At 43.0% G+C, this 116,932-nt stretch overlaps 1 protein-coding gene across 4 annotated transcripts; it reads left to right on the top strand.

Moving 5' to 3' along the window:
* The first annotated feature begins 5,047 nt into the window (after positions 1-5,047).
* On the top strand, positions 5,048-114,935 carry SYCP2L (synaptonemal complex protein 2 like). Of its 4 annotated transcripts, none has more exons than XM_072152588.1 (36): positions 5,048-5,189; positions 7,642-7,695; positions 11,653-11,790; positions 11,861-11,977; positions 13,943-14,044; positions 30,017-30,044; positions 33,309-33,394; positions 33,497-33,585; positions 34,761-34,795; positions 39,885-40,027; positions 46,119-46,171; positions 46,256-46,301; positions 47,714-47,806; positions 50,299-50,359; positions 55,380-55,528; positions 57,413-57,470; positions 67,765-67,868; positions 68,019-68,097; positions 68,190-68,250; positions 69,169-69,217; positions 76,530-76,591; positions 77,886-77,943; positions 79,803-79,852; positions 80,882-80,945; positions 91,759-91,891; positions 92,247-92,299; positions 93,677-93,812; positions 95,077-95,162; positions 95,263-95,317; positions 98,897-99,013; positions 100,949-101,064; positions 101,521-101,615; positions 103,234-103,333; positions 111,586-111,644; positions 114,038-114,101; positions 114,755-114,935. In XM_072152588.1, exons 1-36 carry the CDS (start codon positions 5,184-5,186, stop codon positions 114,800-114,802), a joined length of 2,847 nt encoding a protein of 948 aa, XP_072008689.1. In that variant the 5' UTR covers positions 5,048-5,183; the 3' UTR covers positions 114,803-114,935. The 4 variants fall into 4 exon arrangements, with proteins under 4 accessions (XP_072008689.1, XP_072008691.1, XP_072008690.1 ...); XM_072152590.1 differs by having other exon boundaries at positions 91,762-91,891; XM_072152589.1 differs by having other exon boundaries at positions 57,413-57,467; positions 67,762-67,868.
* The last annotated feature ends 1,997 nt before the right edge of the window (positions 114,936-116,932 follow it).

The following is a 116,932-nucleotide window of genomic DNA, read 5'->3' on the forward strand; positions in this document are numbered from 1 at the left end:
AAAGTGGGAACTTGAAAGTATTTTCTATTTAGAAATCTTAGAATGGAACATTTATTTTCAATATAAATAGGTGAGTTACTATGCTATAACATTTGTAAACTTAGAGATAGGAATCAGGCCGTATTTCTGTGATTTGTCTAATTGAACTACAAATCTTTACAGTTGATATTGATGTTCTGCTGATGGTGATTGATCTGCCGTTTAGAGTAGCTGGGAATTGTAAACATGTGAAATGCATTTTTAAGTTAACAGCGGGATGTATGATATACAATTAGTGTACATTGTGTACTACTGTAAAGTTGGTTAACTCACATTGGGTTGTCTGTGTTCCTATGATTCTTTTGTATGTGGTTATATTAATTTTTATGTCTTTTGGAGAAGAATAACATTCTCTAATTTGATCAGTTTTGTGAACCAGTGATGCACATGAAAATATCTGGTTATATGGAAGTCACTGAAATCAGTGTCAAACACTTCTGTCTAAGGCTAAATTTCCCAAGAACAAAATAAAAACCAGTATGCCTGATCCATCACTGTGAATTATCAGCTAATCCCCATAGAATTACAGTACTTTCCTTAGAACTATGACTTAGTACTACAGTACTCAATGCAGCCATATAAGGCTATTCCAGTACTACTGTAATGAGGGCTTAAATAATTCATTCCATTAGTGTATTTGTGGCACTTGTGGTATTGGAACATGGCACTTTTGTTTCACATGATAAAGGTTAGAAATGAAAGAAATTCCAACTTTAGTATTCAACACTTCATCTATACATTGGATTTCCGTTTACTCCTAGTGATGCCTTTTTGTGTGGTACAAAGAATATGGAAATAATGAAAATACTCTAGCAGATAAAAGTTCCACAAAAAGGTGCCTAAATACTAATATCGATTTTCACAATATGCACAGTGTTTGCAAAGATATAGTTGTTTAACCCCTTAAGGACGGAGGGTTTTCCGGCTCATTTCTCGCTCTCCAACTTCAAAAATCCATAACTTTTTCATTTTTCCGTGTACAGACCTGTGTGAGGGCTTATTTTGTGCGTAACAAATTTTACTTTCCCGTAATGTTATTTATTTTAACATGCCGTGTACTGCGAAGCTGAAAAAAAATTCCAAATGTGGAAAAATTGAAAAAAAACCGCACGTGCGTCACGTTCTTGTGGGCTCAGTTTTTACGACTTTCACTCTTCGCTCCAAATAATACGCCTACTTTATTCTTTGGTTCGGTGCGATCGCGGTGATACCAAATTTATATAGGTTTTATTGTGTTTTAATACATTTTCAAAAATTAAACGAATGTGTACAAAAAAGAAAAAAAAATTATTGCCATCTTCTGACGCTAATAACTTTTTCATACTTTGGCGCACAGAGATGTATGAGGGGTCATTTTTTGCAAAATGAGGCGACGTTTTCATTGCTACCATTTTGAGGTCTGTGCGACATTTTGATCATTTTTTATTTCATTTTTTATGTTATGTAAAAAGGTGTAAAAGTCGCATTTCGGACCTTTGGGCGCCATTTCCCGCCTCGGAGGTCACCGCCGCCTGTAACCGTTTTAATATTTTGATAGATCGGGCATTTTGGGACGCGGCGATACCTAATATGTTTGTGATTTTTACTGTTTATTATGTTTTATATCCGTTCTAGGGAAAGGGGGGTGATTTGAACTTTTAATATTTGATTAATTTTTTTTATTTTTTAAACTTTTTTTTTTATTGGCTCATTGTAACGAATCTGCAGCTGCCAGATAGCCTCGTGTCAAAAGAAGACACGAGGCTACCATGGCAACCGATCGCCGCCCCCCGATGACGTTCGGGGGCGTGGCGATCGGAAAAAAGATGGCGGCGCCCGCCCGCCGCCGTCTTTTAAACGCCGCCGGCGACTGGCGTTGAAGGGGTTAATAGCGGTGGGGGTTTTGTGCAATATGCAAAAACCCCCACCTTTGTATGAAGAGGACTCAGCCCGTGAGCCCTCTTCACACATCCCTTATACCTCTGCGCCGTAGAGCTACGGCGCAGAGCGTTAAGGGGTTAAAGAAGAGAGGCATCGCTGCACTTTCGGCAACTGAGATTTATCAACAACCTGCAGCCTCCTGATAAAACAGGTGTGTGTTGGGCCCCTTCCACACTAGCGAGTGTGATGCGATGAACTCGCATCACACTCGCAACGCAAGCTGCCGGGAACGCACGGCCCGAACGCTGCACCGCGGGAGTGAACTCCGCATGTCAGTTCACTCCCGCGGTGCAGGGTTCGGGCCGTGCGTTTCACGGCAGCTTGAGTTGCGAGTGTGATGCGAGTTCATCGCATCACACTCGCTAGTGTGGAAGGGGCCTTGGGGTGGGGGTGGGGGGGAATTAATGTGTATATTGTAATATAAAAAAATATTTGTACTACAAAATGTTTTAAAAACATATTTATGATATGTGTATAATACCATATTTTTCAAACTAAAAAATGCGAGATAGGGTGCTCTCTCCTTGCTCTCCCCAGCATGTCTATTGTAGCAGGACCTGGAGTGATCAATAAAAGTGAAGGATCCCGGCACTTCGAGGTAGGACCTGGAGTGATATCAGAAGTATTTTACCGATCACATGTTTCCTGCAAGGTCCTTAATCCCATTCTGCCATACAAGCAGAATCTGACAGTGCTTATTTTGGCACTTAGTTTTAGGAAGGGGGCCTGCTGAGTCACACTCTGACAGCTCTCTGCCCTCCAAAACCAAAGTTTATTTTAGCTGCCAACACTTGCCATAAATAAGGCTGAGGAGACACCTTGTATTAGACAATGCCCAAATACAATTACTCTCTTTTGAGTTAATGGAATTGTTAGAACATATGAAGACTCTTTTTAAAGTGAAGCTGTAATAAAGAAAAGGACAGTGCTTACAAACAAAGGGGTTATCATACAAAAATGTAACAAAATAAACAGACAAATGTGTACAATACAAAATGTAACAGTTTGATCGAATTGCAATGTTGTAAGTCTGGTGCCTGGGGAAGCACACGTACACATTCAATCTATCCCAAATGGATCCCCAAAGAATGGTAGTCTCCACCTAAGTAGAATCCCAAATCCACCTCATAGGCCCCCTTTTTGTGATGACATGAAGAAGGCTTGGTTTTACGACACCATTATGCTTCAAAATCCTTAAATTCTAATATCTTTTCATGTGGGCATCCTACAAACTTGATCTTATATCCATATTTTCCCTCATAATGTCCCACACACATACACATGAATCATGATCATAACAGTATTAATAACTGGGGAATTATTTAATTGCTCCCAATTGCTGGGCTGCCATTCAGACCTTGATGGAGTTATTAGGGAAAAGAGTATGGCCGTATTATGAATTATGCAACATATTTCTTTGATGTGTTTAACAAGATGGGGGTCTCTAGATGTGACCACCTTTATATAGGACATCACGTTTTACTGCACTCTATAATTGCTAGAATCCCATCCTCGGACCATTAGGTTTGACGATAGGATGTGGCTCCTGTGGATACTGGTTTTATGGTCCAAGAATCCTTGCCTGGTTTTGGGACAAGAAATTTAAAGGGAGGGTCATCTACTTTTACTTTTACTCTCCTTATCTTTCCCACCACAGTTAAAATCACCATACAAACCCCATATATTACATATCAGTGTTATATAACAATACCATTATTATTGAACCTGTACAATGTAACACTGTAAAAAAAGAAACCATTCCCATCTCACAGAGGCCACACACCCTTAATCAGGCAAGTCGGGAAGCTGCCAAAAAACAGTCTAAAAGCCTTGATAACTGTGGTGCAAGGCATTTTAGACAGTGTTTTTTGCCGCAAACCCACCAGAATTGTGGTGCTAGTGTGTTTATAAATCCCCCCAATGTGTTATACCTCTTGTAAGATGGCGATACAAAAATGATATATTTTTCGCTGGATAAGTTTTATTCTGCAAAATTTGTAAAATGCAAGAAAAAATATATAAATATCACTGTCAGGATTCGGGATGCGTAAATCCACTGGACCACCACGGGAGAAGGTACTAGCCGATACCTTGGGACTAAATTAACGCGAAACATTGGCGGCTCGTTCCCGATCGCAGGTGTTTCCATAGAAATGCCGATGCGATCGGGCCGAGGCCCGCCCCGGTGGGCGCGACTTTGTCTGCGTTTGCAAGCGCAGACAAAGCGCTACGTGTGGCGCCGGCCTAAGGCTGGTGTCACACGTAGCGCGGTTCTACGGAAACGCCTGCGATCGGGAACGAGCCACCGATGTTTTGCGTTAAATGAATGCAAAACACCGGCCGCTTGTTCCCGATTGCAGGCGTTTCCATAGAAACGCCGATGCGATCGGGCCGAGTCCCGCCCCGGTGGGCCCGACTTTGTTTGCGTTTGCAAGTGCAGACAAAGCGCTATGTGTGGCACCAGCCTAAGGGCACGTTCACATGTTGCGCTTTGGTTGCGGTTTTATTGTGTTTTAAAATGCATTACAACAGCTGAGATGAGGTGATTTGCCTAATTACATTACTGTTAACGTTTCCGTTTACAAAACGCATTATAAACGAGATGTTAACACAAGTGTTAACATTTCGTCAACAAATGTAAACAGTAATGTAATAAGGTAAATCACCTCTCCTCAGCTATTGTAATGCGTTTCAAACGCAAGGAAAATGCAGGACAAAACGCAACATGTGAACGCGCCCTAAGGCTAGATTGCGTTTCCATTGCATCTGCCAAAACGCAATGTAACCTTAGCATGTGATCAAGGCTGAAGTCTTTGGAATGCGTCAAAAATGCATCAAAAAAACGTGACGCAACGCATTGTGTGAAAGCGCCCTCAGGATGCGTTCACAAGCTCAGTTTCAGTTGCTGCTTTTGGCTTTGAAAACCGCATCAGAAAAACTGAATGTGTGGAAGTACCTGGAGGGTGCGTTCAAACATTCAGTTTCTCGGATGCACTTTTCAAAGCCAAAAGTAGGTGTGGATCATAATGGGTGAGAACATATCATTGAGAGAAGCTGTTCCTCTTTTTTTTTTCACTCCACTCCTGGTTTGGGCATCAAAAACTACAAGTGAAAACCTGAGCTTGTGAACGCTCCCTCTGTGGTAGTAGTCAGGTGCTGAGGTCACGTTATTAGTGATTTAGTGCAGCTGGGACCAGGGCTTGCAGTTCACATGAACCACCAAGATGAGTGTATGTATCAGTGTGGTGCAGTCATGGAACCTTTATATATTGTTTGTATGATGTATTATAAATATTTGCATGTGAAGTGTACATTGATGAGATTGGGTGTATAGTTTGCAGCGGCTTCTGCAGATAATGATATTTCACTATAGTTGGCATGATATGGTAGTTCATTGCAGTTTGCTTTATATGGTAGGCCAGGTTGAGAGTGTTCTGTATGCTTAGGATAGGTGATCATTATCAGATTAGTGCAGGTATGACACCCACTGGTAAGATGCCGGAAAGCTTTTTCCATTTGTAACAATGTCAGTTTAAATTTTGGTGCTATTCATGTGAATATGGTCAAACTGAAATACCAGGCACAACCACTATACTGTAATATGTATGCTGCTGTTGGTAACTTTAAACTTTGTACAGATGCTCACAATGTGGATGCCGAGGTTTGCCCACTGTGCTTATCTGCTATTGATTCAGACTATCCGGATGACTGGTTAATGAAAATGAATATATCAGTATATTTGGGGATAAAAGCATTTAGGCCAGTGAGAGTGTTTGTTGTAATGGAATCACTGGTATGTAACACACAACCCTTATAAAAAAAAATGGCATTGATGTGCTGCAAAATTAACTCTTAATGATTTATGCTGCTATTTAGTAGTCAGTCTGGCCTGGATTTGGCCATTTGAAAATGGGTGTAGACATTGCACAGCAATTCTGTACTGTGTGTCCATATCCTTATGTGCATGGTCACACTGGAGTGCTTTGGGCTCACCAGAGGAAATAATATTTGGGGCCCACTCTATTTTTCTCTTTTTATTTTTACTAGAAAGAATACCAGACTACTAATGGAAGCGTAACATACAGTATTATACACATTGGGACAGACTTATCATAAGAATCTGATAGAATAACTGTTCTAGTTGCTCATGGCAACCAATCATTTTCATTTTTGTAAAGCGCCGCTGCAGGCAACATATGATGACATCAGCCTGCGACAGGCCAGTTCTGGCCATAGGTCTTTGACCTGGCACATGCGGATGTGTCATCACACATTGCCTGTGCCACATGCTCCCTCCATGTCACACACGCGCGCAGCCCTGCATAACAGTCATGTTGTGCATTTGAAACCTTCTTTGTGAGACCTAGTTGTCTTACTGGAGACTGGGGCAAGTAAGTCTCAACAAGTAGTAATAGACACCAGGCAATGAGGTGGTACATCACCACTGCAGTGTTGCCTAGTAGTTATTGAACAGTAAGGAAATAATGCAGCATTGTTTAACAGCTTGCTGCCGGAGGATGAGAATGCTTGTCCTAATTAAGGGCTATTGCTGCCAGAGCTTTGAACAAGACTTCTGTGACTACAATTCACAGAGGCCTATTGGGCCTAGTCCAAAATTGGGTGTAATGGGCAAACTGTCAATGATAAAATACATTGCAGTACAGAAGTATTTCAATGTATTGTGTTAGGGATCTCAGTGTTCCACATGTAAGTCCTCTAGTGGGATGGTAAAAAAAGTGTTTTTAAAAAATAAACTCCACAAAATTGCTCTTCTCCCTATACATTACCATATAGTTTTAAAAATTAAAATAAATGAAAAAGAGTATTGCTGTGTTTTTAGAATCTTTAGCTAAGCAGATATTATATTAGTATACCTGTATTGTGGCATAAAAAAAGCTTATTCCAAAATTGGCATTTTTGGTGCTTACTACCTCCCCAAATAGTTGTAATAAAAAGTCTGGTACCATTTTGGGGTACACCTATCTAATAGTTATCTTATCCCGCAGTAAGAAAGTCCTAAAAATGCTCTTTTTATTGAGATTAAAAAGTTTATAGCTTTTAGAATATTGCGACATATAAAAGTAGTAGGGGTCGTTTTCCCCTGTAACTGGGGCTCCTACAGATACCCTAGTTATGGGCGAAAATCAGAATTGAAGAAAATAAAATAAAAAAAAAAAAAGCTTTTATGACCTTATGGGGACATACAAAGTTAAAACACTTATGCATATTATATAAAAATATTTAAAAAAATTAACATTCATATTCATCAATAAAAATCCCCCGCTACACAATAAAAAAACATTTATATATACACATTATATATATCAAAATGACTGTCACGCGCTAGGGAATTACTTTATAATGGTCATTTCGAGTTAATATAAAACCTGACAGTATATTCTGTACATTACAAAAATAAATAGTTTTTGTAACGTTAACCTCCCACCCCCCCCCCCCTCTCAAAAAAAAAAAAAAAAAAAATGAAACAAGGTCCCTTAACTTTATTTTTAACTATCCCTAAAACCACAGCCAAATTTTTACGGTAATGCACAAAAAAAAGTAATGGCCCTTAAACCAATAAGTATAAAAATTTGTTAGAAATATTCAGGTCAGTAAAGCCTTTTAAGGGGTTAAGAAATAAACTTGTATTTTATATCTATTCAATTGTTTGATTTTCTACAGGTAGAAGAAAAATTTAATCCTGCTGAGAAAATGAACGTCCACACTGAATTTTATGTATGTAACCATTGGTCATGTTGTTCTTTTAATGTTGCACGTTGGCTTTATCTTGTAGTGTCATTTCTCGAGGTTATGAAATATGTTTTTAGCCTCCTTTTCCTGTCTCAGCAAAATTGATGGAAAGAATAAGACTGCATGCAATGCAATTCTTCTCATCAAGCTCCTGATGCTAACCTACTATCGCTGACATAAAGACTATTATGATTTTAGTATTCCTGTGTCACCTATAGGAAAAGACATTGTATCTGGCTGATTCCAGTAAAGCAACCTTGCCAAATGGTGGCACTGTATGTAAAAGCAGCTGATTTGGTCATGTGCACAGAGCAATTTTGAGCACCCCCCACCCCCTAAAGACTGAAAGGGCAGGAACAGTTCCATACAGGAAGAAAATTGTAAAATGTGCAACAGGTCTCAAACCAAAACTTTTCCAACCCATTCAATGAATGATCAGTGGTGGTCCTTGCAGTTGGACTCCTACTGATCAAAAATTCTCACTATTATCACAGAGATCTGTCTTATTTCTACTTGGTTACCCACATGTATAAGGACAAGGAAGGATGAGGCTTTTTGGTGCTTTAGGGTGAAAAGCAACATTGTCCCCCCACCCACCTGCAAAATAGTAGAAAAACACAGTAAATCAGGGCCCATATGGATGGGGGAAAATAAATTGCCCCCCCCCCCAATTAGAGGTAGCCTAGCACATGATGAAGCCTTCTCCCTCCCTGTGTCCAGCAAGCAGCGTTATGCTCGTTTTAAAGAGGTTTTCCCATTAAAAAAGTTCTCAAAGTTTAATCCCCTAGTTTAATCCTCCTTAGTTTACAATTTTAGTCAGTTTTATTGTTATTCATGATGGTCAGTATAAAATGAGTTTGGGCAGGTACAGACACTTCATGACTCCTCTATGCTATTAGATGCTGTGTGTTGACTATGTGCTTAGATTATAGGGTACAGGTTTATCTACACTTTTTTTATAGTTTCTAAACAGTTTACTAGAAAAAGAGAGATGAGATCCATGAGATGGATATAACACACATTTCCGATCTACTAGATCTCTGCTATAACTCAGTTATATAACACACAGTAAGCTCTGCTTTAGCTCCTCCCCCTTATCTGTAGCTTGTAAATTTAGTCTCCTCACACTGCCACTTCCTGGTAGGAAGTGTCTGTGTGTGAGCTAGTCTTGGAATACAAAGGGGAGGGGCCAATGCAGTGAGCAAACAGGAGAACATATTCATGAGAAGAATGTCAAGCCCGACCCTAAGCCAGAAAATTTATGGCTGGATACTGGAGAAAGCAGGACTGATAGACTGGTTGGAATTGTATCGCATTAGAGAATGTGTTATTTTGTTATCCTGAGTATTTTTAAGAATTTTGTCTTCTTTTTGGATATTCTGATTGGGGCATTCAAATTTAATTTGATTAATCTGCCATATGTCTTCATTTCTTTAATTGGATGTTATTAACCACTTTGTGACCACCCATACGGTTTCTACATTGGTCACTAATGAGCCTTTGGATAACCCAAGTTCTGCACGGGGGAAGAGCCATGACCCAGCTGTCATAAGACAGCGGGCCCTGATCTAACACTGATCTAATAGGAAGGTGGCTCCCTCCTTCTCTTCCCAGTACCTCGTGATGTGATCCCTGGCTGATTTCTTCACTGCTGGACAGTGATTAAAAGGGTATTCCCATCTGGGCATTCACATTAAATTAAATTAATTTGCCATATGTAAACATTTCTTCAATTAGATGTTAGATTAGAAGTTATTGATCTTTTTTTTTTTTTTACACATAAACAAAGTAAAATGGAAAAAAAACAAATCTAGATGGTGCTTCCTCACTTCTGCGCCCCGCCATGTGCCCAGACAGCGGGTTACATCCACGTATGGGGGGTCCTCTAACTTGGAAGATACTGCACCACATATTTATAGATGCATTTCCTACTTTTATTTAGTTTATGTGGGTAAATTTTAGGGCCAAATTAAGGTATTAATGATAAATATTGAATTCCAAAACAAACCTTCATTTTGTTCGAAGTTCTGTAAAATACGTAAAGGGTTAACAAGCTTCCTACCTGCTGTTTTGAATAGTTTGTGGAATGAAGTTAAGAAGATGGCTGTGTGTGTGTTTGTGTGTGTGTGTATTAACAGAACTTCCAAAACCCCCATAGAAATAAAATGGTCCCTTAAAGAATTGATTCTAAAATTTTCTGTCTAGCATCGTAATAAAACAAAAGGACACTTGACACCAAATGACACCAACACAAAGTCCAGATATGGTAAATATTTGTTAGTGTTATTACTAAAATTAGAAAAAGGGAAAATCTTGAATTTTAAAAATTGCTAATTTTTAAAAAATGTTTACCAACGTCACCTTTTTTCATTAACCCCTTAACGCTCTGCGCCGTAGCTCTACGGCGCAGAGGTATAAGGGATGTATGAAGAGGGCTCACGGGCTGAGTCCTCTTCGTACAAAGGTGGGGGTTTTTGCATAATGCATAAAACCCCCACCGCTAATAGCCGCGGTCAGTGCTAGCCAGTGGCTCATTGTAATGAATGTGCTGCAAGAATGCCATATATTGCAATACAGAAGTATTGCAGTATATGGTAGCAGCGATCTGACCATCTAGGGTTAATGTCCCCTAGATGGTCTAAAAGATAGTGAAAAAAAAAAGTTTAAAAAATAAAAAAAATTAATAAAATATTAAAAATTCAAATCACCCCCCTTTCCCTAGAACTGATATAAAACATAATAAACAGTAAAAATCACAAACATATTAGGTATCTCCGCGTCCCAAAATGCCCGATCTATCAAAATATAAATATGGTTACGGCCGGCGGTGACCTCCGAGGCGGGAAATGGCGCCCAAATGTCCGAAATGCGACTTTTACACCTTTTTACATAACATAAAAAATGAAATAAAAAATGATCAAAATGTCGCACAGATCTCAAAATGGTAGCAATGAAAACATCGCTTCATTTCGCAAAAAATGACCCCTCACACATCTCCGTGCGCCAAAGTATGAAAAAGTTATTAGCGTCAGAAGATGGCAACATTTTTTTTTTCTTTTTTGTACACATTCGTTTAATTTTTGAAAATGTATTAAAACACAATAAAACCTATATAAATTTGGTATCACCGTGATTGCACCGAACCAAAGAATAAAGTAGGCGTGTTATTTGGAGCGAAGAGTGAAAGTCGTAAAAACTGAGCCCACAAGAACGTGACGCACGTGCGTTTTTTTTTCAATTTTTCCACATTTGGAATTTTTTTTCAGCTTCGCAGTACACGGCATGTTAAAATAAATAACATTACGGGAAAGTAAAATTTGTTACGCACAAAATAAGCCCTCACACAGGTCTGTACACGGAAAAATGAAAAAGTTATGGATTTTTGAAGTTGGAGAGCAAGAAATGAGCCGAAAAACCCTCCATCCTTAAGGGGTTAATAAATGCTAAATATATCAAAATGTCACAAAAAACATTTGGTTAAGTTAAAGCATTCTAAAGTGATTACCGGATAAAGTCACTAGGACTTGGTCACCAAGAAGATAGAAAAAATGTACTTGTATGAACATAATTTCCCATAAATGTAGCCATGATGTCTATTAGAAACAAAATTATTTTCCTTTGTGACCACCCCCATGTGTAAATTTTTTTGTTAGGTAAAATTTTAGGTAATTTTTTTTTATCTCCAATTGAAGAAATGTATATGTTTTGGGAAATTAATTCAATTAAATATAAACACCCACAGGAGAATATCCCTTTAAAGATGCGCATACTGATGATTGAGGGCAAAGAAGGAGGGTAGAAGGCGAGGGTGGTACCCTAGCCAATTGCCTACCCTTGTCCCTGTATTACAGGTTTATTTACATCTTTTAAAAAGATAATTTCGCTTTGAGATTGTCTTCTAGGACCTTCTTCTGACATAATGTATGTGGTTTTCTATTTCAGCTTGAAACATTGATTTCTGATGCTTTTAAGGGCAAAGGATTTCAGAAAATCAGTGAATTGTTTGAAGAAAAATCAATATGTTCATCCCAGAGACACAGCAAGGCTCTACTTAACCAACTGGACAGATTGATAAATAAGGTTGGTATCTGTCAGTACAGCCATTTCTCCCTTCTTTGGCTTAATCTGATGAAAGTATTCTTTCTTACAGGAGTTGGATCGGAACGAATTCAAACATGTATCTTTATTAATGAAGTGCATTCAGCATTTCTGCAAGAGTGAATGTCATGAAGGTTGGTCCTTGATCCAACAGGGCCTAGTTTCTAAGATAAGTGGAGCTTCAACTATTTTTTTTTTTCCTCAGACACTTTGTAGAGATGTAAATTTAAGGGTTTTTCAGGGGCAGGGAAAAAAAATATCGCCTTTAAGACGATTTGTACAATGCAATTTTTCAAGTGCAGTCTGTTTAAAGATCTCAGTTCTACTACCACTGCCCGGGCAGGGTAGTAGAAGGGACTTCTTATCACATTGGGATCCTGCTTGCATCCCTACCACCAGCCCCAGCCCATCCATGACTGCAAGGGGGTGGCTTACAGATGATGAAAAATGACTAAAAAACGTATAGTGGAGTACAGTTCTTATGAATATTTTCTCCTATCTGGGTTTCACATTGCAGGTCACATAACTGCAAGGTGTTGGCAATTACAATGTAACCAGCCCTGTGAGTCATAAGAGGAGAGGAGTAAATGGTTACATTCAGCTCAAATTTAATTGCAGGCAGATCTTTAAAAAGGCTCTACAACCTGATCAGACATTGCTGACAATATTTCTAACAATTGAGAACATCCTCACTGACACTTGTGACTGACACTAGCCAAACTGATGCACTCACACAGTATTAGGTCAGTCCATTAAACAAACAATTGTTGGATCTAATACAGGTGGTAATATGATCTATCAGGAGTAGGATTTCGCTATGATTTCTCATGGCAGTGATTTATCACTGCTTAATTCGCCACCAGATGTCTTAAGCTCCATGCAGCTTATTCTCCCACACTGTGCACCTAAAAATACCACAGTGACTTACGGAATAATGTCACATAAAAAAGTGTTCATAAATAATTTCTACCCCTGACAACACAACATACAGCATCCTAGTAAATGAAAGTACATAAAACACCCACAATTTATTATATATACCAGACCCTTCCCAATTAATATATAGTGTATTTACAGCCAGATAATCCTCCCCTAATAGTATGTGCAGCCAGAACCCCCTAATAGAGGATATATAAAGTCAGGATATCCCACAACACCCTGAGTATATTTAATGGGGACCATACAAAGACTCCTCAGCTATAACCAGTTGGCCTGCTGCAGACTTCTCTTGGCTTCATTGTTATTGGGCTGCACATGGAGGCTGCTTATAAATTAAATTTAACCCAGAAATTACTCTCATAAACGAAACTTTAGCTCAAAGTATGAGTAATTTGAACATAATTTCAATAACCTTGAAAATGATTGATTTGTAGACCCAGACACCAACTTTTTAGTCTATATTGATGCCAATTCAATTTTAAAGATAACCGAGATTAGGGCAAAGTTATTCATAGGCAATATTAACCAATGTAAGAAAAAAAGGTTTGCTTTCTGACTTTGGGATGGACATTGTCCACTTTAATTTTAGACAATGTGGTTAAACGCACTGGCAGATGCTAGTTAGCCCCCCTATAATAACTATATACAGCCCCTATAATAACTATATACACCCCTCCATAATAACTCTATACAATTCCCCTATAATAACCATATACAGCCCCAGGTAAAATAATAAAATTGTACTCTCCTTCCATTGTTCCCCTGATGCGCACCGACCTCCCTCGTGGTGTCAGGATAGTGGATACCGGAGGACTACCAAGATGTACGGCCTGGTGGTGCCATGACGCCGCCATCTTTGTATACCTCCGATCATCTATGGCAGAGCAGGGAACTTATTGTTCCCTTGTTCTGCCATAGACTGAAGTTGGGGCACATCTGCTAGACGGCCCAAATACACTGTGGACAGATCGCCCACATTTGGTGGGGGCCCCAGGCCGCGCGTCCCCTTCTAGCAGAAAGACCAAATTGACCTTAAATGGTCAGTAATAGTTGGGGTTATAGTAAGAAGTTTGGGCAAAATTTTGTCCTAAATGTTCTTAGTTGCTGTGTTTTAATTGGATTTTTTTTAACGGTTAAGTATTGAAGAGATGGTAACCATATGTTTTACAGTACCCCTTTTTCTTTCTTTTTGTACATGGTCTTGTGGTTTGAAAGAACCCTTGAGTTTCTTAAGATTTGTGAGGGCAGCAGTTCTTCCATTTCAACACTTGTAGAAGACTTCTATGACACCGCACTGGTATGTTTTTACAATTTTGCTTTAAAGTGTCCCAATTGGAAAAACCACAAATCAATAGTTGTATTCATGTTGGATTAGTTTATAGGATCACTTGCCTATATTCAGCAATGCTATGCAAACCGGTTTATTGTTACAACAGCAGTCTTTATATTGTTTTCCTTCCTGATTATATCTGCACGTCTACAATTTATTAAGACGAGAAACTGGACCAATACTTGCTGCAGGAGGTGGGGCTGCAGTTTCTTCCTCATTCAGGAGCGAGGTTAGATCATGGGATACTGCACTGTGTGTCTATCAGGAAAGCTCTGTGTCTGTGTGCAGCTCTTTTAATGCAGAAGCCTTTGCAAACAGGAGTAGTAGACAGTCTCCTCTGTTCACCAATAGAGGCCAGCATCTACCTAAACCCACTGCTGCCCTCATCTAGTACATTGTACTTGAGTATACGTAAAAAACCCTGTATAGACTATAGACATATGATAACAAAGCGTATTATTTACTCTACATACAGACACCATACATATTCTACACAAACATACACCAAATATACTAAATACAGGCGGTCCCCTACTTAAGGACACCCGACTTACAGACAGCCCCTAGTTACAGCAGAGCTCTCTGCCCACGGTGTCCTCTGGTGAAGCTCTCTGGATGTTAATTTAGTCCCCGGCTGCAATGATCAGCTGTAATGTGTCTGTAATGAAGCTTTATTGATAATCCTTGGTCCAAATACAGCAAAAAATTCCAATTGTCACTGGACAAATTAAAAAAAAAAAAAAAAAGTCTGCAGCTACAATGATAAAATATACAGTTTCGACTTGCATGCAAATTCAACTTAAGAACAGACATATGGAACCTTGAATGTAACCTGGGGACTGCCTGCACATTCATATACACCATATACAAATATACATTCACATAAATTCATAGCATATACCCACACCCTATTTATAGCTGCACCTACAATTGATTATTTTACCCTGTCATGGACATGCAATCTGCCAACTTGTTGTATTGTATTCCCTTCCACATGGCTCTGCCCCCTCAGGCGAGATTTTCATCTTGTCTCTTGACAGGTGCTTCCCTGTCCCAATAGGCCCATCAATGCTATTTTGTGATCCTGCTCAGCTTTTTCCCTCAGACAACTTTACTCTACCTATCAGGGAAATGCCCCAAAGGAATAAAGCTGGGGACAATGGCACTAAATCAGGGGCGTTGCTAGGGTGGTAAAAGATTCAGGGCACGGGCCCCAATGCATGTGTGTTGCACTTTCAGTAATGCCCCCTCCTGTACATAACCCCCTCACACGTGGTTGTGCCAATAACAAGGTTACTTCTGGTATATACAGCTACAGAGAACACAGGAGAAATCCCCATCACCACATCTTATGTTCCTCATTGTCCCTACATCTTGGTTCCCTGACAGTGTTATCCTGCTGCCGCCCCTAACAATCTCCCCAAATACTGTAAGGCAGCGCTCACACTTTGTCTTGCATTTAAACAAAACCAAGTGCATGTTACCCATCACATGTGTATTACTGGAAACGCAAATGAGATCAAACCGAGGCCTGTCCTAGTGACATGTGTGAACACGCTCCAAGAAATGTCCTCACACAGCCCCCCAGTAAGTAATGTGCCTCACACACAGCCCCCCAGTAAGTAATGTGCCTCGCACACAGCCCCCCAGTAAGTAATGTGCCTCGCACACGGCCCCCCAGTAAGTGATGTGCCTCGCACACGGCCCCCCAGTAAGTGATGTGCCTCGCACACGGCCCCCCAGTAAGTGATGTGCCTCGCACACGGCCCCCCAGTAAGTGATGTGCCTCGCACACGGCCCCCCAGTAAGTGATGTGCCTCGCACACGGCCCCCCAGTAAGTGATGTGCCTCGCACACGGCCCCCCAGTAAGTGATGTGCCTCGCACACGGCCCCCCAGTAAGTGATGTGCCTCGCACACACGGCCCCCCAGTAAGTGATGTGCCTCGCACACACGGCCCCCCAGTAAGTGATGTGCCTCGCACACACGGCCCCCCAGTAAGTGATGTGCCTCGCACACACGGCCCCCCAGTAAGTGATGTGCCTCGCACACACGGCCCCCCAGTAAGTGATGTGCCTCGCACACACGGCCCCCCAGTAAGTGATGTGCCTCGCACACACGGCCCCCCAGTAAGTGATGTGCCTCGCACACACGGCCCCCCAGTAAGTGATGTGCCTCGCACACACGGCCCCCCAGTAAGTGATGTGCCTCGCACACACGGCCCCCCAGTAAGTGATGTGCCTCGCACACACGGCCCCCCAGTAAGTGATGTGCCTCGCACACACGGCCCCCCAGTAAGTGATGTGCCTCGCACACGGGGCCCCCCAGTAAGTGATGTGCCTCGCACACGGGGCCCCCCAGTAAGTGATGTGCCTCGCACACGGGGCCCCCCAGTAAGTGATGTGCCTCGCACACGGGGCCCCCCAGTAAGTGATGTGCCTCGCACACGGGGCCCCCCAGTAAGTGATGTGCCTCGCACACGGGGCCCCCCAGTAAGTGATGTGCCTCGCACACGGGGCCCCCCAGTAAGTGATGTGCCTCGCACACGGGGCCCCCCAGTAAGTGATGTGCCTCGCACACGGGGCCCCCCAGTAAGTGATGTGCCTCGCACACGGGGCCCCCCAGTAAGTGATGTGCCTCGCACACGGGGCCCCCCAGTAAGTGATGTGCCTCGCACACGGGGCCCCCCAGTAAGTGATGTGCCTCGCACACGGGGCCCCCCAGTAAGTGATGTGCCTCGCACACGGGGCCCCCCAGTAAGTGATGTGCCTCGCACACGGGGCCCCCCAGTAAGTGATGTGCCTCGCACACGGGGCCCCCCAGTAAGTGATGTGCCTCGCACACGGGGCCCCCCAGTAAGTGATGTGCCTCGCACACGGGGCCCCCCAGTAAGTGATGTGCCTCGCACACGGGGCCCCCCAGTAAGTGATGTGCCTCGCACACGGGGCCCCCCAGTAAGTGATGTGCCTCGCACACGGGGCCCCCCAGTAAGTGATGTGCCTCGCACACGGGGCCCCCCAGTAAGTGATGTGCCTCGCACACGGGGCCCCCCAGTAAGTGATGTGCCTCGCACACGGGGCCCCCCAGTAAGTGATGTGCCTCGCACACGGGGCCCCCCAGTAAGTGATGTGCCTCGCACACGGGGCCCCCCAGTAAGTGATGTGCCTCGCACACGGGGCCCCCCAGTAAGTGATGTGCCTCGCACACGGGGCCCCCCAGTAAGTGATGTGCCTCGCACACGGGGCCCCCCAGTAAGTGATGTGCCTCGCACACGGGGCCCCCCAGTAAGTGATGTGCCTCGCACACGGGGCCCCCCAGTAAGTGATGTGCCTCGCACACGGGGCCCCCCAGTAAGTGATGTGCCTCGCACACGGGGCCCCCCAGTAAGTGATGTGCCTCGCACACGGGGCCCCCCAGTAAGTGATGTGCCTCGCACACGGGGCCCCCCAGTAAGTGATGTGCCTCGCACACGGGGCCCCCCAGTAAGTGATGTGCCTCGCACACGGGGCCCCCCAGTAAGTGATGTGCCCCGCACACGGGGCCCCCCAGTAAGTGATGTGCCCCGCACACGGGGCCCCCCAGTAAGTGATGTGCCCCGCACACGGGGCCCCCCAGTAAGTGATGTGCCCCGCACACGGGGCCCCCCAGTAAGTGATGTGCCCCGCACACGGGGCCCCCCAGTAAGTGATGTGCCCCGCACACGGGGCCCCCCAGTAAGTGATGTGCCCCGCACACGGGGCCCCCCAGTAAGTGATGTGCCCCGCACACGGGGCCCCCCAGTAAGTGATGTGCCCCGCACACGGGGCCCCCCAGTAAGTGATGTGCCCCGCACACGGGGCCCCCCAGTAAGTGATGTGCCCCGCACACGGGGCCCCCCAGTAAGTGATGTGCCCCGCACACGGGGCCCCCCAGTAAGTGATGTGCCCCGCACACGGGGCCCCCCAGTAAGTGATGTGCCCCGCACACGGGGCCCCCCAGTAAGTGATGTGCCCCGCACACGGGGCCCCCCAGTAAGTGATGTGCCCCGCACACGGGGCCCCCCAGTAAGTGATGTGCCCCGCACACGGGGCCCCCCAGTAAGTGATGTGCCCCGCACACGGGGCCCCCCAGTAAGTGATGTGCCCCGCACACGGGGCCCCCCAGTAAGTGATGTGCCCCGCACACGGGGCCCCCCAGTAAGTGATGTGCCCCGCACACGGGGCCCCCCAGTAAGTGATGTGCCCCGCACACGGGGCCCCCCAGTAAGTGATGTGCCCCGCACACGGGGCCCCCCAGTAAGTGATGTGCCCCGCACACGGGGCCCCCCAGTAAGTGATGTGCCCCGCACACGGGGCCCCCCAGTAAGTGATGTGCCCCGCACACGGGGCCCCCCAGTAAGTGATGTGCCCCGCACACGGGGCCCCCCAGTAAGTGATGTGCCCCGCACACGGGGCCCCCCAGTAAGTGATGTGCCCCGCACACGGGGCCCCCCAGTAAGTGATGTGCCCCGCACACGGGGCCCCCCAGTAAGTGATGTGCCCCGCACACGGGGCCCCCCAGTAAGTGATGTGCCCCGCACACGGGGCCCCCCAGTAAGTGATGTGCCCCGCACACGGGGCCCCCCAGTAAGTGATGTGCCCCGCACACGGGGCCCCCCAGTAAGTGATGTGCCCCGCACACGGGGCCCCCCAGTAAGTGATGTGCCCCGCACACGGGGCCCCCCAGTAAGTGATGTGCCCCGCACACGGGGCCCCCCAGTAAGTGATGTGCCCCGCACACGGGGCCCCCCAGTAAGTGATGTGCCCCGCACACGGGGCCCCCCAGTAAGTGATGTGCCCCGCACACGGGGCCCCCCAGTAAGTGATGTGCCCCGCACACGGGGCCCCCCAGTAAGTGATGTGCCCCGCACACGGGGCCCCCCAGTAAGTGATGTGCCCCGCACACGGGGCCCCCCAGTAAGTGATGTGCCCCGCACACGGGGCCCCCCAGTAAGTGATGTGCCCCGCACACGGGGCCCCCCAGTAAGTGATGTGCCCCGCACACGGGGCCCCCCAGTAAGTGATGTGCCCCGCACACGGGGCCCCCCAGTAAGTGATGTGCCCCGCACACGGGGCCCCCCAGTAAGTGATGTGCCCCGCACACGGGGCCCCCCAGTAAGTGATGTGCCCCGCACACGGGGCCCCCCAGTAAGTGATGTGCCCCGCACACGGGGCCCCCCAGTAAGTGATGTGCCCCGCACACGGGGCCCCCCAGTAAGTGATGTGCCCCGCACACGGGGCCCCCCAGTAAGTGATGTGCCCCGCACACGGGGCCCCCCAGTAAGTGATGTGCCCCGCACACGGGGCCCCCCAGTAAGTGATGTGCCCCGCACACGGGGCCCCCCAGTAAGTGATGTGCCCCGCACACGGGGCCCCCCAGTAAGTGATGTGCCCCGCACACGGGGCCCCCCAGTAAGTGATGTGCCCCGCACACGGGGCCCCCCAGTAAGTGATGTGCCCCGCACACGGGGCCCCCCAGTAAGTGATGTGCCCCGCACACGGGGCCCCCCAGTAAGTGATGTGCCCCGCACACGGGGCCCCCCAGTAAGTGATGTGCCCCGCACACGGGGCCCCCCAGTAAGTGATGTGCCCCGCACACGGGGCCCCCCAGTAAGTGATGTGCCCCGCACACGGGGCCCCCCAGTAAGTGATGTGCCCCGCACACGGGGCCCCCCAGTAAGTGATGTGCCCCGCACACGGGGCCCCCCAGTAAGTGATGTGCCCCGCACACGGGGCCCCCCAGTAAGTGATGTGCCCCGCACACGGGGCCCCCCAGTAAGTGATGTGCCCCGCACACGGGGCCCCCCAGTAAGTGATGTGCCCCGCACACGGGGCCCCCCAGTAAGTGATGTGCCCCGCACACGGGGCCCCCCAGTAAGTGATGTGCCCCGCACACGGGGCCCCCCAGTAAGTGATGTGCCCCGCACACGGGGCCCCCCAGTAAGTGATGTGCCCCGCACACGGGGCCCCCCAGTAAGTGATGTGCCCCGCACACGGGGCCCCCCAGTAAGTGATGTGCCCCGCACACGGGGCCCCCCAGTAAGTGATGTGCCCCGCACACGGGGCCCCCCAGTAAGTGATGTGCCCCGCACACGGGGCCCCCCAGTAAGTGATGTGCCCCGCACACGGGGCCCCCCAGTAAGTGATGTGCCCCGCACACGGGGCCCCCCAGTAAGTGATGTGCCCCGCACACGGGGCCCCCCAGTAAGTGATGTGCCCCGCACACGGGGCCCCCCAGTAAGTGATGTGCCCCGCACACGGGGCCCCCCAGTAAGTGATGTGCCCCGCACACGGGGCCCCCCAGTAAGTGATGTGCCCCGCACACGGGGCCCCCCAGTAAGTGATGTGCCCCGCACACGGGGCCCCCCAGTAAGTGATGTGCCCCGCACACGGGGCCCCCCAGTAAGTGATGTGCCCCGCACACGGGGCCCCCCAGTAAGTGATGTGCCCCGCACACGGGGCCCCCCAGTAAGTGATGTGCCCCGCACACGGGGCCCCCCAGTAAGTGATGTGCCCCGCACACGGGGCCCCCCAGTAAGTGATGTGCCCCGCACACGGGGCCCCCCAGTAAGTGATGTGCCCCGCACACGGGGCCCCCCAGTAAGTGATGTGCCCCGCACACGGGGCCCCCCAGTAAGTGATGTGCCCCGCACACGGGGCCCCCCAGTAAGTGATGTGCCCCGCACACGGGGCCCCCCAGTAAGTGATGTGCCCCGCACACGGGGCCCCCCAGTAAGTGATGTGCCCCGCACACGGGGCCCCCCAGTAAGTGATGTGCCCCGCACACGGGGCCCCCCAGTAAGTGATGTGCCCCGCACACGGGGCCCCCCAGTAAGTGATGTGCCCCGCACACGGGGCCCCCCAGTAAGTGATGTGCCCCGCACACGGGGCCCCCCAGTAAGTGATGTGCCCCGCACACGGGGCCCCCCAGTAAGTGATGTGCCCCGCACACGGGGCCCCCCAGTAAGTGATGTGCCCCGCACACGGGGCCCCCCAGTAAGTGATGTGCCCCGCACACGGGGCCCCCCAGTAAGTGATGTGCCCCGCACACGGGGCCCCCCAGTAAGTGATGTGCCCCGCACACGGGGCCCCCCAGTAAGTGATGTGCCCCGCACACGGGGCCCCCCAGTAAGTGATGTGCCCCGCACACGGGGCCCCCCAGTAAGTGATGTGCCCCGCACACGGGGCCCCCCAGTAAGTGATGTGCCCCGCACACGGGGCCCCCCAGTAAGTGATGTGCCCCGCACACGGGGCCCCCCAGTAAGTGATGTGCCCCGCACACGGGGCCCCCCAGTAAGTGATGTGCCCCGCACACGGGGCCCCCCAGTAAGTGATGTGCCCCGCACACGGGGCCCCCCAGTAAGTGATGTGCCCCGCACACGGGGCCCCCCAGTAAGTGATGTGCCCCGCACACGGGGCCCCCCAGTAAGTGATGTGCCCCGCACACGGGGCCCCCCAGTAAGTGATGTGCCCCGCACACGGGGCCCCCCAGTAAGTGATGTGCCCCGCACACGGGGCCCCCCAGTAAGTGATGTGCCCCGCACACGGGGCCCCCCAGTAAGTGATGTGCCCCGCACACGGGGCCCCCCAGTAAGTGATGTGCCCCGCACACGGGGCCCCCCAGTAAGTGATGTGCCCCGCACACGGGGCCCCCCAGTAAGTGATGTGCCCCGCACACGGGGCCCCCCAGTAAGTGATGTGCCCCGCACACGGGGCCCCCCAGTAAGTGATGTGCCCCGCACACGGGGCCCCCCAGTAAGTGATGTGCCCCGCACACGGGGCCCCCCAGTAAGTGATGTGCCCCGCACACGGGGCCCCCCAGTAAGTGATGTGCCCCGCACACGGGGCCCCCCAGTAAGTGATGTGCCCCGCACACGGGGCCCCCCAGTAAGTGATGTGCCCCGCACACGGGGCCCCCCAGTAAGTGATGTGCCCCGCACACGGGGCCCCCCAGTAAGTGATGTGCCCCGCACACGGGGCCCCCCAGTAAGTGATGTGCCCCGCACACGGGGCCCCCCAGTAAGTGATGTGCCCCGCACACGGGGCCCCCCAGTAAGTGATGTGCCCCGCACACGGGGCCCCCCAGTAAGTGATGTGCCCCGCACACGGGGCCCCCCAGTAAGTGATGTGCCCCGCACACGGGGCCCCCCAGTAAGTGATGTGCCCCGCACACGGGGCCCCCCAGTAAGTGATGTGCCCCGCACACGGGGCCCCCCAGTAAGTGATGTGCCCCGCACACGGGGCCCCCCAGTAAGTGATGTGCCCCGCACACGGGGCCCCCCAGTAAGTGATGTGCCCCGCACACGGGGCCCCCCAGTAAGTGATGTGCCCCGCACACGGGGCCCCCCAGTAAGTGATGTGCCCCGCACACGGGGCCCCCCAGTAAGTGATGTGCCCCGCACACGGGGCCCCCCAGTAAGTGATGTGCCCCGCACACGGGGCCCCCCAGTAAGTGATGTGCCCCGCACACGGGGCCCCCCAGTAAGTGATGTGCCCCGCACACGGGGCCCCCCAGTAAGTGATGTGCCCCGCACACGGGGCCCCCCAGTAAGTGATGTGCCCCGCACACGGGGCCCCCCAGTAAGTGATGTGCCTCGCACACGGGGCCCCCCAGTAAGTGATGTGCCTCGCACACGGGGCCCCCCAGTAAGTGATGTGCCTCGCACACGGGGCCCCCCAGTAAGTGATGTGCCTCGCACACGGGGCCCCCCAGTAAGTGATGTGCCTCGCACACGGGGCCCCCCAGTAAGTGATGTGCCTCGCACACGGGGCCCCCCAGTAAGTGATGTGCCTCGCACACGGGGCCCCCCAGTAAGTGATGTGCCTCGCACACGGGGCCCCCCAGTAAGTGATGTGCCTCGCACACGGGGCCCCCCAGTAAGTGATGTGCCTCGCACACGGGGCCCCCCAGTAAGTGATGTGCCTCGCACACGGGGCCCCCCAGTAAGTGATGTGCCTCGCACACGGGGCCCCCCAGTAAGTGATGTGCCTCGCACACGGGGCCCCCCAGTAAGTGATGTGCCTCGCACACGGGGCCCCCCAGTAAGTGATGTGCCTCGCACACGGGGCCCCCCAGTAAGTGATGTGCCTCGCACACGGGGCCCCCCAGTAAGTGATGTGCCTCGCACACGGGGCCCCCCAGTAAGTGATGTGCCTCGCACACGGGGCCCCCCAGTAAGTGATGTGCCTCGCACACGGGGCCCCCCAGTAAGTGATGTGCCTCGCACACGGGGCCCCCCAGTAAGTGATGTGCCTCGCACACGGGGCCCCCCAGTAAGTGATGTGCCTCGCACACGGGGCCCCCCAGTAAGTGATGTGCCTCGCACACGGGGCCCCCCAGTAAGTGATGTGCCTCGCACACGGGGCCCCCCAGTAAGTGATGTGCCTCGCACACGGGGCCCCCCAGTAAGTGATGTGCCTCGCACACGGGGCCCCCCAGTAAGTGATGTGCCTCGCACACGGGGCCCCCCAGTAAGTGATGTGCCTCGCACACGGGGCCCCCCAGTAAGTGATGTGCCTCGCACACGGGGCCCCCCAGTAAGTGATGTGCCTCGCACACGGGGCCCCCCAGTAAGTGATGTGCCTCGCACACGGGGCCCCCCAGTAAGTGATGTGCCTCGCACACGGGGCCCCCCAGTAAGTGATGTGCCTCGCACACGGGGCCCCCCAGTAAGTGATGTGCCTCGCACACGGGGCCCCCCAGTAAGTGATGTGCCTCGCACACGGGGCCCCCCAGTAAGTGATGTGCCTCGCACACGGGGCCCCCCAGTAAGTGATGTGCCTCGCACACGGGGCCCCCCAGTAAGTGATGTGCCTCGCACACGGGGCCCCCCAGTAAGTGATGTGCCTCGCACACGGGGCCCCCCAGTAAGTGATGTGCCTCGCACACGGGGCCCCCCAGTAAGTGATGTGCCTCGCACACGGGGCCCCCCAGTAAGTGATGTGCCTCGCACACGGGGCCCCCCAGTAAGTGATGTGCCTCGCACACGGGGCCCCCCAGTAAGTGATGTGCCTCGCACACGGGGCCCCCCAGTAAGTGATGTGCCTCGCACACGGGGCCCCCCAGTAAGTGATGTGCCTCGCACACGGGGCCCCCCAGTAAGTGATGTGCCTCGCACACGGGGCCCCCCAGTAAGTGATGTGCCTCGCACACGGGGCCCCCCAGTAAGTGATGTGCCTCGCACACGGGGCCCCCCAGTAAGTGATGTGCCTCGCACACGGGGCCCCCCAGTAAGTGATGTGCCTCGCACACGGGGCCCCCCAGTAAGTGATGTGCCTCGCACACGGGGCCCCCCAGTAAGTGATGTGCCTCGCACACGGGGCCCCCCAGTAAGTGATGTGCCTCGCACACGGGGCCCCCCAGTAAGTGATGTGCCTCGCACACGGGGCCCCCCAGTAAGTGATGTGCCTCGCACACGGGGCCCCCCAGTAAGTGATGTGCCTCGCACACGGGGCCCCCCAGTAAGTGATGTGCCTCGCACACGGGGCCCCCCAGTAAGTGATGTGCCTCGCACACGGGGCCCCCCAGTAAGTGATGTGCCTCGCACACGGGGCCCCCCAGTAAGTGATGTGCCTCGCACACGGGGCCCCCCAGTAAGTGATGTGCCTCGCACACGGGGCCCCCCAGTAAGTGATGTGCCTCGCACACGGGGCCCCCCAGTAAGTGATGTGCCTCGCACACGGGGCCCCCCAGTAAGTGATGTGCCTCGCACACGGGGCCCCCCAGTAAGTGATGTGCCTCGCACACGGGGCCCCCCAGTAAGTGATGTGCCTCGCACACGGGGCCCCCCAGTAAGTGATGTGCCTCGCACACGGGGCCCCCCAGTAAGTGATGTGCCTCGCACACGGGGCCCCCCAGTAAGTGATGTGCCTCGCACACGGGGCCCCCCAGTAAGTGATGTGCCTCGCACACGGGGCCCCCCAGTAAGTGATGTGCCTCGCACACGGGGCCCCCCAGTAAGTGATGTGCCTCGCACACGGGGCCCCCCAGTAAGTGATGTGCCTCGCACACGGGGCCCCCCAGTAAGTGATGTGCCTCGCACACGGGGCCCCCCAGTAAGTGATGTGCCTCGCACACGGGGCCCCCCAGTAAGTGATGTGCCTCGCACACGGGGCCCCCCAGTAAGTGATGTGCCTCGCACACGGGGCCCCCCAGTAAGTGATGTGCCTCGCACACGGGGCCCCCCAGTAAGTGATGTGCCTCGCACACGGGGCCCCCCAGTAAGTGATGTGCCTCGCACACGGGGCCCCCCAGTAAGTGATGTGCCTCGCACACGGGGCCCCCCAGTAAGTGATGTGCCTCGCACACGGGGCCCCCCAGTAAGTGATGTGCCTCGCACACGGGGCCCCCCAGTAAGTGATGTGCCTCGCACACGGGGCCCCCCAGTAAGTGATGTGCCTCGCACACGGGGCCCCCCAGTAAGTGATGTGCCTCGCACACGGGGCCCCCCAGTAAGTGATGTGCCTCGCACACGGGGCCCCCCAGTAAGTGATGTGCCTCGCACACGGGGCCCCCCAGTAAGTGATGTGCCTCGCACACGGGGCCCCCCAGTAAGTGATGTGCCTCGCACACGGGGCCCCCCAGTAAGTGATGTGCCTCGCACACGGGGCCCCCCAGTAAGTGATGTGCCTCGCACACGGGGCCCCCCAGTAAGTGATGTGCCTCGCACACGGGGCCCCCCAGTAAGTGATGTGCCTCGCACACGGGGCCCCCCAGTAAGTGATGTGCCTCGCACACGGGGCCCCCCAGTAAGTGATGTGCCTCGCACACGGGGCCCCCCAGTAAGTGATGTGCCTCGCACACGGGGCCCCCCAGTAAGTGATGTGCCTCGCACACGGGGCCCCCCAGTAAGTGATGTGCCTCGCACACGGGGCCCCCCAGTAAGTGATGTGCCTCGCACACGGGGCCCCCCAGTAAGTGATGTGCCTCGCACACGGGGCCCCCCAGTAAGTGATGTGCCTCGCACACGGGGCCCCCCAGTAAGTGATGTGCCTCGCACACGGGGCCCCCCAGTAAGTGATGTGCCTCGCACACGGGGCCCCCCAGTAAGTGATGTGCCTCGCACACGGGGCCCCCCAGTAAGTGATGTGCCTCGCACACGGGGCCCCCCAGTAAGTGATGTGCCTCGCACACGGGGCCCCCCAGTAAGTGATGTGCCTCGCACACGGGGCCCCCCAGTAAGTGATGTGCCTCGCACACGGGGCCCCCCAGTAAGTGATGTGCCTCGCACACGGGGCCCCCCAGTAAGTGATGTGCCTCGCACACGGGGCCCCCCAGTAAGTGATGTGCCTCGCACACGGGGCCCCCCAGTAAGTGATGTGCCTCGCACACGGGGCCCCCCAGTAAGTGATGTGCCTCGCACACGGGGCCCCCCAGTAAGTGATGTGCCTCGCACACGGGGCCCCCCAGTAAGTGATGTGCCTCGCACACGGGGCCCCCCAGTAAGTGATGTGCCTCGCACACGGGGCCCCCCAGTAAGTGATGTGCCTCGCACACGGGGCCCCCCAGTAAGTGATGTGCCTCGCACACGGGGCCCCCCAGTAAGTGATGTGCCTCGCACACGGGGCCCCCCAGTAAGTGATGTGCCTCGCACACGGGGCCCCCCAGTAAGTGATGTGCCTCGCACACGGGGCCCCCCAGTAAGTGATGTGCCTCGCACACGGGGCCCCCCAGTAAGTGATGTGCCTCGCACACGGGGCCCCCCAGTAAGTGATGTGCCTCGCACACGGGGCCCCCCAGTAAGTGATGTGCCTCGCACACGGGGCCCCCCAGTAAGTGATGTGCCTCGCACACGGGGCCCCCCAGTAAGTGATGTGCCTCGCACACGGGGCCCCCCAGTAAGTGATGTGCCTCGCACACGGGGCCCCCCAGTAAGTGATGTGCCTCGCACACGGGGCCCCCCAGTAAGTGATGTGCCTCGCACACGGGGCCCCCCAGTAAGTGATGTGCCTCGCACACGGGGCCCCCCAGTAAGTGATGTGCCTCGCACACGGGGCCCCCCAGTAAGTGATCAGCCTCGCACACGGGGCCCCCCAGTAAGTGATCATGACATCATCACAGGTCCTTCAGCCTCTGGAACTCCCGGAGGCTAGGTCCTTGCAGGGGAAAGCAGCACCTGCACTCGTTCTCATCACGATCTGTGTCCTCAGACACATATCTTGATGAGAGAGTGAAGGAATCTCCCGGGCAGCGGGGCTGCTGACCCGAGGAGATTCGGGGCACTGGCCAAAAGATCCGGGACACGAGCCCCGGATCTTTTGACCTAGCGACGCCCCTGCACTAAATTAAATGCAGATTTATCCCCTGCTCAAACTACAATGCGCAGAAAGTGATTAGATCGCGGACATCACAAGGACCTGGCAGAGCCGCGGCCCATAAATGAGACAGATGCCGCACACATGAAGTGCGCCTGCGTAAGGTGGCAGATCGCAAGGATCGTGAGAGCTGCGAAGGGTCGGTTGCCACCGAGACGAAATTAGCTGCGGCTGCACTAGGAAATTGTAGTAATCGCATAGAAAAGACCATTATATGCTCAGGGCTTACATATACGCCACAAGATAAAAAACCATTTGTATACAAAGGACCCTCGTCGGTAAGTAATAGACGGATGAGATGGTATAAAATGATGTAGGGTGTTATCAACCCTATTTGCCAATACCTTGAAAGGATTTCTTTGACTTTCTCCCATTGTGAGATTCATTACAACATTTATCTCTGTTGTTACATGTTTTCGGTTTTGTCATAAGGAGATCCTCTCTTTTGGCCTTTTTATCTCTCATATAGCCTCTACGTATAACTCTGAGTATCCAGGTTCCTGGAAACGGTGTTGCAGGTCTGTAGCTTGATGTTCAAAAGTGGAGTCATTTGAAGAGATACGTTGTATTCGTTAAAAATTGAAAGCATTCCCAAAGGACATCAGTTTTTTTTTTGTTTTTTTTTTTGTAGGGTGTGATTACTGTGCATGGAGAAGGGTATTGTTGGAGGTCTCTTTCCTTAAAACATTAGAGGAAATATTCCCATCATTGTCCACTTTGAATAAAATGTCCAAAAATTCCATGTTCTGTCGTCCTATCTTGTATATCAATTTAAATCATTGTCGTTGAGGTTGCTCTCTGTCCCTGTCAGACCATGATGTCATCTATGTATCTGGTATAAAGGTGCACTTTGTCCACATATATGCCTGGATTTATAAGAATAATCTCTTTCCCACAGCCCCAGGAAAAGGTTAAAATGGGGGAAAATGGGGGAGGCTTGCAGGCCTCCCCCCATCGCCGTTCCGTGGAGCTATAGAAAGAGATTCCCCTTAAATAAGAAGAAATTATGAGGGCAAACTACAAGAGTTGTACCAATAGTGCAGCAAATTAGGTTCGATATTTGAAGAATTTAGAGTTTTACAGCTGAAATGCAATCCTTATGTCAAATAGATGTATATAGTGATTCTACAGCACAGGTGAATATGTACGTATTGGAATCCAAGTGGAGCCCTTCAAATTTTCTCAGCACATTAGTTGTGTCTTTCAGATACGAAGGTAGTGTCTCCACTAGGGGGCCTAGATGGTAATCAATGAGTTTACACAAGTACTGCCCCGTAATTAAAAAAAGCTTTTCATCAAACTCCTTGATGGACCACAGCAACACATTGCCCGCCTTATCAGAGGTGACCCCTGTGTGTATATACCTTGTGGTGCCCTGTTCTATGGGCTGTTTTTGACTTTCTTTTACCATGTGAAATATTATAGCCATACAAAGCTTCAGAGAGTGTTGAGTAGCAGTCTTGGAGATCTGTGTAACCTTTGTGTGTGGCTGCTGGGTTACCAGAGTGAAATGCTAAGCTGATACAGCTTATCGGGGCCACCACTAGGAATTTGGAGCCACTATTGTTGCCCTTTGTAAGGGTGCCATAACAGTAACCAAAAAGAAAAATTACCTGCCATCTCTGGTTTCTCTGGGTCCGCCTGAAGTTCAGGCACCAGCAATCTGTTCATCTTACAGGCTGCAAGCTTACTGAGGAAAGCAGAGCTGGGAGCTGTCATCTACCAGAGTCTTCTATGGGGTGTTCTGGACAGCATATCTCACACCAGGTGTATGAGATGTGACAATATTTGTTATCATGAGGTCGCATTCTTGGGTGAAGTATGGCAGCGCATACAACTTTTTATGCACTGCTATGAAAATCCATTGTGATCTTAGAGACACCAGTGCAATTGATATGAGGGTAATATTGGAGTCTGGGGGCTGGATACCCCCCCCCCCCCATCCTCCCTCCAGCAGCTTAGGACCCAGGCACTTTCTTGGATATACCGGTTGCTGAATGTTTACTTCTATTGAGTGGTGATCTGTCCATGGACATAAGAAGTGACATAGGTTCATGGCTCATTTATGATATGCAGCCTTTATTACTGTACAATAACTAAAACGAAGCACGTGACATCACATGACCATGGACAGATTTCTATCCAATGGAAGCAAACTTTAAAGCTGCCTACTGATTTACAAAAAGCGATATCTAGAAAGCGGAGGAACTAATACAGATGTATGTTGGAGAATTGTAATGTAAACTTGCTGAAACTGGACAACCCCTTTTAACTGCCCTATCCCTTTATTCTTGGAGATGAGAAGCTGTCAGAAGTGTCTGAGCTGGTCATATGTACACCAGGCTCTGCCAAGCAGACAGCTCTGTGTGAGGTACAGGGAAGATTGTTCACCAAATAAGCCAACAGCTATGTATGGCTAACGTAACCACCTTGGTGGACAGGCTATTATCTAATGCCCTGCCTGATCATATAACAAAACAGAAGCAATAATTTTATTTACGATCTTTGAAAATAGACAGTCCTTTATGTTCGGAATATTACATTTGAATGCTAGCTCCCCTTTCTGGTAATGGTGGATGTGTGAACACATTTTCCCTTTTATTACCTAGGTGATCTGTGAATGTAACAGTGAGGACGGTGAGTGCTTAATTTCTAATGATCTTTATTCACATTTAAACCCCTCCCCGCACGTGCCCTACTACTACGGTATTCGTCTGGGTGTATGGAGAGGGCTCAGGGGTAGAGCTCTCTTCATACAAGGTGGGTGATTGCTGCATATTACAGTCCTGAAGGGGTTAGATCACCCTCCTTTCCCTAGAACTGATACGGAAACAGGTTAATTATTTTATCACTGCGTCCCAATATACTAAAATATCAAACAGATTATCTCTGATGGTGAATTGTGTAACAGAATATAACGTTCAAGTGTCCTAATCGCCATTTTGCAACTCATAAAAAATGAAATAAAAAGCTCATATAGTCTCCAAAATGGTACCAATGAAAACCTCATCAAATACTGCAAAAGATAACCCTTTACACAGGTCTGTTGCCCGAAGTATAAATATGTGAATTTCCCTACTTTTCAAAAAATTTTTTCCTGCTTCCCAGTACATGGCATGGCCAGTACAGTACATGGCATGGAATATTAAATTACACTGGGAGGTACAATTTGCTACTCCGGAAGCAAGCCCTCATAAAGTTAGATTTTTGAAAGTGCTTTTGCTTTGCTTCCATCATTTGCTCCTCAAAGGGTCAGGTGGTTAAGGGGTTAATATTTTAGCCGTACAATACAAGCTCTGTATGTGAAAACTGTACCTGTGTATTTATAGCGTTGTCACCGCAAAAATTCACCTCTATAAAAGTGTCTGTCCCAAAAGTGACAAAAGTAAACAATCTGCAAGATTATATTTTTTTTATATTTTTTTAATGCCAGCGAAGAATTCTGCCAGAATACATCCTTCTTTAGGTAAACTGCTCCCCTGTTGACATTAGAAATATTTTATATACTGTAGTAATATCATTGACACCACATAAATACCCTCCATCCATTTTAGCTGATGCCAATGCTATTAATACATTTGTTCTCCCTCCTTTATCTTGTAATACCAGGAATTTTATTTGATGACCGATGTTAGTCCACTTAATATTTGTCCATTAACCTCTAATGCACCATGACATATCCCAACATCATGGTGTGAAGGATGGATGAAGAGGGCTTATGGGCTAAGACCTTTTCATACACCGGTGTTTGCTGCAAAATGAGGCAAGTATCCACTACTATCACCTATGTGATACCCCTCAGTCTGTCATGACAATGGAGCCAGCTGTAATGGAGAGTGTTAGCAGTGTGTGTCTGCTGCATTTTTCAGCAAACATACCGTATGTATGAAACAGACTCTGCTAGGCCCTCTTCATACACCATTAACAGCACCATGATGTTGAGAGCCTATTGCAGATCTGCAGTAAAATGCCACTATGTATTGCAATACAGTAGTATTTACAGTACATGGTAGGAGAGAGCAAAACCCCTAGTACAAGTTCAGGTACCCTAGGGCAGTGGGGGCAAACATATGGCACGGGTGCCAGAGGTGGCACTCGGAGCCCTCTATATGTGCACCCAAGCCATTGAGTTCATCAAACAACTTAGAGAATCTTCCTGCATGCTTAGATGAAATATATACCATTTTAAAACACCCACTCTACACCAGACATACATTTAGACAGGTCATGATGAGCTGATGCCTATTCAGGGCTTGAATAGGCAAACAAACTGGCTGTTTCAACCAAAAGAATTGATGTTATAATTATGCTAATGACCATTTGGGGCTTCTGCGTTTGTCACACAAGGAGCATGGCGCTCAGGTATTGGCATAATTTATGCACGCCCATATCATGCATGAAGGAGCACTGCCCCTCCTTCCTTTCATGCTCTGGAAAGCAGGTGGCGGCACCTAGCTCTCAGGAGCTGTAGCACATGCACGCCGAATCATCTCCTTGCCAAAACCTTGCGTGAGTAGGAGGCTTTCAGGGTAGTTTTTGCAGCTGTACAACAAAGCAGCTGGCTGCGTGATGGCCACAACTAGGGCGCATGTGTTACAGCTCCCGAGAGCCAGGTGATGTCACCAGCTCTCGGGAGCATGAAAAGGAGGGCTTGCATAATTATGCTGATACCCAAGTGCCCTGTGTGAGGAACACAGGAGCACAGACGGGTCATTAACATAATTATAAAATCGCTTTTCACAAAAGTGTTTGTCTATTCAAACCCCTGACCTGCATCAGCTTATCATGACGTGTCTTAAGGTATGTCTGTGTTAGAATGGCTCTTTTAATCCTTCAACACGTAAAGACATACTGTGCATCATTGGCTGCTTGGACTGCAGGAAGAGTGTGATTGTTTTGAAAGGGCTGGATTATCTTTGGAGGTCCTCCTGCTGTCCCCATATTTCTTTCTGTAAAGAGGGACCCTAAAGAGAAGCTACGATAGTCCAAATTTGTCCATCTTCTTTCAACTGTATTGATGCCCTCAAGAGGTCGATATGCTTGAAAGTTGTGACAGAACAGGAAGCAAGAAGTTATTTAAGTTTCTGTGTTGGCACTTTGCAATAAATTAGCGGATTTTGGCAATAAAAGGTTTACCATTGCTGCCCTAGGGTGTTTAAAAAAATGGTGAAAAGGTTTCAAATAAAAAAAAATAAATAAAAAATAAAATTTCCCCCTTGTTGCCTAGATAACAAACAAAAACACATAAAATGATAAGATTTGATAATGATGTAAGATATTTCCCCATCCCATATCACCCAATCAAAATATTAAAGCAATTCTTCCCAGTGGCGAACCATGTAACAGGAAAGATCCAAATGACGATTCACCACTTTTTCACCATTGATCAGTGAAAACATTAGCTACTTCCTTTTAAAACATTTAATCAATGAAAATGTCAGCTCACCCTTTTAAAGAGCTAGGTAAGCAATGTATGAAAGTTATTGGTGTCCGAATATGGTAAAAAAAATAATAATTCTTCTTTGCCAAAGGATTTAATTAATTTTGAAATCTATTTATACATTTGTTATCTTTGACTTTACCAACCTAAGCAATTTGGAGCGCAAAGTGAAAGCCTAAAAGAAAATGGCGGAAAAGCAATTTTTCGTCAATTTCACAACCTTTGGGATTTTCTTTCCAGCTTCCCAATACAAGAAATACAGGACTGTACGCAGAGAAATTAAAAAAAAAAAAGTTCTGAATGTTTAATGACAGGGAGTAAAAAATAGGAATGCAAAAAAACGGGCTGTGTCATTAATGATCTCCTCAGATGTGATGCCCCTGAAACTTCTACATATATTTTATGTTTGTTTTTCTATTTTTATTGCTGCTTTTGTTTAAAACTACAAAACTTTTTTTTAGGAGTAAAGCAGTTGCTGGACACCTTTTTGTTTACTCTTGGTTTCATAACGATGAAAAAGTGGCCTCCTTACCAAGTTAGACTGGAGGTGAGACATGTTTCTCAATTTGTATTTTGAACTGGATAAGAAGAAACCAATCCAATTAATGCTTTACCTTTATTTCCCCAACACCATATTCGTGGGGAAAAGGCGGTAAAGACTTTTAACTTCATTATTGATAAAACTTCAAGGGAAGAAAGGAAAAAGCTTAATTCTTCTGAGGAGATGTGTACTTTAATGTAAGTATTGGCAATTTTTTTTTGGCTATATTTTGTTGTATAAAAACAAAATGTGCATAATGACCAAAGCTATGTAACAGTCCCTTTCATCATCACAAGAGTGAAAAAAGAACACGCCTGAGTTACTATTTTTGTTTATACAGCATCAAAAAAGAAAAAAAAAAAACATAAAAAGAAAACCGTAAAAATCCATAAAACTCTTCTCAAGCTGACCATGTCTAATGAAATAATGGTGCATTGGAAACCTTATGTGGAAGGCTTCACTGTTGAGATGGAGTGTGGGTTTATGTCTCTGCCAACTTCAAAATCTACATATGTAATTGATGTGAATTGTGAAATATAATATTATGCACTGTTTGCGATTCTACACAGCACAGAATATCGGATAATCTCCTTTAAATGTGTGCATATTATAGAGCATTAAATATAATGCATGGGTGTTTTTTTTTTTTTTTTTTCCAGCTTCCCAATAAATTTCATAGATTTGTGTAAAATATAAATAAATAATCACAAAAACGTAAAGGAAATCTACCATCAGATTTAAGCATGATGAAACACAGGTCACCTCCTCATAGACCCACTGTGAACGTTATTTTAGAATATAGAATTGTATTCCCTTACATTCCTTCATAATCTAATCCCATAATAACCGTTAATACAGTTCGGCGCAACTTAAGCCAGCAGAATGAAACCCTTGCATTATATTTCAATAAAATGCAGGGACCTCTGTGCAGCCGTGGGATCATGCCACCATATGACACGTTTACATTGTCTGCACTCTAACTATGCAAGGCAATATTACGATTATGATAGTATAGTGATTCTCACGAGTTTCACACTTCCTAAAAATTCTTTGGATACAAACTGATGTTCCAGGGGGAGAGACCCCCATTTATTAGCTGCACAATGTTTCCTGCACCTGTGGAGGCAGGGAATCCTTCTTGTCAGTGCCATTCTGGAGGCCTACAGAAACTCAAATTACTGGTAAGACTCATTTTCATCTTTTACTCATGTTGGAATGTATTCACATCACAATGACCTTGACATTTTTGGGAATTTGTGTGTTCTCTAGTTTTGTGTATATGTACATACATAGCTTCTTACACAAACCAGTATAAAACATTACATGTGTGTATAAAAAGTTTTTATATACTCATTTTTTTTTCCTTTTTCAGGCAAGGCTTGGCTAAAGAACTATTTGAAGCTGGAGGTAAATTTTGTTTATAGTGAATCTTACTCAATTTTATTGAGGGGAAAAAAAAAAGTTGATTCACATCTTTTGTCACACATTTAAAAAAAAAAAAAAAAAAAAAATTCTGGATATAAAAAATATTTGCATGGCCTCTAATTGATGCCAACTCTTCCATTAACACTGTCCATTTGTCAATTTTTATTGTCATCACACATACACTTTTTTTAAAAGGTGGGTCACAGGGAAGGCTGAGGTGGAACCCAGTGGGTAACTAAATTTACTATAACCTGAACCAGGACACAGGCACAAGTTATGGCTGAAATCAATGTCAGACCCTGTGCCGGAGTTGGTAAGTGGTAGGAAGCCTTTAGTAACTCTTGCAGGTTGTGCGATGCTTTAGGGAGTATTAAAGGAAATCCCTGTCACAGGTAGGTAAAATGGGAACATAAAGGAATCCAATTTATTTCACAGATGTTTGTAGATGGTAGATTAATTTCCTTTGACACAGTGAAAGAATTATATAATATTGATGATACAAACTATTTTTATTATGTTCAATTAGCAAAGAGAATAAGGAAGTTGAGGGATAAGCAGAGTTTAAGGATAGGGAATCACAATATAATAGATTTTTTGGGAAAAGTTAGAGGGGGGGGAAAAATTATTATCCAAAATTATATAAATTTATTATAAATAATATAAGGGAACCAGACAGACGTATAAGTAAAAGAAAATGGGAAAGAGATATTGGAGTGCTATCGGATAAACATTGGACGAACATCTTCCAAAATATGAACATTGTATGCTCAGAAGCAATCAGTCTGATTCAGTTAAAAATAATATATAGATTGTACTACGCTCCGGCTATGATCAATCGGTTTAAGATAACAAAGAACGTAAAATGCCCAAAGTGCCAGGAACAAAATGCAGATTTCCTCCACATGATGTGGAACTGTATTGTGGTACTGGAATTCTGGGAGGATATACATATAGAGGTAACCCGTGTATCAGGACTGACGGTTCCTAAGACACCAGATGTCTTTGTGCTGGGAAATATGTGTGAAATCGCTGGTACCTCACATCAGGTTAGATGGTTGGGAATGGCACTACACAGGGCCGCATCTGCCATGAGGCGAGATGAAAATCTCGCTTCAGGCGGCAGAATGCGGGTCCCTGTAAAGGGCGGCGAAATTCGCCGCTCTAAAGTGGGCGATTCGGGCATCCATTAACGCCCGAGTCGCCCACCAGCTAAATAAATCGCGCCTGTCTCTTTAAGACACAGGTGCGAGTTATATGCGGAGCGACGCAGCGCCTTTCCGGCAGCTGCGTCGCTCCGTTCTAAGCAGTGACACAGGCGCCATGACGTCATGGCGCGGCGCCTGTGTCACTGTGCGGAGCTGCGTCTCACAGGAGAGCCGCGTGAACACCGGAGTCGCGGCGAGGGAGCAGCTGCCTGCAGGTGAGTATGATTTTTTATTATTTTTCATGTATTCAATTAATTGTGGCTAATAATTAATACTGCGGGGGGGGGGGGGCTATATATATCATATGGGGCCAGCATTATTTTAAACTGGGGGGGGGGGGGATCATGGAATGCTATTTTATTTGGGGCTATAATTATTTCTTTATTACTGGGGGGGATGCAATATATATTTATATTATTTGGGGCTATACCGTAATTATTTTATACTGGGGGGAATGCTATATATATATTATTTGGGGCTATGATTGTTTAATACTAGGGGGATGCTATAGATATTATATGGGGTTGTGTATATTTTATTTGGGGATTTGGAGCTATAATTATTTTATACTGGGGGGGATGCTATATATATTATTTGGGGCTATAATTATTTTATACTGGGGGGATGCTATAGATATTATTTGGGGCTATAATTATTTTATACTGGGGGGGATGCTATATATATATTATATGGGGCTATAATTATTTTATACTGGGGGGGATGCTATATATATATTATTTGGGGCTATAATTATTTTATACTGGGGGGGATGCTATAGATATTATTTGGGGCTATAATTATTTTATACTGGGGAGGATGCTATAGATATTATTTGGGGCTATAATTATTTTATACTGGGGGGGATGCTATAGATATTATTTGGGGCTATAATTATTTTATACTGGGGGGGGATGCTATAGATATTATTTGGGGCTATAATTATTTTATACTGGGGGGGATGCTATAGATATTATTTGGGGCTATAATTATTTTATACTGGGGGGATGCTATATATATATTATTTGGGGCTATAATTATTTTATACTGGGGGGGATGCTATATATATTATTTGGGGCTATAATTATTTTATACTGGGGGGATGCTATAGATATTATTTGGGGCTATAATTATTTTATACTGGGGGGGGGGGTGATGCTATAGATATTATTTGGGGCTATAATTATTTTATACTGGGGGGGGTGATGCTATAGATATTATTTGGGGCTATAATTATTTTATACTGGGGGGAATTCAGTATATATTATATGGGGCCAGAATCATTTTATACTGGGGGGTGCTGTATATATTATATGTCACTATATCACTAAGCTGGGGGATGTATATGGGGTACAGTATATTACTAAGCTGGGGGGATGTATATAGGATACATATATTACTAAGCTGGGGGGCTGTATATGGGATACAGTATATTACTAAGCTGGGGGGATGTATATGGGATACAGTATATTACTAAGCTGGGGGGATGTATATGGGATACAGTATATTACTAAGCTGGGGGGATGTATATGGGGTACAGTATATTACTAAGCTGGGGGGATGTATATGGGATACAGTATATTACTAAGCTGGGGGGATGTATATGGGATACAGTATATTACTAAGCTGGGGGGATGTATATGGGATACAGTATATTACTAAGCTGGGGGGATGTATATGGGATACAGTATATTACTAAGCTGGGGGGATGTATATGGGATACAGTATATTATATGTATATAGATTTTATCCCTATATAATGAAGGGATGCGTTATATGTGGGGTAGCGTGCGGTCAGTTGTGTTGTGATGGGTATATATTATTTAGGAGCACAGTGTTGTTATCCAGGAGACTTTATACTGTAAGTGACTGTGGTATTTTTAGGGACGCCGGGTGGAGATGCTGCACGGAGCTGAAGATATCCGGCCGTGAATTCAGCAGTGATACGTCATGGATTGGAGAACCCGGAGTAAAGTCGTCCTGATGGAAGAGATTGTCATCTATAAGGTACTAGATGCCACTAATGACTCCCAGAACCTGTAGTCAGTCACACAGTGTCAGGGAGCTGTCTGTAGGGTTGTTAATTGTTAGTAAAGTTTAAGGATTTACTTAACAGGGAGTGGGGGGGGGGGGGCAGCATTTTAAAATTCGCCTCAGGCAGCAAATATGCTAGAATCGGCCCTGGCACTACAGGTGGCTCGCTGTATACTGTTTTATAATTGGATATCCCCTTAAAGACCATCCATGGCAGAATTTGATTTTTTTTTTTTTTTTCCCGCTGACTGGGAGGGGTGGGGAGGGAGGGAAAGGAATAGATTAGAAGGAAAGAAAAAGTAAAAGGGAATCTGAGGATAAAGAATAGCATTGTGATATCAAATATTTATTGTTGTAGTTAAGGTGATTATAAACGAGCTGTATAAGTGAAAGTGTTATGGTTATTTCTGATTATTGAGATGTTCAGGTATCAATAATATAAAGTGGATTATTGGAGACGTATAGCATATTTCTAATGTACTAAAAGGTTATTTAACACTGTGTTGATATCTTGTGATATCCCTCGCTTTTGATTAATGTTTTTTGTAATATTTATGGAAAATTTGAATAAAGAAAAAAAAAATTAAAGGAAATCTACAATTTGATTTAATGCATTATGAACCAAGCATACCTAGAGAATGCTGTAGCTACACTGATGCAGAGGCATTTGTTTTTAGTGGTTTTTCTGAAAAAACAATTTGAAAATTATGATTAAGAAGTTCTGTCGCTCCTTTGCCTGGCTCGGGGCTTCTCTTCTCACATTAAGTATGCATTGCTTCAGAGAATGATGAAATCAATGTGTTGTGCCTGACAGGCAGAAGTAATCAATCGCTGCACCATCCCCCAGCTGCTGTATATGAGTGATCCAGCTCAGGTTGATTAGTCCTGTCTGGACAGTTCAGGAAGCTCTGTGTAACATACAGGCTGAAGGCAATCCAGCTTTTTCAGCAAAACCACTCAGTTCAGGGATTGAACAAGATATGCTTCTGCATCAGTGTAACTACAGCGTTCTAAAGGTATGTTTGGTTCATAATGCATGAAATCAAATGGAACGTTTCCTTTAAGACTGGTACAGAATGCATTTGTCTTGATAATGGCAGATTGACGTTAATGTTTCTTTGCTCAACCTGATGTAGACTATATGATTGGTGCAAACAGTCTGCTTTAGCTTAAACCTTTCAAAAAAGGGCTTTAGGGGGTTAAAAAAAAGTTTGGCTTTTTCCTAAACGGTGCCACAACTGAAAAATAGTTTAAATTCAATCCAGCTTCCAATAAGATGCCACGTGAAGTAAAATCCAATCCTTTAATAATCACGGCTAAAAACAGCTCGTATAGCAATATAACGTACACGTTCATACATTACACAGGGTAGCCAAGAGACCACTTGTTGCCTACGCGTTTCGGAAAAAACTTTCCTTATCCATGGTCAGTTTTTAGCCGTGATTATTAAAGGATTGGATTTTACTTCACGTGGCATCTTATTGGAAGCTGGATTGAATTTGTTGTGTATGGTATTGTGCTCCAAGCCGAGGATCATCCGTGCTTCCGATTTCCACGTCCTGAACCACAGTCCACAAGGGTCCAGGTGAGCTGACTGTTTTTGTATATTATTTTGTTGAAAAATAGTTTGTGCTGTGTGGAGGAACATCAGCCATATTTCTTAACCTCCTGCCAACCCCCTTCAATAATTGATCACATTTACTGCAAGTTTTACTTTATCTGAGCCTTTTAATTAATAGAAAATAATTTTGTAAAAGAGATTATGGTGTTTGACCTAATAAATTGACTAAACTAATCATATTTATGTAAAAACATGTTTTCTTTTTTTCATATAGACTATGACATACAAGTTACAATCACTGAAGCCCTTTGCAGGATGACCACTAAGAAGATAAGAGATAATTTAGCTCAGAAGTGGTTTGAAGATGGTATATTTGCTGAAGCCTTCAAAGCAATCAATGATAAAGATTTTGAAACGGTATATGCAATATGCCTGTTGATTGTTTTCCCATAATGGGGAAGAGTTGTCAAGCTGTTTTATTAACCTTGAATAGTTACTCGTAGCTCCCGAAGAGAGAAGGAAAGACAGCAATCCAAAACCTGCACGTGAGTTCATATAGTTTGGTGCTCGCAGCCAAAGGTTCTGGTACATGAACCTGTAGTCCGGGACATCGATGGAGGAAGCCACAGCACGCCAGGAAATCCAAAGTATAAAGGCTTTATTTGCATAGAAGGCATAAAATTTTGCGACGTTTCGATTCGCAATGCTTGAGAAATATTCATTGCGAATCGAAACGTCGCGAAATTTTATGCCTTCTATGTAAATAAAGCCTTTATACTTTGGATTTCCTGGCGTGCTGTGGCTTCCTCCATCGATACTCGTAGCTCCCAGCATCATGAACATGGGCATATATTTATTATAAACATTTGCTCCTGTTTAAGTAAATGAAGCACAAGTGCTTCGGTGGGCATTACCAGAGCCCCCGGTAAAGCCCCCTGAAACGCATGCGGCTAAGTTAAATAAAGAACATTTTATATGTTATGTTACGGAGCAATGGTTATAATAAAAACAAGCAATAAACATAAAAAGACTGGATAAAAGGAAATCCATCATTAACTTTTATCTCTCCTGTGGAAGATTAAAATGCACTAATACATTGTCCAACTTTAACCCCTTAACCACCTGGCCCTTTTTTGTTTTTTCATTTGCATTTTTCACTCCCCACCTTCAAAAATCTAACTTGAAAATCTAACAAATGGCACTTCATAGTGACGTTATTTAATATTCCATGCCATGTCCTGGGAAGCAGGAAAAAAATTCCAAATGCATTGAAAATGGTGAAAAAACCCATTTGCATGGTTTTCTTGTGGGCTTGGATTTTACGGCTTTCACTGTGCGTCCCAAATGACTTCTCTACTTTATTCTTTGGGATACCAAATTTGTATAGGTTTTATAACGTTTTTATAACTTTTTTTTTTTTTTTTTTATACTTGTGTTGTACGGAGCTGTGGGTGGTGAAATTTTTTGACTTTTGATGATGTTTTCAGTGCTACCATTAGGACTGTATGACCTTTTGATTACTTTTCATTGAATTTATTTTATTTTTCAAAATGGCAAAAAAGTGCCATTTTCAACTTTGGCGCCATTTTCCACCTAATGTGTTTATGATATTTACTGTTTATATCGGCTTTAGGGAAAGGGGGCGATTTTGGACTTTAACATTTTTTTTTTTTTTTTAATACTATTTTTCAGACCCCCTAGGGTACTTTAACCCTAGGTTGTTTGATCAATCCTACCATATACGGTCTTACTACAGTATGGCAGTATATGGGAATTTTCCACCTCATTCATTACAATGTGCAATTAGCAGATTGAAATGAATGGGTTAAAATGAGACGTCCTCTTCGGAAGCCCCGAAGCTGTCATAGAAATGGATTGTCATTTCCCAATTATGTCACTGGGAGTGACTATCTTCGGCAAGATGGCGGTGTCCATTCGCCACCTTCTTTTCGAACCCGCAGCTTTGCCAGGCCACGATTGGCAGGATAACTTACTGGTAAGTCTTTGCTGCAATACAGGCTATGCAGACTGCTATGGAGAGGGAGCTTGAGTATTTGTATAATTTTTGACAGTTTCTGCTGTAATTGTATTAGATTTGATTATATTAGATTTAAAAGTTAAAGGTGCACAAATGCAATGTGACATTCGGAAATTCAGTAGATTTTATTTTTATTAAACATGAAATACAAACTTGGCTGTGGAAGTAGATCTTTCTCAATTGCAAATCCAAGACAAATGAATTAACCCATTAGTGACACGGCCTGAAAAGACGCTAGTGCCCGGGAATTTTTTGCAAATTTTCATAAGCGGCTGTGTACAAGCCATAATTTTAAGTTTTAAAAACTTTGTAAAATTTTTAGCGGTTTACCGAAACCATGTCCACCTTATCTCAAAAAGTGACAAAATTCTCACAATCTGACACGGGGCCTATAAGTTAGCCATATGGTTTTCGCAAAGGGATACGAACTGAGATTTATATGAATTTAGAGATTTCATAAATAAGGAGATAGGAGTAAAAAAAAAAAAAAAAAAAAAATGCTGAAAAATACCATGCTTTTAGTGAGAGAGTCTTCACTGGGACACTCAAACCAATCCTCTGAAGTACCGCAACACGGTCCCTGTGTTTACTTTTGATGCAGTATGAATTGTCCTACTCGCCTTAACAGAGACAGTTTGATTGGCTATATGTTCACAATCCTCCTATTGGCGCTCGCTTGACAGCACTTCCTTGGAGAGAGGTGTGGCTGATGGTCCGGCATCTAGCATCCGAGACTCTCCAATCTCATTTTACCGATATTCATAGCTTTGATGACACACTGTCCACTAGTGATGGTGTAAAAACGTTTTAGGTTGTAATCAGGGGCGTAACTAAGAGAGGCTGGGCCCATAGCAGATTTCTGCATGGGGCCCCCTTCCCCATAAAAAATATATAAATATTTAGGCGGCATTCACATAAACATATGCCCGCCTGGCTATAGCCTGGCAGGCACATGTCTGGAGTGCTGGAGAGGTGATCGCGGCTCACCCCTCCACTCTCCATAGAGAATAGAGCCGCATGGTCGTTGTTACGGCCATAGATAGATCAGGCTCCATCTCTTTTGTGGACATGGCTCAAAATAGTGAGTACTCGTTGTGCTCACTGTACCGAAGCACTATAGATGCCTGTGAGGGATGTATATCCAGCAGCAAGTTTGCAGCCAGATATACGTCCCTCACACGTACTTGTGAATGTACCCTTATACATGTTTATACAACTACACACATTTATACACTCCTATATACGTACATTTATATACTTATATACACACATATACATTTCTACACTCGTATATTCACACCTATATACATACAAGTATACACACACACATTTATGCACTCTGTTATACTGTGTATACAAACTCATAAAGTATATACACACATACTGAATATAAACATCACATATACTGCATACACATTATATAATATATATATATATATATATATATATATATATATATATCACACTTACAGTATACACTGACCATATATACACATACATGCAGCATAAAAACTCCATGTGCACACATGCTGCATATACATACAGCATATACAAACACATACGGGAAATACACACACAGATTCAGTATATAGATCATTTACATACATACCATATACATAGCAAAAACACATACATCATATATGTGCATATATTTAAATGCTTATATAAATATGTGCATGTATAAATACAGTAGATGCATATATACACTGCATATACTCAAGGAAAATACAAACAGCACACAAAAGTAGAGAGTAGCGGTTGCAAGCTCAATAGGACCAGGCCCTAGGCCTAGGGCCTTCAATATATAATCACGAATACAGGCAGCACTCCAAGACGTCCAGCATTAGGTGAAAAAAATGTTCTTCTTTATTCCACGTTTGAAAAAGGCTCCTAGCGAGCCAAAATGTGGCTGTACTTTGTTGTACTTTTTAAACATGGAATAAAGAAGAACATTTTTTTCACCTAATGCTGGACGTCTTGGAGTGCTGCCTATTTTCGTGATTATACACAGATATATGCATATATACACAGTATATACAAATATACACAGATATATGCATATATACACAGTATATACAAATACACACAGATATATGCATATATACACAGTATATACACAGTATATACAAATATACACAGTATATACACAGTATATACAAATATACACAGATATATGCATATATACACAGTATATACACAGTATATACAAATACACACAGATATATGCATATATACACAGTATATACAAATACACACAGATATATGCATATATACACAGTATATACACAGTATATACAAATACACACAGATGTATGCATATATACACAGTATATACACAGTATATGCATATATACACAGTATATACACAGTATATACAAATACACACAGATATATGCATATATACACAGTATATACACAGTATATACAAATACACACAGATATATGCATATATACACAGTATATACAAATACACACAGATATATGCATATATACACAGTATATACACAGTATATACAAATACACACAGATATATGCATATATACACAGTATATACACAGTATATACAAATACACACAGATATATGCATATATACACAGTATATACACAGTATATACAAATACACACAGATATATGCATATATACACAGTATATACAAATACACACAGATGTATGCATATATGCACAGTATATACACAGTATATACAAATACACACAGATGTATGCATATATGCACAGTATATACACAGTATATACAAATACACACAGATATATGCATATATACACAGTATATACACAGTATATACAAATACACACAGATGTATGCATATATACACAGTATATACACAGTATATGCATATATACACAGTATATACACAGTATATACAAATACACACAGATATATGCATATATACACAGTATATACACAGTATATACAAATACACACAGATATATGCATATATACACAGTATATACACAGTATATACAAATACACACAGATATATGCATATATACACAGTATATACAAATACACACAGATATATGCATATATACACAGTATATACACAGTATATACAAATACACACAGATATATGCATATATACACAGTATATACACAGTATATACAAATACACACAGATATATGCATATATACACAGTATATACACAGTATATACAAATACACACAGATATATGCATATATACACAGTATATACACAGTATATACAAATACACACAGATGTATGCATATATGCACAGTATATACACAGTATATACAAATACACACAGATGTATGCATATATGCACAGTATATACACAGTATATACAAATACACACAGATATATGCATATATACACAGTATATACAAATACACACAGATGTATGCATATATGCACAGTATATGCACATACACACAGATGTATGCATATATGCACATACACACAGATGTATGCATATATGCACAGTATATGCACATACACACAGATGTATGCATATATGCACATACACACAGATGTATGCATATATGCACAGCATATGCACATACACACAGATGTATGCATATATGCACAGCATATGCACATACACACAGATGTATGCATATATGCACAGCATATGCACATACACACAGATGTATGCATATATGCACAGCGGGGGGGGCACGGGGTTGTCACACTGGGGGAGTCAGGCCGTTGCCTATTATGCTGCGCTGGGGGTGGGGGGAGCGCAGGAGTCGGCGGGTACTTGTTCGCCCATGCGGGCTGTAGAGTGAGGAGGAGGGGCATCAATCCGCTCTGTCAGCGGCCGCCTATGCCAGCATGCAGCGGGATAGGCGGGCGGTCACTGGGGGTCGGGGGGGCTGGGGCTAGGTAGTCACCTTCGATCTCCCTGTGCAGGGGGCGGGCGGCTCACAGAGGTGGCGGGTTTAGGAACGGACACAGAGGTAGGGGCCCGGGGGCATGATCCAGCAGGCACCGACACTGAAGGGACACTGAATGGAGTCCGTGCATCCCCGGGCCCCTTAACCTCACGGGCCCCGTAGCTCTGTTACGCCACTGGTTGTAATATCAGAACAGCTGAGTTCGGGAAATCAAGACAGCCCATATCTAGCAATTGTAATGGCATGATTCTAATAGTTGTGGAATTAATGGGAGAGTAGATAACAGCATCGTTCTGATACCCACAATGCATTAGCTTTCTTAGCATACACCTAAGTAATACTGAGGCGACAAATTAGGGAGGTAATGGTACACAAGTGCAGTGCAGTTATTCTCCTGTTTGGTACACTATGCTGAGAGCTAATGACATGGTGTATTTGGCTTGAGAGTCCTAATTAAACAAGTGATTCTGACACTCACACAATTTTTGTCCAGCATTAGCACTCGCATGTATTTCTGAAAGCCTGATTTGTGTATGTAAATCAATATCCATTGCAGTGCTGTGAGTATAACTTCTCATATCATTTTATTTTTTTAGGATTGTCGAAAGTTTTTGAACTTTCTAAATTCCAGGTTAAAGGACACCAACAGGTAATGATGTAACATGTTCTGCACCGAATATGTGACTGATATTTGTTATTTTATTTAATTACACATGTAATTTCTTAATTGTAGGGTCCATACATTTCCATGCATTAATGTATCAACAGATGTGGGTGAGGTACGTTTTTATTAAAACAGTGATGCACTTGGGCTTAGCAATGCAAATGTTAAAACTGTGTCACAATGTGGTTTTAGGTGTAGTTTTGTTAAGCTGAACTGGTGAATTTTATTTATTGAACAGGTTTTTCTTTCAAAATATGATTCTCCTGTTATGTTCAGGTCTTTCACCTTTTCCCTTAATAAATCTGCAGTAAGTTAATTTCCCCACTAATGGCTGTGGAGGCAATGGGGGACATTTACATAAAGTGTTGGTGTCTGCACTGGCTTTGTTACCGACCTACTCTCGGAAAGAAGATACACGTTTAATATTGTGGAGCTATGCAGATACATTTCTGGCGCCGAGACCATTTTCTGTTCCGAGCAACACAAATGTGTCCAACAGTCGGAGATCAGGCAACCGTGCAATAGCGCTGTTTTCTGTCCCTGCTAGACCGAATTTCTTTTGGTCTACTTTCCGCCAGTTTACGGCGCCCAAAAATAGCTGCGACAAACATTAATTTTCTGAGTTTCCACTCCGTCAAAGCCACGCCCCTTTTTGGAGAAAATAAGCCGGAGAGCAGAACATCCAGAATATGTGGTCAGAGTGCCACAAAACTGGCAGAAACTCCATAGTAAATGTCCCCCAATGTGTGTTTGGATTCAACTTCCATGAAACTTTCTGATCATGGTTTATTATGCTTTTATGGTTGGTATAGATGGCTACTTGTCTGCAGTTCCTGGCACAACTGGCCCTTTTACAACATATTTTTACCCAACAGCAGGGGTCCCAGAATTGGCTATAGTTGTTGTAGTACAGGATAACTACTTTACATTTGTTGTTGGGAACCTATCGGTTACAGTAACCCACAATTTCTAAACATATATTTTGAAAATGGCTAATTTACAAGAGTACAGCTATCCCTATAATGGTCCTAACCATGCCTGTAAAGTTTCACAGTCCATTGATAAATTTGGCTTTATGCATATTAATGTTTTAGCAGAGCCGTGCCTCCAGTTCCCTGATTGACAATTAAGCTGACTTGGATATGCTTCCTCATTCCCCTCCCCCTACCTCAGAAATGAGGGAGACTGTCTGCGTGCAGAGAAATTGGCTCCCTTGTTCTCTCCTCCTTCAGGATTTCTCTTCAACAAGTCACACACAGGGAGGGGAAAAATCATCTCAAAGGAAAGATAATGAACTCACATGGGTTCATTTGTAAAGATGGTGAGTCAACCTTATGAATGGATTGTTGAACTTTAGTGGCATGGGGGAGAAAATTATATATGGATAGTTGTACTGCTGTATAATAGCAGTTTTCAAAGAATTGTTCAGTTATAGTGGGCTTAACTGACAGGTTCCCTTTTTAAATGTCATTCATGTTGAAAATATCACCTTGTGAAATGTTTTTTTTTCCCTTTTTGTCTGTCAAGCTGACAAAACCACAGGATGATAAACTTGAAAACTTTTGGATTGATTTCAATACTGGCAGCCACGGGATCTCATTCTATGTGCATACAAATAAGGTAAATGTTTCTTGAAATTCTAGTTCTTGAATCAACATGTCTCTGGGGATGACGGGAGCCACAGTTGACCACTTTACCTAAATTGGACAGTGGCGTAGTTCCTTGACTAACCTCTCAAGATGAAAGATGTCTTGGCAACCAAAAAAGGGAATCCTAGCAATATGCTAGATGAAAAACTACTTTAACTCCTTAAAAAAAAAACCTGTCAACAGAAACTGACCAAAGAAACCATTACCAGTATGTTGCCAAGCAGATTAACGCCTACGTGCACCAGTAAGTAGTATAACTTTCTGGGGGGCTTGAGGGGGAGTGTGGAAACAGCCCACAGGCTGAGCTCTCTCCATACACAGTATGTGTCAGCTGTATAATACAGTTGACATCTGTTGCTGCCAGCACAGATTGCGGCAGTTAACCTCAGCATGGTCGATTGTTGCCCCCGTGACTTCATCAGAGGGTGGCCATCGGTTGCCATGGCAGCCTACAGTCTGTAATGATCTCTAATAACCAGCAAATGGCAGGGTATTAGAGATGAGCAGTAAAATTGCTATATACTGCAATACAGTAGTATTGCAGTATATAGTATTAGCAATCAGACCCTGCAGGGATAAAATATCCTGGGGGGTATGAAATGGTAAAAAAAAGTTTAAATCTCCCCTCTTTCCCTAGAACACATATAAAAATAAACCATAAACAGAAACTTAATAAAATAAACATGATGGGTATCACCACATCCCAAAATGCCCGTTCTATCAAAATCTAAAAAGATTATTCCCAGCCATGAACAACGTAAAAGAAAATAGCTCCCAAATGTCAGTATCAACACTTTTCTCCTCCTTTTTCCGTCCAGGAATATTTGAACAAGAAAACGATGGATCAGTCATATAGGTCCCAAATTGCTATAAATTAATACGCCAGCACATACCGCAAAAAATGCCATCTTACAAAGGTCCGTACACCAAAGTGAGAAAGTTATTGGCCTCAGAGTTTGGCAAAATGGGATATTTTTTTATGTACAAAAGATTTTTTTAATTTTTAAAAACCTATATAAATTATACTTTGGGTCGCTACAATCACAGGGATAGCTGTTATATAAAGAGTCATTTGGAGCCGAAATACAACCCGTAAGAACAGAGCTCACAAGAAGAAATGCCAAATGTTTTTTTTTGTCAATTTCACTGCACTTGGAATTTTTTTTCAGCTTTCCAGTACATTGTACTTTTTAGTGGTGTCTTGTAAGATTCCATATACATCTCTGTCAACATTAAGTTATTGCTTTTGGTATGAAGGGAGCAATGAAAAAAAAAAGGATTGAGTTCTGTAAGGGTTAATACCTTACACCAGCATGGTGGAATAATTCAGAAAATCAACTACAAAAGAGATGTCAATTGCCTTTAAAGCATCTAGGAGGTGGAGCTTTTGGCACTGAAGTCAGGCTTTTCCCAGTTCAAAACACTTCCTCCATTGTGATTGACAGCCAGTTACTAGTACCTTTTACCAGGGGCGTCATTTATAGCAGAGGAGTTGCTCTAACGTTTTATGCAGATGATATTTGTGCTCTGATTGCTGCAGGGAATAATATGTAAAACAGATGGCACAGATTTTATAACCTTTTGAATTCAGAATTTAAAAAAATATATTTTTAAGTCCTACCTTTGTCAAGTTTAATGTTTTTCTTTCATTCTGCACCAAAAGCCTTGACTTTTTGTACTCGTCGTAACTGCATTTGGGCTTTAGGGAAGGACAAATTCATAGTTTCAATTTAAGAACCCTCTGTTTTAATGCAGGTCATCTTTGCATACTACTATGTAAAATTGGTGCATTTGAGTTTTTAAATATAAAATTTTACCATTTAGCAGCTCAAAGTTCTGGTGACCAACCAAAATACAGAGCTGAACTGACCCTTGACCTGATTAAAGAATGTGTATCAAGATGAAATATCGGTTACATACAAGATAGGTTCTAGAGTTGAATTTGTATGCAAGTTGGAACTGTATATTTTATAATTGTAACCCCAGACAGAATTTTTTTTGGTCTCTCTGACGATTTGGATTTTAAAAATGTTGGGTGGAATTTAAAAATTCTGGTTATAAGAACCAGAATTAACAATAAAGCTTAATTGTAGACACCTTTTATAACTTATGTCATAGGGCTACAGTGAATTACAAACATCTAGTGGTCGGGTGTGTAAGGAAAAGTTTCCCAAATTTCCAATATACTTTCTGTATCAATTCAAGGTTATGTTTATCTCTGCTTGGGGTGCTGGAATTGATGCAGAAAGTTAATTGGAAATTTGGGAAACTTTTTCCTTACACAAAACATATCAAATATTTGCTGAACGTGGACAACCCCTTTGAGTAGGGGACCGCCTGTATTGTTCAGGAGTATGAATAAAATCTTAAGCTGTTTAAATTTTCTCATTGAATTCAAAATGAATTTTCCTTTTGGTTGAGGTATGGATTAAATATGATCTTTTGACTATTCTTTATTTTTAGGGTTGCCACTGGGAACCAGTAAGATTACAGAAAGAATCTCTAAGTGGTTACAACTTGGAAGGTATTTTTGGACTGTGCTGGACAGAAAGTTAGATCATGTTATGTGAGATATATGCAGTAGCAATTGGATAAAGTTGCTCAATGAGAGCTGCTGAAAATGATCATACCTAGGCTGCCGATACTGACCCTTTTTTAACAAGGCCTTTTTTTTTGTCCTTCAGGAAACAAGTTTTTGATTTTTATCCATAATTGTATTTATTGTCCATTTAACCTCTTATACTGGCTACAAGGACTCTAGCAATTATGGGAACAATTGTCCCTCAGAAGTCCCTGATGAATGTAGAAGTAGTGTGCATACACAGCCGCTGTACTTATCTGCCTCACCATGGAAGTTAATAGAGCTGCTGTTCTACATGTGTGCTCATTGCGCCATTCACACAAACTAAATGGACTGTGTTCTCAAGATCAACAATTAAACCCTAAGGGGTTGTCCAGTCACAACAAGTGAACCAGGGGGTCCTAACATATGGACCCCCATCATTCTAAAAGTAGTCACCCATTTTGTGGATAGAGGGATAACGCGTTGCAACTGGATGACTACCCTTTTAAGGTATTCCCATGAAGACCAGATTCTTCACTCCTTCCTGCACCTTGGGGGAGGGGGGTGGGGGGAGAATGGTGTATCAAACTTTGGATTTTTATTATCATTAAATACATTCTGACAGTTTAATTTTTGGAGAAAATTTTATGTATTGTCTAAAAATGTTTTTTTTGTTTTAACCCCTGTTGAACATCTAAAGGGTTGACACACTACTTAAAGTTGATTTTCCTTGTCCTCCACAATGACACTGTCGGGAGGGATTCCCTGACTCCCCAGGCATCAGTTTCCTGTGGGAAAAGTGTGAATCTACTTCTGCAGAAATGTGTAAGTAAAGAAAAGCTGCTTATCGCATCTGCCTACCTGGTCCCAGTGTCCCTTGGCTCTCGCCACAGCTGGAGGGCTGATGCTGGGAGCAAGGTCTCATTGGTTTGGGTGCCCCCCTCGTCTCCTGACTGAAGTCCTCCCTAGAAGGCAGGACTAGGCAGCCGAAATGCCTGTGGGCTATTGTGGACTTGTGTGACTAGCAGGGGAGGCGAGACTGGGAAGAGGATGAAGACCCTATGGGACTACCCCTGTATTCTATGGAGGCTGCAGACAAAATCCTTAGAGCAGTCCGTTTGACAATGTATCTTGACTAGACTACGAACCCATGACTATTCAAAATGTTCAGGCCCTTGAACGTCCTTAGAAATCCAGAAATGTTCCCAGTATATGAAAATATATCAGGCCTTCTCCTCAGAGGAAAGATCCATAAAAATATGCTCTAAAAGAAAATAACATTTTGATAGCAAAGACGCAGACCACTGGAACAAAATCCCTATAGTAGATGCCCCTATTGCAGGCATCTCAAGAAAAGCGTTTTTACTGTTTGAGAAGATAGGTCTCTTTAAGGATCCCATTGACAAAAAAATCGGAAATCCTCGTCCAAAGAACCTGGGGAAACAACCGCAATCCTCAGGCCCAGTGTGGCCGCAACCTGCATAACCAGGTCCATGTCCTTATGGCTGGAGCAGCTAGAAGAGCACATCTCCAACGGAATTCCCAGGGATGAGATTCTTGCATCTTTTCCAATATTAAAAAAAAAAAGCTATGAATTTCATAGCAGATGCTTCAAAAGATTTAATTCAACTGTCCGTTAGAGCTGATGCCCTCTTCAATATGGCAAGAAGATGTAACTGGATGAGGACTGGTTTGGGAGATGTAAGCTCAAACTGGTGGAAATTCCTTGCAAAGGTGACTGCCTTTTTGGATCTGTACCCAATGACATCCTGGAAAAGGCCTCGGAGAAGAAAAAAGGCCACTAAAGCAACAATTTTACATAGACTGGCCTTTCACAACCAAAATAAAACCCCCGATCAACCTAAGAATGACCCTTAGTACAAAACGTCCCAGCCCTAAAGATTTATACCCAGAAAAGGGAAAGTCTGCTCAGTAAGAGATGATGAAAATCCTGGGGTTTATGACTTCAATGTTACCAGCGGCGGTTGAATGGACTCCATCCAAAACAAGTAAGCTACAGTCTTTTCTCCTCCAAATCTGGGACAGAAGTCCACTATCATTGGGAAAGAAGGTCCTTATCCCCAAAGAAGTAAAGAGGAGCCTGAACTGGTGGCTCTTAAAGGGAAAACTAAGAAGCAGAGTAACTCGAAGACCAGCTGGTGATAACCACAGATGCCAGCTCCTCGGGCTGAGGTGCCCACTGGGGATCTCATCTAGCCCTGGGCCCCTGGGGAAATGGGGTGAACAAAGCTTCCTCGAATGTAAGAGAGCTTACTGCAGTTTGAGGCTCTAACATTTTTTTTCCCGCTTGGGTAAAAAAAAAAAAAAAAAATGGAGACTCAACCCCAATAACTTCTCCCTCCTGCTGGGGAGGTGGGGACTTCCCGTTATGGATATGTTCACCACTAGGAAGAACAAGTACCTAAATTTTGCTCTCTTCATCACTCATACTCCCCATGTCCTGGCCCCTGAGCCTGCTGTATGTGTTCCCAACTTTCGCCCTCATTTCCAGGACCCTACAGAAGATCCAACAAATGTGGGAATCAGTGATCTTCATCTCTCACTTTTTTGGACAAGACAATGGTTCCCGGTACAGGCGGTCCCCTACTTAAGGACACCCGACTTACAGACAACCCATAGTTGCAGACAGACCCCTCTGACCTCTGGTGAAGCTTTCTGAATGCTTTACTATAGTCCCAGACTCCAATGATCAGCTGTAAGGTGTCTGTAATGAAGCTTTATTGATAATCCTTGGTCCCATTACAGCAAAAAATGTTTTAACTCCAATTGTCACTGGAGCCAAAAATTTTTGGGTCTGGATCTACAATTATAAAATATACAGTTTCAACTTACATACAAATTCAACTTAAGAACAAACCTCTGGACCCTATCTTGTACGTAACCCGGGGACTGCCTGTACTACTATTTCAGATGCTGAAAGATGCTGAAAGACCTTTTGTTCCAGAGGCCAATTTACTATCCAGATCTGTGCCATCTCCAACTAACAGCATAGAATAATCCTGAAGGACGGGGGTCTTTCAGACTGCAGCCTTCTAGAGCAGGAAGGAAATGACATCCCGTATTCACCTAAAGTCATAGAATAGTCAGTTCCTTCATTTCCCCTATACTAGACTTCCTCCAAGAGAGCCTGGAAAAAGGCCTAAAACTAAATACTCTCAAGGTGCAAGTGGCTGCCTTAAGTGCCTTCCTGGACATAAAGTTATCTGAGGACTCATGGATTAAAAGGTTCTTGAAAGCATCAGAAAAAATGAGACCTCAGGTACAGCAGAACATTCCTCCTTGGGATCTTTTGGGGGGTCCTATCCCATGTGACTACCACTCCCTTTGAACTTCTAGGAAAGGTCTCTCTGAAACCGCTTTCCTTTCAAAATGGCCTTCTTACTAGGAAAGGCAACAGCCTGGATTTCTCTGATCCTCTTATCTCGTGTAAGCACCCCTATCAAACAATCCTGGATAACAGAATTATCTTAAGACATCACCCCAGTTTGCTTCCAAAGGTTGTATCAAAGTTATCTTCAATAAGATGTGGTCCTGCTATGTTTTTACAACCATCCTACCATCCCAAAAGAAGGAACAATATCACACACTAGATTACAGAAGATGTATCCTGACATATTTGGATGCCACTAAAAACTTCAGAAAGTCAGATCATCTTCCTCTACAATTTCAAGGAAAACGCAAGGGGTCTTCAGCAAACAAGTTTTACAATAGCAAACTCTTATTCTACCATCTCTTTGTCATTCCAACTTGAGGCATTACCTAAACACAACTTAAAGCACACTCTTCACAGGCCATTTCTACCTCCTGGGCAGAAAAAGTATCGACATCAATAGAGCAGATTTGCAGGGCTGCCACATACAAGAATCCTACCATCCTTCTTTAAACATTATAAAGTAGACTTATAAGGAAGGTCCTGTCTGTAGTTGTCCTGCGCTAAATGGACTCCTCTGTCAGTCAGTGCCATTAGGGAGCACAACGAAAAGATGAAAATTACTCTTACCGGTAACCGGTAATTTTCCGTAGACAACAGTGCAAGATATGCCCCCCCCCCTTAATAAAGTAATAAATTATACATTAGTATACATTAGTATAATTGGTATCACTGTACATTAGTACAGTGATTCTCACTAGCGTTTTATGCTTTCTAAAATTCTTCAGATACAACCTTGAGGGGGAGGGACCCCCATTTATTACCTTCATGTTGTTTCCTGCCCCTGTGGAGGCTGGGAATTCCCCCTATCAATGGGCGTTGTGGAGGCCTATGGAAAATCCAGGGTTTTACTGTCATCTAGGCCTGTCCAAAGTCCACTAAAAGCTGAGCAGGTGCCGCTAAATATGGGTTTTTGGTGATTTTCAGAAAGGAGAAAAATTGCACCCTAAATTCTGATCATTCTAACAACCTAGAAAAAGATCCCTCCCCCCCCCCCCCTTTCAAAAATCCAGTTTTAATTTATTTATATATTTTTTTCATTTACAGAGCTGTGTGAGAGCTTGCTTTCAACATGGCAAATTGTACTTTATATTCTATTTGCAACATTTTCTTGTGGGCTTTGGTTTCTACCACTTTCACTCTAAGCTTCAAATGACTTATCTCATTTAATATGTGGGTTAGAACGATCACTAGTGTCACAAATTTATATAGTATTGATTAGTGAATTGTCCACTAATTTTGTATGTGTACATAGACAAAGGGGGAGATTTATCATAAGTCTCTTAGCGCAGAACTGTTCTAGTTGCCCTTGGCAACCAATCAGAGCTCAGCTATCATTTTCCCACAGCTGTTTATACAATTAAAGCTGAGCTCTGATTGCAGAGCAGTTTTACCTCAGAGATTATGGGGAGATTTATCATGAAGTTTCTATCTGTCTCTAGCCAAATATTTTGTAAAGTTCAATATTTGTGGATCTTGATTTCTGAAATATATATATTAATATATAATATATATATTTTTTTTTCAAAGAATGCAGTGGATATAAACAGCTAAGCATACATCTGGTGAAGCCCCAGTCCATAAATAATGAGGAGGTAAAACGCATAAAGATGAGCTTTGAACTTGAGCATGACATTCAGAATGCTGCAGTTAATACCTACGGAGAGGAGCTTCAAATGGTATGTGCACGCTAAAGCATCAGCTGATCATGTTAACCCTGCAATTTCTACATAGAATGACTCCTATACATTGCATTTTTTTATGTGCATGTATTAGATTTCAGGCAATATATAAAATTCACAAAAAAAAATGACAGTGAAACACAGCACATTTTTTTAATTTCCAAACTTTCTTTTTCCAGTCCCTACTTAAGTTGGTCAAGCAGCTGTTTTTTCATTTTTACATGATAACCATCCTATAGCAGGAATATGTAGGTTTCCACTTTGGCCTTGTGCTCGGTGATTATGGATAAATGGTGTGTTTTACTAATCGGAGCCCACTTCTGTTCTTGTGCTGCTCTAGAGCGCACCCAGTATATTTTAGAGTAGATGTTGCTATGCTCAGTAAGTAGCAAATGTTATCAAAGTCAATCCCTAGGAGAATCCCATTGCCAGAGTTGATGTCGAGGTGGGGAGGTTGGATTTTGCTGAAACAAGGTATACTCATTTATTTAAGACTTGTTTTATTTTATTAGCTAAATGATGGACATAACCAGTGAGCCACAGCCACTGACTAGAAGAGAATCAAGTGGAATGTAATGCTGAATGTAATCCATGTGCGCCCCTTAGCATATAGTACTATAGAACTCAAAACTACTTTAGTGAAGTAACAGCAATTTTGACCAAGCCTTGTTTGGTTTTTGTTTTTGTTTTTTTTTGTTTAAATGCTCTCGAAGACCTTTTGGCTTTCTGGCCATCAGTAAAACCTGGATCTAGCAGGATCACTCTACCTCCCTCACTTTGTCCTATGGTGGCTTACGCTTTTCTCACTGCTCTAGACCTGAGAATAGGCGGAAAGGAGCAAGAATACTGCTCTCCCCACAATGCACTTTCCAGTTCATTCCTCCTGTAGCTTCTCTCACTTTCCCATCATCTGATGTCCACACCCTCAGGCTTTTCTGCCCTCAAACTCTTTGTGTTGCTGTAGTATACAGTACTCCCCCTATCAATTCTTTAACGTTGCCTCTTTGATCCCTCACTTTCTATCCTATTAGAATCCAATCATCGTAGGAGAGTTTAACATGGCTTTTAACGCTCCATCTCGTCTCCTGCCTCTCAGCTCTTATCACGAACTAACTACCTCTGTAGGTCTTTTACAACTTTCTGATTCTCCCACTCATAATATCTAACTATCTTCAATATGTAATTTTTCTAATTCTTCCTTTCCACTTTCAGACCATAACCTTCTTTTTTTGTATTACTGTATTCTGTCATTTGCAATAAAATTGATTCACCATAAAATAATCGCCCTCAACTACAAAGCTCTGCATAATTCTGCACACTCATTTCTCATCTATCGCCCATCCTGTGTTCTTCCATCTGAGAGTAATCTTGGATTAATCTCTACCTTAATTCAAACGTCACACACCTCTCCAGGACTTCTCCGGAGCTGCACCAATTCTCTGAAATACCCACAGATAAATACCTAATCTTCAATGTCTTTAAAGGTGCTCTTTAAAACTATCACACTTGCTAACTGCATGAAACTTCAACTCTCTTCGCTAAACCATCCTGTGTCCTCTTCCAGTCTCCTATCCAGAGAACATCAGCTACCAATCAAGAGGCTTCTCTGCAGTCCCATTGTCCTTGGACTTGTATAATGGGTGCTGATGGCTGGTTCAAGTAGCAGCATTTGTATTTATTTTATTCAGTTCCCTTCTAAAGAATGACTGGACCATTATACAAGCTTTTATACCTTGTGTCACCCCTTCATACTCTATAAGCCCTCTTCACTATTGTTCTAAATGAGTTTGTACTCTGTAAAGTAATATTTTTATTTGTCCTCTATGATGCCATTTTATATAAATAGTGATTTATGTCTATGTATAATGTTTTTGTAATTAGGAAGGATGCAAGAAAAGCTTAATCCAAACAAATATACCATCTGCAAGAGCAATTGCTGGTAAGGACAAACTGTATTTGATATGTGATTTGTTTCTTGTGTTTTGTTTTACCCATCACCCTTAAAAACAAAAACATATCTGTTTATTTTCTACATGTAATATCAATTTTTTTTCTCCAAGGCAGCTTGGATATTGCTGTGTATATGGTAGACTCTTCCACAATATCGTATAGATACCATCTGTCCAGGATGAGAACTGACAATGTTCCAGTTCTTTTTGGCAATGTCTTCTCTCAAAGGAGATCAAAGTGTTATACTATACAGTACCACAGTTACGATTGTGGTCTCTCCATTTACACAACTTTCTAGCGCATTGGAGTGTTGAATGCCTTTTAACTTCTTAGACCCAGTTCACTCCTGTATCTGGGCTTTGTTACAATCTCCATTTAACCCTTTCCTGCTAAGGCTGTACAATCCTTGCATGCTTCTGGCAAGTGCTCTCCAGCGGTCATGTCGTAGGTGTGAACCCCTTACACACCATGGTCAAGCATGACTGTGACTTGTAAGAGACAACTTCACCCCATTCCCCCCCCCTCCATGGATTAGATCCTTTCCATGGCAGCCCCAAGGGTCTGATGAGTGCCCCGGGGCTGTGTGATGACTTAAACAGTGAGATCCCTTCCGGGTCTGACTGTAAATTGTCTACATGCCCGACAGGCAGTTCGACACATTAGTAATGCAGTGTATTACTATTGGTGTATATTAAAGTACAATAAACACAAATGCATCAAAAAAACATATTGTTGCACTGCAATGAATCTGAATAATTACCATCCCACACTGAGAACTTGGGCATCAAACTTTATGGTGCAAAATGCAAACTCTCCAGCCAACCACATCCAGTCTGAAAGCCTGATAGGATACTCGGCTTGTGGCTTTGCTTCTGCCACTTCATCATCCAAACTCATGTTCACACAGAAGTGGGTAATGAGGTCTGCTGCGTACTGGCTGTTAAAGGCACTGTAACGGTGTTTGTAGGTTACAGAAGGCATGGTTCCTGGATGGTGGTAAGTTCCATTAGCCTATGCTATGCTGAATTTAAAATGGCATAGTCAGCATTCTGATTAATTTCAGTAGTTTTAATATACATTTAATTCAAATTACCTTACCTGGAGAGGAAGAATGCATGAGTAGATACAGGCACATGCTACTGCTGCCACCCCCTTCTCCAGGGACTCACCATGCGCTGCTGGCAGGAAGCAAGGTAATGTAAATTAAACTATTAATAGCTAATGAAATGATTAATAAAGCATTTTTAAAATTGGCACAGTGTAGGATATTGGAACGTGCCACCAGCTAAAAATCACATTCTTGGGGACGGGTGCGCTATTTTAAGCAAATAATTGCTGGTTAGAATAATTAACCATTATTAGGTATATATTCGAGTATAAGGCGAGATCCGTAATTTTGCCACCAAAAACTGGGAAAACCTATTGACTCGAGTATAAGCCGAGGGTGGGAAATGCATTGGTCACAGCCAGCCAGCCTGCCCGCCCCCATTGTAGCATACAGCCAGCCTGCCCGCCCCCATTGTAGCATACAGCCAGCCTGCCCGCCCCCATTGTAGCATACAGCCAGCCTGCCCGCCCCCATTGTAGCATACAGCCAGCCTGCCCGCCCCCATTGTAGCATACAGCCAGCCTGCCCGCCCCCATTGTAGCATACAGCCAGCCTGCCCGCCCCCATTGTAGCATACAGCCAGCCTGCCCGCCCCCATTGTAGCATACAGCCAGCCTGCCCGCCCCCATTGTAGCATACAGCCAGCCTGCCCGCCCCCATTGTAGCATACAGCCAGCCTGCCCGCCCCCATTGTAGCATACAGCCAGCCTGCCCGCCCCCATTGTAGCATACAGCCAGCCTGCCCGCCCCCATTGTAGCATACAGCCAGCCTGCCCGCCCCCATTGTAGCATACAGCCAGCCTGCCCGCCCCCATTGTAGCATACAGCCAGCCTGCCCGCCCCCATTGTAGCATACAGCCAGCCTGCCCGCCCCCATTGTAGCATACAGCCAGCCTGCCCGCCCCCATTGTAGCATACAGCCAGCCTGCCCGCCCCCATTGTAGCATACAGCCAGCCTGCCCCTGCTCCCCCAGCCGGTGATGACATCATAGTATGTGCCGGTCTGCAGATAACATGGCCACATCTTTGTCGGCTATTACAGAAGACCGAAGACAAGAGGAGCCGTGCCGACATTGGGGAGCCGCGCTGAGCATCGGGTCCGCCGGAAGGTGAGTTTTGGGTTGTGTTTTTTTTTCTTTGACTCCTGTATAACCAAGGTGAGGTTTTCAGCACCTACATAAGTGTTTATATGGTAAGCAGAAAAAAAATGTGTTTGTTTTGTTTGAAACCATTGTCATCGTCCTACAAAAAGCAAACTCTAGATGTGATTATTAAGGTTAGATTCAATTGCCCACATTTATCAAAAACAGTGCAAACTGCGTGTAGAGTGTGCAGTGTATGACTTATGAAATGAAATGTGTCAGACAGTCATAATGAATCAGACACCCCCTGCACTGCTCTGGCAGTGTGCACTTTTTTTTTTTTTTTTTGGTGCACTTTGTTCTTGCTGTAGAATTGTGGTGCATGGTCTGAATAAGCAGTAACTCTTCCCTTTAGGTAAGCACATTTTTTGTCTTGTCAGACAAAGTGCAGCTACAATGCAATATTGGTGCATACACTTTACATGTGCAAGCAGTTTACATGTTCTTTCTAGTGCATTTACAAAGTCAGACAGTGTAATAAATGTGGGACAATGTGTGCATTTATTCAGGAGCTGGTATGCAGTTCTGTAAATGGATTTAAAAAAAAGACTTGTAGTTTCTGACTCCCCTTCTATGTCTGTAATTTATGTTTTTGTTTTCAATGTTTATTGAAATTTTTTTTTTCCAAAGAGGAGCCGTGCCGACATCGGGTAACCGCGCTGATCATATAAGGTTTTTTTTTTTTTTTTTTTTTAAGTGCTGGGGGCAGATAACCCAATCCTGCCATATTTTTGTTAAATACTTTTTGTATTGTAATACCTTTGTAAAATAAGCTTCAATTAGCATGCTGTGTAGTTTAGCATGATCCAATTTAACTTGGATTTCATCAACTGAATTGCAATTTAAGTTTTTGATCTCTGGTATGAAGAGAAGGAAACAAATTCAGATATTTGGATGTCTGTTAATATCTGGTGGTGGTGATGGAGCTGGTGCTGCAGGGAGAAGACTTTTTTTTCGGTCTTTGCCTTCTCCAAGTTCTTCTGGTGCAAGTAGGCGCAAGGTTGTGCAGTTTATACTGGTAGGCCCCAATAGGCCACAAGAAATTTAGGCATTGGTAAATTATATGGCAACAGTCCCTCAACTTTCAATGGATTAACATTACCACGCTCATGCTCAGTTGGAAGTGCAGAGACCCTAACTCTACAATGACTCTCTAAGCTAGGATTACATGGCCCATTCACTTTTCCCTGTTCCAGTAGCAGAGATAGAGTTCCAGATTCACAAGAACTTTTATTGGAGGATGTGGGTGGGGATGATGGATTTTTCAGAAGAGCCCAATGATGACGATGAAACACAACTGTCAACGGCTGTGGCTTTCCGTAATTGATGGTGCACTTGGGAGAATTTTTTTTCTAAATGCAGGTCATTCTTGAGAATTTTCAATTTTTTTGGCGGTGGGTTTCGAATTGCTCTGTTACCTCTATCGAATGTGGTGATGAAGTTGGATTGGGTAGTTTTCTGGGTTAGAATAATCATTTTCTTAGGAAGCAGGCATTCGATTTGAGATGTGTAAGTTCCTTATGTATGCTTGTTGAACGAGCACTTTAGGGTAACTCTTCTTCAGAAACCTGTCAAAGATGCTTCAGCTTTATTACCACACCAGATAAGGAACAAATCGTCTATAAAACGTCTATATAGTTTGATTTTGGGCCAAAAAGAGGAGGCTTTAATGTATTGGGCCTTGAACCGCCCCATAAATAGGTTGGCAAAGTTGGGGGCGGCTCCAGTGCCTTTCTACATTGTATTGACATACGTGTATCTATATATGAACTAATATTTTAGTTTTATGAAAATCATGATCTTTATCATTCCCTGCATAATGGGCGGAACTATGCTGATGGACAGATAGATTATCCTATCACACAGTCATCACCCTTCTGACGTACTTCCCAAAATAGGACTGAGGCTTTACACATCTATACAAATTTCATTCCGTGAACATCATTAGATATTCATTGCTTTTATTGTAACCTGATGAAGGCACTAGTTCAACGATGAAATGCGTAGTTTTATTTTATACTTAAAGGGCACCTACCACCACAAATCTACCTATAAAGGTAGATTGGGTGGTAGGTGGATCAATGGGCTTAAAAGGGCTATCCTCACGTCCCATTGATCCACCTACCACCCAATCTACCTTTATAGGTAGATTTGTGGTGGTAGGTTCCCTTTAAAACAATTAAAATGAATGAGAAGACGCGCTTATGATGTGGATGATCTTTACTTGCTGACTCCAAATAATGGAGAGAAAGTGGAAGTTTGGCCCACTGCATGCATGAGCTCTGGTCCTGTTCACTGGTCCATTTATAAATAGCTGGCCTTTTAAATGCGTCTATTCAGGCTGGTGAAGATTGACCGCTTAAAAGATCTGATGGCAGTGGCAGGAACAGTATAGTTTTCCAGTTCCAATTAAATTCTCTCTAAACATATGGGTGTACATACCCAGTTATTTACAAAATCTTGGGTCCAGCACTGAAATTTTCAGCATCTTTCAGGGAGCAATTGAATCCTGGGTATCATTCAAGAAAACCTAAGCTTTCTATCTCTCTAATCTTCCCCATCCACCTCATGTCAAAATCACAGTTCTGACAAACCAGTTTCCTCATCAGGATAGAAAAATGGGTCTTGATCGAAGTACCACTACAGGAAAGGGAAAAATGCTTCTACTTAAGGGTTTTCCATGAAAAGAAAAAAAAGTTGTATGACGATAAATGTAAAACCCCTGAACAGGAACCTTGTGGTAGAAAAATTCAAAGCGACTATATTCAAAATTGACTATAAATCTCTTGCACTTAGACTGTAAGCAACAAATCTCCTGTTGCCATGTAACAATCATGTACCCAATCACATTCATGCTAAGAAATGTAGTCATGTACCCAAAAGGTGGTTAAAAAAAAATTACCAACTCCGAGCCATTGCTTTTAGGATAGCAGTTGCCCCCAGAGTATTCACAAAACTGATGAGAAAGGAGCAGGGAATTTTCATCCCATACCTAGATGACTTCCTACTAGTAGGCAAATGCGACGGGGCAGTAAAAGAAGTCCTATTTCATCCAGAACAAATCCCACAATTAGCAACGTGATGTCAGTCCTGGGTCTTTTCACAGCAGCCATCCTGGCAGCACAGTGGACTACATAGAAGAACACTTCAGCTCCATATGTTAAGCGTTCCTCAGACAATACTAGAATTCCTCAAGGGATGGATGTCAGAAGAAAATCTTGGCACTGGCCTATCCTGGACAAGAAAACCTAGCAATACTTGTCACAGATACAATTGCAAAGTTCAGTTTAAGGAATATCTTTTTAAGGGGGCATAATCAGATTTAGAAAACAAGTCTCAAATTACAAAGAATTAAAGGCAATATTGGAGACCTTAACCCCTTAAGGACGCAGCCTGTTTGCAGGTTAAGGCTCGCAACTTTTTTTTTAAATTTGACCTGCGTCTCTTTATATGGTTATAACTTTTGAACACTGTTACTTATCAAAGCGATTCTGAGATTGTTTTTTCCCCACATGTTGTACCTCATTTTAGTGGTAAATTTTGACTGATACGTTTTGCGTTTATTTACAAAAAAAAGAAAAAAATGATGAATTTTTAGAAAAATTTGCCATTTTCGAAATTCAAAATCACCGCGTTTTCAGGCAGATAAATTTACCACCTAAATAACTTGCAGAATAACATTTCCCATTTGTCTACTTTACATTTTCATAATTTTTGAAATGTTTGGATAATTTATTTTGATGTCACGCGGCCTACAAATCGAATAGCGATTTTCCATATTTTCGGAATTGACTATTTTGGGAATAAATACTGTTTGAAATCAAATTTTACATATTTAGCAACAAAACCCCCTATATAACCAACCCATTTTCAAATCTGCACCCCTCAAGCTATCAGAAACAGCATTTACAAAGATTGTTAACCCCTTGAGATCTTCATAGTAATTGAATCAAAATGGCGGTGAAATTTAGAATGGTCAAATTTTGTCGGTTATACGTTCATCTAGCCCTAAAATGTACACATTTCCAAAAGATAAAAAGAGAAAACTCACCATAAAATTTGTTCTACAGTGCAGCGACCCCCCCACATGTGGACATTACTTGTGTTATGGGGGCACAGCAAGGCGCAGAAGGGAAGGAGCACCCTGCAGCTGCCAGGATTTTAGTTTTCTGGTTGTCCCCTTTTGAAGGCTATAACATTTTCGCTTTTCCGTTATTTGGGCCATGTGACGGCATTTTTTTTGCGGGACGAGATGCTTTTTCCAGTGTTACCATTTTGGGGTTGGTATCACCTATTGTTGAAAATTTTGGAACTTTTTTTGAGGTCATGAGTAGAAAAGCATGAATTCTGTACTGGATTTTTTACTTTTTTTTTTGTGTTCACCGTATAGCCTAATAATCCTGTTATCTTTATTCTATGGGTCGATACGATTACGGGGATACCAGACATGAATATTTTTTCTTATGTTTTACTAAATTTGCCAAATAAAACCCTAATGTGGGGAAAAATCTATCATTTTTGCATCGCCGTCTTCCAAGTGGCATAACATTGTTACGTTTTTGGCTACAGAGCTGGTTGATGGCTTGTTTTTTGCGGGACATGTTGTTCTTTGCAACAATATCATTCTGGAGTACATATGTTTTGTTGATCACTTTTTATTGCATTTTTAGTGGGATATAATAGGTAAAAATCATAATTTTTGGCGCTTTTTTAACGTTTTTTTTTTACGGCGTTCATCATATGGGTTCAATAGTTATTTAGTTTTATTCTATGGATTGTTACGGACGCGGTGATACTATATATGTGGGGTTTGTGTTATGATTTAGACTTTTTTGAGTTTTGTATGTCTCTTTATATGTTTTGGGGCTTAGGGGCATTTTTAGTGATTTATAAAGTAATTTTTTATTGAAAAACATTTCTTTTTACATTTTTTTACATGATCCACCATGGGATATGAACAAGCAATCATCTGATTGCTTGTTCTTGATAATACTCTGCAATACTAATGTATTGCAGGGTATTATCAGTGCCAGCCTATGCAGATGCATAGGCTGACACTTTGCCTTTAAGATGACGTCACAGACGCCATCTTAAAGGTAAACCCTCCAGGCTTCTCTGGGGTCCCGATCGGACCCCAGAGGTGCCAAAACAGCGATCGGCCCCCACGAAAACGGTGCGGGGGGGCCGATCGTGGGGTAAAGACCCCCAGAAGGCATGTTAAATGCCGCGGTCGCGTTGACCGCGGCATTTAACGGGTTAAACACCTGCGATCGGAGCCCACTCCGACCGCGGGTGTTAGCCGGGGATGTCAACGGTAGATTACCGTTGAAATCCCGCGGCTAACGATGCCGGTTCGGCTGCTATACAGCGCTGAACCGGCATCGTCTCTGCGCAGTAGCTGTACTGCGCTGAGCGCTATTCGCGGGACCCAGCGCAGTACAGCTACGGCGCAGAGCGCTAAGGGGTTAAAAGCTGCTTAAAAAATACATATCTAAAAGCTATGTCTGATAACATGATGGCAGTAGCTTTCATAAACCCCCAAGAAGGAACATGCAGAATTGCCTCCAAAATATTTTCTATAGCAGCAGCAGTTCCAAGCCTTTCTCAGTAGAACCAAGAGGAATAGTCTCTACAAGAAATTTTTTTGTCACGATACATCAGTTTTCAGGTTTCCCAAAGTCTGGTTATTTGCCACCTGGAAGAACCAAGAAGAACAAGTAGGTGGAAATATTCTGTTTATTTAATCCTAAGGACAGCCCCTGGGGAATAGATGCTTTTTTGTAGAACATAAACTAGCATATGCATTCCCTCCTCCAATTCTCGTTCAGCGGGTGAAAAAGATCAGACAAGACCAGGCAAGAGTTCGTTCTAATAGCTCTGTTCTGGACCAGTAGTACATGGCTTTTGGCCCTGAGAAATCTATCATTATCAGACCTGTGGATTTTACTGGAGATGCCCAATCTCATGGTCCAGGTCCCAGTTTACCATCCAGAAGTCAGCAATCTCTACCTGACAGCCTGCCTCTTAAGAGGCTTAAACTTTTATTAAGTAAAAGGGCTTTCCGGTGAAGTTATAGGTACCCTTCAAAAAGGTAGAAAGTTAGTTTTCATATTTTCTTTTGAATTTGGGGGGGGCTTTGACTTCCGGCAATGAGTCTAGAGAAGAGGTTAAAACCTGCTACATTGAAAGTTCAAGTCTCAGCTCTCTGTCGCCTAAAGATCCCTTGTTTCTTGCCCTTGGATTTAAAGGTTTATTAGGGCTGTCTCTCGCATTATTCCAGTTAAGACGTGTATGGTCCTTCCGTGTGAGGCATCTTTTAGTACTTGAGTTTTTGACTACAGCACTGTTTGATCTATTGAAGAGGTTTCAAACAAAATACTTTTGTTAAAAACAATATTTCTTGATTTTACATCAGCTAGGAGAGTAGGTGAGATTTCGGCTCCATCTTGCAAACCACCTCACACTACCATTCTAGAAGTTAGAGCTTTGGTCACTGACCCTACCTTTCTTATGGTTGCTTCTACGTTCCACCAATCCCAGAAGATGGTGATACCTTCCATCAGTGAAAATAATTTGTCAGAAATGGGGTTTTCAGAATTTAGATAAGTTGGCTGCTAAAGACAAGCAAGTCAGACTGTTTTGTTTGGTTGAAGAAACAGTGGTGAGAGAGCATCTTCAGCTACAGTCTCCATTGGATCAAGCTCCACTCCCCATCCAACTGACCTGCCTCCCTGGCTTTCATCCCAGTACTAGACACCACATGTCTCTTCTACAATTGGGTGTTGTATGAGCAGGTTGAGGGTTTACCAGGTTTTACTCCACACTTTGTTTTGCACAGAGCACTTTACTGTATTGCCGCCATCTAGAGGTTTTTCTAGGACCGACTATGTTAATTTACCTATAAATAATTGTCTATCTGTGCGAATTATTGATTGTGGATGGGGAGTGTAAGGGACTGCTACCCTTGGAAGCCTTATACACCCACTGGGTGTATGTTTTAAGTGTTTTTATATTTGTTGTCTTGCTATTATTACTGTTTTGTATCAATAAATGGATTTTTTGGTTGTGATTTCCTGTACGCATCCAACTTTTTTCTTGTTCTGATTGTTGCATTGGATCAAGCTAACCATTGCCTCTGTCTATAAGATAGCAGATCTTCAAGTACCCCTAGGTTTTAGGGCCCACTCTATCATATCAGTTTCTACCTCTTCGGCCAAGGTTAGGGAAGTTTCTGTAAACCATATTTGTCTGGCAGCTACTTGGTCTATTCCAATACCTTTTCCGCCACTACAGACTTGATGTAGCAGGTGCACAGATGCTGTCTTTAGGGTACAGGGTGCTATCTTTTGTTGCCTCTACATAAAAATATTCTCTGGTTGAGGCTGTCATGGTGAGAAGGGAAATCAGTAATTACTTACCATTAATTGTATTTCCTTGAACCACGATAGAACCCCTCAGTTCACTCTATTTCTCTAAATCTATTTAGTTTTATGGATTCTACTTAAGTCTGTTCACCAGGTGTCTCATGCAGTAAGTAACTACTGTTTTTGGGTGTTTTTTTTTTTTTTTTTTTTTTTACCGGCAGAAAAAAAAAATCACTTAGATATGTTGTCCAAAGTTATAATCTTCTTTAGTGCCAGTCATTAGATTAAAAAAAAATAGGGCCTGGTCAGAAAAGCTAAAATTGTCTTTGGTGGCAAGGGGTTAAAGAGAAGGTAAAGAAAACTAAAAACGGAAGGTGGACAAATTATCCCCATAGACTTTAATTGACTTTGATCTATTAAACATCCATTATTAATAGTGCAAAAGAAATGCAGGCTTTTGCATTTCCCACTCTCCTGAAGGATAATGGAACAAAACTTGCTGAATGCAGGTGTAAACTTTGGCTTTAGCTGTAGATAAGTTTTTACTTTGAAATGATCAGTACTCCTGGCAAAGCCTTTCTCATAGCCACTTCTTCCTAATTTGAATGTGTAGAGTTCTTGTTTATACAGTTTATAGTAGTAGTAGTAATTTGTTTTTTGTTCTACTAGCAAAATCTGTCAATGATCAACGGAACAGGATCCAGTCAAATATTTCTGTAGATGGTGATTCTTCATGTACTTCATTTTCTATTAATGATCAATCTTCAATTACAGTAAGTTCTGGTTAAAATCGACACCAATTTTTTTTTGCACAAGTCTACCTTCTATTAGTTTTGTCTTCGTTTTGAGCCACTAAATACAATCTTGTGCACTTTTGCTTAAGTTTTATTACAATCTAAACTATATTTTGTTTATTTGTCCAGAATTTGACCATTGACGAGAATGCTCCTCTTTCATCACCTTCAGTAACTGATAAATCAAATTACACACACAATCCATTAGGTGTGTATAATTGTATGACCGAAAGATAAAATATATGTGCAGTTTTTTTTTGGGTGTGTTTATTTCTTGCTATGTATATTTGTTTTTAACAGATACTCGTGAAGAAGCCAGCAGTGGAGAAGTGTCTGCATTAGTTGCTGGTGATACTCCTAGGTGAATAATTGTCATTTATTACACATACTGCAAGACTGCTCCCTCATCTTTTAGGGTAACATCCTAGTTGAATTGAGGGCATACGCAGATGTTATGAAGCCCCCATTGCCAAAAATGTAGTAAGGTCTCCTTCACTAGACTTCAAAATCTAGATTACCCATACAGTATTGCTAAGGAACACATTCTTAAAGGGAAATTGTCACCTGGACCCGGAGACCCCTTTTTAGATCCAGCCACCGTGACTGGTAATCTTATATTTATCCATGGCCTCCTTTCTTCTAAAATCAACTTTTAAAATTTTTTACAAATGAGCCAGGAGTGCACTGGGGGCATTTCCAGAAACCCTTCATGTTCTAGCTGCACAAGCTGTGTCACTGTACAGACTGTTACTCCCCTCCTGTGTTCCCTTAGTACTTTTAGTCTCCCTCTTCTGCAGTGATCTCTGCAGCAGTGGGCACATCGTGGGAGGGAGGAAGTGCTGCTTCAGAGTGTACATGAGCTCCTCTGACTCATTAGTATCGTGTTAAGTTGATATTAGAAGAAATATCAAATATATGAGGATTTCCCCAGTCAGTGCCAGGTTATATGAGAAAGTGTCCCTGTATTGTCGTGCTTGATTTCAGTGGTAGCAGATAAGAGTATTTTTCATTATATTTGTGCCAGAAAACTGTTATAAATACCGTGACACATTTGCGAAACATTAACTGCCAAGATAATGTAAGAGATGGGCAGTGTATAAGGGGGTCTGTTTTCAATTGTTGCCTGCTCTCTAGTGGTGACGCACCATATTACAGATCTGTCATATCCTGCACTGAACTATAAAAGTTTAAACCTGTCCCATCTTATTATGAGGAATGACTGATTCTATTATTTAATAGTGGGTACTGTAATTGTGTTAGTGACTTTGTGTATCTCTAGGGTTTTAGAATTCAGTGAAGAGAGCAAACTTTCTGATGTTTCTGGCAAGGTATGTTTATTCTATTCCCACTTTGTTTTTATTGGTAGTCTGAATATGAAGTCTTTTAGTCTTAACCCCTTCCTGCTCTGCGGCATCGGGATACATGGAACAGCCAACATCCCTGTGCAACAACCAATCACGATCACGGTTGTTTAACCTGTTAAATGCTGTGGTCCTTCGGGGGGTCTTTCCCTCACGATAGCCCCCCCGGCACCGTCTTCGGGGAGGGGGGCGCCGATCGTAGCTATGGCAGCCCTGGGGTCCGATCAGGCAGGCACTCTGACGTCATCTTAAAGGCACAGTGTCAGCTTATGCACGTGCATAGGCTGACACTGCTAATACCCTGCAATACATCAGTATTGCACAGTTTTATCATGAACAAGCAATCAGATGATTGCTTGTTCATGTCCCATAGTAGAAATAGTAAAAAAGTTAAATAAAAAACGTTCAATAAAAAGTTAAGCAATAAAAATGCCCATAATCCCAATAACATATGAAGAGACATATAACGCAAAAAACAGTCCAAATCATAACACAAACCCCACATATATAGTATCACCGTGTCCATAACAACCCGTAGAATAAAAGTAAATAATTGAAACCGCACAATGAACACCGCTAAATTAAACTGATAAAAACTTGCCAAAATTATGATTTTTACCTATTGAATCCCACAGAAAATGTAATAAATAGTGATCAAAAAAACATATGTACTCTTGAATAATACTGTTGCAAAGTACAACATTCCTCGCAAAAAACAAGCCCTCAACCAGCTCCATGCACAAATGATAGATTTTTCTCCACATTAGTGTTTAATTTGGCAAATTTAGTAAAAAGTAAGAAAAAATATTCAGGTATGATATCCCCATTTATCGTATCAACCCATAAAATAAAGATAACATGATTATTAGGCTTTACGGTGAACACCAAAAAAAAGTAAAAAATCCAGTACAGAATTGATGCTTTTCTATTCCTGCCTTTAAAAAAAAAAAAGTCCCTTACATTTCAACAATCGGGGATACCAACCCCAAAATGGTAACACTGGAAAAAGCATCTCATCCCGCAAAAAAGAAATGCCATCACATAGCCCCAATAAGGTAAAAGCTAAAATTTTATAGCCTACAAAAGGGGCCAATGATGAAACTAAAATCCTGGTGGCTGCAGGTCTCTCCTTCTCTTCTGTATCTTGCTGTGCACCCATAAAACAGGTAATGGCCACTTGTTGGGGGTCTCTGTAGTCGGGAGAAATTGCATAACAAATTTTAAGATGGGGGGTTTCTTTTTATCTTTTGGAAATGTGTACATTTTAGAGCTAAATGAACGTATAACCGACAAAATTTGACAGTTCTAAATTTCACCTCCATTTTGATGTAATTACTGTGAAAATGGGTTGATACATAGGTTTGATGTCTTAAATATGTAAAATATCATTCAAAACTGTATTTATCCCCAAAATAGTAAATTCTGAAAATACGGAAAATCGATATTCTATTTGTAAGCTGCGTGACCTCAAAATAAATTATCCAGACATTTCTAAAATTATGAAAATGTAAAGCAGACAAATAGGAAATGTTTTTCAGCAATTTATTTAGGTGGTAAATCTGTCTGAAAATTCTCAATTTTTTTTAAGTTTTTTACAAAAAAAATCTTACAAAATTTAAATAAAGTACAATCTGTGGGGGAAAAAACTATCTCAGAATCGTTTTGATAAGTAACAGTGTTCAAAAGTTATAACCATATACACTCACCGGCCACTTTATAAGGTACACCTGTCCAACTGCTCGTTAACACTTAATTTCTAATCAGCCAATCACATGGCGGCAACTCAGTGCATTTAGGCATGTAGACATGGTCAAGACAATCTCCTGCAGTTCAAACAGAGCATCAGTATGGGGAAGAAAGGTGATTTGAGTGCCTTTGAACGTGGCATGGTTGTTGGTGCCAGAAGGCCTGGTCTGAGTATTTCAGAAACTGCTGATCTACTGGGATTTTCACGCACAACCATCTCTAGGGTTTACAGAGAATGGTCCGAAAAAGAAAAAACATCCAGTGAGCGGCAGTTCTGTGGGCGGAAATGCCTTATTGATGTCAGAGGTCAGAGGAGAATGGGCAGACTGGTTCGAGCTGATAGAAAGGCAACAGTGACTCAAATCGCCACCCGTTACAACCAAGGTAGGCAGAAGAGCATCTCTGAACGCACAGTACGTCGAACTTTGAGGCAGATGGGCTACAGCAGCAGAAGACCACACTGGGTGCCACTCCTTTCAGCTAAGAACAGAAAACTGAGGCTACAATTTGCACAAGCTCATCGAAATTGGACAGTAGAAGATTGGAAAAACGTTGCCTGGTCTGATGAGTCTCGATTTCTGCTGCAACATTCGGATGGTAGGGTCAGAATTTGGCGTCAACAACATGAAAGCATGGATCCATCCTGCCTTGTATCAACGGTTCAGGCTGGTGGTGGTGGTGTCATGGTGTGGGGAATATTTTCTTGGCAATCTTTAGGCCCCTCGGTACCAATTGAGCATCGTTGCAACGCCACAGCCTACCTGAGTATTGTTGCTGACCATGTCCATCCCTTTATGACCACAATGTACCCAACATCTGATGGCTACTTTCAGCAGGATAATGCGCCATGTCATAAAGCTGGAATCATCTCAGACTGGTTTCTTGAACATGACAATGAGTTCACTGTACTCAAATGGCCTCCACAGTCACCAGATCTCAATCCAATAGAGCATCTTTGGGATGTGGTGGAACGGGAGATTCGCATCATGGATGTGCAGCCGACAGATCTGCGGGAACTGTGTGATGCCATCATGTCAATATGGACCAAAATCTCTGAGGAATGCTTCCAGCACCTTGTTGAATCTATGCCACGAAGAATTGAGGCAGTTCTGAAGGCAAAAGGGGGTCCAACCCGTTACTAGCATGGTGTACCTAATAAAGTGGCCGGTGAGTGTAAAGCGACACAACTCAGAATCCAAAAAATGAACAATTAAGCAGGTGTTCCATTGTTCTAGTATTTGTCATCCTGTAGTATAATATGTTGTCTCAATAATCGTTATTATAACCTTTGGCTTTGTTTTGTTTTCCTATTCAAGATTCTTTATTCTAATGTGCTTTACTGTGAACAAAGAGTAACACCATGATGGTAGAGGTCCCGGGGCACAAACTGGTGGGGGCCCTTCCCACAATTTTTTTTTTTTTTTCAATAAAGTAAATATTGCTCCTGGGAAATAATATGCTTCTCCAAAGATAACAGAATTTCCCTTAAACTAGTAGTGAATGGATACATTTATATTTCAAACTTTCTAATTATTATATAGCTTTTAATACAGAAAACAGTGGAATCGGCACTCACCGGTATTGCTCCTTTTCAAATGCTGTTTATTGATGCATACTTACAAAAATCTTATAAAAAATGGTTGATCAAGGTGTGGGGGTGAGGGAGGACGTGGGTAGACTCATTAGGCAATCAAACACATGACAGCTGTTTCGCGCTCCCTGCGCTTCATCTGACTTGTTTGCTGAAACACTTGAGACACAATGGCCATTTAAACTAAACATGCTCCTCCCCTTCCTGTCGAGCAAAGCTCCTATTGGTATATTAATTCTCAGCAGTAACATAGTAGAAATAACAATACCGACATTCACCATAATATCCCGTGTAAAACAAACCCTTTTATATGGCAGCAAAGCTGGCCTTATGTGTCCAGTGTCGCTTGTCTGGGGACCAACATAATGGAATCTGGTACGGCCAGAGAGAGGGGACCGCCATGGGGACCCCGGTCTCCTGCACTTACGCGAACCTCTTTCTGGCCGTATTCGAGGACAAATATATACTCTCAGAAAACAATCCTTATCTAGCTAATATACGCACATACAGACGCTATGTGGACGATGTCTTCATAGTTTGGACAGGATCGGACCAGCTCTTCCAAGAGATGGTGGAGCACCTAAATGTGCATAACACAATGAATATGTCCTTCACTCATAACATTGGGGGCCAACGTCTAGAGTTTCTGGACGTTCTAGTAGAAGCCAAACAATGTGGCCTAGAAACAAAAGTTTTCCGCAAAAGTACAGCTAAAAATGCACTACTCCACTACCAGAGTTACCATCCGCATTACATCAAAAAAGCCCTTCCGTACGGCCAATTCGTGAGAATCTCACGCATTAACAATACAGATGAAAGCTTCATAGCTCAATCAGAAGAGTTAAAAAAGAGGTTGTCCTCTAGAGGATACCCAGAGATGTTAATAGAGGAAGCCTACCAAAGGGTCAAAAAGAACAGGGCCCTAAGATATATAGATAAACCAACACGAACGAAAAACAAAACACAAAAAGAGGAAAGATTCGTATTCTCTTTTTCCTATACTCCCCAAGCGGAAATAATCAAAAAAGCTATAAAATCCAACTGGCATATTATAGAAAATGACAGGGAGCTCAACGATATAGCAATGAGGCCCCCTTGTCACTTTTCGTAGAAGCAGAACGATCAAGTCAGAGTTGGTCACCAGCGGTCTTGATCCGAAGACCGACAATTGGTTAGAGAAGAATGCCCCAAAAGGCAATTACCCTTGTGGGAATTGTAGTTATTGCGCTCAATTCGTCAAAACCAAGAAAGTCCAGTGTGGTGGACAAGAGGTTAAAGTCAGGCAACTTATCACCTGTAAAACAGATTTTGTGGTCTATATGATTTCATGCACATGTGAAAGGTTCTATATCGGGAGAATGAATACCCGATTTAGTGAACACCTCAGGTCAATAAAGACAGGCAACGGTGCTCCGAGGTTAATAGAACATGTCAGGATGCATCATAATTCAGACCCACGAGTACTCAAAATCACGGGTATCGAACGTGTCCCCGTTTTAAAAAAAGGAGGGGACAGACAACGTACACCTCTGCAAAAAGAGGGTAGATGGATCCTAAAGACAGGAGCCCTGGGACCCGCAGGCCTTAATGATAAACTAGATATGAGTGTTTTCCTATAAGTCGCATGACAATAGGACCAGACATATACAAGACTAGGTACTTCATTTATGATACATCAAGTACATCCTCTTTTCCCCATATTGCACTGTATTTGAGAGGCGTTCCATGGGAAGGAAAGCCATAGAGGTATACATCACCTCGTATGTGGTATATCCTATCCCATTTGAATGTTACACTATACGCATTAGTATTTTAACAGTTTATATGTTTTGGCCAATAAGACGCGACATGCCCTCCCCCCCCCTCCTTTCTTCCCATACCAGCATGTAGACTACTTACAAGCAACATTACAACAAGACTCACCGCCTGAATCCTACACTTGTGTTTCTAAGGACCCACGCACGGCAAACGCCGATGCAGTGTGAATAGCATCCAGAACATCACAGCGTCGGGGATTTACCTCCCTTGGCGGCAGCCCACAGGGGGCGGAGCCTCGGGCACGGCCCGTCCCACGGTTGGCGCGACGCGGCAGCTCACACTGTGCGCCGTCGCCATCTTGGGGATGGCACCGCGGCCCGACACGCCTCCCCGGGACGCTAGCCACTAGGGATGGTCCCCAGACAAGCGACACTGGACACATAAGGCCAGCTTTGCTGCCATATAAAAGGGTTTGTTTTACACGGGATATTATGGTGAATGTCGGTATTGTTATTTCTACTATGTTACTGCTGAGAATTAATATACCAATAGGAGCTTTGCTCGACAGGAAGGGGAGGAGCATGTTTAGTTTAAATGGCCATTGTGTCTCAAGTGTTTCAGCAAACATGTCAGATGAAGCGCAGGGAGCGCGAAACAGCTGTCATGTGTTTGATTGCCTAATGAGTCTACCCACGTCCTCCCTCACCCCCACACCTTGATCAACCATTTTTTATAAGATTTTTTTAAGTATGCATCAATAAACACTATTTGAAAAGGAGCAATACCGGTGAGTGCCGATTCCACTGTTTTCTGTATACACCGTTGGGACTTATTCACATTTAGGGAACCAGAGCACCACCATGCCCTTGATGTCAGATTTGTACCTTGCAGTTTTTCATGGGTCACGCTGAATACAATAACCATGGAGTAGTGCCATCCAACTCTCAAGCCTCCCGTGCCTCACATTTATATAGCTTTTAAACCAAGGCAAGCCTAGGCTACAGTTTCTACTTGCTTGCTTGACATAGACTTTAGACTTCCATGCCAGTAATCTACTCCTCACTATTCACAGATCGCTTGAGCAAACATACCCATTCTATCCTATTTTCCACCTGACCCATCCTCCCATATTCTGATTACTAATTAAAAGAATATTTAAAAAACAACTACAACTGGATTAAAAAAATGTTAACACCATTACCAGTAATTGATGACAACCTCACATGGTGCCATTGGCTCACAATCAGAAGGTGATGGCTCATCGACACTAGTGCGCTAGTATCAGTCAGTGATGGAGACATTGGTGGCATCAAGTACCTTACAGCTGACAATCTGCTCCATCAGAGACCTCTTTATTTCTTCTCCCGGCCATGGCTTGTCTCTCACACTGCTCCCATAAAGGCACTTCAGTCGCTTACACTATAACGTCACCGGGATAACAATGCTAATAAATATATGCCCCTCACACCACATCTAACCATAGTGTGGTCCTCCAAATGTATTATATACTAGATCCCACATGAATAAATCACCTGATGCTTCCTCCACTAGGTAATAAGTAGGAACCCCACACATGTTTCTATGTACAAAACACATAATGCATTTGCATTGTGTTGCAAAATTTGAAGCAAATGCATCATGTGACTCTACTCATTTAGGGTTGTGTGTGTATGTATACATAGCACCCCCAAATTAATTTGCATATGGACCCCTCTCAAATTCATTTACTTACTACATCTCTGCTATTCCACAACACACTAGATCTGCTATGCCTCCCCAGGTAAAGAACTTATCTGTCCGTAGCTGGTAGTTCTCCTCACGCTACTGCCAGCAGGAAGTCTGTGTATGTGTCATTGTGAGCTCCAGTCCTGGACTGCAGGGGGCGGAGCTAGAGTGCAGGGAGCAGAGAGAAACTTTGCTCCATGGCCGTCACACAGAAATCAAAGATGGCTTCCCCGACCCCAAGTCAGAAGTTACAGGGTCGTGTCTAGGGGAAACTGAAATTGTATACACCAGGACTGATCGAGACGGGCTGGAATTATATTTGTGTGTTTTGTGAATAACCATGAATTAGAGAATGTGATATTTTTTTTTAACCTGAATACATTTAGGAAAATGTAAGACCCCCCCCCTCCCCCTTTGAGTGACCTTCTTTCTAAAAGGGTGATTTTTTTTTTTTTCAAGAATTTAAAAACCAATACCAATGAAACAAAGGAACATCAACAAAACCAGTTGCTGGAAGAAAAGTAAGATTTCAGACATTTAAAAATTAAAAAAAATACTTTATAATGTTCTGTTTTTAGATTAAGCATTTTAATGTATAAGATTTTTGGGTAAAAGTTAGCCAGATGTGTTTAATTTGACATTGACCGTTGTTGAATGTGATGAATAAGCAAAACCTATTATGATTTATTCCATTGTGGATCTTGTATTGCAAGGGCAGACCTAGTTTCCCAATATATTTTAATAGTGAGGGAGATTTTAAATGAAAAATGTATCCCCTACACACGTTTTGCTTCATAGGCTATTGACTTTGTCTATTTGTCACGTTGTATATTTGCAGCATAATACCCTTATGTTTATGGGGTTAGCTTGTTGCAACACTAACCACAGCAGCTATGCAATGTACAGCACTGTGCTTTCTAGGCAGTAAAGAAACCATGGCACTTGTCTGGGCACTGCAGTCTGACCAGTGGCATAGCTTCTTTAAAATTCACTTAACAAACTTGGCAGAAAACGGTAGTTCAGAGTGTTAATGAGAAATAACACTACTTGTAAGCTTCTTTCACTGCTAGATGGAGATCTTGCCGGTGTGTCTCTACAGCTCTTTCTTCACAGATCTTCAGTCAGTCTTACAGTTCAGTGATCATTTGTCCATATAGCCCAGAGTGTAATTGTGTTTTATAACAACTATAACACACACTGTCAGCTTTGCTATGCCTCCCTCCTGGATAAAGACCTTATCTTGCCTGTAGCTAGTAGAGTAAGTCTTTACACACTGCGTCTCTGCATCTGTGAAATGCTGTATTTTTGCTAACAGTGAATTAGAGAATTGTGTTAAATTACTTATGAGGGGTAACATATTACCATATATACTCTAGTATAAGCCTAGTTTTTCAGCACAAAAACTCACCTTTCTGGCTTACCCCGCTGCTGGCTATATACTGGGGGATATGGGGTGGCAGGCTATATACTGGGGGCAGGTGCTGGCTATATACTATGGGGCAGGGTCTTGCAGGCTATATACTGGGGAGGCCGTGATCAATGCATTTCCCACCCTCGGCTTATACTCGGTCAATAGGTTTTCTCAGGTTTTTTAGGTAAAATTAGGGGCCTCGGCTTATACTTGGGTCGGCTTATACTCGAGTATATACGGTATTTGACCCTTGGACTTTTCTTGTAATAAATGGAATTGGTTATCGAGGAATAAGAGCACAACCTGATCAGAATGTTAAGTCAACCTTATAAAAGTCTAAATCTTTTCTTGCAATAATTCTTACAATATTTATAACCTTTATTTATTTATTTTTATTTTTTTAGAAAAGCATTTGATGTTTTTGATTTTCCCAAATCACCTGGGTCTCCATCTGATTTTGAGGTAATGTGTTTTGAGTTTGAATTATAGTAAAGACAGCTGGCGTGTTTTTTGCATCAGAATCTCCTTTTGAGAGGCCGTTTAACCTCTTTCTGACCAGGCCTTAAAAGACTTTAATGACCAGAGCATTTTTAGCAAATTTTCATATTTATTGGTCTAAGCGCCATAACCTTCCTTTGCATTGTGTTTTTTTGTGGGTTTTTTTTTTTGTGACACACAAAGATATGTAAAATAGTATTAAAGGACTTTTTTAATTAAATTTTTAGGTGTTTTTGGGGTTGAAGTTACAAAAACTAGAGAGTACACTATATATATTTGAAAAAAACAATTATAAATATGTCTGACAGCCGAACCTGCTCCCGCCATTGGCGTGGGAGCAAAAGAAAGCGCAGCATTGTTTTTCGGCATCACTGCAGACTCGTGACTTGTGCCTGCTGACGATTTTTTTTTCTGTGTGGTTGGACAGGATTGAGTTAAAGCCACAGACAAAGAAATGCATGCCGAACTTTAGTCCTGCAAAAGAAACATTTAATTAAATAAAATAACTTTTTAAGACTCCAAACCAATAACTGTGATTAGCTTATATTTTTAAACAGATTTTTTTGGTAGGGATGATGGCATTGTTCAGGAATATTTATTTGAAAGTTAAGCATGGGTTGTATAGAGAAAGAGCTACACAACTGTAAATTGGTTTGCAGTCCTAAATAGTTGATTTCCTTTAATGGAAGGTAGACACCAGTATTGAAGCATAAACAAAATATCTCAGATGCTTAAAATTTTTAAAAAAAAAAAACAATTTCTACACGAGTTTTTTTACATTTTTGTAAATGTGTGAAAACAGATACAAATTTGGTATCCCTGTGATCGCACTGTCCCAAAGAATCGAATCAAGAGCTCTTTACGTGTAAAAAAAAAAAAAACCCCACAGAGCTCTTTGTGTAAAAAAACCTTTTTTGATTGTGGGAGTGAAAAATGAAAAAACAAAGTGCGAGGTCCTTAAAAACTCTGTAGATGTTCTTAACCCTTTGACAATTTCAATTATACCTATCATGCTGCTGCCTTTTTCAATATTGCCTTTGTAACATTCTCTCCAGCTTCTGCTGAAGTGGGCGGGCACTTCCTCTTTGTGACCTCAGTTATGGACAATGCGGCCAGTGCAGCTTTCTTTCACTTCCCAAAAGGCTAAGCTCTCCTCTCATGCTTTATTAGTAGAAGCCCCAGAAATCAGCACACTGAACATCAAGCTGAATCACGTCCTCTTTGTTACTGCTGTGCAACACCAATGTGACCATAACCTGCATGATTAAATGTCAGCTTTACATCCTTGCATGCATTACATTTACATTGACCTTACACACTTGCATATACACTTACACAGGATGAAGGTTATTTACTTGTATCATATTGGTATGCTGATCCAACCACCTTCTCTTCACTAACCCGACTATAGCCATGTAAAGAGATGGAGGTGGCTTGAGGAGCAGGCTTATGGATGTTCACTCTAGACTGCAGAGGGTCAATGTGCATTGTGTGTGGGAATATAAGAGCAGAGTGTAGACAGGACAGAGCAGACATGAAGGAGCGGTCTTCTGTAATTACTAAGCTGAGATGGAGCAGCCCCAACCCCTCACCATTACCTGACACTCCAGGGTCTTGGCAACAAGAAAACAGGGTAGAAGACAGAGACGCTGAGGGAGACAATAAACAGAATTGGCAGAGTAACCGCTGAAATAATAATGTAATGAAAGTGTATTGTAAAAATGTTACTTTTCAGCTAAAGGAAAACTTTTATAAATGTTTAGTCATGGGGTATATAGTGTTTTTTTAAATATTTTTCTGTTTTATATTCTTGTGTTTAACAGGTATCTGTTGTTAAAGAGAAAGTCGTATGTCCAGTCTATTCACCCAAAAGGTAGATAACTTTCCAGTAATGTTGCTCTAAAATATGTCCGATATATGTTCTATTAATAAAAAGATGATTTTCAGTGGTTTGTTTTAAAAAAAATTAATCTATTACAGTATATTAACTGTATGTGTTATGCTAATGACTTTACACATAATTTAAGTGTAGAACACAGATTTTGCTTTATATTGTGTTATAATACTGCCATCAACCAATTCTCTTCTGTTTTTGCGTCCTTTTTTTTTTCTATCCAGTTTACAGAGCCAGAGGCCGTTTCTTCTTAGGAAAAAAATGTTTTATTGAAATATATATGTATATATGTGTGTGTTTAAAATGGTAAAATTAAGCAAGAAAGTCACGCATTTTTGTTTTATTTGTGTCCATGGAGGTTATATTATATATTTTAGTAGTTTGCACATTTTTAGTTCGTTTTTTTAGATCCATAATCTTGTTGTTTTGCTTTTTTTATGTTTTTATTGGTTAAGAGTGAGACAGAAAGGTTATAGTGTATTAAATGTGTCTCAAAAGCCAACTGCACACATGTATTCTGCTCTTGGAAATGGACCATTGTGCAAGTCAGAACTGATGGAACTAGCACAGTACAGTGGATGGGAGTCCTTGCATGGACTTTGGATGGGGTCCTCTTTCTGTCAGTTAAAGTGCAGCAAAGGCATGGTAACAGTTGTTACTTTTTGGCAGGCAAAAAGGTAGTCCTTTCATCCTATTTCTGTAAGGTGTAGGTGCGACCCCCCCCCCCCCTGCACCCTACAACAGTGCTAAATCCGGGCATACTTTTTGGCACACAGACTGTCTAAAAACTGTGAATCTGGCACAAGACATTATTTGTGCAAATTATGACATTAATCTGCCCCATAATCTTTTTTGCAGGTTTTTTTTTTAGGTATTGTCTTTAAGCTATATTCTAGTGGATTAGTGGCCAACAATTGATGAAATATGACATTGTGCATGTAATTTAACACAGTGAACAACTTTATATATCATAATAAATGTTTTTGTTTTTTTTATAAATAAAAACAGGAAGACTAATAATACTCCAGGTCAGAAAAGGGTACAGTCTTGCCAAAAAAGTGAAACTAAAAAGGTAGGATTTTGGTACAGCATTCTAAGAAGCATTGATATCTCTTTTGGCTATGTATGTGCTGAAGAACAATAAAACTTCAGCTACACAGGCTGTTACACCACCCCTCACACGGTGTGCTGAAAGTTCCTCTGATACAGTGAGATTACATCGGGTACACGAATGGGTGAAGTGCTGAGTGAGAAGGGGGGGGGGGGGGGGGAAGGTTAGAGGTTTAAAAGTCTTTGAAGCTGCAGTGCAGAGGGGCTCTGATAACCCGATGAGCCCTTCAGGCTTAATTAGCATATTAAAAAATCATATTTTCCTTGTCCTCCACAAAGGCACTGACAGGAGGGATTACCCACCTATGCTGGGGCAGGAAACCATATGAAGCCAATAAATAGGGGTCCCTCCCCGTGGAGCATCAGTTGTTTCCTGTTCCTGAGCAAAGAGTGTGGAAACAGGGGAAAAAAGCCTTGTTAGTATCAACCTACCTGGTCCCAGTGTGCATAGGCTGTCGCTGTGGCTGGAGAGCTGATGCAGGGGGCAAGGTTTTGTGGGTGTGTGTTCCAGTCTTCTCACTGTAAGTTCTCCCTGCAAGGCAGGTCTGGGCATCTGGTTTGCCTGCGGGTTTTTTGTGGCTCTGCTGTGTGTATGCGGCAAGCAGGGGAGGCGGCGCAGGGCAGCGCCCCTCCATTCTTCCTCTACTTCTGGGTTTGAGCGCCAGGTCACGTGTCTCGGCACAAGGACCAATCGGAGGACGCCATGTCACAAGGTTTAGCAATAGAGATGAGCGAACACACTCGGCCGAGCTTGATGCTCGTTCCAGCATTAGCGTACTTGTAATTGCTCAGACGAATACTTCGCCAGCTTGAGAAAATGGCATCTCCCGCCATTTTGATTTTTGGCAGCCAGAAACAGAGCCAATCACAATCCAGGACCGGCATACTCTGGGAAGGGTCCAGAAAACAGTTCCTCAGAGTCGCAAACCACTTGTCCGGTTGCTGCTGAGCTCTTTTCCGATGCCCAGGTTTTCCACCGGTCGCAGTCTGTGGGTGGTGACATTGTTGACGTAGCGGAAGAAGTGTGTAAAGAGGTGTCGGACGATGAGGAGACACGAGACAGTGGTGAAGTTGTCAGGGCAGGAAGTCCGAGGGGGGAGCAGACTGAGGGATCGGAGGATGATGAGGTGACAGACCCAAGCTGGGTTGATAGGCCGGGTGAACACAGTGCTTCTGAGACGGAGGCAAGTCCTATAGCAGAACAGGTTGGAAGAGGCAGTGGTGGGGCCAGACAGAGGCAGGGCCAGAGCTGGTGCAACAGCGCCAAATGTTTCACGTAGTCAAGCTCCCGTGGCGAACGCTAGATTTTCGGAAGTCTGGAGGTTCTTTAAAGAAACACTGGATGACCGACTGACTGTGGTGTGCAACCTGTGCCACACCAGGATCAGCAGGGGTTCCACCACTACCAGCTTAACCACCACCAGTATGCGCAGGCATATGAATGCTAAACACCCCACTCAATGGAACCAAGGCCGTTCACCTCCGGCCGGGCACACCACTGCTCCTTCCCATGTGTCACCTGCTGCCTCTGCTAGTCAGCCCCCTGCCCAGGACCACGGCCCAAACACCTCCTGTGCGAAAACCACACCTTTGCCTCCACAGCATCCCCCAATGTCTCCATGCGCAGCGTTCAGCTCTCCATACCCCAGACGCTGGAGCGCAAGAGGAAGTACAGTGCAACCCACACGCCCAAGCCCTCAACGTCCACATCTCCAAACTGCTTAGCCTGGAGATGCTGCCCTATAGGCTGGTAGAGACCGAGGCCTTTCGAAACCTCATGGCGGTGGCCACCCCTCAGTATTTGGTCCCCAGCCGCCACTACTTTTCCCGATGTGCCGTCGCAGCCCTGCACCAGCACGTGTCAGACAACATCATCCGTGCCCTGACCAATGCCGTTTCTGACAAGGTCCACCTGACCACTGACACGTGGAAGAGTGCTGCCGGGCAGGGCCACTATATATCGCTGACGGCACATTGGGTTAACTTGGTGGAGGCTAGAACCGAAACGCCCCTCTGCTCGGGCCACAAGCACAATTGAAAAAATTCCAAGATCCAGCCTTGTCGGGAAACACTTGTAATCTTTATTTAGGCATACATTAAAATTCCACTGCAAATAGTCTTGGCCAAGACTATTTGCAGTGGAATTTTAATGTATGCCTAAATAAAGACTACAAGTGTTTCCCGACAAGGCTGGATCTTGGAATTTTTTCAATTGGGACCGAGTCTGACCCTGGGGCTGGTCATATGCTGCCGCCGCCGAGGATTGCGGGGCCTTCCTCGGTCCAGGTCTCTCAGGCTACTATGCCTTCTCCGAATTGCCATCCATGGGCATGGCGCCATCAGTCGGTAGCTCTAGGCACAGCAGCAAAGCCGTCGCTAAGCGACAGCAGGCGGTGCTCAAACTGCTGAGCCTAGGCAATAAAAGGCACACCGCCTAAGAGCTATTACAGGGCATCACGGCGCAGACTGATCTGTGGCTGGCACTGCTGAACCTGAAGCCAGACATGGTTGTGTGTGACAACTGCCGTAACCTGGTGGCGGCTCTGCAACTCGGCAGACTGACACATGTGCCTTGCCTGGCCCATGTGTTAAATCTCATAGTTCAGCGGTTCCTCAAGACTGAGCGGGTTTTCAGTGCAGCTGGTGGCATCATCCCCGATAAGCGTACATGCCTGTCGACAAACAGGCTGGCGCTTATCAAGATGAATAAAGCCTGGATTTCTCAGGATTTCCATTCTCCACCAGGTGAAAGCTCAACCTGAATAATGTATGCACTCCTCCTCCTCATTTTCCTCCTTCTCCTCCTCTTTGTACACTAAAGCAGAGGAAACTGGCTATTTTTTGCCAGGGCCAACTGGCTCTAGCTATAGTACTCTATGTATTTAATTTTTCTGGAGGACCACCTACCTGCTCCTCTGGTTTGAAAACTTTTTTGGACTGCCACATACAGGCACTATCCAAATTTAATTGTCTCCATAGCAGCCTCCACACGTCGTCTTTATAGCTGCCTCCACACGTTTTCTCCATTGCTACCTCCACACATAATCTCCATAGCTGCCTCCCAAAGTTGTCCATATAGCTGCCTCCTTTCATCGTTCCTTTAGCAAACGAGCTGTGTCAGGCAGAATTTTGGGTTGTTTTCATTGCTTCCACATCAAACTTGCTGTGTTATCCACAAAATATACTGGCAAACTTTTATCATTTACCGATATTATTTCAGCGCTTCTTGCACATCTGTTTACATTCCCCTCACCTGCCATAACCAAAACTTATAAGAACACTACTACACTTGATCTTATACAAAAGGTTCTTAGAAGTGCTGTTTGTAGCCCCCGCCTGCTTTGAAAATTACAATTTTTTCAAAGTAAACGCTTCTGGCCCCCAGGCCCATTTTGGGTGGGGTGGAGCCGAGAGACAGGGGCTTGGACAGGCGAAAGCTCGCTTGGCAGCGGACCGCCAGCTCCATCCCAAGATTAGGCAGCCTCAGAGGCATCCATGCATACTGCCCCTGCTGTTTCCTGTCCATTTCGCCTCCACAGCGTCCACCAATGTCTCCATGCGCAACTTTCAACTCTCTCTATACCCCAGACGCTGGAGCGTGAGAGGATATACAGCACATCATCCCCTTATCAAACGAGCTGTCAGGCAGAATTTTCGGGTGTTTAACATAATGGAACATACATACATAATGGAACCTCGGCGCATCTGTCGCCGCCATGCTGGAGACCTGAAGTTTCAATCATAGCATCGCAATATGGATGCCCCATACTGTCACTCTTAATCATGGAAGTCTTCTCCATGGCTGCCTTCACATGTTGTCCCCTTATCAAACGAGCTGTGCCAGGCTCATTTTTCGGGTGTTTCACCAGATACGTTATGGAACTTGGTCACTATGTCGCCACCATGCTGTGTTATCGACTAAATATACTGTTAAGCTTTTGTTCACATAGGAAATCATTTCAGCGCTTCTTGCTCACCTCCTTAGGCTTCAAACCAATGGGTGGCAGAGAGGAACCAGAGTCCATTTGGGGTATGTCGCCATGCCACTCTCTAGCCTGCCTCTGCATGCCATCTTCTATAGTGTCAGGGTCAATTATTGGATGTTTTAGATGCTATCTAGCCTCATTCGGTCACTCTGTCATCGCCATGCTGTTGCCCATAATTTTGGCATAATGGTGCAATTAAGCAGCCTCGGAGGCATCCATGCATGCTGCCCCTGCTGTTTCATGTCCATTTCCATGGTGTTTCCATCATTTTCTGAGGTTTCCAGGTGTTTGGCCAAGCTTCCCTGTGAAGACCCTTGGTCCCCTTGAAAAATGCTCGAGTCTCCCATTGACTACAATGGGGTTCGTTATTCGAGACGAGCACTGGAGCATCGGGAAAAGTATGTCTCGAATAATGAGCACCCGAGCATTTTGGTGCTCGCTCATCTCTATTTAGCACAGATTTTGAAAATATAAGTAATCTTCTTCAGGTATTTGTTGCTGATACTGTGGATTGGCTATAAATCCTGAGCCCCGTAATCCTACAGAGCCTAGCGATACCCCTGCCCAGGTATGTACCTCCCGTTAGTCAAGACTAATGGGGTCCCGGTCTTAAAGGGATCATTCCCTTAAAGCAGTCTGTACGACAATGGACCAATCTGACCTCCAGGACAAGATGTCCCAGGGACTGGGTGCCAAGAAATCCAGAATGTTCCTAGTACATGAAGCCCTTTCATGTCTCATCCACAAAGAATGTAAAGACCCAGAAAAAACGACCTACAATCACTAAAAAAAATGGAAATACCCCTTTTATAGCAAAGACACTTACCTCTGGAGCAGATACCCAAGATAAATCCCCCTTTTTGAACGCTTCTCAAAGAAAGTGTTTCTTTCAAGGAAGCAGGCCTCCTTATGGATCCGATGGATAAAAAAAAAACCTTTCTCCAAAGAACCTGGGAAACGTTAACTGCAATCCTTACACCCAGTGGCGATAACTTGCACTGCCAAGTCCATGGCCTTATGGCTGGAACAACTAGAAGGCCACATTGCCAACAGGACCCCTAGGGAGGAGATGCTTGCATCCTTCCAGATATGCAATGAAGTTTGTAGCTTTTTTAAATATGTGATTAAACTGTCCGCTAGACCTGCCATCTTATCCAATATGCCAAGATGATGTACCTGGATGAAAACCTGGTCAGGAGATGTGGGCTCAAAGAATAAACTGGTGAGAAACCCTTGTGAAGGTGACCTTCTTTAAATTGGAACTGGATGATATCCTGGAAAAAGCCTCGAAGAGGAAGAAAAAATTCCCGCAGGAACAGAAATTTTATGATCAACATTGGGCCTTTCGTAACCAAAAGAAAACCAACAATCAACCTAGGAATGACCCTTCATATAAGATGTCCTACCCCTAAAAAGGAAAGATCAAAAATATCTTCAAAAAAACCATCCACCGGTGAATTGCAATCCCATTGATGTCAGGCTTCTGGTCAGGGGAAGGCTGAAAGTATTCCACTAGGGATGGGATAAAATTACAAACTCCCCTTGGATATTGGACCTGATTAAAGGTGGGATACAAGCTCTAATTCATAGATCTTCCACCCCCATAATTTTTCTGTATAACTCGCCTGCCGGCTGGGGATTGGCTTCTCCTGAGAAGCAAGATTGTAGCTATTGGAGAAAAAAGTGATTATCCAAGTACCTCAACAGATGGGGTTCTACTTGCCTATCTTCCCAAGGAGGAAACCGAACGGAACTTTCCGAGTGATCATGAACCAAAGTTTAGCCTACGAAAAGTTCAAGATGGAAACAAAGTCCAGAACTTGTTCGTTAGAGAAGGATATGTTCATGGTAATAGTCGACTTAAAGGACGCATATTAACATGTGCCAATTCGTCACCACTACCAGAAGAACCTAACATTAGCAGTAGAACTGAAAAGCAAGTTTTTTTCATTTCCAGTTAAAAAATTTGCCATTTGGACTCTGCGCCAAGAATAGTGATGGCAGAAGTCATAGGGTTTCAACATATGAACAAAATCTAAATAACACCCTACCTCGACAACTTCATTATTTCGGCTCGCGGCCCTTCCAGATTACTAGAATATTGGGACACCACAATGAAGACCTTTTCATCTCCAGGCTTGCTTGTGAACAGAGAAAAATCGAACCTCATTCCCTCTCAGCGAATCCTCTTCCTGGGGATCCTTCTAGACTCTAGCAGACTGGTGTCTTTTATTTCAGAGGAGAAGGTAATCCCCATACCCCAGAAAATCTATACCCTTAAGAGTCTGTTCAATTAGGGAGATAATGAGGATCTTGGTGCTTACAACTATACCAGCGGTTCAATGGGTTCAGTCCCATATAAGAACGCTAAAGTATTTTCTCCTCCAAATCTGGGACAAAAACCCTCCATCACTAGAGGAGAAGGTCCTTATTCCCAAGGAAGTAAAGAAGAGCTTGAACTGATGGAGTATCTTGTAGACCAACTCCCCAGATGGTAATAACAACAGACACCTGCTTCTCGGGTTGGGGTGCACACCGGGGACCTCATATAGCCCAGGGCCCCTGGAGGAAGGGGATAAACAAAGCTTCCTCAAATGTAAGAGAGCTATCAAAGAAACTCAAACATTTTTTTTTCCCCTCAGATAAAAAAAAATCACCATTAAAAAATCCTGACTGACAACTCCACAGCAGTAGCTTACCTGAACAAGCAAGAAGACACCAGGAGCACTATCTTATCAAGATAGCAGACAACCTCTTCCACTGGGTAGAGGACAATGTCCTCTCTATTTCAGTCATTCATCTGAAGAGCACACTAAACGAGAGCGGACTCCAAGTGACTTAAAGTCCAAGTGAAGGAAGGAGTGTGTAAACTCAACCTTAATATTTTTTCCCTCCTAGAGGAAAGGTGGGGCCTTCCAGTAATGGACATGTTTGCTAAAAGGGAGAACAGGCAAGTACAAAAATTTTGCTCGTTCTGTCACATGGACCCCCCCCCCATCCCCTGGGGGGAAGGGGGGGTAGGTGCTTTAGCCCAGTCCTGGTCCCGGGGCTTTTTGTATGTGTTTCCTCCCTTCGTGCTCATTTCCAGGACCCTACAAAAGATCCAACCAATCCCGGCATCAGTGGTCTACACTGCTCCTTTTTGGACAAAAGTTCCCAGTATGTCTCCAAATGTCGACAGGAGACTACCTAACGCTACCACAAGTCCCAGACCTCTTGTCTCGGGGACCAAATCTGCTTCAGCTAACAGCTTGGAGGTTGAAAGAATAATTTTGTAGAACAGGGGGCATTCAGATGCAGTTATCTCCACTCTTCTAAAGAGCAGGTAGGAGATTGCGTCCCTTATCTACCTATGTAGGTAGATAAGGTCTTGGAATGCCTTCAAAGTGTTCATGGATAAGCCAGGAACACCAACTCCCCGGAACACAGGGTCTATCCTAGATTTCCTCCAAGGGGGCCTGGGAAAAGGCCTAAAACCATACTCCGAAGGTGCAAGTGGCAGCTTTGAGCTCCTTTCTGGACATCAAGACATCTGAAAACTCATGGATTAAAAGATGGAAATCATCAGAAAGAATGAGACCTCAAGTACGACTCGCCATTCTACGTGAGCTGTTTCTACCTATTGGGCAGAAAAAGCATCGGCATCTATAGACCGGATTTGCAGGAATCCTACCACCTTCTGTAGACATTATAAATTAGATGTAGTTCTCAATCCAGCCCTTTCATTCAGAAGGAAAGTCCTGTCTGCAGTTGTCCCACCTTTAATGCTCTCCTCTGTAATTCCTCATGTTAGTGCTGTTGTGGAGTAAAAGGAAAAGAAGAAAATTACTCTTACAGGTAATTGGATTTTCCGTAGTCCTCCACAGCGGCACAGGGTTTCAATACCTAAAATAAGTATATAATATTTTCTGCAGTTAAGACGGTGTAGTGATTCTCACCAGAGTTTCACGCCTTCTAAAATTCTGTGGATACAACTAATGCTCAAGGGGGAGGGACCTCTATTTATAGGCTTTACATTGTTCCTGCCCCTGTTTAGGCGGGGAATCCACCTTTCAGTGCTGTTGTGGAGGCCTAAGGGAAGTCCAATTACTGTTAACAGTAATTTTTGGCTTTTCTTTCCAGTAAATGGCATGAAATACAATGAAATTTGCAGTTACACCATTTCCTTACAGGCTTTGTTTTTTTAGGACTGTGTATATGCGGTGTAATGAAACGTCTTTTATTATTTGGGTCATTAAGATTTAAGATGCCAAATAGTGTATAGTTTTCAATTATGATTTAATACCTTAAAAAACGTACAGGCAGTCCCCCGGGTTGCGTACAAGATGGGGTTCAGAGGTTTGTTCTTAAGTTGAATTTGTATGCAAGTCGAAACTGTATATTTTATAATTGTAGATCCAGACAAAAATTTATTTTTTTTTGCCCCAGCCACAATTGGAGTTTAAACATTTTTTGCTGTAATTGGACCAAGGATTATCAATAAAGCTTCATTACAGACACCTTACAGCTGATCATTGCAGTCTGGGACTATAGTAAACCATCCAGAGAGGTCACCGGAGGTCAGAGGGGTCCGTCTGTAACTATGGGGTGTCCTTAAGTAGGGGACCGCCTGTATTGCGATATTCAGACACAATGCTTTACAGGCAGTCCCTGGGTTACGTACATGATTCTGTAGGTTGGTTCTAAAGTTGAATCTGTATGCAAGTTGGAACTGTATATTTTATAATTGTAACCCTTGGCAATTTTTTTTTGGCCCTGGTGACAGATGGATTTTAAAAATACTGGGTTGTCCTAAGAACAAGGATTTACAATAAAGCTTAATTACAGACACCTTTGATAACTGTTAGAGCTGTTTATTGTAGCTGAAGGGTAAAGTACAGTAAATTACCAACATCCAGGGATCCATTTTGTAACTAGGGGGCCGTGTAAGTCGGCTGTTCTTAAGGGTCACCTGTATTTGTTTTAAAGCTGGGTAAGAGTCAAATTTTTTTTTTTTTTTTTTTTTGGGACTGTTGACATTCTCTGACCTTTTGAACACAATTTATTAAAATTTTAAGGGTAGCAAAAAAAGTGGTGTTTAAGACATTTTGTGGGCTGCTTCCTCATAGCCCTTACTGTGTGCATTTATTGTATGTTACATTTATTTCAGGGATTTTGGGGTATGCAGCATGTTTGGGATTTTATTTGTTGATATATGCATTGTAGAAAGTATATGGCTGATATCACAGTAGAACTGACCATGTAAGGTAGTGGGTTACATGAAGGTCACAAGGGAGGGAGGGAAAGATGGGTCTGAGAGTGCTGGCTCTGGGAAGTCCTCAACGAAGGGGATCGGGAGTGCATGATGCGTGAGAAGGGCCTGAGTTTGCCACCTCTTTTGAAGAGCTGGTGGAGGGGGACTTGGAGGAAGTTGGCTTTGTAAGTGTAACCTGGGGCGCTGGCTGCAGCGTGAATAGTTGTCAGAGGAAGGGCGAGTTTTGGGCTGCAGGTTGTGTAAGTACTGGGATATGTGAGGATGAGTGAAAAAAAGTGATGGAGCTAGCCTTTAAACTATATTTTCCCCAAGTTTGAGGAAAGAAAAATAAAATATTTTTTATAAAATGAGAGACCCAGCAATCATGTTGTGCTGGAAAGGGGAGGTTTTCTCTAAAACTCTGCTACAGCTTGGGGATAATTTAAAGAGAAGGTGTCATTTAAATGAACCCATCCAAAATAAATACTCAATTTTCAAGATTTTCAATGTCTACCCCATGTATGTATCTGATCACATGAAATTACAGCATGCTTCCATGGAGGATGGGGAGGCTTAAAAATCCATGCTGTGATTTCATGTTATCAGACGCATGCATGTGGTAGACATTGCAAATCTTACTGGGTGTAAGACCTTAGATATCACCCTGGTCACATGGCATGCTGAGAAAAGGCATGGGACATGGGAGTACATGGGAGGGGTTAGCAAAAAAGGACCTGCTCCTTCCGATGCCTGGTAGGATAACATAAAGTTGATTTATGGGAATGTAAAGGAAACTATTTTTAGCTAATATAAAGGTGTCCACTAGTTAATAGGACTCAATAGGAAACGGTAACTAGCTGTATTTGTAAAAATGTGGTGACAGGTTCCCTTTAAAGGAAACCTACCACCACGCATCTACCTATTAAATCCGGTGGTTGGTGCATCTAATGTATTCAAGGATGGCCCTTTTTATGGCTAATCCTTTACTCCACTATATCTTTTATTATCTTTAATGGTGGAATATGCAAATTTTCTAAAGAGACAACTGGGGCTACTCCACGCCCCAGTAACCTCTTTGATCCACCTGCCAGTTAGCTCCGCGAAACCGGAGTTCTGCCCATGCACAGAAAGCAGGCCGGCAGCTGCACAACCTTGGCTCCAAAGCCTGAGCTACTGCGCACGAACAGAACGCCCACTTCTCGGACGAGTGCGCACAGCTCCTCGTAGCTGGGCACTGAAGCTATCTGGTAGGAGGATCAAAAAGGCTACTGGGGCTCCGGCTACTCCACGCCCCAGTAGCCTCTTTAATCGGGGAATATGCAAATTTTCTAAAGATAATAAAAGATATAGTGGAAAAAAGGATTAGCCCTAAAAAAGGGCTATCCTTACATACATTAGATGCACCTACCACTGGATCTACCTAAAATAGGTAGATCTGTGGTGGTAGGTTTCCTTTTTAAGGTAAAATCCTTTTTAATATTTACTAAATGTATACAAAAATATGATTAGTTTTTGTGTATTTTCCATTATCCAAAACTAACTTACCCTTCCTTCAGCAGGCAGTTGACTATAAAGACTTTGTTTCCTCTGAAAGTGAAACCAGCTGGTCCCTTGAATTTAGAAGGAAACCCTTAACGAAATCTGCAGATTACAGCCGTAAAAAGCAAAAGGGTAAAACTAGATTGAAAGGTAATTCAAGCAGCTCTGAGCATTTTGACTTAATTTGTAATAAATGTTTGAGGCACATGAATTTGTACTTGTACACGGATACATTTTGTAGATTTGGCTTTTTAGAATAAAAAGACAACTGTTTGCAGAGAGAGGGCAGTGTGCAGGAGGGCTGAACCTAATGTATAGGTGGTCTGCCTAAAGTTATAGGCTTTTAATGCCTCAATTACATCTACAAGGAAAATGTTTAAATCGAATAGTATTTCCTTCAAACGGAAGTTAAGAGTCTGTATACTGTATTTCATGTTTTCCTTATCTTATCTTGGAAAACGTATTTGCATATTACTCTGTATTAATGTATTTTTATTGCTTTTAGTACTTCCATTGTCTTCACAAAGTTCTGATGATGAAAAAAAGGCAAAAAAGATGGTATGTTTTAAGTTCATATTATCGTGAGTAATAAAAATTCCAACTGACATAAATTGTTAACGCCTCCTCACTGTCCTCCCCTGCCTGCTCAATGCACATAACAGGAAGAGGGGAGGAGAGGAGGAAGCTGGATCAGTGGATAGGAGACAGACACAGACACACACAGGCTGGTTGCAGGTAGCCAGGTAATGTGAAATAGTTTTATAAGTAGTGGCAGCATTCAGGCTGCTGACAAAGGCTTGTCTTTTAACCACTTCAAATTGACATTCCTGGTGATGGGTTCGATGAACGGTTACACATTCTCATCTGCAAAGGCCATCATACGTTCCTTCACTTGGTAATATACAGTTTTGTGCAGCTTCATTCAGCTAATCTTCTACTCTTGGCACTGAATCTTTGTTACTTTCCCTTTGAGTAAAGCAGCACTTTCTCCAAAGAGTTTGCCAAACTACAATGGATATATGATCCTTAACGCCATGAATACTGATATGTCTTCATCCTAGAAAATCAGGGTGTTGCATTTTAGAAACCTAATTGAAAACACACCACGAAAAATGCATATGGTTTTTTGTAAATGGTAATGAGTGTTTTGCCTTCTTGATAATTATCCTGAGGGCAAAACCAAATACAGGCAGTCCCCGGGTTACCTACAAGATAGGTTCTGTAGCTTTGTTCTTAAGTTGATTTTGTATGTAAGTCGGAACTGTATATCTTATAATTGTAGCCCCAGCCAGAATTTATTTGGTCTCTGTGACAATTGGATTTTATAAATCTTGAATTCTCATAAGAACAAGTATTAACAATAAAGATTCATTACAGACTCCTTTAATAACGGTTATAGCAGTTAATTGTAGCCTAGGGCTAAAGTACAGTAAATTACTAATATCCAGAGGTCCATTTGGAACTAGGGGTCGTCTGTAAGTCGGGTGTTCTGAAGGGGACCACCTGTATCCCACACGGATAAAGATCCATTCCTTTCTCCCTTTTCTTGATCCAAAGAGTTCAAACCCATATTTATGCCAATATGCGCTTTACTAGATGTAGCCAGAATTTTGTAAGGATTCCTGTAGAAAGTCTCCCATACATACAGAAAATCAGACAGTTCTTTTGGCTTTGTCTGATTTGTATTGTTTTTGTTTCTAATATGAATAGTTGGGAATGTGGCTGTTTTCACAAAATGCAAAAACATCTATTTGTAACTAAGACTCTGATATTATGTCTTGAAGGTGATGTAAAATTGACTTTTTCTATAGGCAGTGTAGAACCATCTATACTACTACAGAGCACAGCGATATCCAGGGTCTCAAACAGTCAGTATGTAAACTCCATATTAAAAACTCAGTATTCGGTAATTTGTCTCCCTTTTTGCATGTGAAGGGGCAACCTTTGGAATATACAGAAATGAAAACCGGGAGACAAAGAGGTGTGGCAGAAAGTCTTTCGTTTTCTGAATTAAAATTGCCAGGTATCTCGGCCCTCCTAACTCCGAGGCATTCCCAACCACATACCTCAGGTGTGTATGTGATCCATGTAAATGATGTTCATTTTTTTTGTGGGTATAATTTTTTGAACTAACCATATAATGGCACTTTTTCACCATCTGGGCCTTGAACAGATAATGTAATGCAAGTTCCTAATTGCAGGTTCTTAATCTAAAGTCTTTGGCATCTATTAACCAATAATGATGCTGGTTAGCACCGAGCAGTATGAATAGGGGCATACCTTTGTTAAAAATGTTAATCATTTTAGTTTAGTTTTTAATGTGAATTAATCATAAGTGGGATAACTATTTTGTGGGCTTTTAAGTTATTATTAGGGCCAATTCACATCTGCATTTGGCTTCCATTTTGCAGTTTCCATTTTTAAACTCAGATGTCTTGATGGATACGTTAATACCAAAGTATCAGTATTTTTTTAACGAACAGCTTTAAAATACTTGGCTTTTTGTTAGTGTCAGTTTCTGTTTGTTCATTATTTCAGTCATCAGGTTTTTTTTTTTTAATTCCAGCTATCAGATCTTCCATTATTTGAGCAAACGGAAGATTTAAAAACTGATACTAATGGACACAATTGGAACCGTTTTGCAGACTTGTGTTATTCATAGTATCATAGTTTATACAGTTGAAAAAAGACACATGTCCATCAAATTCAACCAAGTAAGGGAAGGGATTCGATGAGAAAGGGATTTGGGGGAAACTATTCTAAATAACATAACCATCAATGTGATTTGCATGAAAAAAGGCTATAGACCCTTCTTCTGAGGTTCTCACCAGCATCTGAGACAGGCTATTCCACAGATTTACAGTTCTCACAGTAAAGAAGCACTGTCGCCTCTCGTGATTAAAACTTGTTTTCTACAGAGACAGTGCCCCCCTAGTCTTTTTGATTTGATTAAATCTGGAACAATTTACCACCATATTTTTTGTATGGACCATTCACATATTTATATAAATTAATCATGTCCCCTCGTAGTAGTCTCTCTTCCAGACTAAATAAATATCTAGTTGTTTTAATATTTTTAAAGCTATCTTTTTAATCTTGTTAATTGGTTTTTAAAATGGAAACCGCAAAACGGAAGCAAAAAACGCAAAAGGGAATTTGCCCTTGAATCCATGAATTTTCTGCTTCCTTTGGTTCTTTGGCTCATATTTAAAGCATTGTCTTCCCAACTGCTTAAGGGAAGTGTGTATTAATATACTGTAGAGTGAGTTTGCATTAAATAATGGTTTTAGAACTACACAATACAATCCCATTTCTATTGTTGTTCTAAAAATCAGGAACTTTACATTTGTCCGACTTGGATGAAGACGCAATGGATCCTCTTCAGGAAATGTCTTCCCCTGAAATTTTGAAGGTTGAAAAGGTAGGTTTTGCATGTCTAAATTGTACCATTCTGTGTCTCCACATGCTATCTAAATGTACTGCCTATGATCTGGTATATTATACGCATCTTTTTTTTATAGAACCAGCAAACACGAAACAGCAAGATGGGTTTCAAAGGCAATGAAGACCAGATGAGTACTTTTTCTTTTGATTTTTTTTTTCTGTGTATACTAGGATAACTGTTTAAACCCTGAAAAATTGTGACTTCTAGCCTTGCTCCAGGTTATATGTACTGGATGTCTGTTGCTGGGAGGAATGACTTAAAGGGGTAATTACTTCTGGACATTCACATTTAATTCCTCGTATGTATGTATGTATGTATGTATGTCTGTGTGTGAGACAGATATATATATCTCTATCTCCAGATCACATTATACCTTGCAACGCTTTGGTCATCATCACCTCTGTCAAGCTAGATTAGTATTCAATAGCATCGAGGTGTAAGCATGCTCATCAAAACCTTATGTTGTCTGTAGCTTGTAGAGCAAGTCTCTGCACGCTGCTTGCCAGCAGGAAATCCCTGTGAGCTGGTCTTGAAATGCAGGAGGCTAAGAGCACTGCAGCGTGCAGACAACAGAAGATCATAGTCAGTAGTTCCCAATTTCCCTGGATCCAACCATAAACACCAGGACTGATATAATTCTAACCGGCATCTGTGAAATGCTGTATTCTTGTTAATAACACTGAATCAGAGAATGTGTTATTTTGCTATCCGAAGTATATTTAAGAATCTTGTCATCGTGGGAAAACCTTTAAACCCTTTAAATGTCAGTGTCCAGATGAGAGTACCCCTTTAAGTCTGCCTCCTTCTCTACCCACAGTCGGCATAGAGGAGTCCTGGAATAACTTTTTCAATGTGTCATTCACACAGTCCCTTGCTAGAACAGTGGTTCAAAGGCTCCAGGCCATGCGACCTGTTAAAAAAAAAACTAGCAGTAGGTAACTTAGCTTATGGATTTATGTATCTACAAGTGCTATTCAGTAAATTAGAATAACAGCAAGAGGGTGTTTAAGAAAACCTACATGTGCATTTACTCATAGATCCAGCCACTGTGACTGTGTGGTAATCTTCTTGTATTTGTTACCCATGACCTCTTTCCTTTTAAAATAAACTTTTCAAATGATGCTTGTAAGCCTGAAGGGCTCTTTGGGTGTTCCAAGAGCCCCTCAGTGATGTCTTTTCACTGGTTGTTACAATAAGCCTAGCAGGTCTCCCCTCCCTCCGCACTTCCTGCTGCTGCTAGATTACACAGGTAAGGGGTTAGATGAGATTTGCCTGCTTATTGTAAACTCTCTGGGAATATGCATCACCTGAGGAGGTCTTAAAACACCCACCAAAGTTTTATTTTAGAATGAAGGTGGCCATGGATAACATATGAGAAGATTGCCACAGTCTTGGTGCTTGGATCTATGAGTAAGTACCTCTAGTTAATCATTATCGATGATTTTGATGGTAGATTTCCTTCAATGTTGATGATTATGGCTTACAGCCCTGGAAAACCTATGTGTCATGATCTCAGAAAATTTAGAATTGTTTATAAAATCAACTGTAAAAATTTTTTTTCACATAGAAATGTTGGACAAATAAAGAGTGAACAGTAACGGTACTCGATACATGGTCAGGGCTCCTTTTGAATGAGTGACTGCATCTATGTGATGTGGTATGGAGGTTATCACCTGATGGCACCGCAGATGTGTTATGGAAGCCCAGGTTATGTGATAGCAGCCTTCAGCTCGTCTGCATTGTTGAGGTCTGGTGTTTCTAATCTTCCGTTTGACAATACTCCATAGTTCTCTATGGGGTTTAGGTGGAGGCAAGTTTGCTGGTCAATCAAGCACAGTGATACTGTGGTTATTAAACTAAGTATTGGTACTTTGGGGAGTGTGGACAGGTGCCAAGTCCTATTGGAAAATTTTAAATTCCATCTCCAAAAATCTTGTTGGCATGAAGCACTGTAAACTTTCCTGGTAGACAACTATGCTGATTTTAGCCTTGAAAAAATACAGTGGACCTACACCATCTGATGACATGGCTCTCCAAACCATCACTGATTGTGGAAAGTTTACATTTACTTTCATCTGAAAACCTTGGAGAGTGCTAGTGACTTCCTTCTGGACATCAGTCAAGTCAGCAGTCTTCCTCATGATTGTGTTGTCCGACTAGGGGACCTTTTAAAACAGTCAGGAAGCCTTTGCAGGTATTTTGGGTTAATTATTCTAATTTTCTGAGATTATGACTTTTGGGTTTTCCTTGGTTGAAGTTCACTGGATTACTAAAAATGGAAAAAAAAAATATTTTTTGCTGATATTCTAATTTTAGAAGCCCCTGTACCAACAGCAGGGTTGGTTTTTAAGGGGTGACCCCTTTTTTTGAAAACTTTTTGTTCTATTTTAGAGTACCCTCTCAACTGTCTTGAGTCTCCATTTCTACAATAATATTTTTTTCATTTTATTGTTTGTGGAAGGAACTCTTAAAGTACCCATTTTTTTTTTTTTTGGAATAGCAAGTACCAGATACTATATTTTATACTAATGATTACTAGCAGGGAAACCGAGCACACAAATTTATAAAATTACAAAATGTTTTGGGAGATCATATACTTCTCCCAATCTGCATCTTGACACTGCTTACTCCACATTTCTCCCCACCATCTTGCCAATGAGGTGGCGTAAGTAGAGGGAGAGTAGCAAATCCTGACCAAGCACCTGAAATCATGACTTTACTAAGGCTTGTAAGGCAGTAATAAAATTAATAAATCCCACCAAACTGTAGGTTGGTGAAGCTGGTGTCTCAGCTGGTTACATAAATGTATGCTTGGTACTATGCAGGAAGGAGTAGTATGCTCAAGGAAGTGATGAAGACGTACGTACATAGGAATCCCTTGCTGTGTGAAGGCAAGCGTTATCCAGCTGAAAGTTCTGTCAAGAGGCAATAAATTTACCTGCAGTTTTAACTGTACAAGCAATTAAGGGACAGGAAGGCACAGCAAAAGCAGGAATGAAGCCTTCACCATAAAGCACCTCCATACTTTGGTGACAACTCCAAGCTCTCTTCGGGTTAAGATGATGTCTGGGGTTATAGGTGATGGTTTTAATTTCTAGCAGTCCAGTTTACCTTTTCACTATGCAACTTCAAATAAAGCTGATTGTGGCCAACAATGGCAACATATGAAGTAGCTGCTGTCAACAAATTTTGTCCTTGGCAACTGATCAAATAATCCCCTCTATGGTCTGTCTGGGGCAACTGGAGCATGTTAACTATATTTACATGCCCTCACATAATCAAGGCTCCCAACAGGTCCTAATAGCTGGGTCAGGATGGCCTATATGAAGGGAAATTTGTTGAATCCATTATCCTAATTCTACTTTATAAATCCCCTTTTTAAATTCTATCAACTAGTTTGAATGTCGAGTGTGTTGCTAAGGTGCATCAAGCAGTCAACAATCTCCTAAGATGTACACTATGCAAGTGGTCTTTTGAGAGCCTTTGTAAAGAAAAGTGCTTAGTGCGCACAGTATTTAGCACAGTATCTGTGAACAAGCTGGGCATGCTAAAAACCCCACTCCCCCCCCCCCCCCTCAAAAAAAAAAACAATAACCACAACCTAGCCAAGGATTATTCTGATCACAATCTCCCCATGCCCCAAGCTCTGACCCCATCTGGACCCTCCTGAATACCCCAGAAGCACTAATTTTACATTTATGTTCTGCTAGAGCTTCTGAGAGGGTTGTATCCTTCGGGCAAAACTGAAGATGCTAGGAAACGGAAGAGATCCAGCAGTGATGAAGAGGAGGAAGTTATAATTAAACCACGTAAACTTTTCAGCTCTGGTAAAAGAATATATAATTATAATAATAACAATAATTATCAATGTACTTGTGTAGCAGGATTGTCTGAAAGAAATATTTTTCATGTTGCCTCACAGCCATCACTCTGTTAAGGTTCTTTGCTACCTCTGGAACATTTAATGGGGTTGTCCACTTTCCTCAAATAATTGATATTGTTTGTGTTAGGAAAAGTTATACAATTTTCCTATATACTTTGTGTATCAATTTCTCACAGTTTTCTAGACCTCTGCTTGCTTTGATTCTATAGAAAACGTCTCTATTTACTTCCAGGGGATACAAAGCACAAGCCGTTATGATCACTGAGAGTAATAGGAGTTGTGTGATGATAAAGGCTTGCGCACATGCCTGTCCATAACATCACTAGGGACCGATTCTATGCACTGGAAGTAAATAGTGAAGCTTTCTATAGAAGAAAAGCAAGCGGAGATCTAGAAAACTGAGGTATTTATACAGAAAGTATATTGAAAAATTGCATAACTTTTCATTACACAAATAATATCAATTATTTACCGTAAGTGGCCAACCCCGATTAACATGGACCTTTATGTAATCTTGGCAATGACAACACATTTTTTGTGTTAAGCAAGGCACACTGGAAACTGGAGAGCACCACACAATTTCCCAAACGTCAAGGTCATTCTGTAGTCCCATGTGAATATATCCTAACATGAGTAAAATAGCAATGTACTAAGCTTATTTCATAAATTGTATATATAATTTAAAGCATGAAAAATACGACTTCACTTACACTATAATTTCAACTGCATAACAATGATAAATAATATATGCCCCTCACACCACTTCTAATCACATTGTGGCCCTCCAAATGTATATTATATACTAGATCCCTTATGAATAAATTGTCCGATAGTACGTCCTCTAGATTATTTGCGTATGTAGAAATGTGTGGGGCATTATTACAACACATGATGCATTTGTTTTATATTTTGCAACGCATTGTAAATGCATCATGTGACCCTACTTTATTCTTAACCCCTACACACACAAGGACATAATAGTATGTCCCTGTGGGAAGATATTTCCCACAGCAGGCCGTTTCATTACGTCCAGCTTCTGGCACCAGCTCACGAATGGAGCCGGCACCAGAAGCAGTGTGTTTCGGCTGTATATCGCACCTGACACTGCGCTCTAACGCCCTTGATCGTGGGGGAGGGGAGCGGGGACAGGCACTGGCTTTATACTGGGGAACATAAGCTGCTGGCTATATACTAGGGGAATGGCACTGGTCATATACTAGCGGGCATGTGACCAGTACATGTCCCGCCCTTGGCTTATCCTCTAGTCAATATGTTTTCATAGTCAATGCCACCGGCGGCATCTGGGAGTGGCGATCCGTTGTCATAACAGCCTCTGGTCTTCCGAAGACACTTTTTTGCCATTTTGAAAAATATAAAAAGTGATCAAAAGGCCGTACAGTCTTTAAAATGATAGCAATGAAAACGTCATCAAAAGTCGCAAAAAATTACACCACCCACAGCTGCATACACTAAAGTATAAAGATCGCAAAAAAAATTTGTACAGGAGGTTTTAATTTTTGTAAATCTATGAAAACATTATAAAATGTTCCTTTCTTCTTACCAGTACTCTTCCCCATGTAACACGTTGTGCTTGTGGCCATTTTGCTGATAAAGGAAAAAAAATAGTTTAGAATAGATTTGCCCATCTCTAATGTTAAACTTACAATGTTTTTAGACATTAAAAAAAAAGTGCTATGCCTACCACCATATACCCACAAAGGGGCCTAAAACACATATAATATATCAAAAAAATTATCCAATGCCCAAATGTTAGTGTCGACCCTCCACTCTTCCACTGATACTTCATGTTAATGAAATAATCACTTTTGTAGGCGATGCATTCCTTGAGAGTTGTAATATTTGTGCTAATATCTTACAGGCAATGTTACAGACAATGAAGTTTTTAAGTCAGACTCTCATGAATCGGACATAACAGAATGCAGCTTTGTTTCCTCTTTTGAAAGTTTTACGAAAGGCCTCAGAAGAAAAATGATGGTAAAATATTTTTCTTTGGATAATGTAGTAAATCTATAATTGCAATCCATTGTTTTTGATAACTGTGTTACAGAAGCAACCATGTTTGTACACTACAGTAATCCCAGAACACTGTTCTAATTTTGTCATATTTTTGTAACCTGCACATTTTGTGAGTGTTTACTTTTTGTGCAAGTTAAGATGGAAAATCCTAACAAAATGCCTTAACTTAGTACTGTGGGAAAGCCTTTTTAAGGAAAGTTTCAGTGTAGTAGATATTATTGTTTTTTCTTTTGCATGTATAGGCGTGTTAACATCTAAATATTAAATCTTAGATATTATGCATAGGTTCTATGATGCACTGGTTTTTGCTGATTGCCAAATACTAGGAACATGTGAGCTTCATCATGTGTGATTAAACATTAAATAGTTGAGATTGAGATAATAAATTAATGTTTCTTTTTTGCTTATTTACAGGCTAGGTATAAAAGGATGGAAGTTCGCGCTAAAGATGTGCTGAAAACCTCTCATCACCATGTCTCTAGTTTAATGAATCAGATTCAACAGAGCAAGTAGGCATCGCTTGTCCAAACCAACCTGTAAAAGTAAAAAAAAAGTAAAACGCTTTATAAAAACATTTTTTTTAAAAAAGTATTAAAGTGAAAGTCCCCTAAACACTAACATTCCCTTTACATACCTTTTATAAAGTCCAAAAAAAACACAATCATGAAAAAAAAAACCCACATATTTAGTATTGCCGTGTCCGTAACAATCCGTACAATAAATTAGTAACATTATTGGACCCGCTCTGTGAAAGCAGTAATAACAAAACCCCAAAATCTTACCAAAAATGTACATTTTTCATAAAATCCATTCACAAAAATGTTCCAAAACCGTATGTGCGCTAAAATGGTACCACTGAAAAGGAAAACTCAATATGTAAAAAATAAGCTCTAAACCAGCTCTGAAAACATGGGGATACGGAAATAAACGAGATTTTCTCTAAAATAGGTTTTCTGTAAAATTGTAAAAATACATAACCTGTATAAATGAGGTATCGGTGTAATTGTAGTGATCTATAGAAAAAAGATAATGTTATTTTTATGGTACGGTACACAGCCCCCAAAGAGTACAAGAAAGGAAACCAGAATTTACGATTTTCTTTCCCTACATACATTTAAGAGTTGATAAAATCTCATCAATAAGCCAATAGCCAACTAAAATGAAGCATTTGTAAAGTGCATCTAATTGTATAAGGGGACAGCCATTGTATAAAGTGACAATGCATAATCTTCTCTGAATAGCGCAGCTTTAATTCAATGCCCTGGCGTGTGCCCATACAATGGGTTACCACATATGGGGTATTGGCACACTCGGGAGAAATTGGGTATCAAAGTTTGTGGAGCGTTTTGGTATTTTATCCACTGAAAATTTTTACATTTTTGGAAAAACGCATTCATTTAGCCAAAAAAACTAAAAATTCAAAATTGCACACAATTATTGTAACCATTATTACAACAATTGTAAAACAATTAAATAATAAACTTAATGAAATTTGTTATGCATATGTTAAGGGTAGTTTCTATGATGGGTTAATTTATGGGGTTTTACTTTTGTTTAGGCCTCTTAAAGTGACTTGAAACCTGATCAGGTCCCTCAATACCAGCATTTTGTGTTTTTTATGAAAATGTGAAAAATCGCACTTAAAGTTCAAAGCCCCATAACATCCTACAAAAATGAGAGGATGCAAAAAAAAAAAAAAACATGTCAACATAAACCAGACATTTGGTTAATGTTGGTTATCAAGTGTTTTTGCTGTTATAAATATGTATGAAAAAATTTGTACATTTTGAATTTCAAAAATCAAGAATTTTTCCAAATTTCATTTTTTTCATTATTAAAAAAAAAAAAAATGGTGATACGTTTTGCATTTAACTAACATGAAGTACAAAGTGCCATGAGAAAAAAAATTTCACTTGGATATATTAAAGTGTTGCGAAGTTATAACCTCTTATAGTGACACAGGGCAGATTTGAAGAAATGGCCCATGTCAGGAAGGTGAAAAGTGGCTTCAGCGTTAAGGAGTTAAAGAAACCTGAATTAGTCTCTTATAAAATGTATTATATGTATAAAATGTGTGCAGTGTTGATTGCAAAAACCTACTATGTTTTTTCTTCTTTCTGTTCTTAGTTTTCGGAAATTAGATCACTTTTGCAAAGTAGTAGCACAAGAACTTTCTAGCCTTGATACAGAAACTCAGGCTTTGAAAGAGCTGGAGAAGGAGACTTTGGTAAGCATTACAAGTTCTCTTTGAGATTGAGGCAAGAGGACTTGGCCACTCCATTACCTCAATCCAGTCTGTCTGTAACTGATATTTTCCACTTTCTGGTGTGTTTTGGAAAAGTGTTATGTTTCTCTTCCAGCATGTGGCAAAATTATCTTTAGTAATTTGATATATTGTCTAAACTTCTCCACGGTTCCTTGTATGTGATAAATAGCACCATCGTTTCAGTAATGTTTGCACCACCTTGCTTATTGTCTTAACCTTTTCTGTGGTAATTTGTGTGTATGTATTATGGGGGGCACTATATAAATTTATTTGGGAGCCATTAGATATAAAAAGTGGGAGCATTATGTATATTTCAATAATGGGGACACTATGTGCCCCTAGATTAAAATGGATAGTGTGGAGATCTGATGAAAGGAGTTTGACATCTAAAGGGAAATAAGCAAATATGTTTTTCTTGATGGGACAAGGAAAACCAAGTGCAACATCCCCCCCCCCCCCACCCCCCACGGGGCCTCGCCTTTTCTTGGGGCCTGGAGGCAGCTGCGACCCAGAATACCGGAGTGGCTGGCGGTTGCGGCCAGGGTACGCTGTGGTCACGGTGCTTGGTATGGGGACCGGAGGGCTGTCCTACAGCCTGGCAGGTCTCCAGCAGGTGGTGTGTGCAAAAAATTAAATGAGGGAGAGGCTGAGGTACTGGTTCTCCCTGGGGCAACCCCTTTAGTCCCTGGGTAATGGATGGGGGAGCCCGTGAGGTTACAGCTGTACTCAGGGACCAGACGGTGGCAACGTTGTGCAAAAGTAACTCATGGTTATTTATTAGAATAACTGCAGGCAACGGGCCAACCGATTTCAGTACAGATGCCGGATTACTGGAGTGATTCCGGATTACTGGAGTGGTCATGGAGAGTGATCCTCAGGAGTAGATTCCCCAGCCTGGTAATAGGTGCAGGCTGGGAGGTAGCTGTGTCCAGATATGGAAGCTGCAGCTTTGTCCTGGGTATTCTGTGTGTCTGTGCTAGTGGTGCACTGACAGTCTCTGGTCACTCAGTGTGTGTTCAGGAGGATGAGCTGAGGCCTGTAGCAAGAGCATGTGCTCTAAGGTCTCTCTGGTAAGAGAGCTGGTTGGCAAGAGCTGCTCCTCAGTCAGGAGTTGGGCATAAAGAGGACTTGCTCCTCCCTGTCCAGGGGTTTTATCCTTCCCTGGTCAGGTGGTGCTCACTCTCCAATCACACTCCAGTTTACAAATTGAAATACAATTGGATGATAGTATTAAATAGTTTTAACCCTTGCTTGCCCAGGCTGAATCTACTGCTGCTAATTGCCTTACAAGAACTGTATTACCCTAAAATTGAGTTGATCAGACTCCTCTAGAGGGATACTACAAATAGAGGGCCTTATTTGCAAGCACTCCCTTACCTACACGTTGGCAAGGGTGTTGCACAAGTCTTTTTTATTTTTCTATTTACATAACTGTGTGACGGCTTGTTTTCTGCGTAACAAATTGCACTTCATACTGACGGTATTTAATATTCCATGCAGTGTACTGGAAAACGGGGGGGAAAAAATTTCAAATGCAGTGAAATTGGTGAAAAAATGTATTTGCACTGGTTTCTTGTGGCGTTCGATTTTACGGATTTCACTGTACGTCCCAAATTACATTTCTACTTTATTCTTTGGGTCGGTACAATCACGGGGATACCATATTTGTATAGGTTTTATGTATTTCATACATTTACAAGTATTAACCCCTTCCCGACATGTGACGTAATAGTACGTCACATATCGGGTCCCAGTATCGGGAGCCCTCTCCATAGCCGGTAAGTCTTTGCTGCATATTGCAGCAAAGGCTTACTGAGAACACCCGCGATCGGTGCCGGCCGGTGTTTTACTGCTGATTACCTTTGCCGGCGACCTCATCGGGGAGCACCGATCCGTCGCCATGGTAGCTTCGGGTCTCACAAAGACCTGAAGCTACTTCGGGTTAACCCATTCATTACAATGTGCTGTCAGCACATTGTAATGTATGAGTAGTAAAATCCCCATATACTGCCATACTGTATAGGATCGTATAGTATATGATAGGATTGTACAGACACCCTAGGGTTGAAGTACCCTAGCGAGTCTGAAAAATAGTAAAAAAAAAAAGTTAAAATAAAAAAATTATAATAAAAAACCCTAAAAATTAACAGTAAAACAGTAAAAATCATAAACACATTACTATCAAAATATGATAACGTTTTTTTCACTGCGTTTAACCCCGTAACGGAAAATCGCGCCCAAAGTCGTAAATGGCACTTTTTTGCCATTTAAATAAATTTTTAAAATTCTATAAAAAGTGATCACAAGGAAGTACAGTCCTAAAAATGATAACATTGTAAACGTCATCAAAATCCACAAAAAAATGGCACCACCCACAGCTCTATACACCAAAGTATGAAAAGGTTATTAGCGCCAGAAGATGGCAAAATCCCCCAAAAAAATTTTGTGCAGGAGGTTTTCGTTTTTTTTAAATGTATGAAAACATTCTAAAACCTATACAAATTTGGTATCCCCGTAATCGTACCGACCCAAAGAATAAAGTAGACCTGTCATTTGGGGTGCACAGTGAAATCCGTAAAAACCAAGCCCACAAGAATACGGCACAAATGCGGGTTTTTTTTAAATCAATTTCACTGGATTTGGAATTCACGGCATGGAATATTAAATACCACCATTTTGAAGTGTAATATGTTACGCAGAAAATAAGCCATCACACAGCTCTGTTCATGGAAAAATAAAAAAGTTACAGATTTTTAAATGTGGGGAGTGAAAAATTAAAACGCAAAATCGAAAAAGGGCTGCGGCGGGTAGGGGATAAAACCTGTACAATTTTTTTTTTTTTTTTCAGCCTTCTGGTGTTAATAACTTTTTCATACTTTGGTGTGCAGAGTTGTGGGTAGTGTAATTTTTTCCAACTTTTGATGATGATTTTAATGCTACCATTTTTAGTACCATACGACATTTTTATCCCTTTTTATAGAATTTTTTTTATATTTTTAAAATGGCAGAAAAGTGCCATTTTCCACTTTGGGCACTATTTTCCGTTACGGGGTTAAACACAGTGAAAAAACATTATTTTTACAGATTTTTTTTTTTTAACTATTTATACTTATCTGTTCTATGGATATAAGTATTTACTCTTTTTCAGCCCCCCTAGGGTAATTTAACTTTAGGTTGCCTGATAGATCCTACCATATACTGCCATACTACAGTATGATATCATGGGGAGCGAAGATCTTCGCCAACATGGTGGGGCCCATGCTACCCTGATCGTGGCTGTTACCAATAAGTGTTTGCTGCAATATGTCGCAAAGACTTGCCAGCTATGGAGAACCGCTCAGCCTGAAAGCCCTCTCCATGCACCCGCACCCAACGTGTGACATACTTTTACGTCACATGTCAGGAAGGGGTTAATCCCACATGTCATTAGGCTTCCTGAAAGTAATGCTTGATAGTGGGGAGGTTGCCTTACAAAGTAGCAAAAGGGGAGTGGTTTTCCTTGTCCCATGCAGGAAAACGTATTTGCATAATATTGTATATTTCCCTGAATCCCCCAGTGCAGCATCAATGGTTATAAGTGTTCACATGCCTGCAAAGCAGCCCTAATTAGCAGACTCTCAATAAGCAGTGCCAGGTTCTTTTAATATAAATCTATATGTTTTAATAAAAACATATTGGTATACTACATGTGCACCAAAGTGGTGTGACATGGACTTTTAAACTTTTCATTACAACAATGTCTGGAAAACCCATTTGATGGAAATGCACTATAACCAATGAGTCCAGAATTTGCCATCATCCTACATTAAAGGACAATATTGATACCCGTACCACAGAACAATTCAGGGTGTCCCTGATCAAACGGTGTTGTCCATGCAACACCCCTGCCCATGCATGGGCAGAGTGGTTATTGCGAATAGGGGCCTCTCCCTGTCAGGATCTGCAGCCTCCCTGCCAATGCGCATGGCGGAGGAGTCGTTGCGAATAGGCCCTTTTGCTACCCAGTACATATAGAGGTAATTGAGCAGCGGTAGATACTGCCTGGATAGGCAAGGGTTAAGAATGTTAATGTTATCATCACAATTAAGTGCGTTGAGGCATATCATTAGAACTGGAGTATGATTGGAGAAGGAGATCACCTGACCAGGGATTAACTTAACCCTTAGTCAGGGGAGGAGTTAGCCCTCTTGGAATCCAGCTTCTGACTGAGAGGCACCACCTCAGAGCACATGCTCTGCACACAGGCCTCCTAGGCCTCATCAACTACACACAGTGAAACAGGACAAAGCTGCAGCTTCCAGCATTGGACACAGCTACATCCCAGCCTGCCCCTGCATCCAGGCTGGTGAGACAACTCCTGAGGATCCTCTCAAAGATCACTCCAGTAGTGCATCTGTATAGAATTGTTTGGCGTGTTGTTACCGTTGGTTAATATAAAGAACTGTAAGTTACTTTCATGCACAACATTGCCTTCGTCTGGTCCCTGCTACGGCTGTGCCCCATCCATCTACTCTCCATCTAATTACTTGTACCCATCCAATTGTCTACTATTCATTGTGTACTTACTGATTTATTTATTTTTTTCATTTATTTATTATTCATCATAGTCTCCATATATGTACTTATCAATTTGTGTATATATTCATGCTTTTTCACCATCTACCACCCATTGCCTGAACTTATCTGATTCTACCTCCACTACGATCATCATTTTATCATTTCCCTCAATGCATAGATTATGAACTTGCGTCTATTTGATGATCTCTATTTTAACATTAATTTTATATATTAGTTATTTATTTATCATTTACTTATCATTATTTTATTTATTTTTCATTATTATTTTTCTTTATTTTTCTCTATTTTATTCTACTCTACTTCACTATGTCTATAGATTCTGACCTGATGAAGACACCGATACGGTGTTGAAACGCGTTGTCAAATATAAATAAAAACTATTACACTTTACCTTGGATGTAGCGCGTCAATCTACCCTACCCCATATTTTTTCTCTTCCGTCCATTTACATACTACAGACTCTAAGGGCTGACCCAGGGAGAACCAGTACCACAGCCTCTCCCTCTATATCATTACTTGCCAACACCACCTACTGGAGACCTGCCAGGCTGTAGGACAGCCCTCCGGTCCCCATACCAAGCACCGTGACACTAGCGTGCCTAGGCTGCAACCACCAGCCACTCCGGTATTCTGTGCCCCGGCTGTCTCCAGGCCCCAAGAAAAGGCTAGGCCCCAGTGGGGGATGTTGCAGATCATCTGGTGAGCCTACGAGGATGATCCAGGGAGTACTTGGGTAAACTTGCAGCTGTAGCCTCTGTCTGGAAAGGCAATGGTTAAATGGGTGTAAGTTTTTATCCAATTAGTTGGCTGTATTGTGAATTGGAGTGTGATTGGAGCAGAGCTACCACCTGACCCAGGAGGAGTATAAAACCCCTGTGCAGGGGGAGCACATGGTCTTGGCGGTCTGTCAGCAGTCTGATCTCATGGTCCTTCAAGGTCTGCCTTATCTTAAGGAGAGGTGTGTGTGCGCAGCATGCCTTCAGTGCTGTCACAGAAACCAATCCCATAGCTACAGTTTCCACAGGTTAAACACAGCTCCATCTCAATTATCCCAGCCTGCATCTACTATCAGGCTGGTCAGTGTCGTAACTAGGAGAGGCTGGGCCCCATAGAAGATTTCTTAGGGCGCCCTTCCGCTTAAAAAATATATACACGTCACTCTAAAATTTACGCACATTTATATACTAATACAACGTTCTACACTCATACACACATGTTTATACTGTACGTGCATGTTTGTATATAATGTGTGTATATTATCCTCATATACACACATTCTGTATAGCACACATACATTATAAACACATAGGGAGATTTACCATACGCCAGCACTATTTATCATCCGCACCCCCTTGTCGTTCAGGATACATCAAGAGGCTTGCTCCTCTTGATGTATCTGGCGGGTGGCGTGGCAGGAAGGCAAAACTAAGCCCTGTGCCGGCCCCCCTCCACCAGCCAGATTTTCATCACGAATTCTTGCACTGCGCAAGAATTTGGGATTGTCACTGCTTTTACACAAAACGCCAAATGCATGGTTCCAGGTACTATAGAAACCAAATTATGGACATCTGAAGTGATGCTCCTCTTCTAGTCTCTAAAAGAATCTCATCTCTGACTCTTCTCTAATTTTAACATTCGTTTCAAGGATTTTTTTTTTTTTAATATGTGAAGAGGGAAGATTTCACACAAGAGGTGATGCTTGAAAGAATATTTCAACCCCTACCTGTTGATGCTGCTAGTTTACAGGTCTAAAATCTGTGGAGAGTTCCTTTTTAGGTTTTAAAAATTAAACGTATGAATGTACCCTAAACGTGGTAAAAACCTTTTCAAGAGAAGATGTCAACACCCTCATCCACTCTTCCGTGTCTTTAATAAATGGGGCTCCACTTATTCTAATGCAGTTGATTTTTTTTTTTCTAGCCCTGTTCCTGAACAATCGGTCTACTAAATGCTGAATTTAACAAGACTGTCTGGGGCATGATTAGTAGACAATTGGGTGGCCGGTTCTTGATGTCGGCAAAGAGCATTCTTGAAAGCACGAACTGAAAATTGTGACTATAGAAATAAAATCCAACTGAGCCAAAAAGCTGGAGTTGGTTGAGGTGGTAAAAGGACCTCTTTAAGCCCTCCCAGCTCTGTGACTGCTATGTTGAACACTAAACTCTGCTAGTTAACACACCATGATGGATATATCTGTTTTCTGAGCTGATGCCCATTCAGCTGCTGACAGGAGCTGAACCGGCTTTAGAAAGCACAGGCTGTCAACAGCTGACACTTCAGTGTAACACCATTTTGAGCTCTGATCATGCGTGTTTAACCCATTAAATGATGCGGTCAGCACGACCACGGCATTTAAATGCCTTCAGGGTCATTCTCCCCCATGATCAGCCCCCCCCTGTTACTTGATGCCACCATAGGCACTTGCAGCACTTATGCCTCCTATTGGTATCAGGTTATTGCTTTCGCCTAGCAGCAGCCTAATGGAATGCCCAGCAGCACCTGCCTCCCTTCGCTAACAGAATGCCCAGCAGGCGGCCACCCCCCTCCCTCTCTACTAACTTTGTGTGTATTTAAAAAAAAAAAAAATAAAAAAAAAAAAGGGTTCTGCCCTACCCCCCCTTCCCCCCTCAGTGATGGCCTATCCTCCTTACCTGAACCCCCCCCCCCCACAATAGGCTCCCCTGCAACCCAGCACCCTGTGAAACTCATACCTGCCTTCTGGACTTGAGCCTTGAGTGTGCGGTTTTCTCTTCATGACAAAATACCTGTGCTCCAGCCTCAGCGGTGCACGGGCACATGGATTTTGTTTACTTCTCCTATGCCAAGTCTGTATCTCTGTATCCTTGCCCCTCATTGGCAAAGCCTTCATTCCCCAGCTTGGCACTGCTGCGGCCACTCCTCCAAAATAAAAGCCCATCCGCTGCCATCTTTTTGAAGCCACCAGCAGCTATTGCCGGGTTGACACCCGCGATCGGTGCTAGCATCCGGGTGTTACCAGTAAGCTGCAATATGCAGCAAAGACTTACTGGCTATGGAGAGGAGGGCTCAGCCAGTGAGCCCTCTCCATGCATTGGGACCTGATGCAAGCTGTGAATACACGGCTGGCGGTTGTGAACCGGTTAAACTTATATGAACTGAATCGATTCATTATGCTGACAAAGGCATTTTTTAAATCCACATAGCAGAGATTATTTAACCTAACACAAGATAAAAATGTTATTTCTAATGATAGGTGCGCTTTAAGTTCCTTTACAGCTTTCACACAAGACTCCAATTGGGTTACTATATATATTTCTGAGAGGGTTTTTGTGCAGTGCAGCTCTCTGCAGAAAGCCTTAAAGTTAGGACCTTCTCCTCGGAGCACCTCCATTTATTTCATTTATTTTATATTATTGTGGTGGCTTCACAACCATTACAAGTGTGTTTTCACAACAATTTGCTCTACTAAAGAAAACTGGGAGAAAGGCATCACAGGATTTTTTTTTCCTTGAATTATTTATTTTTTTTGTGCACTTTTCATTCATGTGTCCAGTTTTTTCCCTAACCCATGCAGAATATGGTGCAATTAATATGTGAGGGTCATTGAACTATTTAACATGTTCACCTGACTTTTTTTCTTCGTCCTATTCAAACAGGATTTTTGGGAAGCCCAGACTGTGAAAATAAATGAATTTTGCACCAATCAAAAGCAAAGGTAATATTGAATTGAATTGGATACTAGACGAGTGACCAATTCCATGAACTGTTTCACAAACTGTAAACAAATTTGGAAATGTTAATTTAATTTTTCATTCTTTTGTTAGCTGGTGGGTGGAGACATAGCTGCATCTCAGCTCCTGCTCACTCCTCAGCCTTTCCTGTTCATAGACCATAATGTATTCCAGCACCACCCAGTGTCTTACTGGGATACCTAGGGCCCTCTAGTAAAATTGCCTATGTTGGGAGGTTCAATTGATTTTCAAGGATGATGTAAACAAATTATATATTATAAAATTCTATATACACCCTGGATGAATGCTCTCCTCCATCACTCCCAGTGCGCCTACCTGTCCACTGCCTGGTACAGAATTGAATCTAATGACATACCATGGTGCATGGTACTGACAGTTGGCACCATGAGACAATAGGAGCAACTGAGGAGGTAAGCATAAACTTCTTTTTTAGTTTTTACAGCCCCCCCACCCAGGCAGGTTATCTAGATTTTGCTAAGCCCGAACAACTTCTTTAAAGTGGTTGGACAATTTACCTCAAGGGCCAGGATATTGAGTAAGTTACCAATATACATCTATTAATTGTTCTGCACCTCTTTACTGAAATATAAACTGATGCCCACAAAATGGCCACAGATGGCGGGTCATGTGGATTCTAACTGTCCATGAGCATTCAGTTTGAGTATTCAGGAATATAAGATTAAGAGTGATTGCTCATGGACAGTTAGATATTACATGCTCCTCCAACTGCAGTCATTTATGGACAGAAATGTCTAGCTGATGAGGTAAAAGACAGAATAATTTACTTTACATATCAAGAAAGTGGTGAAGAACGTTTTAAAGATGATTATTGATTACCTAATATCTTGCCCCCCACTCTTCACCAATAGCTATCAACCTTTCCGGAATTTGGCGGGACAAATCCAGTTTTCAATCACTGTCCCGTCGTCCCGGGTGGTTTGGAGATTGTCCTGACTGCCCAAGCTTCGCTTCGAGCTACCTCCTCACATGTCTAACTTATCTCTTCAGCACTTCAGCAGACATGTGATAAGGTAGCTCCCCCCCCCCCCCAGACTTGCTCAGCACACCACCTCTGAGCCCTCCTCAGAACCTTGGTAGAAGAGGAAGCAGGACTGCTGCAGAAGAGCAAAGGAAAGGTACATAACTATTAAATACCATCAACAAGAAGAGTAGAGAGGCTACAATGTGAGGGGCTGGGAGTCCAAGAGAGGTCACAGCTGTCACAATTCAAAATGAGAACGTGCCCCCGCTCTGCCCACTGTCCTCACCCATCACTTAGGCTTTCACAGGCTTAATGACGCATCTGCATGTGCAGAGTCTGCTGAGGTCTATGACCCTGAACTTAACCCAGCAGACTCCTCATCAGCCGTCGCCTGCGCCGAATCTCCAGATGAGAGAGCGCGAAGAGGAGCAGAATGAGGTAATAATATTATTTAGTATTTTGCTTAAATATATGGGGCCCTGTTTCTATTGGGGTGGGGGCAGGCTATTATGCCTACTGGTGGGGGGCAGGCTATTACTAGCGGCTGCTGGTGGAGGCGGCTATTTACTATTGGGTGCTGGTGGTGGGGGGGTAGGCTATTACTAATGGCTACTGTGGGAGGGATATTACTAATGGTTACAGTGGGGGCAAAATAATTAATGGCTGTGACATTGTCATTTGCCTACCATGGGGTCACTATGACTTGGCTACTGTGGGGAACACTGACTGTTTGCTGCTGTGGGGATCCTGTGACTCTTTATAAAAAAAAAAAAAAAAAGTGTACTCCTCTGGCGCCGTCTGATCCATGCCCTGGTTTGTTTACAGGGGCACAGAAGTCGCGCACGGGGAGCTTCCAGCCGGCGATGTGGCCAGCCACGCCCATGCACACGAACACTTTTTGAGTTTCTGTCATGGTTTTAGTGGTTAGCATGCAGCCTCATTACTTTCTATTGGCTCACAAATCTTAGCGTAGGTCCTCATTCACTGCTGACAGGCTGCAAAAAAAACAACTCCAGTATGGCACTATGAACTCTACTCCTGCATTACTCTGACAGAGCGATGAGGGGTCCAACGGAGGTACATGGGACCCCATCAGACCCCTTGTTTCGTAATCTGTGGGGGTCCTGAAAACCCTTTTTAAGGTGGATATTCTACGATGATCGAGGGTGTGGTTATGTGTGTAGTTTAGGAAAAATGGGAAGGGCTTTTTATCCCTCTTTCTCTAGCCCAAATGTTGGGAGCTATGCATTCTCTATTTCTGTATCCTTCGTCCACGCTTGCTTCCAGCTGCAGAATTTTAATATCTAGTTTATAATCTGTTCTATTTTCTCATGTCAGGCTGAGTAATGTCTATATTAACTTTTTTCCTTTCAGAATTGAAGCCATGGATTGTACAATTCAGAAGTCCTTGAGTGACATTAGGTGCTCAAAAACGAAGGTATGAAAGAAAACCTTTTTTTTATTTTTATTTTTTTATTTATTTTTTTTAAATAACTTTATTACTGATCAATGACTTTTAGAATAGAATTTCTCAATCTCTGGCAAGTTCCATACTGACCTACCCCCCCCCCCTCCCCCCCTTTCCGTACGCCTCTTTTAAAAATAATTATTTATGCAATTTTTCTTATGAGTAAAAAAATAAATTTGCTATTAAAAAAAAAAAAAAAAAGGTCCAGCCTTTAGTGGCAAAATATGGTAAGAAACGGCAATATTTTATTTAAGAAATCATTAAAAGTAGTATCCATGGAACTGCATCCCCACGCTGAGCACCTCCGTTGTCTTCACGTCCCTGCAGTGGATGCCAGCCATAAAACTCCAATAGTGGTCCAATCACGCTTAGGACTTTAAGGTGCATGAGAGTAGTGCCAGTGCCGCTTTTACTCGTGTTGTAATTGGAAAAATTGGTAAGCTATGGCAATGGTGATCCCAAACCTCCAATAGTCAATCTGTAAACACTGTTAAGGTTATATTGTGTTTTTTTTCTGCCATGCATGCAAAACAAATTAATGTATTTGGGACCTACAGTATGTATACATATATAGTAATCATTCTGTCAGTAAATTAAAATCAGTTTATCTGTTTTCTCTTCAGAAGGAAGAAAAAAACACTGATGCCAAGGAGAGTCTTCAGACATTGTGATTAACCATTTTGGTTTACATGTGGATTTTCAGTTTTGCTAATTATTTTAATATTTTCTTTTGAACATGTTAAAGAAACGTACAACTTACAAATTAAAATAAAACAATACATTTTTTTCTCTTTATCCCATGAATTGCCAAGTTTCAGGCCTCTTGCCCACAATCATTGTTCTTGTGTGAACCCGATCTGATCTGTCATCGGATTGGACTCGCACAAAACTGACAAACAGCTGTTCAATGGATCTTTACACATATCACTTATTTCTTGATGTCCGTCTGCGTTGTTTCAAAAGTAGAGAATATCCTACTTTGATTGAAGTCTGAGGAAAAAATGCCAATTGAAGTCTATGGATGCGTAAAAAAAAGAAAAAAACCTGACTACACAAGAATCCTCCTCGTGTGTTCAGTTGTTCCTGCATGAGTTTCCAGGAAGTAGCTGATCCTGTGCTGTCCGAGTGCATTGCAACAATGAACTCTGATTGAACTATGGAGACACACTATGACCAAAATCTGTTGAAAATCGCACAACACTGCTCAGTGGAAATCGTGCGAGTTTGATCAGAGTTTGAGCAAGAGGTCTGAGTGTTGATTTTGGTTGTACACTGGTCATACACCCTAGGCCAGTGATGGTGAACGTTTAATAGTCTGGGTGTTCAAACTGCAACCCAAAACCTTCTTATTTATTGCAAAGAGCCAATGCAGCAATTCAAGCAGTAATTTTTTCCATTCTTCTTAAGGTCCTGAGGACCCCAATATCGCTAACAGCAAAAGGGGAAATTTTGGAGCTTTTCTTGGGAGCCCCCTGAGTGGGGATTCTCGTGGCGCACAGAGCAGGAGGTCCAATGATAATCTGAGCCTGTTCACAACTTCTATTTCTTCCTGCAGTCTCGTGTAAACCAGGATGCCCCCACAGATCACTAGAACGGGGGTCCACTAAGAGAGCCAGAGCAGCTGTCGTGCATGGCTGGGCTGCCCCGGTCAACTCTATGGAGTTGACAGAGATGGCAAGTATGGCTCTCATCAATGTCTAGCAGCTACATAGAGACGAACACGGGTGCCCGCGCATGCGCGTCCATGCGCATACATTGGACCCCCCATTCCTGTGATACCTGGGGTTTCATCACGAAGGCCTTTAATGCCTGTCTTGTTAACTCCTGTTCTGGGGCAACAGCCTGAGTGCCCACTGGGAGCACTCAGAGTGCCACTTCTGGCACCCGTGCCATAGGTTTGCCACCACTGCCCTAGGCCAAACAATGTGCAGGGGCATGATGGCCATCAGATCACTAGTGGTTTATATTACAGGTGGTTTTGGCAACAGCCTGGCCCTAAGACTTTTAAGGAGCCTACTGCCACAATGGGGGGTCCAATGTATGCGCATGGACACGCATGCGTGGGCACCCGTGTTCGTCTCTATGTAACTGGTAGACATTGAGCACCATACTCGGCAATCTCTGTCAACTCCATAGAGTTGACCGGGGCAGCCCAGCCATGCACGACGGCTGCTTTGGTCCTCTTAGTGGACCCCCGTTCTAGTGATCTGTGGGGGCATCCTGGTTTACCTAAGACTGCAGGAAAAGAGAGAAGTTGTGAACAGGGTCAGATTATCAATACAGTTTTGACACTGGCCTCACCACCTCATACATGTGCAAACTCCTGACACATTTATACAAAACTCCTTTAAGGATCTTTGGAGGACATTCAAGGATCGCGAATCGCCCTCCTACCCAAAAAGCTTGGATATGTAAATGTAAAGCCATTAACAAAGAAAAAAAACTTCTAGGGGGCCCAACAATTTTCGCCCAGGCCTCATGACAATCTTTATCTGCCCTTATCCCTCATGCTAGGTCACTGCCTAATGTTCCTTACTGAAAACATGATGCAAAGACAGAAGTCCTGTAGGGACTCCTAGCATAATGGATTATAGTTGGAAGTCTGGCCCTTAGAATGTATTATATCATAACTTTTGGCCAGGACTTGGCATGTAGAAAACTGGTCATATTTGTAAAACTGTGTAATGTCACTATGTAATTTTTGTCCCCCCCCCCCCTCATTCTCTGCCATCTCAGTGGTCTGGAATCAACAAAGAGCATGCTGCTCAGGAGAGCGCCAGCTGGCGCCAGATCTGATTTAC

Source organism: Engystomops pustulosus, chromosome 5 (assembly GCF_040894005.1).
Source record: "Engystomops pustulosus chromosome 5, aEngPut4.maternal, whole genome shotgun sequence".
Classification (NCBI taxonomy): Eukaryota; Metazoa; Chordata; class Amphibia; order Anura; family Leptodactylidae; genus Engystomops; species Engystomops pustulosus.

Coding starts and splice junctions, on each gene's coding strand:
- SYCP2L (XM_072152588.1), top strand. Junction 57,471..67,764: donor ATCTGCAAGAGCAATTGCTG/GTAAGGACAAAC, acceptor TTGTTCTACTAG/CAAAATCTGTCAATGATCAA. Junction 111,645..114,037: donor TGCACCAATCAAAAGCAAAG/GTAATATTGAAT, acceptor TTTTCCTTTCAG/AATTGAAGCCATGGATTGTA.